Source organism: Eumetopias jubatus, unplaced genomic scaffold (genome assembly GCF_037043125.1).
Source record: "Eumetopias jubatus isolate StellerSeaLion01/CBP00866 unplaced genomic scaffold, mEumJub1_p1.0 scaffold_4, whole genome shotgun sequence".
Taxonomy (NCBI): Eukaryota; Metazoa; Chordata; class Mammalia; order Carnivora; family Otariidae; genus Eumetopias; species Eumetopias jubatus.
In genome coordinates this window covers 122835318-122979496 of record NW_028274810.1, presented here as the reverse complement: position 1 = coordinate 122979496, position 144179 = coordinate 122835318, and the positions used below count along the sequence as shown (strand labels likewise).

The 144179-nt window shown below is 42.0% G+C and overlaps 1 long non-coding RNA gene across 1 annotated transcript; it reads left to right on the top strand.

The window, feature by feature from the left end:
• The first annotated feature begins 47935 nt into the window (after positions 1–47935).
• LOC114211174 (uncharacterized) lies at positions 47936–113433 on the top strand. The gene is made up of 4 exons (XR_003609680.1): positions 47936–48038; positions 49130–49301; positions 51080–51205; positions 112973–113433. It is a non-coding gene; the product is annotated as an uncharacterized LOC114211174 (long non-coding RNA).
• The last annotated feature ends 30746 nt before the right edge of the window (positions 113434–144179 follow it).

Below are 144179 nucleotides of genomic sequence, written 5' to 3'. Positions count from 1 at the left end.
CTGAATTCGTTGGAGGTCTTGATCCTGGTTGAAGTTTTTGCGGGCTTTCCTCAGACACAGTCACTTAGTGACATTCTATCTTACACAACTACAACAATGATAAACAAGCAGGGACTTGGCCTTTTTTTCCTTAGAATTTTAAAAGTCACATTTCCCCGTTCCATGCTCATCAAGTGTTTGACATTGTGGTGGGCATGCCCCATTCAGAAGAAAGCATGCTCTTAGAAAAGTTGTGAAGAATCAAGAACAAAAGCACAGCCTCCCAGCCATAGCTTGGGTGTGTCCCCATCTCCCTGGGCTCCACAACCAGGGCCAGAGACTGAGTGTGTGCCCAGGTTTAAACTCCTGAGCTCAGAGGTGGACAGAGAAATTCTAGACCACAAATACAACAACCCATAACACAACCAGACGACCTCCAAAGAAATCATCAGCCTACAAAACATCAGGAAAAGAAACCTCTAAGTCAGAGACAGAGTGACAGGTAATTGTCCTTATTCTTCAGTGAAATTTGGGACCACGGACTGAGTCCCCGAGTAAAAGTAAAAAGTCCCATCCGTTCCCTTTTTGGTTCAAATGATGGACACGGGTGGAACAAAGGTGTTTTCCCTTTTAATGGAGATCCTTGGGAAAATTCTCAAACAAGTGGAGCCCATGGAAATGTGTTGGAATGTTTGTTTGGATGTGTTTTTCCTTCTTGGGGACCCCAGATGAGATGAGAGATCATGCCATTGCCCTGCAGCCAGGAACCATTTCCTGAAGATGGGCTGTGTCCCCGCACTAGGGGCCAACGAACACCAGACAGGGAGCCCTGGCTTAAGGCCCTTCTGTTCAGGAATCCTGCTTGATATGTGTATTTCCATCAGTAGATTGAGGCAAAAGCATCCCTTTGTTTTCCAAATGAGATGAAAGAAAATTGTGATTGGATTTTTCATGGGCCTACAATTTACGCTTCAGGAAAGTGACTACAACATTACGCCATCGCTCTCCTCCATCCTTCGACCCCCGCCCCCCAACCCTGTGCCTCTGCTGGAGCATGCCCAGTAATTCTTCTTTGTCCTCCTCTGCAAGCTGCAGGCAAGCCCTATCCCCCACCCTGGGGTGGCCCAGAGTTGGGCGTCTCTGGGGCTCAGGACCACACGGGCATCGAGTACCCCACGGGCTAGAAACAGTGAGGGAAATACTAAGCACTACATTTGAGGGGAGGAAAGGGCATGTGACATGTGTGACTGGTATCTTTTTCTTGGTGTCCTGTTATTGTCATTTCCAAGCTTGGGGACCTTACGAAACTCCTTCAACAGGTAAAGAGAGCAGCCTGAATGGTGTGCCCACCAGCAGAGCAGTAGCTAACTATCCACACCATGCAACAAGGGATTGGGATCATGCCCCTGACCTCCAGTCTTTAATGGGTTCAGTGTGATATACTTGTCGTGCTCGAGTTCCTATTTCAGTTCTGCCACTTCCCAGCAGTAACTTTGGACATTATTGCTTTTAGCCTCACTTTCCTTACCTGTAAAATGGGAATGTTGTCAAGGGGGGTTGTTGAGAACAGTGTCTGTTGTCATACACATGAAACACCTGGCATGGTCCCTGCACAGGGTTGACACTCCCTTTCTCTTACTCCGAGCTCTGAAGATTTTTTTTTTATCCTGCTCAGTGAAAGTGTATAGAGTTTGAATTTGAAGAAAGGTAAGGCAAGTTAAGGAAGTCCAACCTTCTCCTTTTATAAATGAGGAAGCTGAGGTCAGAGCAGTTAAGCCATTTTTTTCCAATGTCATGGCACTGAGGTCTTGACTTTTTATCCAGTGATGGTTTTATGGCTTGATGCTTGTTGAGATAGTGTAAACCACTCACACATGGGAGTTTGTGAGCAAGACAATTGTATGAAGTAGAAAAGACCAATCAAAAGTACTTGTCCATGTTCCAGCCTAGCTGTGTGCATGCCCAGTGGGGGAAGGGATGGTGGGTTGTCAGTAAATTAATTATTGGAGATGCTTCAGAAACATGACTTCCTGGGGATGAAAGTGGACAGGGAAACTTCTGGGTATTCTTTAGGGCTTGACAATATCTATGTATAGTGCCGAATAATTGTGAAGACACCGAGTATTTACTAGACAGTTGAGAGTTACACAGGAGCTTTCATAGGAAGATGAAGCTCCTGGTTCTGCACAAATGTGTGTTAGCAGTTGAATATGGGTAATGTCTTCAAAGTAACCAATATGCTCCACCACCTGCCACCAGTGACTCTCTCATGTTAATCCAGTTAAATCTGCGATGGATGGGATACTTCAGCTAATTAAGACATCTTGACTCACTGAAAGTCACCCTGGTGGACAAAGGTGCTTATACATTCCTAACGATCCCACTCTTGATTTAGTATTTCTTGGATGATCCAGAAGGTTTTTCAGGAGCTAAGTGTGTCTCGAAGGTTGCAGCTGTGAACACTTGTTCCCAGTGGGTGGCCGACCGAGGGAGTATGTATACATGGATGGGGAGACCTTACGAAGAGTGGGCTCTGAGGTTGTTCATTGGATCAAGGTCTCGGATGCCGTATATTACATCTCCATTGGGATGGCAACTCCCACTTGAGCATGCTTTTATCCAATCCCATGCTACTGTGGGATTGTCAAGGCATGCCCTGTTGTTCCCATTTTAAATGAGGAATCTGAGGTGAAGTGTTTTGCTCAAGTTCGTGGAGTGGGTAGGCAGTTCATCTGGGACAACCAGCTGGATCTCTTGACTCCTGATATAGGGCTCACTCTCATGCCCTGGGATGCCTTTCATAAATGCAGAGGCCTGAAAACACCTTGACTATTTGGATCCCATGAAGTATCCAGGCAACAGATACCAACGACTTCTTTAAGTCTGTGGCTCTGTTTTAGAACCCCACAGCCATCTAAGTAGAGCGAGTCTTTAACTAAAGCCCCAGCAATATTCATAGTAAAAATGAAAAAACTTAACATTTTAAACTTACAGTAATACAGACTTACGGTTAAAATTTTAGTAAATACATATATACAAAAACATATTTTCCAAAATTCAAATCACACGTAATTCTACCACCCAATTATCCACACACTTTTGTGGTATTTCTAATTTTTTCATAAGCGTAGAACTCTGTTTCCTTTTATATCTTTGTGATCATGTTTCTTATTTTGTGTTCTGAAGTTGCATTTATATATGACAATCTTGTTTTCATATAATTAAATATCCTTTAATATATTTTAAATGCTTGCGTAGTGTAGATGTGCCATAACCTCTTGGAATTGATTCCCCGATTTTGAGTATTTAGATGATTTTTAAGTTTTGTTAATATAAATTACACTTTTGCAAACAATGTCATTTATAGATATCTTCATATCATTTTATAGAAATCTTTCTCGGTCTTATTACTTGCTTTGGACGCATTTCTGAAACGAGCATTTTGAAGCCTCCTTTTTAAAAATTTTTTATTGTTATGTTAATCACCATACATTACATCATTAGTTTGTGATGTAGTGTTCCATGATTCATTGTTTGTTCATAACACCCAGTGCTCCACGCAGAACGTGCCCTCTTTAATACCCATCACCAGGCTAACCCATCCCCAACCCCCTCCCCTCTAGAACCCTCAGTATGTTTCTCAGAGTCCGTCGTCTCTCATGGTTCGTCTCCCCCTCCGACTTACTCCCCTTCATTCTTCCCCTCCTGCTATCTTCTTCTTCTTTTTTCTTAACATATGTTGCACTATTTGTTTCAGAGGTACAGGTCTGTGATTCAACAGTCTTGCACAATTCACAGCGCTCACCGTAGCACATACCCTCCCCAGTGCTGAAGACTCTTTACACATCTTCCTGGAGTAAGTCTTGAACCTCGTCCGGAGCTCCCGAGCTAACCCGCCCTTCATCTTCTTCCCTGGACATGATGGCTGCCATGCTGTGGGCCTCCTTGGAGGTCACGAGCTTTGTCAGTCTGGGTCACAACTTTCTCAGCCAAATCCGCCCTATTCTTTGGACCCTGCTGACTTTATCTTCCCTCTCCAGTGGGGAACTGGATAGGAAATCGGACTCCTGGAAAACCCCTCTGCCCATTAATCCAGTAGCACTTTATGCTACACCCACAGCAAGGCCGGCCCTTGTCACGCTCTCCAGAAACACTCTCCCGTTCCCACCCTGTGGACAGCAATGGGAAACCTCCTGCACTCTCGTGCATCTCCATCCAAGGCCAACACCCGATCTGTGGGGAGGCACTACCTGTCTTCTAGAGTCATTATTTTCCTTCTTGCCCCAGCTCCTTGTTTGCTCAACAGGCACTTCATAGCTCAGCCACTTAAGAGCCCTCTCTATCAGTTTCCCCATCTGCAGCATGGGGACTGTGATTCCGGGCGGACAGGGTGGTGTGGTGAGCATTAATGAATGTTTGAGGCACGTCGAGATCTATAGATACGCACGAGTGCTAATGAGGCTGCTCTTGGGCAACCTGCTTTGTTTCCCACAGGGGAGGGATCAGTTCCTAATCCCCGGGCAGACGGTGTCTCCAGGCTGCTTCCCGATGAACCCAAACAGTGGATTCCCAGGCAGATTTTTCCTAGTGCTATGCAAGCTCTCAGCTTAACTGGAAAACTGGAAATTCCATCGGAAGCAACTCCAGAATAACGCCCCAGTGTCTGCCCACTGGGTAGGGCCACTTGGCACCTTCTGGAGTAATGTTTGCCTGAGCAGAGAATGTACTCAGCCCAGGATCCTCAGATGACGTTAAATGGTTCACAGATGAACTTTCAAGAATGTCTCCCAGTTGTGCATGTATGTTGGTGGGTAATTTCTCTTTCTAGCAAGGGATATGTTAAAAAAAAAAATCAGTCATCATAAGGATAACTACATGTGATAAATGCTTATGATGTGCCAGGCACCGTGGTAGGTGCTTTACTGGAAGCCAAACGGTTCATCACGACAATGGCCTTGGGATGTCGCTGCTCTTATGACTCGCTTTGGACACGCGGCATCTGGAGACACAGAGACTTTAAATAGCCTGTCTAAAATTACACAGCCGGGAAGCAGCAGAGGTGGGATTACAATCAGGCAGTTTTGACTCTGGGGCCCACGCTCCTGTTCACCACCTGTCAGATTTCCTTTCAATACATTTGCGTTTAAGGTACTCATGTGAAATTTGTGTTAAAAATAGATTTATTTAGAGTTATGAAAGCGTGTTGTGGGAATAAAAATGATGAATAAAAAAAGTAAGCCAAAAATAGTGAGATGGCAGGCGGAGTTGATGGACACTGATGATGAATTCAGGTGACCCCAGGGGCAGTGGCCCCCAGCGGGGGGCGTCTCGTGACCCCCTCTGTTGGCATGCCCTATAAGTTGGTTAAAAAATCCAGATTTACTGAATCAGAATCTCTATGGGTGGGGTCCAAGAATCTCTATTTCTAACCAATTCCTCAGAGCATTCTTATAGATCATGACGTGTTCTGATGTATCACCCACACCCCACAACCCTACCCAGCAACAACTATAACCACCAAGGCTTGATGTCTGATTGTCCCACTGGGCTGTTACTCTTTTGACCATATGTCAGGGAGAGCCATAGGTGAAGGGAGAGAGAGCTACTGTATAGGAAGCCTCTACAGTGCTTGGGCCTGTGCTGGGTTGGTACCTAGTCTTCACAGCTTGCCGTGGGGTATAAATATGTTCATTTTCCAGTTAAGGAAACTACAGCCAACTGAGGTTAAGTGACTCGGTAAGTGGTGGGGCCAGGAGTCAGGCCTGGGAGCATGGGGTTTTTCGGCTCTGCCTTTTCCATCATATGAGTCCACTGAGGCCAGACCTTTAGGGTCAGTGCATCCCACAGACCAGCTGGAAGATGCCAAATCAAGAAAATGAGCTTGTATTTGGATAACTGCACTAATTGGTATATCCAGCACTTAGTGCTGGAGTTTAAAGTCAAAAAGAGGGAGCATCTAAGTCAAGGAAATGTGTCTGCTCCTAGGTGTACCCAGTGTTAGGTGAGAGGCTGGTGGCTACAGGAGAGAGGAGAGTAGATGCCACTTATTAGCTGTTGGTTTTGACAAGTTACTCGAATCTCTAAAACCCATTGTCCTCGAGGGGACCGTAATAGATCCAATCTCGGATGGTTATATTCAGCATGAAATAGGCTAGTGAGTGTGGAGCATCTGATACTCATTGAATGGTCGCCTTCTGGAGAACCAGGCTGTGAATCCTGGGAGACCGGACAGCAGCAACCACAGCCAAGGTCAGCCCTGGACAGCACTGCCGGGAGGTTGCCGCTGGTTCTGTGGACAGCTCCTCTGACTTCCCGCCATTGCTGGGCTCTCGACACCACTAGCTTCTTGAAAAAGACTAAGTCCTTCCTGCATCTTCCTTCCAGCATCTTCGTTCCAGACGGACGGACTGTCTCTTAGGTCTTTACCAATGTCCTAGATTCAAGGGACAGATGAAGTATTATCTCTCTTTATGGGCTTCCAATGTGTGAGGTGACTATGGGAAGTCCTAATCTCATGGAATTCTCCTCAAAAGGCAGGGAAGGCAGAGCTGATTGTTGGGAAGGAAGGAGGGAGGGAGGGAAGGAAAGAGGGAGAGAGAGAGAGAGAGAGAGAGAGAGAGAGAGAGAGAGAGAGAGAGATCCCCTGAATTTCATAAAGCTCATAAAGTCCTTTCTTGTCCAAATTTGCATAATGGAATTGAGGGCGAAGACTGGCAGGAAGTGGCCAAGCCAGCTCATAGTGAAGCTCTGGGTGTAGAGTGCCTGAGGGACTAGATATATTAATTTACTTGTTTATTTGTCCCTTTACTTACTGAGCGTATACTGAATTCACCATGTTTGGGGCTCTAGTGCTGGGTTCCAGGAACATGATGGTGAATATGTCAAGGTTCTTGTCCTAAAGGAGGTCTCAGACTAGTGACATTCAAACAAGGAATCCTAAGAGGCAGGAGCAGGATTGAAGAGAGGGTAGAGCCTGACTCTGAGAACCAGGACAGGAACTGACAGATGATACTTTTGGCCTGAATCTCCAGGGGGTGAGGTGACCTGCTCAAGTTCTACTAGTCAATCATTGACCAGGAACTTGGGCTGAAGTCTTCACGCTCATGTCCTGATGCCTTTTTTTTCACTCTGGGTGCAGCTAGCTCTATGCAAGGTGGAGGGGCAGACAGTAGCTTAGAGCAGGGGGTGGGGGCTGGGAGGCTTTGGGGTCCTGCCTATTTCTACTTGTTAGCTAGGTGATCTTCATTGGTCTAGAGTCATGTAATTTCAAGACTTACTCTTCCATCTATACAATGTGGGTGATATGACTTCCTTCCCAGAATTACCGTGAAGACGAATGGACCGCAAATTTAAAGAACGAAAGTGCCCTTGACAATGGTAGACATTTGGAGTGCTTAATAAATGGCAGCTACATAGAAAGAAGCTGAGATAAGATGATTGCCTTCAAGGAACTCACTCTCTGGAAGGTGATAGGGTGGGGGTAGGATGGGAGAGTGGAATGTAGCCGGGTGTGAGAGAGAAGAAATAAGCACAAATCTCTTCATTGGATTGGCTCTAAGTAGGATCAGAATTTGGAGAAGAGAGAGCAGAGCGTGGCCATAAGTCAAAGCCTTTCTGGAAGGATCCGTGGGGTGGCCAGGGTGCTGCTTTTGTTCTATAATCAGACCCCCTGGATTCCTATCTGAAATCCAACCCCCTTATAGTAGATCACTGATCTTGGGCAAGGAAGTTATTTAATTTCATTAAGCCTCCGTCTCTTTTGCTGTAAAATGGGTGTAACAGTAGTACCCACTTACTGGGTCGTTCCGAGAATTAAGTGAGCTACTCCACATAAAGTGCTTAGTGCAATGCCTGGCATTTAGTAATCGTGCCATGAATATTGTCCCTGTTGAACTGAGCCTTGAACAATGAATATACAAAACTTGCCTCATCATGGTTGTTGTAAGGATTAAGTGAGGCGATTTATGTTAGGCTGGTACACAGCAGGCATTCCTCACGTGCCCTCACCCTCAAGGGTAAGGACAATGCCCCCTAGTTCTTCCTATCTCACATGACCCCTAACACAAGTGTCTGGCCCGAGGTTGGTTTGAATCCGAGGAGTTCGGCTGGGAAGTTGACAACACGTCCAGGGACTAAAGGGAGGCCATGCTCAGTCCGGGAAATGGCATGACTGAGAGCAAATCCGTGGAAAATCGCCCGCATCCCCAAGGTACCGGAGTCCCCTTTGTCTCCCCCTGGCGGCCATCCGAAGCACGCACAGCGCACTTCTCAGGGAAGGGAGTCAGGGCTGAAAGAAGTGACCACCAGCCCCACAAGAAGATGCCCAGAAGCTGTGCTTTGACTGTGATTCAGCCCTGCAGGGTGATTCACAACCTTTCTCGACGGCACTGACTGGCTCTTGGTGACATTTCCCGAGGAATAACAAACAGACCCATAAGAACCAGCCCCGAAACTAAAGAAAACTGTTATTTAATCTCTTCTCACTTTATCCACCCAGATCCTTTGGGGCTCTGCCCTTTGACCTCCTCCTTCAGGAACTAGAGTGTCAGATGTTCTCCTCTTTCCTGTGTCCCTTTGGGCCATTAAGCATGTAACGATGACAATATTTTGGATGCTTGCTCTGCGGCAGGCGCTAAACGCTCTGAACATTTAGCTCATTCAATCCTTCTGACAACCCTATAGGTTTGTCTATTTTGAGCCCGATATTTCAGATGAGGAAACTGAGGCACAGTGAGGCCTGCGACTTGCCAGAGGTGACACAGCTAGGATTCGGCAGAGCTAGCTTTCAAACCCAGGGGATCTGGCTGCTGTGCCATCAGCCTCCCGGTGACAAATCTTGGCCCGTTGTCTAGTATCACTGGGTTTTTGAGGCTCGAAGGCCTTGACTCTCCAACTCGGGGTTAGCTGGCATAAGCAGGTTCTCACAGTTTCCCAGCCATAAAATCATGGAGGGAAATGGTTTTCAGAGCACCTCGCTGGGTGCCACCCGCAGAGCTGCCGATGCGGCTGGTCTGGGGGGGCGGTGCCCAGGAATCCACATGGTACACAGTGGTGATCTCTGGTGTGGCACAAAGAACCCAGGTTTGGGGACCGCGTCTTTTAGTTACCTGTTCTTAGATCTTTGATGAATCATTTTTAGCTTCCCCATGTCTATGCTTCCTTGTCTACCGAATAGGGACCAGAACCCCAACCTCACTGTGGTTGTTCTAAGGATTAAATACATGATTCGTGCTAGGCAGCCAGCACAGTGCCTGATACACAGCACATGTTTCTTAAATGAACTTGCCCTTGAAGGTAAGGGTCACACTTCCCATTTCTTTGCATCTCTGTGGCCCCCAGCACGGGGTGGTGTCAGCTGGAAGGCTGACAGTGAGTCTCTTTACTCATACTTGTCATGCAAAACTGGGGCTTTGGGGTCAGGAATGGACACCTCCTCCTCAGGAAAGCAGTTGGGTGGGGGGGACACTGATTTGGTACAAACAAGCCTTGGTACAATTAGGTCAAAGCTCAGTTTCTCATCCGAGCGGGGTGGATAAACATGCTTTCCACAAGGATTGCTGGGAGAATCCTCACAGAGGATTTTACGCGAGACAGGCACATTTTGTTTTTCCAAACAGCATCCTTATTACCTAGACTGTTTCTACACAGGGTCTGAGCCGAGTTCCAGCCGGGCCAGGGGCTGAGTGTGTGAGCAGGTCCAAGAAGACGGGAGTTGTGTCCTGGTTTTCTGGAATGCAGCTCCCAGGGGGGCAAGGCAGGGCAGGGACGGCTCTCAGAGACCCCAAAGCTGGGTCCAAATACTCTACAGAAGGGGATGCTTCAGTTCTGATGTAGAAGAAAAGGGAGGAACATCTGGTGAGGTGCTGTGAACATTCCACTTGATTCTGGGGTTGACATAGCTGTGGGATTGAGATTCTCCATTCTGATGGGGCAGGCCAGGAGGCAGCGAGCCTGGCCCTCGTGTGGTCTCTAAAAATGGAATTAATAATGCTCACTTCTCTTTTGCTTGACCCACATCTCCCTCCTTCCGCTTTGAGCACTCGGATATTTTTTCACTTTCTATCTGTAAAGCCTGTCTGTCTCATTACTCACCAGCAAGGACTCCAAATGCAGAAGCTGTCCCTGTGAAAAACCACTGGGGAGCCCACAGCCATCCTACGTCATGCTCTGAGTCACCCTGGAAAGTGAAACCCAGGCTTGCCGCTCTGTCTTGAAGGCTGGTGGGGTACTCCTGGGGTGACGGCTCCCCCCAGGTGTTGCTCTGTTGTTTGCAGCAGCTGGGTCCTGCTGGATCGCCACACTGGGTTTCAACCCACACCTTCTTGCCTCTGCACTTTGGGCTTTGCCTGGGATACTTTCTCCACTCTTCTTTTTCTGGATAACTCTCATCTACCCATTGAGATCAAGCTCAAAAGTCTCCTTTATGAAAACTTCCCTGATTCTCCTTTAATTTCCTACCAGAGAGGCCATATATCTCTACTCCCATGTTTCTGGAACACCTCAAACATTCCTGTTATAGCACAGACCCCGCAAGTGTGCTCTCAGTTGTTCTCAGACCATCAGCCACTTGAGGGTAGGGACCACACCTTGGCTCCCCTGTAGTCCCAGCACCTGGACCCTGGTAGGTGTTTTGGGAATATAGCTTGCATGAATTATTCATGATATGGTTGATGACTGTCATGGCTCCTTCCAGGCACATTGGTTTCATGCCCATTGGACTACTGGTCCTTGGAATCTAGCTGGTGGAAGATTCAATTCTGGATAACCTTAACAGAAGTTTATATAGTATTTCCTTGAGTATTATTTGTGGCAGGAGTTGACTTTCTTACTTATCCATTCTATTGTACTGTACAATGCCCATTGACTCTGGCAAGTCATGATGGCCAACTATATTTCTATCAATTAGAGTTAGATTAAGCTGTGGATGACAGAGCACTCAACATGACAGTGGCTTCAATAGATATTTACTTTTCTCTCATGTAAGCAACCACAGACAATCCAGTTCAGGACAGCTGTGATAGCTCTTTCTACACAAAGTCCTTGGGGCTGTGGCCATTCTAACTTTCCACTCCACTCTCCTTAGAATTTAGCCACTGTCTTCATGGCCCAACACAGAGCTTCCATAGTCATATCTATATTCTAAACACAGCATGAGGGAAGGTGGGAAGAAGGGGCAGAGTGGGTGGGGCAGCTGCCTCTAAGGAACTCCTCCAGAATCTACCAGAATCTACCACATGACATTTTGTTCACCTCCTACTGGCAGAACTTTAGTCATGTGACCACACTTCTCTGCAAGTAAGTCTGGGAAGTGTAGTCTTTATTTTGAGCAGCCATGTTCCTAGTTATGGAAAAAGGGAAAATGACCCTGAGAAAAATGGCCAATACTTTACCACAGTATTTGCTTGGCACTTTGCTGTTTAGATATAATTTTTATTTTCATTTATTATCTGGGCAGATACTTGAATGGTAGACGAGATAAGTTGCTTGTTTGAAGACACACAGCACGTACATGGCAGAGTCAGAGGAACTGGGAGGTGTTTTTTTTTTTTAAGATTTTATTTATTTATTTGTCAGAGAGAGAGAGAGAGAGAGAGCACTAGCAGGGGGAGGGGCAGGCAGAGGGAGAAACAGGCTCCCCGCTGAGCAGGGAGCCCGACGCGGGGCTCGATCCCAGGACTCTGGGATCATGACCTGAGCCAAAAGCAGACGCTTAACTGACGTAGCCACCCAGGCGTCTCCAGAGAGGTGTTTTAATGCTCAATCCTTGCTGCTGCACCAGGTTGCTTCCCCTGTTGAGCAGGAGGTAGCCGTTTCTGCAGATACACATTGGTCTTTGTTGTGTCAGTTTAAGAGAAGGGGAAGGAGCACAGGCTTCCTGCTGAGTGGTGACTGCCTTAAGCCTTCTGAATACCCCTCTCCAGGGGCATGGTGCCTGGAGCACAGAAGCCCTCAGTAAACTGTGGAATTGATGAGTTGTTGTGGAACACCCAGTCTTCTTGTCTAAAAATGGTAACAATGCACATTCTTCTAGCACATGACAGTTAGTCTTTCCATCTTTGTGGTCTCCAACCGGCTTCACGGTTTATGGAGGCATTTGCTGTTCTCAAAGCTGGATTGTTCAGGAAGGGCTTCCTCTGGAACACACACGGAGGGTGTGGCTGTGGAAGGCATAAGGCACGGTGGGGGGGAATATGTGAGAAGGGCTGAGGTCCGCTTCAGTTGTCAGATCTCTTGCCCCTGGGAACTTTCAGAAAGCAACATTTTAAAAAATCTGTCCTCGGAGATGGGGCCTGGTCCTGTTAGACCCTCGGGAGGGGAGGGGACATCGGATGAAAATGCCCTTCCTTCTCTATCACTTGTGGGGGATAGGACCGCAGCATCACGAGGTGGGCATCACCCGAGGTTCAGTCAGCAGACCCAGGCTTGAGTCCTGTTTCTCCTCTGGGGGTGACATTTGGGTGGGACTCAACCCCTCGGCAAGAATTTCTTCAGGAGGAGAGTGACACAGCTTCTCCAGTGAGGTGGTCGAGGGGACTGCACAAAGTTTTGTACCTTAGTGAGCTTTGCAAACCGTGACTCATTCTATGTACTGGAAACACAACTTCTTGGTTTGCTTTAGTTAAGCTTATTACACAACGTCAGGGCAGAATAGAAGGCTGGCCCATGGGGACTCCAACCTTGGCGCTGTGCCCCCTACTTCCTGGGCAAGTCACTTCCTCCTTCCTAATCTTTAAAATGTGCAGAGCAACAGACCCCAACAAAGATGGTTGTCATGAAGATTTAATGAGATGATATATATATCCTAAGTTCTTACTGAGTGTTAGCTCTGTATGATATTCATGACAAGAATATTTTAGAATTAATTATGCTATGAGGATTAAGGCACTTAGCAGAGGAATGCCTTAGGTATCTAAATGGCATTTTAAAAGATTATTTTCAAATACACCGCTATTTTTATTTTACTGTTAGTTTTATTAGTAGTAGAATTTTCACAGTTGAAACTGCAGGAACCAATGCAGAGATTCTCATTTTAACCAGGAGATGGCACTCATGTTGTGTTTAAATTCTGAAAAAGCTTAAAAATACATACATATTCATATTTTCTATTTTTACCAGAAAGAGTAGGAAAAAAATCTTAAGAAAGGCCATTGTCTGTGCCATGGGGAGATAATTAGGGTATGTAAAACAGCTGATACAGTAATTAATAAGAGCAGTGACTGGAGAGTCTTGAAAAGCTTTATGGTAAAACTGCGGGACAGTAATTGACCTCACCGACATAAGAAAAAACATCACGAGCTCACACACAGCAGGGAAAAGCTGTGTTCTTTCTTCTGTGGATTTAGAACCAAACCGGGGAATCCTGGAGCTGCACTTCTAAGCCACACCTGGGAAGGCTTTGAAACCATTAGCTGCCAGAGGGCAGGATCTCCAGGGCCCGGTCTCATCCATGTTCCAGGGCCAAGGCAATGATCGACCCCCAGTAGATGCTCAAGAAACACGCACCCCACAGCACAAGTAGAGTCTCAAAATCCAGGCGTCAGCTTTCTCATGGTCATAATCCTGGATAGACTTGGAAATTGGAGGGTCTTATCTCCATTTGATTGTGCAGCCCTGAGCATGGCCCTCCCCTTGCCTGGGTGTCATTGACTTTCTGTGTGAAATGAGGAGGAAATAGATATTGTGACCCTATACGGACTCTATAAGGACACATCCTCCACGTCGGGAGGAAATGGGTAAGCATGGGTAGGAGCAGTCAAGTTCGTGCTGTCTTGGTTAGAGAATTTGCACAAGTCTCCTGGGAAGGACATGGTGACAGTGTGGGGGTTACATGATCATTGTCTGAATTCCAGATCTGTCTGGACTTGCTGTATAACCGTGAGTGAGTGGCTTCACCTGTCTGATGGAGCAGTAGTCCCTTCATATTTGCTTGTATGGTAACGGGAATGATAGGGTTTTCAAGTGTTTTGTAGAGATAGAAATATATTTTAGGTGTTGAGTCTATTACCTATATTAGTGGCCTGTAAGCTACGGGGGACACATACTTGGATTTTATTTCTAATTTATCCCTCATCTGACTCTCTTCCCGTATCTATCTGGGCCCCACAGAGCACAGGCTTTTTTTTCTTTTTTTTTTTCAAACCTTCCTAATATGGTGGTCATGGAGACCCATTGCTCAGATTTCCTTCAAGAGAACCTGTCACAGGGAGCATCCCTGATCAACAGCCTCCAGCTGCCATCCCAGGAGCACTGAGGTCCTGCTTTCTTTGGGCTGCTCCCAGCCAGTGACTGGGCCTGGTAGGGTGTACCTGCTCACTGCAGGCTGCCCCTAACGAGAAGCTCTGGTGTTAAGACTCCTCGTCACGCTGGTTGGCCATCCTGAGATGCGGTCTGAGGATTTTCCTCCCTACTCCTTCTTTTGCTGTCTCCTCTACAGGTTTCAGACCCACCTCCCTGTCTGAGAGCCCTCCCAGGCTTCTCCTTTCCTGCCCTTTCTCTCCTTCACTGCAATGAACCCCTTGCACATTGAATAACAGTGTGGCATCTGCTTCCTGCCAGGCCTGCCTTGGCATTCCAGACTCCTGTGGTTGGGTTCTACTTATGGGTCATTTGAGTAGAGTCTGCTTATGTAGGCCTGCAGACAGAAGTCATTCCCTGGTCAGTTTGAACTGGGGATGGAATTGTTTCCCCAATGATTCGGAGTAAGGAGGAGGGTAAACCAGATGTTGGTTGGACCTTGAGCAGCAGGGAAAGCTTGGGTTGGCTGTGCTGCTGCAGTCTTGGTGGGCATTACGTGCACGCGGAGAATTGGGGCGTTAACATTGACAAGTATCATCCAAGGAGCAGGCAGTTCAAGAGGAACAATTCGTCTTTGTTCTTTATCTCTGGCGGAGACATCTTCCTGGTAGCTTTTTAAGGCTAAGTACTAGGGCTGTTTCCTTGGTTACAAAGGCTCCCTCACTAGGGCAAAGGTGTGATGCATGTGCCACCAGTAGGTAATCAAAGTGGCAAATTGCAAGTGTGTGTGTGTATTAGTGTCTTAGGGCTGTCGTGACAAAGCACCACAAACTAGGGAGCTTAAAACAGCAGAAATTCATTCTCTCACAGTTCTGTTAGACGGAAGTCCAAAATCAGAGTGTGGGCCGGTTCACACTCTCTCTGAAGGCTTTAGGAGAGGACCATTTTTTGTCTCTTCCCAGCTTCTGGTGGCTTTCCAGCAGTCTTTGGCATTACTTAGCCTGTAGAAGCCTCACTCCACTCTCTGCCTCTGTTTCCCCATGGTCTGCTCCTCTGGGTCTCTGTCCAAATTTCCTTCTTGTTATAGATACACCAGTCATTGGATTAGGGCCCACCCCAATGCAGCATGACCTCATCTTAACCTTTTGATCACATCTACAAAGACCTTGTTTCCAAAGATCACACTCACAGGTTCCAGGGGGATGTGAATTTGGGGGCATCACTGTCCAACACAGTACAGTGCTGATGTATGGATATATGTGTGGGACATTCATCCCAAACAGACTTTGTACACTTCCATTTCTTTCTGCTTCCCCTGTTTCTGTCTTAACTCAGACCCCATGAATTCTCCAGGGCTGTAAGATTTGATAAAGGGGCACCTGGGTGGCTCAGTCAGTTAAGCGTCTGCCTTCAGCTCGGGTCATGATCTCAGGGTCCTGGGATCGAGCCCTGTTTTGGGCTCCCTGCTCAGTGGGGAGCCTGCTTCTCCTTCTGCCTCTGGCCTTCCCCCTCCCCCTGTGCTCTCCCTCTCTCTCTCAAATACATAAATAAAATCTTTAAAAAATAAGATTTTATAAAATACTCTCATATTCCTTATTTCATATGATCCTATCAATAACTCAAAAATGTATTATTTTCCCAGTTGTCAGAAAGGAACTAAGGTTACAAGGGGTTAAATCACTTTCTGAAGATCACACAGGTTGTGTGTGTCAGGAAGAGGTCTGTCTGGTTCCGTGCTTGATCCACACGGTTGCCTGTAACTTTTAGCTGTAAAAAGCAGAATGATCCTTCTATCATTTCCCAAACCTCGTTCCCTAATGAAGGAAAAGTCTTTCTTTTTTGCAATTTAAAGTTGTTTGGCGATGTTCCCCTTTCAGAGACCCATCAATCAATCAAAAATCCAATTGATCAAACAATATTGAGCACCTACTGTATTTGAAACAGCATTCTTAGGCCCTGAGAACAGAGTGGTGAAGGAAGCCTATAGTCTAGTGGTGAATGAGACAGATATGCAAAAAAATACACAGATGAAAAGATACTTAGAAATTGTAATGGGAGAAAATGGAGGGTGGGGATCTCCTTTAGATTGGGAGGGGTCAGCAAGAGCTCTGGGAAGGTTCTTGCTGAATAGAAATCTGAAGCGTGAATAGGTTTAGCTAGCTGAAGAAGGGGCATGGAATGTTCCAGGCAGTGCAAGCTGCCAAGTTTGAAGTTGGGGGAAGTTGGTGTAGCTGCAGGGCAAGAAGGAATCAGGGAGGTAGGTGAGGAAAGCTTACAAGTATGGTGGAGAGGTAAGGGGGGCTTAGGTTTTGGAAGCGAGATGGTCAGAAAGGGTGGAGTTTGAGGGAGAATTTGAAGAGGGAACCAAAGAGGTGAAGGGGCCATCCTGGCTCCTTGCACAGAGTGGTGGGCTTCGGACCTGCTGTAATGGATTTCCTTCTATCGATGACTCACGTTTGATGACTTATCGATGACTCATGGCTCACGTTCACATCTGCAGGTGAGGAATGACAGGTGGCATCAGGAAGGAGTGCCCTGAATCCTGACCACAGCTTTGGGGACCTGTTCACCGTCATGCAGCACCCTGCAGTCTGCCGACTGAGTGAGGCCACTGTTTCTGCTGTCAGATCTCATGGGACTGCTGTCAAATGAAATCGGCCAGAGCCACAACCTACAAACCCAGCACAGTCCATCCACGGTCCCTATTCATTTCTTTTTTTCTTTTTCTTTTTTTTTTTAGATTTTATTTATTTATTTGAGAGAGAGCATACGAGTGGGGGGAGGGAAAGAGGGAGAAACAGACTCCCCATCGAGCTTGGAGCCAGATATGGATGGGGCTCGATCCCAGGACCCTGGCATCATGACTTGAGCTGAAGGCAGATGCTCAACTGACTGGGCCACCCAGGCGCCCCTCCCCACTCATTTCTAAACACAGGCAGATTTCAGAACATTGTTTTAATTCAGGTTGAAAAGCTCCTCAATCCTTCTTCTTTTTTTTTTTAAGATTTTATTTATTTGTCAGAGAGAGGGACAGAACACACAAGCAGGGGGAGAGGCAGGCAGAGGGAGAAGCAGGCTCCCCGCTGAGCAAGGATGGGAGCAGGGCAAGATGTGAGCGGGGAGCCACGGGCTTGAATGGCCAACAACGCTTGGTCTTCATCTGAGAGGCAACAGGGAGTTGTGGGTGACTTTGGAGCTTGAGAGCATAGTTAGGTTTTTTTTTTTCTTTCTTTCTTTCTTTCTTTCTTTCTTTCTTTCTTTCTTTCTTTCTTTCTTTCTTTCTTTCTTTCTTTCTTTCTTTCTTTCTTCCTTCCTTCCTTCCTTCCTTCCTTCCTTCCTTCCTTCCTTCCTTCCTTCCTTCCTTCCTTTCTCTTTCTCTTTCTTTCTTTCTTTCTTTCTTTCTTTCTTTCTTTCTTTCTTTCTTTCTTTCTCTCTTTCTCTCTTTCTCTCTTTCTCTCTTTCTCTCTCTCTTTCTCTCTCTCTCTTTTTCTCTCTTTTCTTTTCTTTCTTTCTTTCTTTCTTTCTTTCTTTCTTTCTTTCTTTCTCTCTCTCTTTCTTTCTCTCTTTCAAGATTTTATTTATTTATTTATTTTAGAAACAGGGGGAGGGTTAGAGAGGGAGGGAGAGGGTTAAGCAGACTCTTCACTGGAGCGCCGAGCCCCGTGTGGGGCTCGATCTCATGATCCTAAGATCAAGACCTGAGCCGAAATTAAGAGTCAGACGCTTAAGCTTAACCGACTGCACCACCCAGGTGCCCCTCTTTCTTTCTTTGCAAGTGAAATTAAATTGTCCATGGTTGCCATGGTGAGTTGGGAGTGGGGGACAACAACCAGGAATCAGGGAGCCAGGGTAAGAGGTTGCTGCACTAGTTCACCTGTGTGTTAATGAAGTTGTTGGTGGTGTGGAAAAGACCTGGTGGGAAGAACACTGAGCAGGAATAAGGTGAAATACTAGTGAGGAGCCATATTTAAACATGGTTGCCAGGGTTTGAGCTTGTGACAGAATGGGTCCAGGCCAGGCGGGTTAGTGAATTCGGGGGAGTGAGTGGGGGAGGGGCTGCCACCTAATGGCTTCTTTTTCCTCAAGGACAGTCGAGGTGGAGGTTATGGGTTAGGGAGGGGGACGTTCGGTGGAGCAGAAGAATTCAAGGGAAAAATCAGGTACAAAACAGTGGATTCTGAGTAAAACACAAAGAATATAACAAGTATCTGGGTAGAGGACCGCAAACCTCCAGAATAAACCCTAATTATTTTTAATCAGTCGTTAACAAAACACTAGCTTCCTTTCTAACCTTTTAAAGCTGTCATTTGTAGTATTTTTAATGTGAAATCTCTTGGTTCCTTTCGACCCAGCCTGTTTGAAGTGTGGTTGTCATCTGGTTTTCCTGCTGTGTCTGTTTTATTGTTTTTCTCAAATAGTCAGCTTTTGACTTGCCTTTTCTTTTATCGTATACTTTTGTTTCCAATTTATTAACTTCTCCTCTTTGGTTTTTATTCTGTTGTCTCTTCCCTAAATATTTGTAAGCTTAGCTCACTAATGTCCACTATTTCTTCTTTTCTAACATAATATTTAAAGCTGTAGAGTCCCCCTAAGTGTCACGTTTGGTAAATTCCACAAGTTTGGCATACAGTCATTTTGTTATAGTGTAGTTATAAATATTTTCTCATTCCCATTTGATTCCTTCTTTGATCTTTGAGATTTTTAGAGGTATATTTTATAATTTCTTTTTTTAATTTAATTTTTTTATTTTATTATGTTATGTCAATCACCATACATTACATCATTAGTTTTTGATGTAGTGTTCCATGATTCATTGTTTGCGTATAACACCCAGTGCTCCACGCAGAACGTGCCCTCCTTAATACCCATCACCAGGCTAACCCATCCCCCCACCCCCTCCCCTCTAGAACCCTCAGTTTTTCTCAGAGACCATAGTCTCTCATGGTTCGTCTCCCCCACCCATTTCCCCCCCTTCCTACTATCTTTTTTTTTTTTTTAACATATAATGTATTATTTGTTTCAGAGGTACAGGTCTGTGATTCATCAGTCTTACACAATTCACAGCGCTCACCATAGCACGTACCCTCCCCAATGTCTATCACCCAGCCACCCCATCCCTCCCTCCCCCCACCACTCCAGCAACCCTCAGTTTGTTTCCTGAGATTAAGAATTCCTCCTATCAGTGAGATCATACGATACATGTCTTTCACTGATTGACTTATTTTGCTCAGCATAATACCCTCCAGTTCCATCCACGTCATTGCAAATGGCAAGATTTCATCCTTTTGATGGCTGCATAATATTCCATTATGTATATACACCACATCTTCTTTATCCATTCATCTGTCGATGGACATCTTGGCTCTTTCCATAGTTTGGCTATTGTGGACATTGCTGCTATAAACTTTGGGGTGCATGTATCCCTTCGGATCCCTACATTTGTATTTTTGGGGGTAATTACCCAGTAGTGCAATTGCTGGGTCATATGGTAGCTCTATTTTCAACTTTTTGAGGAAACTCCATACTGTTTTCCAGAGGGGTTGCACCAGCTTGCATTCCCACCAACAGTGTAGGGGCGTTCCCCTTTCTCCGCATCCCCGCCAACATCTGTCCTTTCCTGACTTGTTAATTTTAGCCATTCTGACTGGTGTGAGGTGGTATCTCATTGAGGTTTTGATTTGGATTTCCCTGATGCCGAGTATAATTTCTGATTATCATTTTCTTTTGCTAATTTTCTTCAGTGAATTGCACTGTGCTTGAACACATGGTCAGTATGATTGTCTCTTTTTTTACGGATGTTAGCAAACGCTGATGATCATGGTCTAGGTCAGGGGTCAGTGCACTACAGTGACCGTCCTGAGCCAAATTCCGACTGCTCCTGTTTTTGTAAAGTTTTATTGGAATGAAGCTGCATCTATTCCTTTATGTTTTGTCTATATCTGCTTTTGAGCTATACCAGCAGAACTGAATAGTGACAAAAATTCTACGACCCGTGAAGCCTAAAATACTTACTAGTTGGCCTCTAAGAAAAAATTTGCCAACCCTTGTACTAGATCCATTATTCTAGTAGAGCTGCAAAATGGTGATTCTGTATTCCTTTTTAAAATAATTCTAGTTCTTTTTTTAAATATTTTATTTATTCATTTGAGACACAGAGATACAGAGAGTGAGAGAGAGAGCATGAGCAGGGGGAGAGGCAGAGGGAGAGGGAGAAGACGGCTTCCCGCTGAGCAGGGAGCCCGATGTGGGGCTCGATCCCAGGAGCCTGGGATCATGACCTGAGCCAAAGGCAGACGCTTAACCCTCTCAGCTACCCAGGCGCCCAAAATAATTCTAGTTCTATAACCTTTCTCCATTGATGAGCTGGGGTTCCTCTATAAGAAGAAATTTCCCTACTCCATTATTTGGTTGCCCTGTGGTATTGTTAATACAGGAAAGGCAGGATAAAGGCTTGATTTCCCCCCCCTTTTATTTATTAGTTTAAACAAATTAAATTTATTTCCTTAAAAATGACCATTTAAAAGTTACCATTATGATATATTTGATGATGTATTTCACTCCATTGCAATTTTTAGCTGATATAATTGCTATTATATCTGATGAGTTTTGATGTTGCAAATGCATTTTTTGCGTTTCCCTTGGCTGCAGTTACTATTCTTACTGATGCTCAAATCATCCCATCTTTGAACAATGGGAGTCCCTTCGTATGGGCTCCTGAATCCTTTCGATGTGATTCCTGTCATCTTTGATAACTTCTTTGCCCCCTGGTATAGCAATATGTTCCAGACTTATATGCTTCCTGCCCCAGACCTGAAAACACTTTTTACTTTTACTGGAGGGTTTAGTCTATTATTTATTTTGGTTACTGATATATTTGGATTTACTCCTGTCACTTTGTTTTGCTTTCCATTTGACATTTTTTATGTTTCTTCCCTACTTCCCTTTTCCTGTGTTTTTAGTTTCCTTGAGGTTTCTTTTGGTCTCCCTTAATTTTAACATACATTGTAACTAAACAAGTCTGAAGTTAAATTATGTCTCTAAACTCCTGAAAAATGCAAGGACTTTGGATTATTGTACCCCTGGTGTCCTTCCTTTGACCTCACATATTATTCTTGTCCCTTATTCACATTCATTCTTGTTTTTATCCCCAATTAATCACCAGGGTTTAATTGAATAACTGATTTATTATTGACTCGTAAATGTTGGCTTAGATTTGTCCACTTTTTTAAAAAAAGACCAATTTCCTTGTTTACTATTCTTTCTAGAACCTTCTTTCTGATTTCCATTTCCTTCCAGAGGAAACACCACATTAGTAACTTTTCTCAGTGAAAATATGTTAGTGATAAACTCGGGTTTGCCTCCTTTTCTGTAAAAAGTCATTTTAGCTAGGCTGTAGGTTTCTCCTTCTCTCAGGTCCACTCCCTTCTGTTGCCTCATTCTTGGGGACCCTCAGCACACGATGGCCAAGATATTGCCACACTGGCTTTGTCGTGACAGCCAGTGATCCCAGAGACTCAGGGGCATCTGCTTCCTGACAGTTTTCCTGACAGGGCTTTGATTTTCCTGGTGATGATCATGAGCTTCTCTCTCAACTCACCATGCAGCCTTAGGCTGAAATGTCCTGCTTGGCCAGGCAGGGGGGACCTGCCCTCCTGAAGTCCTGGCGACAGCGCCCACCAGAACAACAGTGTCGAGAATTACAGGGAGGTGGCTCTCCAAGGAGGTGCCGTGGTGACCGCAGCATCTGTCCACCATGATTATCATATTGGATATAGTGAATATTATGGGGCAACAATGTTGTTATGTGTGACTTTCCTAAAATTACATGAATAGTTTAGTATTTGGTCAGGCAAGCTTGTGGACCCATGAAAAGGAACAACAGAGTGTGGATTCAGTGTCCATTCCCTGCTCAGCCTCCCCAACCGTCCATGCAAGTAGGGGAGCCCTGTGAGGGCTTGAGGCGGCCAGGTGCTATCTCCCTTCAGGGGAGGCCTGCCCTGAGCAGTGCAGTCTGGGCCCTTGGGATCCACTGCGGTGCTGGAAGAGAAGCCCGAACCGAGCTCAGGGGAGCTATGGGGACTGCCAAGGGTCCAGGGCTGGACCCTTCTCCAGGCCTTCTTCACAGTAGAGCTCCCCACTGGGCTGGGTGAAAAGTTCTGAGCTGCACTGCAGTGTGAGGCTCTTCAACCTAATTTTCTCTCTTCCCCCCTCTCCCTTCACCGATGTCAGACCAGCATCGTGGTCTGGAGCCTTTCTCTGCCTCCTCCCACTCCCACTACCTCCAGCTTACACAACCATTCCCTCCACAAGAGTCTCTCGCACTGCTCATTCCGTGTCGGTGTCGGCTTCCTGGAGGAGCTGAATTGAGACAGGTGCCTTTTTGGCCACTGGCTGCTTTCTTCCTTTTCCTTTTCTTCCTTTCTGTTGAAAAATCCTCTCCTCTCCCTCATTTTCTAATTCTGCATCCACTTAAAGTGGAACAATAGATCTTATGAGAAGCGAAAGGGGTGTTTCAAGTCCTGCTCAAAAATTTCCTCTTGGAAGCTGTGTTAGTCTAGAGAAACAGAACTAGTAGGGTGTGTGTGTGTGTGTGTGTGTGTGTGTGTGTGTACATACAGACGCACACATCTTATTGGTTACATATATAAAAGATCCAGAGCAGGCCAGCAGGCTGGAGACCCAGGGATGGGTTGATGTTGCGGCTTGAGTTTCAAGGCACTCTGCTGGCAGAATCCCCACTTCCTCAAGGGAGTTCAGTCTGTTTTCTCTTAAGACCTTCAACTGATTGGATGAGGCCCACCAGCAATTAGGAGGGTGAGATGCTTGACTCAAACTCTACTGACCTAAATGTCAATCTCATCTAAAAAATACCTTTCACCTCATTTAGACTGATGTTTGACCAGATTCCTGGATACCATGAGCTAGCCAAGTTGCCATACAAAATTAACCATCACAAGTACTATCTGGTCTGAGTTCTGAACGCTTTCAAATAACCTGGTAGTGAGCCTGTAGGGGGTAGCTTAATCTGCCCTGAATTTTAACCTTCGGTAGCTTCTGGGCTAGTATTATTTGCCAAAGAGAACCTCACAGTCGTGCATTTCTAAGTCTTCAGAAAATAAATGTTTGAGGCTTTCTGCACTTGCTGTTTAACCACTCAGCTATGCCACTGTATCTGGGAGTAGCCGTGGACTACAGCTTAACAAATGAGTGCACTCTGCTCCAATAAAACCTTACTGATGGACATGGAAATGCAAACTGTATGTCATTCTCACTTGTTGTGAAATTGTATTCTTCTTTGGGTTCCTCCCCTAGCCTTCCCTCTCAACAACTAAGGATGTCAAGTTCTAAGGATGTCAAGTGCTTTCTTGCTTTTAGGCTGCGCAAAGCAGGGGGTGGGAAGCTGTGGTTTGCCACCCTTGTTCTCTGCCATTGCTGTCTCCATGAAAATTCACCTATCCTCTCATGCTCTCAGCATGCTGCTTATTTCCAGGTGTCAATTGAAGTCTTTTTTTTTTTTTTAAGATTTTATTTATTTATTTGAGAGAGAGAGAGAGAGGGAGAAAATGCATGAGCAGAGGGAGGGGCAGAGAGAGAATCTCAAGCAGACTCCCCACTGAACATGGAGCCTGATGTGGGGCTCAATCCCGGGACCCTGAGATCATGACTTGAACTGAAGGCAGATGCTTAACTGACTGAGCCACCGCGGTGTCCCTCATTTCAAGTTTTTTAATGAAACAATCTGCTTTGGGAGCTCAGGACATCACCTTCCTCTGCAAACATGCATTTTCACTGAGGCTTCTGGGAACAATTTCTTCCTCAAAGAAGGCTATAATGCTAAAATTTCTTTTTGGGGTGTTGGGAGATTCTTTTGTCTGGAAGAAGGTTTTGGTCAGGTACCATAGCGCCATGGACATGTAGGGTAGTACAAGTAGAAGTTGTCTTAGATTGTCTCTTTTTGTTCGAGTCATTTATTTATTCATCCACTCAGCATCCATTAAGTGATCTAAGAGATAGACACCGCTGCTCATAATAGAAAATTTTTAGCAGATGACAGAATCTTGCCTTTGGTGTTTTCTGAAACAAAGCTTCTGCCTTGCAACAGCCTTCCAGCTCCTCCAACCCTAGGAAATGCTAACTTTCCTTCCAAACTCAGGGCAGGAATCAGTCCCGTGGGAATCCTCTGACTTTTCCCTCCTCCCAAGAGAATGAGCTAGTTCTCCCTCTGAATTACCCCTGAATCCCCTCGTCCTTCCATTTCTGCCCCTGTTTTATTGGTAGATGAGCTATATGTTCCCTTAGTTGTCACTCCTGCTAGACACATCTTGAGGCGCTGTCTATTCATTTCTGTGTCCCAGAGCCTGACACATAGTAGGTGCTCAATAAACATGTGCTGAAATTATTTACTCACTCAACAGATATTTTTGAGCCCCTGCAATGTACCAGGCCCTGTTCTGAACAGTGAACAAAACAGACAAAATCCCTGTCGCCTCGAGTTTCCACTGTAATGGAGTAGGAGGTGGGAGAGAGGCAAACTTAAGTGGAGAAAATGGCATAGTGTGTTAGAAGGTGGGAACTACTATAGAGAAAAATAAAGCAGGAAGAAGAGGCAGGAAGCGCTGGGGAGTTGGGGTGGGGCTGTAATTACAAGCAGGATGATCAGCAAAGACTGAAAGGCCCTGAGGAGAGAGCCACCTTGCAAGCTGGGAGAAAGCAAGCCAGCATAAAAGTCCTGAGGTGTGTGCCTGGAATGTGTTAGAAAGAGCAGAAAGTCTGGCGTAGCCAGAGCTGAGGGAGCAAGGGGAAGAAATAACACTGCACAGATCTGAAAGACGAAGAGAACAAAGACGCCTTCCAGAGATCTGGCGATGAAAATGGAAACTGAGGCTCAGGGAAGTGGATGATTTTTTTTTCAGGATCGTATAATACAGCTGGTCAGTGTTGGAGCTGGGGTCCTGGGGCCAGACCCCGATGTTTTTCACAGAGGACATTGCAGAGCTCCACCCACAGGGAGACCAGCAGCCCGTCAACAGAGACAAAAGACTGTCTTGCAAGGATCTCTTCCTTATGCCCCGTCCCGAACAACAGAGGAGAGTAAGATCCCCCAGACACTGTGCCCAGCGAGACAGGAGCAGTCAGGGCTTCACTGCTGCCAGCAATTTTGAAGTTGCCCATATTTCTCTCACCTGGGATGTTTTCTTGCTCTGAAACCTTTTAGCAGATGACAAGGTATTGCTCTGGGTGTATTCCAGAGCACAGGTCTTTGCTAAAGTGGTCAGACAGCCACTTCCCATCAAAGCCAGGGACTGTCCCCGGAGGATGAAACCATTCTGAGAGCACTTTCTATTTGCAAAACATTGCTCTGACATGCTATCGTGTGTTTCTTGCCACTGATCAGTGAGATTGGAGAGCACTCTCGGATGTACCGTGCATCCGGGAGAAAGATGAGAGCCAAGAGGGGCTGCTGATTCAGGGGCGGTCATTCTCATCTGTGCGTGGAACGACATGATTAGATACGGTTTTTAGGAAGACCACTCTGACTGCAGCACAGAGAACGAGCAGAGAGGAAGGGCAAGTCAGAGTGGTCCCTCTGGACACAACATGGAGCAAGATGCATGGGACGAGCAGTGTGATGGAGACACGGAGCTAGACACAGACTTGAGAACAGTGTGCTGGGAGGTAAAGGTCGGCAGGGGCGGAGCGTGCGCGGACCTGGAGCCTGCTTCAGTTTCAAGAAGCTGAATGGATAAGTCTAATTCCGGGCCATGGGATTAGGAATCCCACTTGCTCAGATTTGTAATATATATTCTCCAGGGTCAGTTTTTATCAGTAAAAAGATTATGTATTGATTTTCTACAAGTTATTTCTCAATTAATTCAGACCTGGCCAGGGAAAAGAGTATTACTACTGGACCTCCTCAAAGAGTCAGGAGGACAGCTTGCTGCTGGCCCTGACATTATCAAACCATTGAATGAGTGCCAGCAACCACTTATTTCCAGATTACTCAATATGTGAGCAAGATTAAGCCCTGTTCATTTAATTCAGGGGTGTACATCAGGCTTTCTGATAAATTGAGTGAATGTATTCCCAATTGACAGAGGAAGGTCATGATGCCATTAAATCTAGACCCACAGAGAGGACAGGGCTGAGGGTAGGGGTTTGGGAGCCCTCAGTGTTTAGATGACAGTGGAATTCATGACTAGGTATTATGGGAGCACAGAGGGTCACATAACCAACACGGGGAATCAAAGAAGGCTTCCTGGAGGAATGGTCATGTAAGCCATCTTGAAGGATGAGAAGAGAACACATTGGCTGGAGTAGGGCTGTGGATTTGGTGGGGTAGGATGGGGCTGGGTAGCTTATGGTCGAGGAGGCAGAGCAGTGGTGAGTGTGAAGGAACGAAGCCAGTAACAGCATAAGTGCGTGCTGGTGTTGCTTATAAGTGGCGGTTTCAGTGAAGACAAATAAGGATAGAGAGGTCGGTGGGGGCCCGAGGACAAGGGACTTTTCGATACCATTGAAGTTATCAGATGAAGAATGATGAAACCCTGAATGATACCCTAATAGAGGAGACGGAACCAAGAGGCTTGATTTGAGAGGAACCTCTGAATAGGAAATGCAGAATTTAATAACCATTCGGATGATGGGGTGGAAGGTGAGGTGAGATCTGAAGCATTTTATAGATTTCAGGGGACAGCGTGGTATGGCAGACGTGGTGAACCCCTGTGACAGTATCAGGGCCTCCCATCTTCCTAGCTAAGAGCAACTCCATAGTGCCTGGTGCATCCTGCAGGACGGGGTGGGGGCGTCTCTGTCACTGGGTTCTGAATCCACCGGTGCTCTGGGAAGCATGATGCCTTTCCTGATAAAGTGGCAAAGTACAGTAGGCAGTGCTTCTCCCCTCCTTCTTATGGTCTTGTATTCAGTAGCTTCACGAAACCTTGGCGTGATAAGCAGGAGAAAAAGTCAAGAGAACAGCCTTGCTGCTCGCCTTGACATTACCAAGTTATTGAATAAATGCCAGCAACCACTTACCTCCAGATGACTTGAGAGGTGAGCAAGATAAAGCCCTGTTGCTTTAATTCGGGGGTGCACATCAGGCTTTCTGATACATTGAGTGAATGCATTCTTACCCGATACAGGAAGGCGGCTGCCATAGAAATCTTCCAGGCTTCAGTTCTGAGTCCAGTGGGAGGCAACGAACGTGGCGTTGGGATCAGAGACCAACACACCTGAACAGGAGTTTTGAGACCCTTGAGCCAGCTAACAGTCTCCCTGGCACAGTGGGGACAGTAGTAATCTACATCAGCAGGCTACTTGGCACAGCGATTGTGGGGGCATGAAGTCCCCTCTCTTATTTCTTTACAACTAAAGAAACAAGGTTGCTTTCCGGAGCTTTATGTGGAAGTCCTTCAGTGACAAGCTTGGAGTCTCAAATTCAAGCGTCAGCCCTGCCACCAGCTATCTGTTTGGTAAACGAAACAGTGAACAAAACACCCCATCTACACCTACTTGTCCATGTCTTTTGTGTCTGCATGAGAATTTCCTTCCAAGAAGAATTCACTGGTAGAGGCACAGTTGCTGACTCTGCAGGGAAGAGTGTTGGAAAGGAATGGCAGGACCAAGGGTCGGGTGGTAGTGGGAAGCCTACCTCATCCTGTCGGCATGGCAAGGATGTGGGAGTTTCACATAAACCAAGTGTTGCTGCAGGGGAAGTTTGCTGAGCATGATCTGCTGTGCTGTCTTGGTTTTCCCTGAAGCAGAGCCTACAACAAGGACTCACATGCAGGTCATTTATTTTGGGGAGTAATCCTGGCGATCGAGAGTGGAGGCTCTGGGAAAAATGATGTAGAGGGAGGGAAAGCCAGTCCTAACGGTACATTCTTGAGGTGGGTTACAGCTGTGGGTAACTGGGTCTCGATCCTGTGGGGATCCTGCCTTGGGATTGTCACTAGAGTCACGGAAAACCATTTTAGTCTTCTCCTGGTCATGTAGTTTCCAGGCGGTGTTAGCGCTCCTGTACTTCCACTTTGTACCTACACCAGAGGGGCTGAGCAGACTCCAGCACACCATGGCAGAAAGCAGGGGGTGCCTGAGGCGGCGGAAGAGAGATTCTAAAGCTTGTCACTTCAGCAACAGCCAGGGCAAAATGACGGCCGAGAGGACGAGAGATGGGGCATGAGAGATGCCTGGCACCATTGTGTTGCTGGCACCCGGCCCATGCGGGATGCGGCGTGGGTTGCAGGGTGAGAGATGAAGTGGGTATGGAGGGACTGGAAGAGATTGTTCCAGAGTGCATCTGCCACTCTAGGAAGCTGTGTGTTGGAGAGACCCTGTAGGTTCTCCCATGTGTGCTTTGGGAGACAGCCAGCATCTGGATGCCAACCACTCAGAGCTCGTAGGACCTAAGAGCACCTGCCTGGGAAGAAGGGTTTCCTCCTCTTCTCTATAATCCCCTCTTCTCCTCTGGAGGAGCTAGGAGTGGAGACAGATGGGGTAGGGAACTACCTCCTCCTCCCCACCAAGTCCGTCTGGCCAATAGGCTGAGCACCGAGCGGGGGGAGGGGAGGGGGAGAATACCAAACTAGACATGACACGTGTGTCCCACTGCACTGGGCTAATTTATTAGTATCTAAAAATGACCGGAAACTATGGGATGTCCCTACGGGGTGGAGAGGGAGATATGACACAGCATTGATGGCGGTCCCTACAGGGAATGAGGTTCCCATGTCTGCATTTTGCCAGGCTTGGATGGTCAACCACTGCCCGCCATTATTATTTAGCTATTCATCCCATGGGACAGCTTGATCGGCAATACTTTTTCTCAGTAGTGGCCTCCTTGGTCTAGATGATGGCAGGTATGTATTTACCTACCTGCAATGTTAAGGATAAAGTGCCCTTTATGATGGTGGTTTTAGCCTCTAGTGCTGTCACGGGCCAGATAGGGAGCAGAAATGAGGGCAGCAGGCTGCTTGGGACCAATGAACCATGGCGCTCATGTCCTGCTTACAGGCGGCAGGCACTGTTGAGTTCTAGCAGCTGCCATACAGAAAGAGCAGGGTAAGGACTTTGGGTCTTTGGGCGTGGCTGTCAAATACCTGGATGGATTGCCACCACCATACTACCCCTCAGTCCCCATGGTAGACTCTCCTAATGCCCTTCCCCCTGCTCTATCCAGCCCCTTTTCTAAGTAACTTTACGGTGTCCTCCCATTGTCATTGGGGACACTTTCTTGTCTCTGGGCTCCTCTCATTCTCAGGTCTTGTTCTGGCCAATGGTATATTAGCAACTGAGACACACGGCGGCTTGAGCGAGTGGGTTTCCCTCTTGCATGTCCACCATCACCATGAGGAGGGCACACCTGCACTAGCTGCTGATCCCATCACGGGACTGAGAGGGTGCAGGGCTGAACCACACCAGCCATGTCCCTCACACACCAGCCGTGTCCCTCATCGATCAGCTGACCTGGAGATTATAAAAGTCAGTGATGGTTGTTGTAAGTCCCTGGGTTTGGGGTGGCTGGTTATGCAGAGATCTTGTCGGAGCAGTTAAACCAGTCGTACAACCTCTAGGACACCAGTAGCGTGGCGCTATTTCTGCCGAGCCTCTAGGTGGCCTCAGATTGTTCCCGGACACAGTCAGCCAGGCAATCAGCGGTATTCCGCGGGAAGGAGCAGACCAGGTGGACTGTTTGCCAGACTCCAGGTGACAGGGAGCCTCTGAAGACTGCCCTGGTGTGTGGGTGTGTTCGCGGCACCCCTGGGTGGGGGGGGGGGTCCCTTCTTCCTTTCCTTTGTTCTGTCTGCACAGTTCCTCAGAGAGCTGATGCTCAGCCTCCGTGACCTAAACAGGCTATCTGGTGGAGTCTATTTGGTTCCTTTTCTTAGTATTTATACTCTGGGCTTTTTACAACTTCAAAGAGCTTCTCACCCATATTCACTAATTAATTCATTACTACAGCAAGTAAAACCTGAAGCAGTGAGAGGAGAATGTCATTAGCAAGAATACCAGAGGCTCATTATTTAGAGCAGGTTGCAGGAGCCAGGCTCCCTCCGCCAGGGCTGTTAACCCCTTCCCTGGCTGACAGGGATTCCTCAGGCAAGTGTGTGCCTGGGGCAGAGTCGGCCTGGCACTCAGCAGTCACCTAGCACCTGCTGTGTGCTCAGCTCGTTCTGCCAAGGTACCACGGGGATACAAGAAGCTTTCAGCATGGTTTCTGACCTCAAGGGCCTTCCATCTAGTGAGAGCTTTGGAGTCAGGGAGACCTGAGTTTGAATCCTGACAATTTATGAGCTGTGTGGCTTGGGGCTAAGTAGCCTGTTTCCTCAGCTCTAAAATGAGATGCTAATACCTCCGTTGGGGTAAAGCGAGGATAAGCAGCGTAATGCAGATCAAAGGCCTGGCCTATGGGGAGTGCTCCCTAAGCTATAAGCTACCCATTTACTCATTCACCCAGATGAGGGCCATCACATGCGTCTCTCCTCCCAAGCCTGGCGCAGGTACACGGGGCAGTGTGGCAGAGGGAAGGGGGCTGGTAGAGGTTAGAAATTTGGGGGACCCCTTTGTCTCAGGGGTGCTATGAGGAAGAGGAAGCAGAGAAGGAAACTGAAGGGTGGCAGGATAGGAGGGACTACAGACAGGTGGGCTGCATGCGGGGGAGCCACAAGAACAGGGGGGCGGGAAGGTGGCCGCCCGAAGTGCCCTGTGCTCAGAGACATGGAGCAGGGTGTAGTCAGAGGACATTCACCCATTTGATCACCCAACGGTTGCTCAGCACCTGGGCGGCCATGTAAGGCTCCGCTCAGTCTCCTCCGGCGGGGGAAGCATGGCTGACCACCACCAACCTCTCCCCCTCTGGACTGGATCAGTCATCCGGTGGTGCCCAGGGAACATGTTGACTAATAGCTATTCGCCAGGCCCTCATCTCAGCGTTTAAACTACTTATTAATTGGATCTTCATGGCAGTTCCAAGGTATGGATATTATTATCTTTGCTTTACAGCTGAGAAAAAAAGAGGTGAAGCCATGACTGGCACCCAGACCTGATCCCTGGGTCTGGTATGCCATCCCGATCGGAGGCCCTTTATTTTTTATCTATTTATTTTTAAAGATTTTATTTATTTACTAGAGAGAGCGAGAGGTCTGTGTGCCCCTGTTCAGCCCCCAAGGCAAGCTCTGCTCTGGTCCCAGTCCAGCTTTCTTGTCCAGGGTTTGGCTTTCTTTCTCTCACAGCGGGTACAGGGTTAAAGCATATTGCTACAACTGTGTCTCTTCATGGATCTTTTCGCATAACATTTAATCGCTGGTAATGACTGCGACCCCAGCAGTCCTCATCTAGTGAACTTCAAGTTGGCATTTCAATTAGCTGTACTGATTGCTGGGTTTGGGCATTTCATATATTTGTGGGGTAGCTTAGCCCGAAAGCAGTCAGCTAAGGGACTTATTACCACAGTGCTTCTTGGGGGGAATAAATAACCTCATTACAGCTTCTTTTGCTCTGGTTGAGAGAAAAGAAGAAAAGTTGACTCTCTCAGGGCAGTTGTTTGCGGGGGCGGGGCTCGGTGCCCGTGACTAAGTTGAACAAGCAGGAGGCTTTCCTCCTGCCCTTTCCCTTCCTTCCTCTCCCCTCCTCCCCTTCCCTCTCCCCTCCTCTCCCCTCCCTTGACTTTCCTCTTCTTCCTTCTGTTCATCATTTCTTTCTTTCCTTTGCTAAAGTCCTTGATGGAAATAATACAGTGACCTATACAGAATTCTTTGTTTACTGCTTTAGTTATTGAGTTAATAATTTTATGTAATTATATGTGATATATATGTAGTAATGTAATTATATGTAATAATTTTAATGTTTAATTCTAATTCTGTTTAAAGCTGTTGTGGTTTCTGTCTCCTGATTGAACCTTAATTTAGATGAGTGCCTGGCGTGGATCAGGCACTGTTGTAGGCTCCTTGGAGAGAGCCATAAACAAAATAGGGAAAATCTCCCCCTCATGGAGCTTGTGTCTCCAGGCCTCATAGGTTCATGGATATAGCTGGAGTCTCATTAACAGTTAAACTTGGAGCTCACACACACACACACACACACACACACACACACACACACACACACACACGCACGTGCCTGTGCCCACGGCAAACTGCAAAGTCCAAGTCCTCTCCCTTCCCAGGTATCCCTGGGAGACCCCCACATGTCTCACAGGTGCTTACAGGTGCTGGTTTTCCTGTGGCGTCTGCCACATTCTCCCTCTCCTGCTGGGGGTGTCCTGTCAGGGCTCTGTGAGGCACTGGGGACAGTGTGACAGCCCTGAGAACAGGGCCTCTTGTTGCTCTGCCCGGGTTAGCTGCCCTGGGGTGGGGCCATCTGGAGCCCTCGGCATGTTCCAGCATCTCCCAGGGTTGGACCTGCCCCTGGGTGCGAGGTTTAGACTCCATCTTGTCCTCCCATCCCCCTCTGAACCCTTCCGTCCTCTGGGTGTCTATGCCTCAACTCCATCCCTCTTCCCCACCTCCTGCTCCTGTTCAGCCAAATAAACCGAACCCCACCTGTGGTAAACTCAGGAATTCCCAGGCCCCACCCAGGCTCACCTGGGACAAACTGTCACTTTAGAAAGAAGCACTGAAATGGGCGCTTATTTTTAATTTTGCTGCAGCGGACTCCAGGATCTGCTCCCCATCAGGGTTACCACAATGCCCTGCTCTCTTCCTAAATGAACACCTGTGTGGTCCCTGGAAAGAGCCTTGGGTTTGGTGGAGTCACAGACCCTGATTTCCATCCCTCTAGCACTTTAGGACCCTTTCCTGTTAGTTAATATTTTTTTTCCCCTTAATTTATCTGTAAATTCAGGAGTGTTAAATGAGGTGCTGTGAGTAAAACATTTCCCTGGTACGTAATAATACCAGGGAAATAATAGTTTTTGTTTTTGTTTTTCTACACCAACCCTCACTCCACTGCTTAAAAACGTACAGTTGCCTCTGCTGTAATAAATCTGAACTCCTCTCCCTGCCACCACCACCATGATGGGCCCCATGGCCCCGTTCCACTTGCCTTGACCTTTCCCACCTTCCTGTCCTGGCTGCTTTCATCTTCCTCAGCCTGTTGAGTTGGAAAAATCCTCAGCTAGGATTTGGACCAAAGAGACTTAAGATTTAAGTCAGCTTCACTGTTTATTCACTAGCTCTGTGAAGTCATGTGCTTCCTGGGGCTTTCTGTTGGCTTCCGGTTCCAGTAAGCATCTTCCCGGAAGCAGTGATGTCCAGCCACGGAAGCCAGTTTGCATTTGGATTCAGCCTCCTGACGCCCACCTCAAAGACATCAGCCAGGCAGTGCCCCTCCTCTGATCTGGGTCCCTGTCCCCTGGCGTTTTCCGCTGAGCTCAGGGACACCAGCCTCTGCTCAGCCGTGTCCCCCTTCTCAGAGGCCTGAGTTTCAGCTTCATGGGGCCCCTTCTCCAGGTTCCCAAGTTTTAATAATTAAGCATTTCAGCCTCTTCCCTTGGCTCACCCAGCCCTAGATGGCTACTTTAGAATTCTCTTTTTACTCCTTTAGTTATTGGGTTAATAATTTTATGTAATACATATGTAATAATGTAATTATATGTAGTAATTTTAATGTTTAATTCTAATTCTTTCTGTTTGAAGCTGTTGTGGATCCTGTCTCCTGAGTGAACCTTAATTTAGACGAGTGCCTGGCGTGGATCAGGCACTGTTGTAGGCTCCTTGGAGAGAGCCATAACCAAATAGGGAAAATATCCCCATCATGGAGCTTACATTCTGTTCAGGCAAAACAAAAAAGAAACACATGAATAAGGAGAGTATGATATGCCAGAGGTGGCAAGTGCAGTCTGGGAACATATACCCAGCAAGGGATGATGGAGAGGTGCTGGGAAGGAGGTGTTTTGCAACTTAAACTGTCATGTTCACCTGACACCACTCATCATATATATGAAAATACTTTGCTGCCCAAATATTGGGAATAATTTTGTTTTGTTCATAGCTGAGCCTTTTTGTGAATCTTGGAGATTGTGTAAAACCAGGGAGAGAGTAGAATGAATAGGACTCTAAATGGATGTCATACCTGGAAAAAAAGTCAACTGTTTTAATTGGGTGTGTAATGGGTGTGTGTGTGTGTGTGTGTGTGTGTGTGTGTGTGTGTGTGTGTGTGTGGTGGGGCAGCGGGTAGTCCTCTGGATTTATGGCATAAATCATTGAATCCAGCAGTCTTCCTTAGAACAGATTCTCAGGCTCATTTCAAACCCTGTGTACTACAGACCAGAGGGGGACTCCATTTTTCAAATAAAAGCTTTTACCATTTTCCTCACCATTTCACAATTCCCAAGGGAATCCAATCATATTTGTCTGTACATATTCTTCATTTACTGTCCTGGACACTGAGTATAGGCCTCTTTTTTTTCTTTTAAGATTTTATTTATTTGAGAGGGAGAGAGGGAGAGGGACAAGCAGAGTCCACGCTGTGCCTTGAGCCCAACACAGGGTTCTATCTCAGGACACCGGGATCATGACCTGAGCCGAAACCAAGAGTCCCGGACACTCAACTTACTAAGCCACCCAGGTGCCCCAGAGTAGGCCTCTTGAATTGGGGAATCCCACCATTGGGGTTGTTCATTTGGATGATTTGAGTGGGGTAGCAGCTTTTTGCTTCCAGGTTCCTGAGTCCTGAGGGAAGATATGAGCACTCTTTGGGACAGAAGGGCATGGTCCTGAGTTGTAATGAACCCCACAGGCTGAACAGAGGGAACAGGACATGTGTGTCAACGAACAGCCTAATATCTTGCTGACAGATGTTGTCATGGCTTTTTGACAGGTCTTTTCCTCAGGCCTGGAAAAAAATCTGGACCTAACTGGTACTTCTTTTTTTCTTGCAGAACAGTTGTGTTTGTTGGTTGGAACCCTGGATGGTAAAACCCGCAAATGAAAGCGTAGGTGCGGGTTACTCAAAGAGATGTACCCGCCTGGTCCATGTGGGACGGGTTTCCATCCTGGGTGTTTACACAGCAGGGGATTCCTCATGTCCTGACCTCAGAAGGAGTCATGGGATTTTCCTCTTTGACTCTCTGAAGATGTCCACGGGCTTCACGGAATGCTTTGCTTATTAATGGGGAGGAGAAGTGGAGCCACTTTCTTTCCTGGTTGCCAAGTTATTTTATTGCTATTGTCAAGGGTCCCGTTAGGGTCTAGGTTATGCCCACTGCTGGGATTCAGGGATGCCCAGGAAGTAGGTGGGTCATAGACCAGAAGCTGATTCTGAATTTTGGTTTGTGCCGGGCGCTGTGCTGAGGGCTTCATATACACTTCTCTCATTTAATCCACAGACCCACTCTGTGAGATCAGTATAGTATCACTGTCCTTATTTTACACAGGACGATATTAAGATACTGAGCTATTAAGTAACTCAAGTGAGGTTTAGAAGTGGGCCTCTGCTTGACATGGTTTGCGAGCATTATTTGCACGAGGCGGGTCGGGGGGTAAGAGGTTTCTGACACACAACCACTTCGTGTCCCTTTCCATGACTCAGTGTCGAAGGTCTGAGAGAAAGGTCATCTTTGCTCTATGTTCTGAAGACAAACCAGGTCAAATCCAATCTAAACTTACTTGTGCTGTGGCCCTGCTAGGCTAGCTACTATCATAAGTAGTACATAACTTTTGATCATATTTAAGTTTCTCAATATCTCGAGAAATAGAAATTAATATCCCCATTTTACAGATGGCATAACTGGCTTAAGGTTGGATTAGCCTGCACTGTCTACTTAGTTCCAGTCTTCCCCAAACCAGGTTCCTGGTTTCTAAAGGTTCATCTCTTCTCTGAGATTTGTTAAACAGGCTGCTGTTCTGGTCATCTATGACTGTGGGTAAACCACTCCAAAACGAAGTGACATGACATTGTTGGTCATGAGTTAAAATAGCACTCAGTGAGGATGGCTCTCAGAGGGGTGGGGCTTTGGCTGAGGTGGCTCTAACTGCTAGAGACGTCCAGGTTGGCTCAACTAGATGCTTCTGGGTTCTTTGGTTCTTCATCACTTTGCTTCTACGGGATGTGAATGTCCAAGATGGTGCCTTCGCTCATGTCTGACATCTGGGCTGGTATGGCTGGGGCAGCTGGAACAGTTCAGGTATTTTCTCTTTTTAGATGGCCTGTACAAGTGGTTACCTTGGGTTTCATCACAATGTGGTGATTTCAGGGCTTCTCAGTCTTAGCACTGTTGACATTTTGGGATGGACCATTCTTTTTTGTGAGTGGTTGAGAACCAGATTCCAGCTTTCCTAATCTCCAGCTTTTATACAGTTCACTGAGCTATACTTGCGTTTGAATGACTCATTGTTGAAAACATGGACTCTGTCCCAAAGGCCACTCAGTCTTGTATTTCTTCTCTTCAGGACTCCTTTAGGAAAGCAAATGCCTGCTATGCCAGACATTGTAACATTTAGCAATGCTGTAGAAGAGAATGTGAAAGGAGACTTATTTAAATGATACCATATACCACACACTATTTTGGGTATGTATATATATTCATACATACATATTTTTTTTTAAAAAGTAAACCCTGAATATCCTCATTTTACAGTTAGCAGCACTGAAACCCATATAGGTCAAGCGCCTTGCTCATCTTGGACAGGTGCCTTGCAAAGATCTTGCAGGTATTGGGGTCCTAAACATGTCCAGCATCATGAAATATGTAGGGGCTAAGTGTGAACTAGCTCCAGAGCTGTTTTAACCTTTCCCACTCATACCACAATATCTATTTTATTCTGCCTATTTGGAAGTCATGCGTCTGTATGACTTCAGCTTCTCTCTTCATCTACCTAATAACATCTGGGATCTTGGGGAAGGCTTTCTCTGATATTTATCATGCCCCTCAGAGTCAATAGGCAATCAGTGGGTTTCTTTGCAGAGAACAAAACCAGGCTGACAACTCAGGGGAGCCTGATGTAATATTTTTAGGGCACTTGTTTCTGTGCAATTTTTGTGTCTCGGTGTTGATCGTCATTGGTTGCAAATGGACAATGGCTGTGTGTGAGGTTTGTGCTGATGTTCAGGATGTGCAGTCCCTGAGCCACCGAGTGTTGGGTGGTCATTGTTTCTGGCGTATGACAAGGCTTAAGTATAGACATCACGATAGGTTGTCACTACAAGTTCAGTTCAAGGATGTTTTTATATGGAAAGGGGAGGGGTCCAGGAGAAGGAGTTTGAGTCAGAAAGAATGAAAGTTCAATGTTTTGCCACATCAACTGCTAAATCACACTTACACTTTCTCCAGACCCCCGCAGACTTTGATTCCCAGTTTTTATTTGAAGACAACAGCATCCATGTATGGATTGCTGTGGCTGACTTTTGAATGTCTCTGTGAGAATACCAGGATATTCTAGTACTTCTGCCCCCCGTAGACTGTAAATCAGTAATTCCCTGACACCCAGTAGGTGTTCAAGAAATGTTGGTTAAGTGAATGAAAGAACTATGGTTTGGCCCGAAAACTGAAATGGTGCATTACAGGTGTTGACAGTGGAGAATATAGTATATTATCAATTGTAATCCTCATTATTCCAGGGACATATATGGTCCAGTCTGAGAGAGAGGTCATCCCAGTAACAAAAAAGTAGTAAGAGCAAAAGTTATGAAAAAGTAAATCATACCCATTTTTTATTGATTTCCTCAGAGAACACCAGAGGGGGAGGTCCATTTTATTTACTGAAACATCGTGTACTCTTCCTTCCCTTTTCTCTCCATCTTGCTCAGACCTAGCGGCTGCTTCAGGGTCTCTCCAGGTTCTATCCCCAAGAATTACTTCCTTGTAATTCTTAAGCAGTTTTATGTCTCTCCCCACAACCCCCAGTTTTTTTTAATGCAACTCTCCTTGGTCTCTTCCTTCTAGAGGACTCTTGGTTCTCTAGAGGAGAAGAGGAGGATTAGGGAAACTAAATAGACAATTACAGGACTTTTCTTTGTGACCAAGGAGAAGTAAAGGCTATGAAGACTCACGTGATAATTTTATTCTATAATTGCTTCCTGCACTAGTATTTTTATTGAGCAAATATTAGGTAGCAACTGTATGTACAATTTTTTCATACATTCATAAACATAAGTAGATTTTGCCTATTTTCAATTTTAATATCTAGTGGCAGATTACCTTCCCCTCAAAATTGTAGCAATTCATGCAATCTAACTTTCAAAAGTGCTTGTTTCTCTGCATTTTTATCAGCTCTGGTTATTATCTCCTCTTCAATTGTCAGTCTGATGAGTTCCTTTGATGTGCATTTCCCTGAATACTAGTAAAAATGTTTTAAGAATATTTTCATACTTATTATCCATTTGGATTTTCTCCTAGTGATTTGGACTGTTTTTATAATTTTCTCATTTTTCTGATTTTTTTTTCTTTTTGAATAGTCAATTTTGTAGATATTCTTTATGTATTAGGGGTATTAACCCTTCACTTATTAAATTTGTTGGATTAATTAGGATAATAGTAGCTTCTATAACAAATGAACCTCCAAATCTCAGTCGCTTAATTATGATGGAAGATTACTTCTTGCTCTTCTAACAGTCCAGTGTGAGCGTTCCTGGTTTGCAGGTGGGCAGCTTTCTTCCAGTTGGTGTTTCAGGGACTTGGATTCTTACCATCTTATGGCTCTCCCATTCATTATGGCTTTGGAGTCCTCTGCATATAGCTAAAGAAAAGGAAAAGCAGGGTGGAGAATTCCTACCAACTTCTTAAAAGCTCTGGTCTCAAAGTGCCGTACACCATTCATTGCTGATGCAACATTGATGCAAGGGGGCTGGCTATGGTTTTTGGCTGGACTGCTATCTCGGAGTGTGAATTTTTGGTAGGTGGCTAGCCATCTCTCTGCCACACGTGTTGCAGGTATTTATTTTCCATTCTAGTACTTGTCTTTTGACTTGACTTATGATATTTTGTCATAAAATAATAAAGATTACAGAATGATCTCTCTCCGTTTATCTATCATCTATCCATCTAATCTTTCTATATTGCTACCTCAAGGTTATACACATTTCCCCCTACATTTCTTAATACGTCTGTAATTTGTATTTCAATATGGTATGAGTCAGGTTTTTTTTTAGACTACGGTTTTTCCAGGGAATTAAGTTGCCATTTTTTTGGCCATATATTGTTTCTTTATATATTAACCTCATTCTAGTCTCTATTCACTGTCACATATTTGTTTGTCTAGTGTTATGGAAAGATTAGACTAGGCTGACTACAGTGGATTTATAGTAAGTTTAAGAATGGCTTCATCAAGTCTCTCATTACTATCATCTTAACTATTAGGTTATTGGCCTTTCTCTTTAAATAAGTTACTCTCATCTTTCTTAGCTCCAGCTTCTTTCAGAAACAAAAATAGTATTTTCAGATTGCTATGGTGGGTTAAAGAAGACCACAGATTCTTTGACATTCCTCCTATTGAGAAATGGGGACTATATTTCATCCCCTTGAATCTGAGGAGACTCTTTGATTGCTCCCGCCAAGAAAACATGGCAGAAAAGGTGCCATGCCAGTTTCTGGGCCCAGACCTTAAGAGAATGGCAGCATCTACTTCCTCTCTCTTGGAACATTTGCTCTTGGAGCTGCTGTGTAGGAAATCTGACTATTCCAAGGTCCCTGTGATGTAGAAGTCTAAGCCACATGGCGGGATCCCAGATGATGTAGAGAGAGAGAAAGGGAGACAGAGAGAGGCCAAGGAGCATTCAAGTGCCAGAGATGTGATGAAAGGCCATTGTGAAGTGAATCCCTTAGCATCAGTCACCCCAGCTTGTGGCATGGAATCTGAGATGAACCTCCCAGCTGAGCCCCACTCCCCACCCCAATTTCTGGCACACAAAACTGTAAAAACATAAAATGGTTATTTTAAGCCACTAAGTTTTGTGGTAGTGTGTTATGCAGGATTAGGTAATCAGACAAGTTGGAGAACCTGTATCACATGTGACGTGCCATGTTCATGAGATAAGGTAGCTATTACTGACATTAGCATTATAATTTCTCCTGGAGGAGATCACAGGTACTTTATTTTAACCCTTTCTCTTTTCCAGTGGTTAGCTTCAATGTTGTCACCAGTGAGTGTTCAATACCAGCATGCCGAGCTGTCCATCATCTCAGCCTCTAGAATATATGGGAAATTTGGGCATGGCACATGGTGTGTCTGGGCGTCTTTGACCTTCCTGGGACTGTCTCCAACTGCTCCCCTGTCCTGACCTCCCTCTACTTGCTAAAGTGGTCCTTTCTTCCATTCCAGGTAGACTCTCCTTTTTGATTATCCCAGAACATAGCATGTGGAGGCCATGGGCTTTTTCAATGTTGTCTTTCTGTCTCCTTTCCACATTCCTTCTTCCCACCCTGCCACTCCCTGTAAAATCCGAAAAGTCCTCCCCTCTTATCTCCCCATTGTTAATGCCAGTCATCTCTCCATGCACAGCCCTGTTGCCCTGGCCCTATGAGCCTTTCCTAAGTGTTCTGGCTCATGTGCCTCCTTTCCTTCTCTGAATTTCTTCAGTGCTTTTATTTCTCCTTCTTACATGTATTAAATGCAGGCTGATGGGGCACCTGCATGGCTCAGTTGGTTAAGTGTCTGACTCTTGATTTTGGTTCGGGTCATGATATTGGGGTCCTGAGATCAAGCCCCATGTCGCCTTCATGCCGAGTGTGGAGACTGCTTAAGATTCTCTCTTTCCCTTTCCCTCTGCCCTCCCTCTGCTCTCTCTCTCTTTCCCTCTTTCTCTCTCTCAAAAAAATGCAGGCTGATTGGTTTTTTGACCAAGTCATGTCATGTCTCTTATTCATCTACTCAGGAAATATTTATTAAGCCTCTACCACATGCCAGGCACTGTTCTAGTTGCTGGGGATATAGCAGTGCAGAAGACAGAAAAAAAAATCCTGTCTTAATGCAGCATAAATTCTTATGTGGAATAACAGATGTTGGACAAATAAATATGTTGTGTAACATGTTAGGTGATGACAAGTGTAGTAGAGAATTAAACGGGGAAAGCAGATAGATAGAAAGGAGTTGCACCTTTTTTTTGGTAAGTGTTATTACTTTTATGAACTGTTAATTATAAAATAAGCCATAAAACTAAATTTTACCAAAAAAGCCTTGTAATCCGGCCTCATGACTAGAAACTAATCACCCCAGCTCTCTTGAGATTCTCCTGTCACACAGTAGGTGATAAGCATTCTTTTCTTTTCCTCTTCTTTTTTTGAAACCTTAAATATTGCCATGAGCTAAATGCTTGTATTCCTCCCAGATTCATAAAGTATTGTAATTTTAAGTAAGGTGATCAGGGAAGAACTCACTGGGAAGGAGTCTTTAGGCAAAAACCCGGATGAGGTGAGGGAGGGGCTGATGTGACTATCTGGGGCAAGAACATTCTAGGAAGAAGAAAGAGCAAGCGCAAAGGCCCTGAGGCAGGGCTAAGTTATGAATATGAAGGAATAGCAAGAAGGCCCTCCTCTCCGTCAAGTCCTGGAGGGCTGGAATCATCTGTTATATTTCCTGTGTCTCTCCCTTAGCACTTAACTCAGGACTGGGTACTTAGTAGATATGGATAGAAACACACAGAATATTAGAGCTCAGAAGTAGTTTCTAATGTTTCTAATCCCCCCATTTTGCAAATGAGGAGCCTAAAGTCTCAAGAGTGAAAGTGGCTTGCCCAATTCTCCATACCTCTACTGTTTCTGCCCCGGTGGTTGCCACTGCCCACCATGATTAGTATTACTATTACCATTACTCTTAGTATTACTCAAATCCCAGGGCCCTACATAGTTTCTCACATACACATACACATACACTCTCACATACACTGCCACATTCAAAGAAACATACTTCAGTAAAGAAAAGTATTTACAAAGCACTTATAAGAGTTACCTATATCCCTTGAAGATCATGAATGAAAATCTGTCTCAAAATGCAGAGCCATGTCCTCCCTTCCTCTCGTTCACAGAGGGAAAGTGAAAGAGAGAATCTTAAGAGCTTCTCATCCTCTCGTTCCCCACAGCTGACCCCTAACACCTGCCTCCTCAAATCCTTTTCTTTGTCTGCTTCTGATCAGGTGGCTTTGGACTTCCTTTCTCTTGTGTCTTCCTTGGTTTCTTTGAGTCCTTTCTCCCCATCCTTCCTATTCTGTATTAAAACAAACAAATGCCCAGAAGGCAAAGATAGAAGAGGGCAGGGGATGAGAAGGAGCTAAATGGGCAATAGAAAAGTCTTTTTAGTTGCCAGGAGAAGAAAGGGCTGGGAACCCTACCTTATTAGTATTTGTCTTTGTCAAACTGCTATTATTTCTGTTTCTACTGGTACTATTGACAATCACTATCACTTGTATTCCATTTCTTATTTTACGAGGAACTTGTATAGCCAAGATTTAATTGGAATTGAAACCTACACGTGGTGAAGGCCAAACCTCCATTCTTTCCATTACATGCTGGTTGAATGAATAAATGAGAAAATGAATGAAATGAGGATCCTTGCCCAGCTTGTGTAGCATTTCCCAATCAAGAGCAAAGAGGAAGTAACTTAATTTTCTTCTTCATGCCCTTTTTTAAATTTTATTATGTTATGTTAATCACCGTACATTACATCATTAGTTTTTGATGTAGTGTTCCATGATTCATAGTTTGTGTATAACACCCAGTGCTCCATTCGGTACATGTTCCCTTTAATACCCATCACCAGGCTAACCCATCCCCCCAACTCCCTCCCCTCTAGAACCCTCAGTTTGTTTCTCAGAGTCCATAGTCTCTCATGGTTCGTCTCCCCCTCTGATTTCCCCCCCCTTCATTTTTCCCTTCCTACTATCTTCTTTTTTTTTAACATATAATGTATTAGTTGTTTCAGAGGTACAGTGGAATATTATGCAGCCATCAAAAGGAATGAATCTTGCCATTTACAACGACGTGGATGGAACTGGAGGGTATTATGCTGAGTGAAATAAGTCAATCAGAGAAAGACGTGTATCATATGATCTCACTGATTTGAGGAATTCTTAATCTCAGGAATCACAGACCTGTACTTCATGCCTCTTTAATACCATGGCTGACCAGGTGCTTCTTATTTGCTGGCATGAAAGAAGTACATAGGAATGAGCACAGTAAGAGAACAAACAATCTCCATTGAGAAACTGTGATGGTTTCATGTGTCAGCTTGACTGGGCCATGGCATGAGCAGATATTTGGTTAAACATTATTCTGGGTGTATCCATGAGGGTGTTTCTAGATGAAATTAACATTTGAACTGATAGACTGAATGAAGCAGATTGCTCTCCCCACTATGGGGTGGACCCCATCCACCCAACATAGACCTGAATAAAAAAAAAAAAAAGGAGAATTTGCTCCCTCTACCTGTTTTTGAGCTGCTACATCAGTCTTCTCTTGCATTAGGACTGGGACACACACCATCAGCTTTCCTGGTTCCCAGGCCTTCAGACTTAGATGGGAACTATACCACAGGTCCTGCTGGGTCTCCAGGTTATAGACAGCAGATCATGGGACTCCTTAGGGTCCATAATCATGTGAGCCAACTCCTTATAATAAATCATATATGTATAGGATACACATGTATATGCTATATATGTATATATATGTATATGATATACACATATATGGTGTATACACACACACACGTACACACTCACGTATATATATATCCTATTGGTTTTATTTCTCTAGAGAGCCCTGACTAATGCAGAACTTTTTGTATATTTGTATACACATATGTGGAAAAGGAATGCATCACAGTGCTAATTATGGACTCTAGATAGGTAGAACTGGGTTCCAATCCTAGCCCTTCCACTCACGGACTGAGTGACCTCTGGCAAGTTGCTTAACCTCCCCAGACTTTAGCTTCCTTTCCTGCTACATAGATAAAATAAATATCTCACTCCTAGCTGAGATTGTTGGCTGCTACCCAATGTCCATCTGCCCTTTGGTGCTTTCTAACCCAAATCCAACTTTGTTATGTAATTCGTACTCTGCACAACCATAGGTTTCTCTGTGCTGATTGCTCTGGAACATGGAATACATTTCTGGTCAAGGTGACATAGAGCCATTTCTGTGAGATACTTATGTCTTACATGTGAGGTTTGGAGCTGTGGTGACCATCTTGTGACCACAAAGTTCAGGCTGCCTGAGGATGGCAGAGAGGATGATGTGATCACCCCTGAATTTATCAGTTGTGGAGTTGCCTACCTCTGGACTTCCGGTTACAACTTCCCTGTGGTTTAAGCCAGTGGAGCTGGGATTTCTGTTTCCTGAGGTTGAAGGAATCCCAAGTGATGTACTTGGTTGTTTTGTGATGAGTATTAAATGAATTAGCCTATATAAAACATGTCACACACTGTTTGGCACTTAGTAAAGAATCAATAAATGCTAGCTTTAATAAGAAAATATGAATAAATCCATTATATCTGTCATCAGGAATAGCCTAAAGTATAATTCATGTTTTACTTGGTTCTCCAGAAGTTCTTACAAGACAGGAAAATAGAGGAGATGGAGGCCAGCTGCTATGTAGAGAAAAGTTGACAGCTTTTTCTATATTTATGATAATTTCCTCAGGCTAGATTCCCAGAAGTGCTATAACTGGGCACAAGCATTTGAATTCTCTTCACACATACTACTCAATTGCCATCCCAAAGGTTGAACCATTTTACACTACAACCAGCAATATCGGTCCCTGCCTTTCACCTTATCTTGATCAATATTTGGAATTATTATTTAAAATGATTTTTTTTCCTGGTAGGCAACATATGGAATCATCATTTTAATTTTATTTCTTTTGACTAGTAGTAAGTTTTAAAATTCTTATCTAGGCATCTAAAACCTTCTGGGGTTAGTCAGGGTTTAGGAGTGCTCTCCAATATGGGAAGTGGGATTCTAGGAGGGAGCTCACCTCCATCTCCCAGTAATTTATTTATTTATTTTTTTAAAAAATATTTATTTATTTATTTGAGAGAGAGAATGAGATATATATAGAGAGAGAGAGCATGAGACGGGGAGAGGGTCAGAGGGAGAAGCAGACTCCCTGCTGAGCAGGGAGCCCGATGCGGGACTCGATCCCGAGACTCCAGGATCATGACCTGAGCCGAAGGCAGTCGCTTAACCAGCCGAGCCACCCAGGCGCCCTCCCAGTAATTTACAGTGGTTTGCTGGTTTGAAGTAATTAAAGGGCTTGAAATTATTTGTCTTTGTAGTATCCTGGATCATCTAGGGTTGCATGGCTATGTTTCTCCTGAACTGTGTGAGTCCTCTTCCTAAATGGGAACAGAAAAAGGGTATCAGTGCTAAGAATAACATCTTATTACTGGGGCTGCCCCTAAGGTGTGTAGGGGCTCTGGAAGATATTTTTTACAGGACCTCTTTCTAAAGAATTTGAGTCACCCCAAATCAACATATTAGTACCATTTCGCTGGCTAAATCTTGGATGATTCCCACAAAAGAAATATCACACTGGCCATTCAGAGCAATCCTCTTGCCAGGCCACCCTCCTGGAACCACAGCTCAACCATTAGGCTCTTGAGCAATTTTTGTTTTTAAAGATTTTATTTACTTACTTGAGAGAGAGAGCAAGTGAGAGAGAGAGAGAGAGAAAGGGAGAAAGAGAGAGAGAGAGTGCATAAGCAGGGGGAGGGGCAGAGGGCGAGGGAGAAGCAGACTCCCCGCTGAGCAGGGAGCCCAATGATGATGCGTGGCTAGATCGCAGGACTTTGGGATCATGACCTGAGCCAAGGGCAGATGCTTAACCGATTGAGCCACCCAGGTGCCCCTCCTGAGCAATTTAATAGACACAATTCCTGGAGCTCCATGGGGCATCTGGTCAACTCCACACACATTCAGCAAGAGTGAGTATGAGAGTTGGAGAGCATCTCTAAAGGGGGAAACAGCACCCAGGTCCGGCTTGGTGCACCTGCCTGATGGCACTGCTTGCCCAAGACCCACTGTAGGTACCAGAAGTGTCTTTACAAAATCACGAGAACACTCTAACTCATGTGGACGCCCTTGCCTGGCTTTAAGGGGTACTTACTGTTATCCCTACACTAACAGCTACTTATAATTGTGTTTTCCCCATGTACTGGGCCCTATTCTAAATGTTTCCCGTTGAGGTAGGTATTACTATCATCCTATTTTATAGGTGTAAAAGTAGTGCTTTAGATGCTAGCAGATTGTCCTCTACAGTCTGATGTAAAGGCTGGCCTCTAGCCAGCTCTGCTACAATGCCTTAGCTCCAGAGCGAAGGCCCTTCCAGACTGTTTGTCTCCACCCAGGAGTTCTTCCTTCTACTTGCCTGTTAAAGCTCTTCTACTTCCAGAGGTTCTCACATCTGTTCTTTCCCATTAAATATCTGACTTGTGTCTTTATTTAATGCTACCGAACTCATCAATGACCCCTATGCCATCAGCTCCTTTCTTTGATGGCATCACACACTACAAATGTTTTCTCACATCCAAAAAGATCTTTCCAAACAACACTTGATTATGGTTATAAACTATATTTCATTGCAGTAAGGCTGACTCTGAAAATTCTACCAAACAGCAGGGTCACACTCACAAAGGACCTCTTCCCCCTGTGTGCAGGCCTGCTTAGCATTTTGGTGTCTGAATAACTGCCCCAAGAGCTTTGAAAAATGTTTTCTCCCTCCATTATTTTCCAAGGGAAATGTCAGATCAACATAGGATTTTGAAAGAAGCATCTCTGAATTAAAATACAGTGTAATTGGCAATTGTGGGTCCCTTCCATGACTCCAAATCTCATTACAAGATATTCATTCACTCTTTTACTTGCTAGGATATACAAAAATGGTACATAAATAGCAAAATGGGAATTTTTGAAGTCTGCAGTTATTTCCAAATTGCTACATTTCCCCTTAAATTTTTAAAATAATATTAAGGTGTGCTGCCTGATTCCCCTCCTTCACACCCTTACAAAATGTGTTTGGTAAATATATACAGAAAGTGAATTTGACGATATGGATGTAATATGTATATGCATATTATTTTTATTTTCAATTTGCAAATACATTAAAATAATTGGACTGTTAGTCCACCATTGGTCAGAAGAGTTTGAGTTATATGGGGATCGATAAGAAATTTGTCATTCTCTTAGGAAAGAAGGCTCATTTTATTTGTTTTGCAATGCTAAAGATGATGAACAAGAGAACCAAAAGCAATAGAACCATTCAGCCACAGAGCCTACAGTTTGAATATTTTACATCTGTAAATGGGATTCCTTTTGGCATCTTATCAGAACACAATGAATTTGATTTTGGAGAGGCGGGAGATCCTATACACCATTTTCTTTGTAACAGAAACATCTACTGTGTGATCCAGCGAGCTGGTTTGAATTCCTCTAGCTCATGGTTCAATCTTCAATTGTCAAACAGTTATACTTTCTCCAACTTTTGACGCTTCCATTTTATGCGATTCTATTGAAAGTGAATTGTGTTTCCTAAGATTTAATTTAAAACCTGTTTGTTGAAATAAGCAGATACTGCGAGGGCCAGTAGTCTGAATCTCTGAGGGCTGAGATGGTTGAATTTGGAAAAATATAAAGATTTGTCAGGGATGCAATAAGCCAGGAGAATTGACCACAGCAGGGAGAGGAGAGCTATAGAAAAGGGGGACTGGTATTTTATTATCATAGTCCAGTCTGAAGTACTCTTAGATAGGGGAGTAAAAAGGCTTCTTTTTTCTTTCTCCCATGCAAAGCACAAAATCAGGACTGACGGATCCGAAGTACACAGGAAGCAGATTTCATCTTAATCCAACAATGAGCTTCCTATCAATTCCATTTGTTCCATAATAGGATGGGCTGCCTCAAGGAGGTAAGTAGTCAAAATCACCACCCACAACTCCATATGGTGGGTAATGTGATGACACTTACCTGGCAAGAAATCTGAGGTTCCGAGAGGCTATATGGCCAGTCTGGAGTCATAGAGCTAGTAAGGGCTGGATTTTGAGTCCGGGTCTCTCTGACCCCAAACCCTTTGATTTCTCTACCATACCAATACCTATTCTGTAATCCCAGTGAGGTCCCCATCATGCGAGGCCTCCAGGCAGAGACAGGTTGGTAGGAGAAATTTGTACGCTGGGCAGAAATTGATGCTGAATGATCTTTCAGGTCACTTTTCTTTCCAAGGTTAGTGATTCTATGATCTTGTGACTCCAGCAGTCTCCTCCTTGGAAAAGGAGGAGATGCACATTTTAATATCAGTTCAGAGACGTTTGCCCTTTTCAGCTACTTCTCTGACTCAGTCCCTCCTGTCTCAGGGATCCTATACATCATGGCTAGATCACCCTTAGCACTTACCATACTGGACCCTATTTAATTTGTGCTCATATCTGCCTCTCCTGCCAGACTCTCACAGATGTTAGGAGTCATCTCTGGGGATCTCTTCCTTCTCGGGCAGCAACCTCCCCATCCTAGAATGCAGCCCAGTGCCTGATACTTAAGTGTTCTTGGAATAAATGAATGGATAGGATTTATGTTGTTAAAGCACCTTTTACCACAAGCTGGGGATATTGTAATAAATTTAGGGAAAATGTAGCTATTCCTTTCAAAATAAAGACTTCAAATAAGGAGACGGCACCATGGGTATGGGAGTTGTGCAAATTTACCATTGAGTGTATAATTATAAATGATCCTAAGGCAACAAATGAGGTGGACATCTATAAAAATTAATATGTCAACATCAGAAAGAGTAAGCTGAGGCTCTACAAGTGTAGGAAAAATTAAAAGATGAGTTTAGGTGTGTTTAGAGTAGGAAAGATAACAAAGAGTATATATTCCTACAGCTTGGGTCAAGTGGTGTGGTAAGAACATGGGAGAGGTAAACAGGTGTATTTGTGCCTGTTTTACTTTTACATTTTTTTGTGGTCAGCCTCTCAATTTTTCCATCCAACCTCCTTTTTCTAGGGGTTTTCCATATCTTTGACCAAAGGAGAGTTGTCATAAAAACATAACTTGGTTCCATGGCCAGGTTGACTGGTCCAGGTTTGGACTGCTTACTCAGGCTTGGCCAATGAATCCTTCCCTTGGAACTTCTGGAATTGAGGCAAAAGAGATCCTTGAAGGCTGTCACTTCCAGGTGAGCAAATCCATAAGACAGAAAACGTGGGGCCATTCAATGATTATATATGTACCATTAATATAAAAACCTAGTTTATAATGGTAGAAGCTAGAGGCACTACAGAGACAGGATCAGGGATACAAACTGGTAAACCAGTGTGGGAGTCTAGGTACATTCCAGCCTGTGGTTCCAGTGTGTTCAGACCCTGTCACACTCCTGCTCTTCTCCTTTACATTGATTAACCTCCTTATTTCCTTTGCCTTAACTTCCTTTGGAAGTTAGAGTTGGTTCTCCATTACTTACATCAGAAGAGGTCTAGCATATATGTACACTTATCCACCAGGATGAATGGAATCGATTGGAAATATTAGAGACCCCCCATGTGGTTAAGCCCCAGTAGATAAATGAAAGCCCCCTCCCCCCACCCCCTGCCAAAAGGACTGAAAATGTTCAAGTGTCTCAGCCCAGAGCACTTTCATCGAAGGGCATTGAGGGTGCTTGTCAGCAGATCTCTTTATCAACAATCTTTCAGGAATCCTGGAGGATGTGGGAGGAGTCAGATAATGGGAAATAGAAATGTATTTCCTAAGAGGATACTAAATGAGAGTTTCTTTACTTTCTTTGTATCCCAATTTATATATTCTCTCTGGGCCTTAGTTAATTTCTTTGTACAATACAGATACTATAGCACGCCACTACCTTCCTCATATACTCTGGAGATGCCACCAGATATCAGAAAGTGCTTTGTATACCCTTACTTTCCCTAGAGAGGCCAGGGATCATTATCATCATTAAACTGGCTAAAGTAATTAACAGAAAGCAGTTGATAGCCACTTTTATTAGTAGGTTAGATACAGGTAATAATTATTAATGACAACATGTTTAGCACTACACTATACTAAATATTGATTAATTGTCAACTGTAAATTCTAGATTAGCTTCCCCCCACCTTGGATTAAGGTATTCTCTTGTGTAATAGCAATTTTACCAGGGTTAGCATTATGAGACATTTTCTTAAGGTTAAAGAAAATCTTGTAGAATTTGTTGCACAATAGATTGCAAACTCTAGCATAGCCCTGAAATAAAGCAGACCATTTCCTCCTCTACAGACTTCTTTATCCACTTATTCCATAAAAAAAAAAAACAAGCCAACTCTTTTGCATAGGGGAGGATGAAAATTCAGAGAGGAGACAGAAGGACTAGGTAGTATGACATCATGGAATTTGGGAGAGGAGGAAATGATCTCAAAAACAACAAATGCAGCAGTTAATAAAGACAATTTGTAAATTGGAGAGAGATGCAATCATTAAGACTTGGTGATTCTATCACCTTGCCATTTGTATCCCATCTCTCTCTCTTTAAATTCCTATTGACAGTTACCAAAGTCCAAGTCTCCATGAAATCTTCCTAATTACTTCAACCATCTCCTAACTGGTCTACCAGCAACACCCCCCAACTTAGTGAACACCCCATCTCCACTCTGGAACTTTGGCTTCGAGATAGATGATGGGGTGTTGCTGTCCACCTACCTCCCTTATATCTTCCACTGATATGAGAAAGGACAGGTGTCTCCGATTCTTCTCTCTTTTGGACTGGGACCTCCTTATATAAGTGTAATAACAACCACACAAGGAAAACTCCCAATATGTTAAAGGAGGGAGATAAAGACATTTAGGAAAATTTCTTTCTTGGCAGAACCTACATCTCAATACCATTGTCTGGTATTAAATTCTAGCAAGAATAATTCCTTCCTTTCTCCTTGAGGTCTTACTATAATTTTCTCACTTCTACCCCAGGTGCATTGAGATTGATGACACAGATTATGTATGCAGAAATGCAAAAGAGAAAAGCTCATTAATTGCTTTAAAATATTACACCAATGATTATCCTTGTTTTATGGAAGAGGAATCTGGCTCAGACAAGTAAGTGACTTTCCCAAGCTGTTGAGTTAGTAAGTGGCAGAGGCAAGATTGAAATCCCAGGAACATGCCATTTTCAAGGGGACCCTACCGAATGCTGAATGGAGAAGGAATGTGGAATCCCAGGAGCAGAGGAGTAATGATTTGAGAAAGGGGCAAGAGGCTGGATGGAGGCAGAAGGGAGATGGGGCAACAAGCAGTGAACCCCAGCCTCTACAACTGCCCCCCACTCCCCATGGTAGATGGCCTCTGCAACAATTTCAGTGTGCTGGTATCACTTCCGTGTAAATATGCGCTTGGTCTCCTCTCCCTGCCCCATAAATCATGCAGTGAATTTTAGGATGTGTGAAAATTCTTGGTGCCAAGTGACTTTTCTTTTTTTTTTCTTTTTTCTTTTTTGTGGGGAGAAGCAGTGCCATAAAAGGAGCTGAACTTTCCATCCCGGTGGCCCCCTTGACCAAGGCACAGAGGCAGCCTAGGCAGAAGTAGGAGGTAGAGTAAGTCATGATTTTGGAGTGAGACCTCTGGAATCATTTGTAGAAATTTTGTGGGAAGGACTTACATTGGCTTACAAAGCCAATGGAATTGAGAGTTTTAGGCTCATTTTATCTAGGTCACTTCAGGCAAGTGAGCACCTGCTGATCTCTGGGTTCTATCCGTCCTATCCCGTGCACCATATATTCCTGAGGCATGAGGACCGGACTGTCTTTTACTTTCATTTTTATTATTGAAGTATAGTTGACACACGACATTACGTTAGTTTCAAGCGTACAACAGAGTGATTAGACAACTCTGTGCATTACAGATGCTCACCATCGTAAGTGTAGTCACCATACATTATTACAATATTATTGACTATATTCCTTATGCTGTACTTTCAATCTCTGTGACTTATTTATTTTATAACTGAGGACTGAACTGCCTTATTCCCTTCTGTCCTAGATCTTCACATGGTTCCTGCTTCACAGCAACAATAAATCAATGGTTTGTTTGATAGAAATGCTTGAGAAGACTGGTCTAGTAGGATCACAGGGGCAGAAGCCTGATTGAAGGAGCTTCAGGAGAGAGTGTGGGGTGGAAGCATAGAATTAGGGGATATTAGCCACAGATCTAAAAAACTGGGCAGTGGTACCTATGATAGGCAACATGGTTAAGAAAAGCATTTCTATTGTTTTAAGATAAAGGACACATGGCTGAAGAATATTAACAGGCAGAGGGAAGGAAATGAGTCTCCTTTAAGAATAGATATTTTCTTCTTGATTACCCATTCACTCTATTAAACAATTCATGTTAAACAGTCACCTAGACATCATTAACTCATCTGCAGAGGTTGTCATTCTGTCACTTTCCTTATTCAAATCTTTCAGAACTTTCTAGAACCTTCTGTGTATAGTTCACAGTTGACAACATGGTGGCCCTTCTTGACCTGGCTCTTGCTTACTTCTCTGGTCTTACTTCCACCTGCCCTCCAGGATGACATGATCCAGCTATCTTGTACTACCATCAGTTTCTGGAAGGCACCACACTCTTTTCCATAAATTATCTGCCCTCTAGTACTGTCCCTCTGCCTGAAATTTTCTTTCCTACCCCCTTTCTGCTTGGACAAGTTCTCTTCTTAGCTCAAGGGATACCTCCTCCGGAGAAGGCATTTCCTGGTCCATCATCTTGGTATTTTCAGAGAAATCCATGCTTTCCTTCTTGCTAATAGATTTTCTGTTGCGTAGCTGTCTAGATTCTAAGTTTGTGATGGCAGGGACCATTGTGTTTTGTCTTTATGTCACTGTTCCTCAGTCTGCCACCTGCTAGGATTGCAGTAATTTTCTATCAACTGAATGAAGCGAGAGCAAAGAACATTTAGCCATTTGTAGCCCAAATTATTTCAAAATTCTACTGCCTGTGTCCATTTTATGGCTTTAGAAGACAAATTTGTTATTGTTTGTTACTTTTATGGCTGTTGATTCCAGCTTCCCTTTCCTCACATGGCCCTGTGGGTCCATTTCAGACCTGCCTGGAGTTCTTGGAGGCAGTTAGGCTAACAATGGGTGCACAGAATTTTCTTTCTTCCATCATAGTTGTCACATCTCAGGACCAACCACATCCTCTCTTAGCATATGCAGTTTTTGAGCAGGTTAGTCAGTCTCTTAAGAATAACTATTTCTAGTTTCTAGGGATAATATTTAGGGCAGCTATAAACATCTTTGCAGAACTCATTTTTTTCCTTTAAAATTAATTTCTTGGGATAAATTCTCCAAATTGGTATTTCTAGGTCAAAGAGTATAAACATTTTTATGACTCTTGTCACTACTTGCTAAGTTGTTTCTGCAAAGATTGTGTCACTTTATAGTGCTGCCACCAAACTTATTTTCCTCTACTTTCCTGATGGTGCCATTTGGAGAAAAAAAGAATAAATGAAAGCATTCATTTTTATTATTTTGCTAGATCTAAAATGGATATTCAAACTTATTTTAATGCATATTTCTTTTATTAGTAAGAAAGAGAATTTTTGTTTCCCGTTTGTATTTTTCTCATATCAATTATCTACAAATATGGAAAGAAGTCATTTGAGTAGAGGAGGAAAACAGAAAAAAACCCGAGATAATTGATGGAAAGTAATCCACAAAGGTTACTGGAGAATAGGGGGTGAGTTTATACTTATAAAGATGAAGAGACAGATTTTCTCCTAAGAGAGACACACAAAAAATATAAGGTCGGTAAAGGACAGAGATACAATGATAGGAAATAATAACTAACTTTAGCTGGTCACTTAATGTATTAGTTACTGTGCTAATTGCTTTCTACGGAGTCTCTCTTTTAATTGTCAGAACCACCCATTTCACAGATGTGGGGACAGAGGCTCAGCAGGATTAGGTGACCTGCACATAGAAAGTGTGGAGCCAGGTTTCATACTCAGTTCCAGTCTGTACCCTTAACCACTGTCCTCCACCTTACAGTTCAGTTTTGGGAGAGAAGACGAGTTTTTTTGTTTTGTTTTGTTTTTTATCTTGATTTAGTAGAAGGAAGTGGGGATGATCTCTTGAGAGGGGCCATAGTGAAGAGAGTGTTCTAGGGACACAAGAGGATAACAGCAATTGTAAGCAGCATTCTGGTATGAACCTGGTTGACATATTTCTGTGACACTTTTCAACAAAGTCCGGGCTTTGGGAACAAGAGAAAAAAATGCAGAGAGAGATAGTCAAGGTATGCATGCTGTTGAGTTGCAGCTGGAACTGGGGCGGGGGTTCTGCAGACTAGACTCATGAGGGCAGAGTTCCAATGGCTGACAAAGTTGTTCAGTCTAGGTAGGGACCCACATGACCATGGAGGTTAGCTGTCTGCATGGTCCTGTCACCACAACAGCTATTATGACTATGATTCTTGTATTAGTCAGGATTTCCCAGAGAAACAGAGACAATGGGACATATATATAAGAGGGTATTTATTATAAAGAATTGGCTCAGGGCACTTGGGTGGCTCAGTCATTAAGCGTCTGCCTTTGGCTCAGGTCATGATCCCAGGATCCTGGGATCGAGCCCTGCATCAGGCTCCCTGCTTGGCAGAAGCCTGCTTCTCCCTCTCCCACACCTGCTGCTTGTGTTCCCTCTCTTGTTGTGTCTCTCTGTCAAATAAATAAATAAAATCTTAAAAAAAAAAAAAAAGAATTGGCTCATGCGATTATGGAGGCTGAGAAGTCCCACAGCTTTCAGGCTGGAGCCCCAGAAATCCAGTGGTGTAGCTCAGTCTGAGTCTGAAAGCCTAAGAACCAGGGGAGGGGCGCCTGGGTGGCTCAGTTGGTTAAGCCACTGCCTTCGGCTCAGGCCATGGTCCTGGAGTCCCGGGATCCAGTCCCACATCAGGCTCCCTGTTCAATGGGGAGTCTGCTTCTCCCCCTGACCCTCCCTCCTCTTATGCTCTCTCTCTCTCTCTCAAATAAATAAATAAATAAATAAATAAATAAATAAATCTTAAAAAAAAAAAAAAATAACCAGGGGAGCTGATGGTGTAAATTCCATTCTGAGGACAAAAGATGAGATGAGATGTCCCAGTTCAAGCCCTATGGCAGGATAAAAAGGGGGTGAAAACTCCTTCCTCTCCCTTTTGTTCAGTGTAGGCCATCAAATAATATTTATTGCTCACCCATAAGGTGCCAGGCCTTGTGCTGGGTAGCGGCTTTTCCTGGCTTCTTATTCAGCCTTACAGACAACCCTATGGGGCAACATGCTGTCCTATGCCTGTTGGCGCTCAGAGCTTCCACCCTTTCCTGCTCTGCTCTATACTGCAGAGGACACACCCGGCAAGCTGCACTTCCCAGACTCTCTGGCTTGCTGGCTGCTGGTTAGGCCAAGCACTGTCACCCGCAGTGGCTGGGTCTCCTTCCTGGCTCCAGCTCCTCCCACCCACATCCTCCCATTATGGTTCCAGACTCACAGGCGGCCCTCCTGTGAGTAGCTCCTGCTTATGAGACAGTGTTATTATTATTATCCTCAGTTGGCATTGAAGACTATACGCGGAGAGAAGTAACTTTTGCAAGGTTACCAGCTATCATGCAAACCAGGACAGTCTGACCTGGGAGCTGAGGCTTGCGGAGTCAGGGACAAGTCCAAAGTCACCCTGCTGGCAGGTGTTGGAGCCAGAATTCAAATGTGGGCTGTCTGAAAACATGGGGGCGGTAGGCTGGGAAGGGGAGGAGCGGTCTAGATGTAAAAGGCCCTTTGTCCCTGGCTTTGCTGCCTTCTGAACATGGAAACCTGAAAGCCGAGGCAACGCTGCCCAGGGAAGGATGAAGAGAAGAGGGATGAGAGAAAAAGGAGGAGGGACCCAGCGCCTCCTTGCTTTGCCTTGTGTCTGCAGGGCCAAATCCTCACAGCAGGCATCGAGGCTGGCTTTTAGACACAGGCCCCTCAGTGTCCCCTCGTCTGCAGCCGGCCATGATTAGCTCCAGGCGTCTGCGCTTCGCCAAAGCCGCTGCCCATCAGGGGCTGGTTCTCTTGCCCTTTGCCCACACTTTTGATCAGAGGGTGCCCAGCGCTAAAGGCGCAGCTAGGAAGCTCTTCCTTCGGGCCACCTGGGACTTCCTGGGATGGCTTCAAAGGTCAGAAAGCAATTTGCAGCTTTTGTTCCGAAGGCCATGGGGTCTGGGGAGGGAGTGCTTCAGTTGGCGGGGGAGCTCATTAGGCCCTGGAACTGTTTGGCCACCTCACAAGTCACTTGAAAGTCCTCCAGGATGATGGGATGGGGGGGGGCGGGACAGAGACCACTTTGTGCTCGGCAGGCAGTTCACTGCTGTTGTGCAAGTAGCAGGTCTGGGAAATGGGGTCCGGGGAGACCGGTTCTTCATAATCCTCAGGGGATTTGTCAAATGGACTCGCCAGGAGTGGCTGTTCTATATTTACTTCCTGCGGCAGGTTGTGCTAAGTCCACAGTCCCATAATGCTATACATTTTTTTTTTCTTTCTGGGTTGGCTTTCTATGCAGAGCTGCTCATTATGGGTCACATATGCTGTTGTATCCTTATTAATAAAAGCTCTCCACTCTTATCAATGAATTAACTGTTTCCATAGTGACTAATGCACTTTGCAAGAGTGCTATTGGAATATTCTAAAAGCAGATCCCCTAAGGAAATGCCAGAGAAGTAAGAAAGACAATTCGATTATTTATAAACCACGATTCCTGCCAGATTTTTGTGGGAGGAGAGGAGAGGAAAGATGTCTTATTAGACCACTTTGGGGGGTTAGGGGACATTCATAGAGCTAGAGTGCGTGGCTTCATTTTGAAGGCTGAATAGATCAGCTCCAGTTTTAAACTCACCGCCTGTTTGCACTTTCTGTTTCAGTTTCCTCGTCTGTGAAGAGAGGATCTCATTCCATTGTGAATAATAAATAACCCAGGCAAGGCATCTAGCAAATCAAGTATTCAGTGAACGTTCATTGTTACTATTATCACAAAACGCTCCTTAGCGCTAATGAGATGCTGCGTCAGTCATCTAAGCCTTCCACAGTTCCTTTCCACCCAGTAGAGCGCATGCTGGGGCTCTCAGTTCATTCCTGTGTTGTCATCAGCAGGTCATGCCCGCCATTTCTATTGCTGTTTTAATTAGCCCCCGTTTTGCCTTTAACAGCAATGACTGGGTAAATATCTACAGATCTGCTAAAGAGTTAGCCTACTATTGTAACTTAATGATGCTAGGGACTGGTCACTGTTGTCTAGGTTGGTGATTTTTTTTTAAGATTTTATTTATTTGAGAGAGAGAATGAGAGAGAGAGAGAGAGAGAGCACGCGCATGAGAGGGGGTTGGGTCAGAGGGAGAAGCAGATTCTCTGCTGAGCAGGGAGCCTGATGTGGGACTTGATCCCGGGACTCCAGGATCATGACCTGAGCCGAAGGCAGTCGCTTAACCAACTGAGCCACCCAGGCGCCCTAGGTCGGTGACTTATTAAGTTCCTTGTGTCCTGTGTGTTTTGGTCTGCTTTCCCCGCCTGGTCTGTCCTCTTCTTGTGTCGGTTTTAACAACCTCATGGGGCCTCTCTTCCATGTCGGCGGGGGGCCGAGTGGTCTGTTGAAAGGGCTTGGTGGTCTTGGCTGCAAATCCTCCTAAATAGGCATAAGCCCTTTTCCCTGGGGGAGCTTCTCTGTCCTGCGATCCGTGGGCAGCAGCGTTTACAGCCTGAATTTTGCACGGAGGGGCCAGTGAAGCAGAGCTGCTGGGTGGCCTCCCCTCCTCCTTAACTAACGGTTCTGTGCTGGAGTGGTGAGCAAACGAGGAGAGTGTAATTTAATACTTATGGAGAGCATTTATGGTGCATCAGGCACCCTGCTCCCAGTTTTACGGGTGTGAGCACTTTAAATTCACACAGAATTCTGAAAGACAGGCAGTAGTCGAGTCAAGCGCACTTGGATCTGCATTCTGGGTCTCTTTACTGTCTTCGTGACCTTGCACAAATCACGTTCAGGCCTCGGTTTCCTCATCTGTAAAATGTCAGTTATGTTCACTGCCTCAGAGGGTTATTGGGAAGATAAGTGAGATATTGTAGAGAAAGCATAAGTCAGATAAAATAAATGTGAATTCTTTTTCCCTCCTTAGAGTTCTGTCGAGGGAGCTCTGCAGGCTCTGGGATCTGCAGTAACGAGTCTCCGCATGCCTTCTGTGGTTTTGCTTCTCTGCAGTTTGTTTCTGCACTGTGTCCTTTAGGAAGGCCCGTTTAGTTTAGGTGAGAAAAGTATTGACTTCCTGGCAAAATGTTCCCAGAAAGAACTCGGGCCCAGGAAGTCTTATAATTTTAGCTTTTATATTTAGGTCTATTATCCATTTTTTTAAAAGTTAATTTTTGCTTAAGCATGAGAGGAAGGTCTTAGGTATTTTCTTTTTAATTCTTTTATTTCTTTTATTCCAATTATCTCAAGCACCATTTGTTGAAAAGACAATGATTCAACGTTGAATCACCTTGGAACTTTGTTAAAAATCAGTTGACCTTGAATGTAGAGTTAATTTCTGGACTCTTCTGTTTCGTAGTCTCTCAGTCTATCCCTATGTTGAGGTCACCCTGTCTTGATTATTGTAGCTTTGTAGGAAGTTTTGGAATTGGGTAGTGTGGTAGGCTGAAAAATGGTCCTCTAGTGTGGGGATTCACAGTGCCTGTGTAGATAAAACCTGACTTGTATATGCCTCCCTGGATGAGACTAAGTGAAAAGCAAAGGAGGAGTGCCCGGAATGCTGGGCCTCCTCTGAAATTTCTTGGTTGAATGGCCGGGATTCTTACTGTGGCTCAAAGATCTCATCTAGGAAGTAAATGCTTAAATGCAGGCACCTGCAGGGGTCACGTAATTCACAAACTCCTTGCCTTGCATGTGGTATGTTAATTAAACTCACAATAAAAATGGAGACAGAGCTTGGCTGAAGGCTTTCCCCCACTAGAGCATCTGGTTCGCAGGCCTCTCCTTTCTCCTGCTAAGGCGTTGGGAGTAATCCTTTCATTCACCATCTCAAGGTTTGCTGGCCAAACCCAACACTCCAGATGATGGCTCCGTCCTAATCCCTGAAATGCCTCAGTGTTACCATATAGGGCAAAAAGGGGGTCTTTGCAGCTGTGATGAAGCTGAGGATCTTGGAATGTGGAGATTATTCTGATTTATCCAGGGGAGCCCTAAATGCAATCACAACTATTCTTTTCAGAGGGAGGCAGAGGAACGGGGTCGCGTGGCCGAGGGGTCTAAGGCGTTGGATTAAGAGAGGGGCAGAGGGAGATCTGACATACATACAAAGAAGCCAGTGTGAAGACAGAGCAAAGAGGTATTTGAATTTGCCGGCCTTGAAGATTGGAATGCTGTGTCCACAGCCAAAGAGTGAATACAGCCACCAGAAGCTGGAAGAAGCAAGAAATGGATTCTCCTCTAGAGCTTCTGGGAGAAGGATGGTCCTGCTGACACCTTGATTTTGGTCCATCAGAGGCAGAATCCACAGATATTAGGAATGCTCATCTTCTGACATCCAAAGTGCTTTGCTCTTGATAATCCTCCTCTCTTATACTGTTTTCTAGTTGTTTATGTTAAAGTTTTGTCTTCCCCCAGATTAGAATTTCTGTCCCGGGGAGGGGCGATTTTCTTTTTCTTTTTTTAAATTTTTAAAATTTAAACCCAATTAATTAACTATGATGCATTATTAATTTCAGAGGTAGAGTTCAGTGATTCATCAGTCTTATGTAACACCCAGTGTTCATTACATCTCGTGCCCTCCTTCACGTCCATCACCCAGTTACCCTACCCCACCCACCTCCCCTCTAGCAACCCTGTTTCCTATGCTTAAGTGTCTCTTATGGTTTGTCTCCCTGATTTCATCTAGTTTTATTTTTCCCTCTCTTCCCCTATGTTCCTCTGTGTTGTTTCTTAAATTCCACATATGAGTGAGATCATATGATAATTATCTTTCTCTGATTGACTTATTTTGCTTAGCATATTTTTCTTCATGTCCACTTACTTCTAGACCCGCGGTAGCAGCTAATATGCATCTGGCAGCCTGATTTTAACAGAATAATGATTTGGAGACCTGAAATTTCAATTTTGCTTCAACTTGTGTTTAAAGATAAACTAGGCATATTAAATTTTAGGAGTTTATTTCAGAACAAACTTCCAGTTGTAAGATAAATAAAAACTAGGGATGCAATGTACAACATAATGACTATAGTTAACACTGCTGCATGGTATATTCTGTTAACCTTAAAAATAGAAACCTCTAGTTATTTTACTAGCAAAGGATTGTTTTATTTGGGAATCAAAGAGAATTGCAATCTGGGACAAACAAGCTTTGGCAAAACCGTGGGCAAGTCTGGGGAATATAGGAGAGGTGCTCTTTTTTAGGCAAAAAGGAGAAGTTGGGAAGGCCATTGTCAACTAAAAGTCCATTGGACTAACCTGGGAGTTCAAAGTGTGTTGGCTTTTCATTGGCTGGGCTGTTGCCCAGGGAATAAGGAAAGCATCTCTTTTTCCTGTTGGAATCGTAGAGCAGTGATGTAGGATAGATGTTAGAGTTCAAAGCCGACAGCCAAGAAAGAATTCTTGAAATGTCTTTGGTGCAAAAAGGTAGTTTTATTAAAGCACGGGGACAAGACCGTGGGCAGAAAGAGCTGTACCTGGGTCATGAAGGGTGGCCCAGTATATACATTTAAGTTGGGAAGGGGTTAGGAATAGCTAAGTCTCTAAAGAATTTCGGAAACCAGGTTTCCAGGACCTTGAGGGTCTAGCTATTATTGGGAAAAGGTAATTTATTACTATCTAGTAAAACCTTAGTCATGGGGCCCCTGGGTGGCTCAGACCTGCCTTTGGCTCAGGTCATGATCGAGTCCCGCATCAGGCTCTCTGCTCAGTGGGGAGCCTGCTTCTCCCTGTCCCTCTCCCTGCTGCTCTGCCTACTTGTGATCTCTTTCTCTGTCAAATAAATAAAAATTAAAAAAAAAAAAAAACCTTAGTCGTGAGACCCTTCAGATGTATATCGGTGGATCACGTGCTTGGGTAATGATTGCCAACATGTATCTTGGAGGGGGTTAGAGATAAAGGAAATTTCCAAAGGAATTTTTATATGTTGAAGTAGACTTATAGGATTCTGGGGGTTGGGCTAAGATTGCCTTTTGCCATTAGCAGAGCATTAACATCGAGGCAGTTGAGTCCATAGAGGAAGGTCACTCTGCCCATTTCAAGGACTTGTCAATGGGCTGTAAGTAGTAAGGAAATTTAATAAATTTTCTTCTGGCTTTGTTTCCCCCATCAAGCAGTATCCATGTGCAAGGTCAAGTCCGTATAAAGTCAAATCTGCCTCTTCCTGTCGAGTCTCCCAATTGACTTTGAGTGGTAGGACATGAGAGCTCCCAAACCTCCTGACTCCATTCTAGTGAGGCTGCCCATTAGAAATTTTCACAATTTGAAAGGTAAAAGAGTAAATCCTAAGGGTTCTTATCACAAGGAAAAAAACTTTTTCTTTTTTTTTCTGTGCCTCTGTGATGGAGATGAGGATGTTAACTAAATTTACTGTGGCAATCATATCGCATATATGTAAATCACATCATTATGCTGTACACCATACAGTGCTGATTGTCACCTATATCTCAATAAAACGGGGAGGGGGGAGTAGGAGAAGAAGTTTGAGCAAAAATCAATTTAAATAGGGCAGTGCCACCCCAGGAATGGTTAGGAGCACTCTTCTGCACTCTGTCTGGGGGAAAGACTTCTATAAATTGTGGAAGTAAAGAAGGAAGATTATTTGGCCATAGCTTAAAGCCTTGTTGGCTGTTTGTGATTGGTTGCCCTGAGCGTTTTGACGCGTTTTAACCTTGAGGCATTTACAAGCTTAGATTTTGGTTTGCTTATAAAGGCCTCCACGTTATTAGAGCTGCCACCCCAGTCTATGATGGCTTCTCTGTTTAATTAATTAGGTACCTGCTTTGCAACCTTAGGTAAATCAAGTGGCCTTTTCTGGACATTACACTTCTTATTTTGTCAGTGGGACTTAAAATCCTAGAATAATGTTATTAGGAATAATGTCTCACTTTACCTGAGGAATGTAATAAAGAGTAATAGATAAACCTGAAGTGAATATAATTGGTGAGCCCTCAATGTACTCTGAATGATGCACCATCAGTTTCTCCAAGGATCGGTTTACAAATGGAGTTCAGTGCAGAGTATTCTCTAACTTCACATCACTAGGGCCCTAGGAGCAGATGCCTTACCTCATCACGTTTTCAAAACTGCCTCATGGTTTTCACAAAGCTGTGTGTGATGTGTTGGAATAACCATTTCAGAGAGAAGCAATAAACCACAAGCTGGTTTTCAGTATCTCAAAAGAAGCACACAGACCATAGGTTCACACAAAATTAACACCTCCATTGTCTTTCACAGCCAGGCCTTGGGGAGGTTATTATGCTGTTTTGCTTTGTAGATGTGTTCTTAAAGCGCTGAGAAGACCCTCCTTAGAAGCAGGAAAAAGCCAGCACGTAATGGCATTCAGATTTTCAGAAGTTTTACATGAAACGAAACTTGTTTTCTCTGCATTCTTGCTGCTAGCAGTCCCGACTTCATAAAATAATCTAGGAGACATTCTCAAACATCTGTGAAATACGAAATTCCCTAGGTGTGGAGAGCAAGCTTTTGAGGGGCAGAGAGCACTGGGATGTGGTGGAAAATCCCCGAATAGACTCTGTCTGGACTTAATTCTAGGTTCTTCCTCCCTAGGTGTGCCTGCGATTTCTCCTCCTCCTCTCTCAAGAGGGTACAAGCCTATTAGCCATTATTATCATGACTAATACATGGCACCCCTATTTGTAATACTCTTTATATTTTTCAGCTCAATAAAGTGGACTAAAAGAAGTAATAAATGCATAAAGTAAATTCCCTTTCTTTGGTGAGAGTTAAAGTAGTACTGAATCATAAGGAGGCGAACCAAGGCTCCAGGGCTGCAAAAGGCCAGCCATACCAGCCAGCCCAGCCCCTAGCAGAAAGATTGTAAAGCACAGGCAATCTCTGTCCGCTGGAGCTGTAGTTTGGAATCCAAAAAGGAAAAACAGGCCAAACCATTACAGTCCTCGGCCGCCAAAGCTTGTAACTGCTGCTGCCAAGCATCTTCTAGCCTTGGTGTGAGCTCCAGCTGGAGCTGAGATGTTTCCATCTGTACAACCGCAGGTGGTTATATAATTAGCCCCATACATTTGTAGCGCTGTAAAGAGAAGTCTAGTAACAAATCCATCTTTGCTGTACATCTGTTGGATGTTACTGTGGTCTGGAAAAGGGTCTGTCCCTAAAATAAATGGATCAAAATGCTTTTGTTTTTCAAGTTTTCTGGAGTTGCTTACTTAGGCAAAGTCACTGCTGAAGCCGACGTGATTGAAATGGTAGACCGGCAAGCCTGAAATATATTTGCATCTGCTACCCACTCCGCTTGAGCTTTTTCTGCATCCTTCAGAAGACTGCATCAGCCATTTGCTCTCTGGAGGGGCCACTTTTCACTAGAACCTCTTATACTTCCAGTCTCCTGCTCTGTATCAACAGATTTGGTCTCCTCATAGTGTCTGCGTTATTTCTTACCCCTCCAGACTGATGTAGTTTTGGAATATAGGTGAGGCTTGGTTGGGTGAGGTCTGGAGCCGACAACCAAGAAAGAATTCTTGAGACATCTTTGGTGCAAAATGGTGGTTTCATTAAAGCATGGGGACAGAAAGAGCCACTGCCCCGGGGTTGTGAGGGGTTGCTGATTATATACTTGGGAGTTGGAGGAGGGAAGGAAAAGGGAGGTTTCAAAAGGATTTTCATATGTTAAAGAAGACTCACAGGATACCAGAGGCCTTGCTCTTGTCAAGTTAAGGTTGTTTTTCCTTCAAGCAAGACCTTAACATTAATGGAATGTCACACATATCCCACCCAGGAGTAGTAGGGGAAGGGTTTGTGGGGTGTCAGCTTGTGCTTTGTCCTCAGCTTACTTCTGCTTCCTCATTACAGACCGGGTGGATATTTCCATTTTTCACACTTGCCAACAATGGAAATGACCATTTCAATCACATGCCGCTCATATAAACACAACTTACTACTTTTAAATTAAAAATGCATTTGTTTCCGAAGGAGTACCAAACACATCCTTAGATGGGGTCCCAGCTGAGGTTCCCTTAAGCCCCTCTCCTGTTTCTGCACAGTTGTTGATTTCTATAGCATGTACAAGGATAAGAACTTAGAACCTAGTACCTTGCTGATGAGGTGACATATGTGGTTGGCTGGTGAAGGTGACATTTTGATCCTCTACCTGCTGCTTGTTGTTTTAATTTTTAATTTGTTCAGTTGAGGAAGGGAGGTTTGGGTGCTCCCTGAAAATTCCCCACAATATTGATCTAATTTCCCTGATACCAGTGACTTCTCCAGTCTTTGTTTAGGTCATTTTTGTTTAGTTTTGGCTGAACTGGAACTTTGCCACTCAAAATGATTCTTAGTCTTTACTTGATTGTCACTTTCTTCATGCAATAAATGGCTCCTCCAAGTACTAGCTAACGAAACTCTGCCTGGACTTCCATCAGCAACAAAAGGGTAATGTTGGTGATTGGCTTTGCCCCACTGATTGGCATACACATGGATATGGGATTTCAAATTAGCGTTTCATTAAAAGTCTGGAGTCACAACACAGTCCTGTTCTTCATGTTTGTTAAGATGTCTTTCTAATTAATGGCCCTTAGGATTGAGAATCAAACCCCTTATTTGGATAAGAGGCAGGACCGAAACGGCATCCAGGGCATTGGCAGAGGCAGAAGTCAGGCCTTTGTGTGTGCATGAGTTCAAGTTAGCATCTGAAGCATGCTTTGTGGACCACTATCCCTGAGAACATCTGTGGCTCACCTGGCAAGATGAGATCATAGGTTTCCACAATTAGCATCTTGGGTATCGAGGCACCAAAACTTTTTAGCTCTGACTTGAAAGCTTATCACTATAGAGATTGGGGGGAAAGAGCCACTTTCTGATAGTAAGGAGAAAAGACTTCTTGAAAGTCTCTTATGAACCAGAGTGATGAGGGAAAAGTAAGAAAAATGACACTGCTTAGATTTTTATACTTCATGAAGCCAGGAGAGGGAATTTTCTGAGGGTCCTTTGCCAAAGAGGCAAAGGTATAAAGAGGCATCCCCCGGGGAAGAAGCGGGTGATGGTGGTGCTGGTCCCTTTAATGAGCTTCTTAAGTAACTCTCACACACACCAGCATCGCCACATCCACAAGCAAAAACCAAGAGGTGAGAATGTGCTTAGGATGTTCAGGTGAAATAGGGAGTTTGGCTGTAGCTGTGGAGGTCGAGGTTCACAGATGGGCAGACACCAGCACAAGATGGCCTTTGAAGGTCAGGCTATTGACTCTGGTCTCCCCCTTAATGGGCTGCCTTCTCTCCCTTGTCTCATCCACTCCCCTGGTAGTATTTTCTTCACCTTCCAAATAAACTACTTGCATTTGAATCCCCATTTCAGAGACTGCTTCTTCTGGAAGAATCCAAACTAAAACAGAATCGTAGTCTACATTTCTTTTTACAACTCCTCCCAGTAGGGCTAGCCTAGCTGCTCCCAACTGTTTTATGGATCTGGGTGGCAGAATAAGTATATCATCTCAGTCCTCATAAGCCATGCTGTCACCGTGTTACATAAGAAATCTGACAGTGGCAATAACACGCTACATCTTAGTCACTCTAATGTGTAAACTAATACAACAGTCGGGCACATTCCATGTCTCTGATATTAAATGATGACTGAATTATTGATAACTTGTCCCACATTCCCTTGAATCAAATATTAATATAGCAATATCTTGCATGTGGCGGCTGGATTCCTTTTTAATGATTTCATCACTCAGAAATCCGACACGTCTTTCACCTCATACAAGATGAATTGGGTGCATTCTGGAAAGACAACTTGAGGAGATGGAATGTTTAAACATTGGTTGTTGTGTTCTATCAGAGTTGACACATAGCAGGCTTTCCCTGGGACAAGTGTCAAACACCAAAGAAGGATTTCAATTGTCTGAGACTTTCATTAGGATCTATTCTAGAATTCGTTTTTGCTGACCTATTTCATGATAGCCTTCAGATGGGAAACACAGAACCCAGGCATGGCAACATTGGAATGAGCTTTCTGTCCACACTCTTCACATTTCAGTATTTAGTTTCAAGTATTTTGGCTTATGCAATCTCCCCCACCTCTGGATTCCTCTGGTACTCAGTCTGCACTGCTCTTATGGCATTTACATATTCCTTGTTCTGATACATTTATTGGTGTGTGTCTTGTTTCTTCTACTGGATCATATTCTCCTTGAGGTCATGGTACTCAATGTTGACATTGAGAGGCTCCTCTCCTGAGGGCTTTTACTCATCCTTGCATCCCAGAACTTACTGAAGAATCTGCAACTCTGTAGGTACTCCATAAATGCTTGTTGAATGGCCACCTTTGACAATGAATACCTGCAAAAGACCTGCCATTTCAGTAAGGTTTGGGGGCGGAGTGGCGCTTGGTTCTTGTCCTCATTATCTCTCTTCTGGATCAGAGATACTCTTTTTAAAGATTTCAAAAGGGAAGAAAAAAATGCTAAGGCATCTGAGAAAACCCTGTGGGAGATGTTAAAAGAATGTATTAACTTTTATTAATTTTATTGCTATTACTGGTACTCAGTGCCATACCTTGTTATATAACAAACATTTATGGAACATTTACTATAATCTGGACACTGTACTGGGTCTTTGTACCGGGATTTTCAGTTTTTAAAAACACTTTACCACTCATTACTGTGTGCTTCTAGGCAAGAATAAGTCATTAATGAACATAAACAAAGGTTTCAAACAGTTATAAAATTTTCTTAGTGTGTTGCTAAAACAGGAATCAGCTGGAGTTACCATCCTCAAAACTAATGTTATGCTTGTATTTAATGTAAAAAGTAAAATTTGAAAGATCTAACACTGACCCATTTCCAGATGTCAGGCACTGTGTTGTACGTGAATTAACTATGCCAAGCAACTATTAACTACGTTAAATACTTGTAGCAATCTTATGAATTATGTACTGTTATCATTGTATTTTCCAGATAAGAAAACCTAAAGCCTACCTGAGGTCACACAGGAAGTGGTAGATTTAAGATATGAACACAGAGAGTCTTACTCCAAAGTCTGCTCTTTTAAAAACTGTGCTATACTGTTTCTCAGAGCTGATTGTTTCCCTTTTTCCTTTGGCTTCTGGAAAGCTTAGAGAGAAATTTATCATTGAACTTTACTCTGAATTCTACATTTACATTGAACTATTTGATTGAGTTTATTTGTATTGGTTTTTCTTTTGATCTTACCTACCACTATTTTTCTGTTTGGAAATTAGAAAATTTCTTTTTTATTATTATTATTATGTTATGTTAATCACCATACATTACATCATTAGTTTTTGATGTAGTGTTCCATGATTCCTTATTTGAGTATAACACCCAGTGCTCCAAGCAGAACGTGCCCTCTTTAATATCCATCACCAGGCTAACCCATCGGCATCTGGAACCCTTAGTTTGTTTTTCAGAGTCCATCATTTGTCATGGTTCATCTCCCCCTCTGATTTTCCCCCTTCATTCTTCCCCTCCTGCTATCTTCTTCTTCTTTTTTTTAAACAAATAATGTATTATTTGTTTCAGAGGTTCAGATCTGTGATCAACAGTCTTGCACAATTCACAGCGCTCACCATAGCACACACCCTCTCCAATGTCCGTCACCCAGCCACCCCATCCCTCCCACCCCCCACCACTCCAGGAACCCTCAGTTTGTTTCCTGAGATTAAGAATTCCTCATATCAGTGAGGTCATATGATACATGTCTTTCTCTGATTGACTTATTTCAATCAGCATAACACTCTGCAGTTCCATCCACGTTGTTGCAAATGGCAAGATCTCATTCCTTTTGATGGCTGCATAGTATTCCATTGTATATATATACCACTTCTTCTTTATCCATTCATCTGTCGATGGACATCTTGGCTCTTTCCACAGTTTGGCTATTGTGGACATTGCTGCTATAAACATTGGGGTGCACGTACACCTTTGGATCCCTACATTTGTATCTTTGGGGTAAATACCCGGTAGTGCAATTGCTGGATTGTAGGGTAGCTCTATTTTCAGCTTTTTGAGGAACCTCCATACTGTTTTCCAGAGTGGCTGCACCAGCTTGCATTCCCACCAACAGTGTAGGAGGGTTCCCCTTTCTCCGCATCCCCGCCAACATCTGTCATTTCCTGACTTGTTAATTTTAGCCATTCTGACTGGTGTGAGGTGGTATCTCATGGAGGTTTTGATTTGGATTTCCCTGATGCCGAGCGATGTTGAGCACTTTTTCATGTGTCTGTTGGCCATTTGGATGTCTTCTTTGGAAAAATGTCTGTTCATGTCTTCTGCCCATTTCTTGATTGGATCATTTGTTCTTTGGGTGTTGAGTTTAAGAAGCTCTTTATAGATTTTGGATACTAGCCCTTTACCTGATATGTCATTTGCAAATACCTTCTCCCATTCTGTCGGTTATCTTTTGGTTTTGTTGACCATTTCTTTTGCTGTGCAAAAGCTTTTTATCTTCATGAGGTCCCAATAGTTCATTTTTGCCCTTGCTTCCCTTGCCTTTGGGAATGTTTCTAGGAAGAAGTTGCTGCGGCTGAGGTCGAAGAGGTTGCTGCCTGTGGTCTCCTTTAGGATTCTGATGGACTCCTGTCTCACAATGAGGTCTTTCAACCATTTTGAGTCTATTTTTGTGTGTGGTGTAAGGAAATGGTCCGGTTTCACTCTTCTGCATGTGGCTGTCCAATTTTCCCAACACCATCTGTGGAAGAGACTGTCTTTTTTCCATTGGACATTCTTTCCTGCTTTGTCAAAGATGAGTTGACCATAGAGTTGAGGGTCCATTTCTGGGCTCTCTGTTCTATTCCATTGATCGATGTGTCTGTTTTTGTGCCAGTCCCATACTCTCTTGATGATGACAGCTTTGTAATAGAGCTGGAAGTCCGGAATTGTGATGCCGCCAGCTTTGCTTTTCTTTTTCAACATTCCTCTGGCTATTCGGGGTCTTTTCTGGTTCCATACAAATTTGAGGATTATTTGTTCCATTTCTTTGAAAAAAGTGGATGGTATTTTGATCGGGAGCATTGAATGTGTAGATTGCTCTAGGTAGCATTGACATCTTCATAATATTTGTTCTTCCAATCCATGAGCATGGAACATTTTTCCATTTCTTTGTGTCTTCCTCCATTTCTTTCATGAGTATTCTGTAGTTTTCTGAGTACAAATTCTTTGCCTCTTTGGTTAGATTTATTCCTAGGTATCTTATGGTTTTGGGTGCAATTGTAAATGGGATCGACTCTTTAATTTCTCTTTCTTCTGTCTTGTTGTTGGTGTATAGGAATGCCACTGATTTCTGTGCCTTGATTTTATATCCTGCCACTTTACTGAATTCCTGTGTGAATTCTAGCAGTTTTGGGATGGAATCTTTTGGGTTTTCCACATACAGTATCATATCATCTGCAAAGAGTGAGAGGTTGACTTTTTTTTTTTAAGATTTTATTTATTTATTTGAGAGAGAGAGAGAATGAGAGATAGAGAGCACGAGAGGGAAGAGGGTCAGAGGGAGAAGCAGACTCCCCGCTGAGCAGGGAGCCTGATGCGGGACTCGATCCCGGGACTCCAGGATCATGACCTGAGCCAAAGGCAGTCGCTTAACCAACTGAGCCACCCAGGGGCCCGAGAGTTTGACTTCTTCTTTGCCGATTTGAATGCATTTGATTTCTTTTTGTTGTCTGATTGCTGTGGCTAGGACTTCTAATATTGTGTTGAATAGCAGTGGTGATAGTGGACATCCCTGCTGTGTTCCTGACCATAAGGGGAAAGTTCTCAGTTTTTCCCCATTGAGAATGATATTCGCTGTGAGTTTTCATAGATTGCTTTTATGATATTGAGGTATGTACCCTATATCCCTATACTCTGAAGAGTTTTGATCAAGAAAGGATGCTGTACTTTGTCAAATGCTTTTTCTGCATCTATTGAGTGGATCATATGATTCTTGCTCTTTCTTTTGTTAACGTATTGTATCACGTTGATTGATTTGCGGATGTTGAACCAACCTTGCAGCCCAGGGATAAATCCCACTTGGTCGTGGTGAATAATCCTTTTAATGTACTGTTGGATCCTATTGGCTAGTATTTTGGTGAGAATTTTTGCATCCATGTTCATCAAGGATATTGGTCTGTAATTCTCCTTTTTGATGGGGTCTTTGTCTGGTTTTGGGATCAAGGTAATGGTGGCCTCATGAAACGAGTTTGGAAGTTTTCCTTCCATTTCTATTTTTTTGGAACAGTTTCAGAAGCATAGGTATTAATTCTTCTTTAAATGTTTGGTACAATTCCCCTGGGAAGCCATCTGGCCCTGGGCTTTTGTTTCTTGGGAGATTTTTGATGACTGCTTCAATTTCCTTAGTGGTTATAGGTCTGTTCAGGTTTTCTATTTCTTCCTGGTTCAGTTTTGGTAGCTGATACATCTCTAGGAATGCATCCATTTCTTCCAGATTATCTAATTTGCTGGCAAATAGTTGCTCATAATATGTTCTTATAGTTGTTTGTATTTCTTTTCTGTTGGTTGTGGCCTCTCCTCTTTCATTCATGATTTTGTTGATTTGGCTCATTTCTCTTTTCTTTTTGATTAAGTCTGGCCAGGGGTTTATCAATCTTGTTAATTCTTTCAAAGAACCAGTTTCTAGTTTCGTTGATCTGTTCTACTGTTCTTTTGGTTTTTATTTCATTGATTTCTGCTCTGATTTTTATTATTTCTCTTGTCCTGCTGGGCTTAGGCTTTATTTGGTGTTCTTTCTCTACCTCCTTTAGGTGTAGGGTTAGATTGTGTATTTGAGACCTTTCTTGTTTCTTGAGAAAGGCTTGTATTGCTATACACTTTCCTCTTAGGACTGCCTTTGCCGTATCCCAAAGATTTTGAACAGTTGTGTTTTCATTTTCATTTGTTTCCATGAATTTTTTTAAATCTTCTTTTATTTCCTGGTTGACTCATTCATTCTTTAGTAGGATGCTCTTTAGCCTCCATGGATTTGAGTTCTTTCCAACTTTCCTCTTGTGATTGAGTTCTAGTTTCAAAGCATTGTGGTCTGAAAATATGCAGGGAATGATCCCAATCTTTTGGTACCGGTTGAGACCTGATTTGTGACCTAGGATGTGATCTATTCTGGAGAATGTTCCATGGGCACTCGAGAAGAATGTGTATTCTGTTGCTTTGGGATGGAATGTTCTGAATATATCTGTGAAGTCCATTTGGTCCAGTGTGTCACTTAAAGTCTTTATTTCCTTGTTGATTTTTTGCTTAGATGATCTGTCCATTTCAGTCAGGGGGGAGTTAAAGTCCCCCACTATTATTGTATTATTGTTGATGTGTTTCTTTGCTTTTCTTATTAATTGACTTATATAATTGGCTGCTCCCATGTTAGGAGCATAGATATTTACAATTATTAGATCTTCTTGTTGGATAGACCCTTTAAGTAGGATATAGTGTCCCTCCTCATCTCTTATTACAGTCTTTGGTTTAAAATCTAATTTGTCTGATATAAGGATTGCCACCCCAGCTTTCTTTTGGTGTCCATTAGCATGGTAAATGGTTTTCCACCTCTTCACTTTCAATCTGGGTGTGTCTTTGGGTCTAAAATGAGTCTCTTGCAGACAGCATATAGATCGGTCTTGTTTTTATATCCAATCTGATAGCCTGTGTCTTTTGATTGGGGCATTGAGCCCATTTACATTCAGGGTAACTATTGAAAGATATGAATTTAGTGCCATTGTATTGCCTGTAAGGTGACTGTTACTGTATATTGTCTGTGTTCCTTTCTGGTCTATGTTGTTTTTAGGCTCCCTCTTTGCTTAGAGGACCTCTTTCAATATTTCTTGTGGGGCTGATTTTGTGTTTGCAAATTCCTTTAGTTTTTGTTTGTCCTGCAAGCTTTTTATCTCTCCTTCTATTTTCAATGGCAGCCTAGCTGGATATAGTATTCTTGGCTGCATATTTTTCTCATTTAGTGCTCTGAAGATATCTTGCCAGTCCTTTCTGGCCTGGCAGGTCTCTGTGGATAGGTCTGTTGCCAGTCTAATGTTTCTACCATTGTAGGTTATATATCTCTTCTCCCGAGCTGCTTTCAGGATTTCCTCTTTGTCTCTGAGACTCATAAGTTTTACTATTAGATGTCGGGTTGTTGACCTATTTTTATTAATTTTGAGAGGTGTTCTCTGTGCCTTCTGGATTTTGATGCCTGTTTCCTTCCCCAAATTAGGGAAGTTCTCTGCTATAATTTGCCCCAATATACCTTCTGCCCCTCTCTCTCTTTCTTCTTCTTCTGGGATCCCAATTATTCTAATGTTGTTTCGTCTTATCGTATCGCTTATCTCTCGGATTCTGCCCTCGTGATCCTGTCGTTGTTTCTCTCTCTTTTTCTCAGCCTCTTTATTTTCCATCATTTGGTCTTCTATATCGCTAATTCTCTCTTCTGCCTCAATGATCCTAGCAGTTAGAGCCTCCATTTTTTATTGCACCCCATTAATAGCCTTTTTGATTTGACTTGGTTAGATTTTAGTTCTTTTATTTCTCCAGAAAGTGTTTCTCTAATAACTTCCAGGCTTTTTTCAAGCCCAGCTAGTATCTTTAAAATCATCATTCTGAACTCTATTTCTGACATCGTACTAATGTCCGTACTGAGTAGGTCCCTGGCAGTCGGTACTGCCTCTTGTTCTTTTTGTTGGGTGATTTTTTCTGTCTTGTCATTTTGTCCAGAGGAGAATAGATGAATGAGAGAACAGAATGCTAACACCGTAACAATGTCCCCAGAAAATATACACTAAACAAATCAGAAAAGACCTGAAAATAGGGGAAAGGAAAGGGAAAGAAATAGAAAAGAAAAAGATAAAGATAAAAATAAACAAAAACAAAACAAAACAAAAACCAGAATATGATCAAATATGATCAGGCTGGTGCATACATCAGTGCCACAAACTAGATTTTGGGCGTATTTTGGTTTGTTAGAAGAAAGTGCCTCCCAAAATTTTAAAGAAAAAAAACTTAAATATGTACAAAAATAAGGGTTAACATGATGAAGGGATGGAATATGACTGTAAAGATGAAAATTATAAAAGATTTTATAAAATGAATTGATAAGATAGAATTTGGTTGAAAAAAGAAAGAGGAGGATTTAAAAAAAAAAGAAATAAAAAAGGGAGAGAATGTGATCAGGCAGGAGACTAGAACAAAGCCATACACTAGAAATTTAGGATATATTTTGATCTGTTAGAAGAAACTGTCTCTCAAAATTTTAAGGAGAGAACAATATATATATATACCAAAAATAAGGGTAACTACTATGAAGGGATAGAATAGGACTTTAAAAATGAAAAATAAAATTTTTTTTAAAAAAAGGGATTGATAAGATGTTGGTTGAAAAATGGAAAAAGAAAAATTCAAAAAAAAAAAAGACAGTTAAAAAAATTAATTTTGAAAGACCAAGGAATCATGGTAAAAAAGCCATGAATTCTATGTGCGGTATTTCCCTAGCGCTGGAGTTTTCCCGTTCTCCTTGATCGGTAAACTTGGTCCTGGCTGGCTGTTCGTGCTGATCTTCTGGGGGAGGGGCCTGTTGCCGTGGTTCCCAAATGTCTTTGCTGGAGGCGGAATTGCCTCGCCCTTGTCGGTCTGGGCTAAGCAATCTGCTCGGGTTTGCTCTTGGGAGCTTTTGTTCCCTGCAAGCTCTCCGTACAGCTTTGGAGGACGAAAGTGAAAATGGCGGCCTCCCAATCTCTGCCCCGGAGGAGCCGAGAACTCAGGACCCTGCTCCTCAGTGTGCTCCCAGAGAAAATTAGTCAATCGCTCTCGGATGCATTCCGTGCTCACCCGGCCTGTGACCGAGTGTTTCCATCTCTGGCACCCGACCCCGTGTGGAGTCTCCAAACCCAGCAGATCCCTGCGGTGCGCTCCCGCGCCGCTCCTCCCGGGGGAGGGAGGGGAGTCTCCCCGGCTCTGCTGCTTGTTGGGTCCCTGCTGGAGGACCAGTGGCCCGACTGTCACCGATCACAGTTTATGGCAACCCCGAGCTGAGAGCCCGCGCCTCGGCTCCGTCTCTGCAGCCGGCTTCCCCGCTCCGATACCTGGGAGCTCTGCCGCACTCAGGCTCCCCTGGTCTTTCTGTGACCCCGAGGGTCCTGAGACCACACTGTCCCGCGAGGGTTCCACCCCCCGCTTAGCCACTGGAGCGACGTCCCTCAGCGGAGCTGACTTCTAAAAGTTCCGATTTTGTGCTCCGCGGCTCTAGCACTTGCCAGAAGCGGCCGACGGAGGCCCCCTCCCCCGCCGTCTATCCTCCCGAATATCGCCTCGGATTCACTTCTCCGCACGTCCTACCTTCCAGTAAGTGGTCGCTTCTCTGTTCAGAGAGTTGTTGCTACTCTCCTCTTCGATCTCCTGTTGAGTTCGTAGGTGTTCAGAATGGTTTGATCCCTATCCAGCTGAATTCCTGGGACCAGACGAAATCCAGGTCTCCTACTCCTCCGCCATCTTGCTCTGTCCCGGAAATTAGAAAATTTCTAATTTTTAAAATTTTATTGCTCTTTTTTTTTTAAAGATTTTATTTATTTATTTATTTGAGAGCGAGAATGAGAGAGAGAGCGAGAGCATGAGAGGGGGGAGAGTCAAAGGGAGAAGCAGACTCTCTGCTGAGCAGGGAGCCTGATGCGGGACTTGATCCCGGGACTCCAGGATCATGACCTGAGCCGAAGGCAGTCGCTTAACCAACTGAGCCACCCAGGCGCCCATAAAATTTTATTGCTCTTTATGCGGGGGAGCAACAATGTCATTGACTCTTCTACTTCCATCATTCATATATTCGGGTAGGAAAGTATCTGGAAATTCTATAGCAGGCACTTTATTGGGAACTGTTGCTCTAGATAGAGGAAGGGAGTTGTTCTAGTTCACATGCTAGTGAGTGGTCATCCTTGGTAAAAACCTAGCTCCCCTGACTTCTGGTCCAATGTTTTTTTCTACTATATCATACTGTCTTATGTTATTCCTGCTTATTTACCACTAGTACCCATATCTTAATCATCTCTTGTGTAGAATATATTTCTAGAATGTATTTCTAGAATATATTTAATCTTTCTCTCTTTCACCTTAAGAAATAATATAACATGATAGGAAAAATATGGTCCCAGGAGTTAGAGAGCCCTGTGACCCTAAACAAATGACTGAATTTCTATGGGCTTTAGTTTCCTCATCTGTATTGATAAATGCTCTAATGTCTGAGGTGCTTTTTGTACATGGATATAAATACTAACATTTGTGATTTATTTAAATACAATTTATTAAATTCATATATCTAAGAATCAAAAGTTTGAAGACCAATTTTCATGAGTATTATTATGGATTTGAAGTGTGATTAATGAAATGCTCTCAAATAATTAATTGCCACTTCAAATTTAGTATAATTTATTCTTTTAAATGCTGCACACATATCCGACTGTAGGCAAAACACAAATGGAATTATTATAAAACATATTATTATGTATGTACTCGAACCTATTCTAAGATGTCACCATTGTGGTTTCAATTCATTTCTTCATTAATTCTATATTTGGTTTTATATTTTCTAAGGTATTTCCTTACTTAGCTGGGATCTTTCTAGACCTTTCAATAATAATGTTTTAACAGCCATTCAGGGAAGCAGTGATCTTACCAGACTAAAAAGAGAATGAATATCTTCAAGCTTTCAGTACCTAGGTTTTAGATTAATTGACTCTCACTCAGGGCACAAGAACTCTGCCTTGCCCACAGCCATTCAAACACAAGTCACTAATAAGTAAAAATAAACTATGCTAATATGGCCTTTTAGGTTCACACCTTCCATATTTGTGACCTGGTATTTCCTCCACAAAATTATGTCCATGTTTTTCTTTGTAAGGAATTTATTACCTTTTTAAATGTTTTCAACTTTATTGAGATATAATTAATGTACAAAAATGCATCCACTTTAAGTGTACATTTTCATGAATCTTCACAAATGCATATACCAAATGACCAAACCATCATCAATGCATAGAATATTTTCATCACTACCCAAAATCTTGGTGAGTCCCCATCATGACCCTAGACCTGAACCTGGACAACTACTGATCTGGTGATTACAAATAAAGCTGCTATGCATATTAGTGTTCAGATCTTGAACATATTAAAAAAAAAATCTCTAAGTCGTTCATGTGTTTTTGATGCTATTGTAAATGGTATCTTCTAAAATTTCAATTTCCAATTGTTTATTGATAGTATTTGGCAATCAATTGATTTTTTTATATATTGAGATTTTATCTTGTCATCTTGCTCATTTTTTTTCTAGTGACTTATTTTCTAGATCCCTTAGGATTTTTTATTTTGCACATGATTATCTTTTCTGTTCATGAAGACAGTTTTCTTTCTTTCTTTCCAATCCATATGTTGCCCTTTTTTTCTTGCCTTATTGAAATGGCTAGGACCTCCAGTACAGTGTGGAACAGACCTGCTGAGACTAGAAATTCTTGTCTTGTTGACTGTGTGTTGCCTTTCACCATTAAATATGATGTTCAATCTTTTACCACTAAATGCAGTGTTAGTAGTTGGTTTTATTGTAGACATTCTTCATAAGGTTGAGGACTATTCTTTTATACCTAGTTTGTTGAATGTTTTTGTTTTATAATCATGAGTAAGTGTTAAAGTTTGTCAAATGCATTTTATGTGTATATGGAAATGAACATATAATCTTTCTCTTTTATTCTGTTTATATTGGAATGTTTAGACATTTACATGTTATGCAATTATTAATATAATTGGGCTTAAATCCACTCCTTGCTATTTATTGATATATGTACTATCTGTTCTCTATGCCTTTTCAGTCTTTTTTGGACCTTTTAAGTGTGTTTTAGAATTTTATTTTCATCATTGATTTATTGGCTTTATCTCTGTTTTATTTTGTAATGATTGCTCTAGGGTTTACGATACACAGCATTCACGTACCATAGTCTAGCTTCATGTAACATAACACCACTTCACAGGTAATTCATATAACTTATAACTGTATTTTCAAACTCATCCTCCCATCTTTTGTACTATTGTTGTCACATATTTTACTTGTATATATATTTTAAGCCCCATATTAATTTGTTATCCTTGTGTTAATTCATCAATGATATTTTAAAGATTTTGAAATTTGGGAAATTGTCTTTTATATTTATCTACATATTTACCCTTTCCAGAGCTTTTATTTCTTGTAAATCCATATTCACATGTAGTGTCTTCTTTTCTTCATAACTTTGGAACATATTGTAAGGCATCTTGGTACTCGGTTATTGTATAAAATTTCTAGGAGTGTTTGTCTCACTTTCTGTTCTTTGTACTTACTTTCTCCACTAACAGAGACAGAATATTGAAACTTTTTAATAGACATATCCTGAATAGAAGAAACAAAATATTCATATATACCTATACTCCAAACTTTCTTAAAAAATACCTTATTGTATTCACCATTCTTTCATTTTTATACCTGTAATTTTTTATACTTTATGTTTAATTTCCTATTTGAAGTATCATTACAAACTAATATGCTTTCATAAGTATACCTCGTTCAATTAACCACAAGATTATGGGATGCCTAGGTGGCTCAGTCAGTTAAGCGTCTGCCTTTGGCTCAGGTCATGATTACAGAATGCTGGGATTGAGCCCCAAATTGAGCCCCACATCAAGCCCACTTCAGGCTCCCTGCTAGGGAGGAAGTCTGCTTCTCCCTCTGCCCCTCACCCCGCTCATGCTCTCTCTCTCAAATAAAAAAAAATATTTTTAAAAACCCATAAGATTATAATAATTATTTTTGATGCTGAAATTTTCACAGTGTGGTGGTGCTAGGCCTTTAAATTAGAATCTTTGGTTCTTTTCAGCTGTGTTCTATAATGACTCTTAAGCTCCACCCATGTTGTTTTCTATAATATGTAATAAATCTGTAATATGGACTGAATAAGATTATTTTTCTCTGTGAATGTTTTAATATAATATTAATATTTTTAAGGTTGGACATACTCCTATCACTACAACTGTGACTCATTACTCTCCATTCTCTCCTATTTTTCATGATGGTGCAGGTTATTTTCGGTTTGATTCTTCCCCACCCTCCCCAGCCCCATTCATTTTTTCCCCATTTCCTGCATTGGTTTGTGTGTGCTGGAGACTGATTTATTTGGACTATATTAAAGGCCCCATTGTTCTCTGGCTCATGTTTTGGCCTAGCTGATGAAAGACACCACAAGGAGATTGGAGAGTTTGGAATGTTTGGGGAGAGAAAGTTTGGTGTATTTGCATTCCTGCCTCCTTCATATTTCAGTGTTGCAGTTTGGAGAGTGGCTGGAACCCTCTACACTAGAGTTTCTGCCTGCTGTTTTCTTCTCCATGCTTTCAGGTCTCACCAGACTGCAGTGACATTATTTTGTTCCATTATCCCTTCAGCCAAAGGGGCTGTGATGGCGTATTGCTGTGACTAGTCTCTGAGTGCCTCCATATCATTAGTTGGTCCTCTTAATTCTATCAGTGGTCATCAATTCGCTTTTATTAAATCCTGTTGAGTGGAATTCTGTTCCCTGTTGGGACCCTAACTGACACAGCAGTTATTACAAAATCCCCATGTTCCTGTTGTCAAAGCTTGAGCTCGCAATTAGAGCAAGCAGGGCTGGCTCTCCATGTTATCTGGTAAGGTTTGATGAATGTGGTGGTGGGGATGCATGCTCTCTTTTCTACTCCTGGAAATGTTAGAGCTAGAATAGTTACAATGAGTGTGACCATGAAGTAGGATGAACTTTAATACATCTAATAACCAGTTTCTGACCATCCACCTAATCACTCTGATTCTGAAACAAAAGATTAAAAACACTGCAGGATTCTCTCAGTTTCAGACTCCTCTAGAACCCTATAGAATTCCTTTAGAACTTTATTAATTTTCAGCTCTCTACATTACTTATTACCTTAACTCTTCAGGTAGGAAAGCAGAGAGTCACTAAGATCTCACAGGCTGAAGAGAAGGGATAAAGAGTCTCTGAGATGAGAGTTTCTGGAAAATCTAATAAAATGTTTAGTTGGGTTTATTTTGAAAACAGTATCATCAAATAAACCACACTACTCTCTCCCACCTGTTTATTACCCGCCCTGTTTTTTTGTGTCCAAGTTCAAATCCCTTCCACAGAGGTGGTGGTGGCTTCTCCCCTCTTTATCCTGGTTTTGTCATTCTCTTTGGGATGTGGTTTCTGTGAACTATTTGGCCCCTCTGCAAATAAGAAGGCTATGTCATTCCCCCCCCCACCCCATATGAAAATTCTCATTACTGTTTCCCTATTATCCTTCATTTTGGTTCAGATCTGATCTATCATAGAATGCATGAAGCTAGGACTTCGATAATTTGTTTCTGAAAGTGTTTACCAAAGTGAGTGACCAGGCATTATCCTTCTTGTTTCTCCCAAGGATGTGTCTGGGGAAAAACTAGCTTAGCTTTCTAAGAGGGCACATGAGTTAATTCTTCTAACTTTTGTAGAGTGTTTGTGGTAGAGGGTGAGAGGTGTGGGTGAAGTTTTCTTAGAGGGTAGTCATGGGGTCCCTCCTTAAGGCCTGTCTGTGTATTTTGGAAACACTCTACCTTTCAGGGAATGGAATGGCTGTGACTACAAGAATCTTACCTTTCGGGGTGCCTGGGTGGCTCGGTCATTAAACGTCTGCCTTTAGCTCGGGTTGTGATCCCAAGGTCCTGGGATCGAGCCCCACATCAGGTTCCCTGCTCAGCGGGGAGCCTGCTTCTCCCTCTCTAGCTCCCCCAGCTGTGTTCTCTCTTTCGCTGTCTCTCTCTGTCAAGTGGATAAATAAAATCTTAAAAAAAAAAAGAATCTTACCTTTCTTTTTTTTTAATTTAATTTAATTTAATTTTGTTATGTTAGTCACCATACAGTACATCATTCGTTTTTGATGTGTTCCATGATTCATTGTCTTTGTATAACACCCAGTGCTCCATTCAATACATGCCGTCCTTAATACCCATCACCAGGCTAACCCATCCCCCCACCCCCCTCCCCTTTAGAACCCTCAGTTTGTTTCTTGGAGTCCATAGTCTCTCATGGTTCGTCTCCCCCTCCAAACTTTCAAGCATATGGTGATGGTCTGTTACATTGATTGCCACCATTGACCCATACTTTCTTGTATCCATGTCCTTGACTAATGTTCCCTTGGATGTGAACTAGCCTGGTAATTTTCTTTAACCAAGAGACATGGGGAAGGCGTGTAAGTTCATGGCCTAAGTCTTACAAAGGCCTAGAGGCTCCTGCTTTTGCTTTCTTGGGAGCCCTGAGCTACCGTGTAAGAAATCTATTTACCCTGCTGGAGAGATCACATGGAGAAGCCACATGGATAGGCTACATAAAAAGGGAGAGGCGCTGAGATTATATGGGGAGGGTAAGGGAGAAGAGCCTAACCATCCCAGGGTCTCCAGCTGAGCCCAGCCCCAAGCCAATCCACTGTGAAAGCAGTCACACAAATGCCTCCTAGCTAGCTGAGCAAAAGAACAATTTAGCAGAGCCCTGACTGATACATGTAAACATTCTACGTGCTACTAAACGCACAGGGGTGCGGAATGGAGACACACACCATGACCTGCAATCATAGATCTGAACTCTCTTATAAATTGCCTTTTGGATGAGCTTTCCACCTTCTTTCTCCTGGCTGAGTTCTTTCCTCTCTTACTACTCAGGAAAGCATCCTTAAGTATGTTAAGGATGCAAAACAGTATACCCAGAGAGAGATCAGGATTCCCTCTTCTTTTAAGTTCCTCTTCTGAGTTCTAGTTTCCTATTTGAGCATTTTACCCTATGGCTTTCATACTTACCACACTAAAGATAATAAAGCAATCTCAGCATTCATTCCAATCTAAGGGATGGTGTGAAGTTACATTTTGTTGCACCCTCCCCAGAGAGAGCTACGCCTTCCTCAGAGCAGGCAGTCATCCCTACAGATGACAGCACATGAGATCTTAACATACCCTGGGTACATTCAGACCTCAAGTTTGTTGGCAGCAGCCATTAGTACTGCTTGCTGGGGATTCTTGTTTTCCAATTCTGAGTATAACCTAGGACTGTACACTCTGTGGGCAGATGAGACCAGGAGCGGGAATGGAAGTGATGCCAGTTGCTTCCAGATGGAGCTTTTAAATGCAGATGCAAGACCATCAAGAGCTCTCTTGCCTCTGCCAAGATTGGCATTGGTGACAGCTGCTTCAGCAAAGGTTCTAGAGTAAGGTGATACAGAGAAGAGCGTTCTCGTTGACTCTCAATAGACATGCAATATGAGCAAGTGTATCCTTTTAATCACTGATATTTTGGAGTTATCTGTAATTGGAGCACAACCTATCCTATCCTGATTGATTGATTTATTGGTATAAGAGAAAGCTCCTGCTATAGACCTCTTACTTGTTCTTTCTCTCTCATTTTTGTCTTTGTGCTTAGAGCCTTCCTTAATGGAAAACATGCAGATTATCTCTCTGGTATCTGTTTTTCTGAATTAGTTCTGAAATATAAAACAGGCAAAAACTCCTAAACTAACATTTGGCGTTTGTTTTTTTTTTTTTTTTTCAAAAATTCTCCATTCTTTTTTTCTTATATCTCTCTTATTGTTTGTGTTTAAACATTAGACTCCAGCCAAGCTAGACTGTTCCCTGTTTGCCAGACACATCCAGCATATCCTTTCCTCTGTGCATTGGCAGAGTGATTCAGAGCAGCCACTCAAGAGTCAGACAAATTCGGCTCAGATTCTAGCTTCAGCTCTCATTGTGTGACCATGAGCAGGTCACTTATTCTGTCAGAGATGGTTTTTTCTTCTGTGAACAGGAGATATACTATCTTCCTTGCAGTATTAGGGTGAGGATTAATAAGAAAACATTTGAAAAGTGATCAGAACAACACTTGGCTCATAATAGGCCCTCATCAAGACCTGGAAGTTTAGCTCTGCTTTTATGCACTCCTTCTAGATAAAATCCCCTATCGGTGGCTCTAACTTAGTCTTTTAAGGACAGTTTAAATGCTTTGTCAGGCTACCTGTCTGTTTTTATTTTTAGCTGGCAATTTCTTCTCCATCTATAGCAACTACCTATCATCTCCTACCTTCTGAAATCCTAAAATAATTATTGGTATCTCTTTTAGTTCACAATTATAATCTGATCCCTTAATGTTTTATATGTATGTCCTTTATCATGTGTTAGATATTAAGTTTCTTGAGTGTAGAATCCATGTCTGTTTCTCAATTTTATATGGCTCACAACATCCACTCCTGGTCCTGAAAACCATTCCAACTGGGAACTCCGTAAGGATTTTTGAGTGAGTGATGAATGAAAATTTACCACATTTGCCCTGGGTCCCACCGTGGCCATTTCTCCTTTTTCTGGGTCCTTGGTTTCTGCTGAATATTTCATTTGTCACAAGAGGGACAAGAAGAAAGAGGCAAACTCTGGAGCACGTACTGAGTAGGGTACATTACAAGCATTGTCTCACTGAATTTTCATTTCAGCCTTTCGCGGCAGATTATTTGTTAAGCCACACATCCAGGGCCACACAGGTGGTAATTGGATGTGTTGACTTCTAGAAGGCATGCTGTTTTCATTATATGATATTTGTTTTTGAATCAGGCCTTGTAACAATTTTTAAAGCTTTTTCTTAAGCCCTCAGGCCAACTCAATTTCTGTTCTGGCTCTATTAAATGGGATAGAGATTTTTTAAAAAATATGTGTTTCTTAAACACAATGTGATTTATTCTTTTAGACCCTGACAGAGCTTTAGTGATTGAGACAGACACAGAGTAAATGCTCATGGCAGATTAATTCCAAATGAGGATGTAGCAGTCTTAAAATAATCTAAGAGTCAATTGGGAAGTAGGTTTTTACTTACACAAACTCCTTCCCAGAACCCCATGAAGAACCCTGTAGGGTGAGCATAGTCTAAAAGAGAGAATTTCTGGGGCGCCTGGGTGGCTCAGTCGTTAAGCGTCTGCCTTTGGCTCGGGTCATGATCCCAGGGTCCCAGGATTGAGCCCCGCATCGGGCTCCCTGCTCGGCAGGAAGCCTGCTTCTCCCTCTCCCTCTCCCCCTGCTTGTGTTCCTGCTCTCGCTGTCTCTGTCTGTCAAATAAATAAATAAAATCTTTAAAAAAGACAAAAACCAAACAAAAAAAAAATAAAAGAGAGAATTTCTTCTGGAGTCTATGGCCACAAGCAGAAAGTGAAGAACTCAGCTGAATTTGAGGAGACAGAGGACAATGTCATTGTATTTGTATGGAGGAAAGGAGAAAGGGCTCCTCCATAGGTATGGTTTCCCACATCAGTACACCTCCTGATAGCTAGTAGATGCAGCTGGAATGTGCTGAACAAATGTGGTGAGAAAAGGCTGTGAGAGGTTGTGAGAGACAGAGTGTTAGGAAGGGGCAGTCCCAGCTTATTGTCCTTGCCCAGAAAGTGCTATTCATTGATTTTAGTACCTGGCACATTTTGGGCTTGTTTCAGCCCATATTAGCTCTACCCAGGATGCTAATTGGAGAGGAATGCATTATTTTCTCTGGCTTCAATCCAACCTGCCCTCCCACATGAGGTCCTATGACTCTCCGGTCAGGATTTGGCTCCAGATTATCCCCCAAGACTTACACAATGCCTTTGCTACTCACGTTTTGCCTCTCATCCCTGCTTCATCCTGTGGGTGGGCTCTTGTTGATCCAGGTTGGACCTCATTTCCTCTACAAATGGGCAAACTTTCCTACCCATTGGAATTTCTGAGCCATACATGAGAAAATTCCCAGGCAGACTTAAACTCTTATACCTATTTCTCATCACCACGTGGGTACTTTTATGTAGCATTTTCTTGTTAATTCAACCTCTTGGGTTAGTTGCTTATGCAATTGTTGCCTTTACCTGATTGCTTGACTAATCCTTATCCTATCTCCTAAGGTCACACTACATAGATATAACTATCTATGTACACTTATAGATGGGTAGATACATAGATGGTTAGATACATAGACATCACACGTGCAGTATATATGTTTTCTATATGTGTATACATATACACACATATGGGTGTAAACATGTCTGTGATGTTCATATATCAATACACATTTGTTGAATTACATTATGGAAACAACTCACTTGTCAAGTCTAATTATAATAATTCTGTATAATGCTTCCTATGCCAGAAACTCTTCCAAGAACTTTTCATACAGTAACTCTTTCAATCCTCACACCAAACCTACAGGGTAATATTATTATTTTCGTCCCTATTCTCTAGCTGAAGCACCAAAGGCACAGAGAAGTTAAGTCTTTTGTCCAAGTTCACACCAACCCAACCCAGGAATTCTGTCTCCAGAGTCCGTGCTCTTTACCTCTTTGAGGTGTTGCCCCTCCGTGTTACACTAATGGAATGGAAGAAGAGTTAATCACACGTGGGCAGAACATTTCTTTAGAATTTTGTAATACTACTTGCTATGCAAATCACACCTTCACATATATATTTTGTCCATTCATTCATTCACTAATTTATTCATTTATATGTCATTCAGTGAATATTTGTTGAGTGTTTACCAATGTGTTTGTATATGCAAAGCACTTGGTCTGTGCTTTAATATACTGACACCATCGTCTCTTCTTTGTATGTGTGTGTGTGTGTGTGTGTGTGTGTGTGTGTGTGTGTGTTAGGAGAAGCAGATATCTTTTCTCTGTTCCTGAGTCATGAACTTATTGTTTATTTAGAGGAATCCCAAACCCTGCTTTGGACCTGTCCTTGATTCTTTCATCCTTTGGTATTTTATGAAGAGGAGAAGTAGAGGCAAGAGGAAAGGGAGAAACCATGAGACATAGTTGAATGTTGCATTGAAGGTGGCCATCAGCCATGCTAGCTTCTTCTTGTTTGACCTGCTCATTCTCAATCCCTATTATTGTTTGCTTTATGTGGCCCATAATCATCCCGCAGCCACTGCTGCTTGGACCAGAGACAGACACATAACCCAAAATGAATCATTGTACAAGTGCATGAAGAGACGATGGTGTCAGTATATTAAAGGTGCTTACTTGGCAGTCATGGAAAGTTCAACCTCAGGTACGGGGCTGGGTCCTGATTAGAGAAGACAGAATGGAACTGACACCAAAGAGAAGTAGAGCTCAGAGAGGCAGAGAGAGAAGCTGACATTTCTGACTTCCAGCTCCAGCCCCGGGAGATCCATCTGTGTTTGTTTAAATCTTGGGTTTTCTGTGAGGTTCCTTGTTACATCTTAAGAAAACCCCTAGTGCTTTCAAAATAGCTTCAGTGGGTTTCTTTCCCCCTCAACACAAAGTGACCCTTGACTTGGGCAGGAAATGACTCTTCTTTCTTTTGATGAGGAAAATTTTGGAAAAGACTCTCTAGTCCAAGAATTATGGGGTTGATTCCAAGTCATTGGCTCTGGGTGTCATTAGGCCTCTACTTCTCTGCTGTAAAAATAGAGATCACCCCACAATCTTTGCATCCTATTTACTCCTGAGTACTGTGTAGTGACATTGGACAGTGGCCCTGAAGAATGGAAAGAGTGGGAATGGTGTTGGGAAGGGCCAGTCCCTTGAAGCTGAGCTCCAATGACTGTGATTTCAGTTATGGGGCAGGACATGCCAGTTTTGCTCATTGGTTGCTGGAATGCTGCTGTGGTTTGGATGCATCTCAGTTCTGCTCAGGGCTAAGTTATTGAGTGTCCCCAGAATCAATATAAACAACCGGGTAAATCAATGTAAACAATTAAAATAGATTTTAGTAGAAGGATAAATAGAAGTCCTAGAAATAGCAGGTGAAGTCACCTCTACTTGGTGGTGGGTTTTGGGAATTTCTCTACCCTTTTAAGTACCTGCTGATGTACAGAAAAATATAAAGGTTATGGGGGCTGCCTGTCTACCAGGCTGCCCTTAGTTTTCTTGTCTCTGAAGTGGGGGAATGGGTAATAGATTAGATAAGCTGTAAGGGTCCTTCGGCATTGTGCTTGAGCATGAGTGGCATAGTAAAGTCAGTGGTTTAAGTAGTCACAGAGATGTTATGCAACAGATCTTCCTGCATAATACCTGCCAAAGGGGGCCAGTTAATGATAATGCATAAATTGTTGTTACGGGTTGAGTGATGAGGAAGTTTAGTTCATGTTCTTAGAAAAAATTCATTGTGTCTTTCCCAGGATGGATTTTCAAGCAAAATGAAATTTCCACTGTAAGTGCAGCCAAATGTAGGGAACTGCCAGGAGAGATTAAGATTAAAGTCTATGAGTGTCAGGTCAGGGGAGCAGGGTTTTAGTTAAATGAAGCAATGGCTATAAAGCTCTTACCTAGTGCTTTTCATGTAGCAGGTACTTGGTATAGTCAAGTCCTTTTCTCTCTTCTTCCCCTTTTCATCCATCTTTCACTTTCCAACACTCTGCTTCTTAAGATTCCTGTAACCACATGCTGGGTCGCTTAATTTGCCTCCCTAGGAAAGTAGCAGAACTCATTCCCAGTTGAATTAAATTCATTCCTAGTGCCAAGAAAGCGGAAGAGGATAACGGGAATTCTGGGGTGGAATGATTCAACTACTTGTAGAGGCAGGATTCATTATTGGTAAATGCTTGCTGGCTGACCATGGAAATGAAATGCACGTCAGATATTTTGAGGACGAGATGAAATGCTGGGTAGATGAACAGGATATGAAAGCCAGTCCAAGCTAGGATGAAGTAGTGATATTTTAAATTTAGTTAGGGGTGTTCTTACAGTAGAATCAACTTCGTGGTGTTACCTGTTTAGGAGTTCAGGAGATAGTACAACAATAAACTATTGTAGGACAAGATAATTAAAAAGCTCTTCATGAGAACTATGGCTTAGCATATCATTCAGAAAATGCATAAAGATAACTTCTGCTTTTGAGAGCATAATCTGTGTGTTTTGTGGGAGGGGTTGGAGTGGGGCCCAGCTTTGGAGCCAATAGGAGAAAGTATAATGGGGATACTGAAAAATGGAGGAAGTTTGCATGGCTCTGATCTTTTCCTCTCCCTGGCAACAGTTAGCTTGATATCCTGCAGCCATGCATGTGTTGCAGTGAAATTAAATAGGAAACCAGCTTCTCGTGGGCATTGAGAACTCCACTTGTCAAGGCCCTATGGTCATAAACTTGATTTTGATGTTTACAAATAGCTGAGGTCCCATTAGTGGTGCCGCATGGGATAAAGACTCAAAAAAAAAAAAAAAAAAACAAAAAACCACACACCAAACCAAAGGCATAGAACTTTACATGCATGCATAGAGCTTTACAGTTCTTCAGCATTCCACCCTCCGAATCTTACTTAGTGCTTAAAATAACTTTGCAAGGCAGGAATTAATTTCACTATTTTTAGATGAGGAAACTAAGGCTCAGAATTTAAGTGATTTTCCCAGTGATCTGGCAAAGTAGGAAATGCAAATTTCCACCACTAAACTCAGTTTTCTTTCCCACAACACCTGCCTCTATTGATTAGAACTTGTCCAAGGGCTCTTCTAAGGCTCATGCTTACTGTGAAAATCATTATATTGAGAAAATTTAGTTTGTCCCAGCTGCTGTTCTCATTTTCTGCCACCGGGCTAATCCGGTTTTGCAGTCTATCTCAGTAGTTCTCTAACTTTGGGATGCAAAAGAACCACTGAACATCTTTTTAAAATGAAAATTAATGGGTTCTATCTCCAGAAATCCTGAGACAGTAGATCTGGGGAAGGGCCAGGAATGAGGATTTCATGAGCGCTCAGAGTGATTCTATTTCCTGAGAGGGACCACACTTTGAAAACACGGTTCCAATTATGTTTCTACTTCCTACCACAGTAACAAACAGAGATCTAGATCGTTTGCTTTCCATTTGTTTTTGTCTCTGGATTCATAATGTTTTATCATCCCTGTATCATCCCATGCGTCAATATTCCCAATAGGTTCTTCCTGGAATTATGACTCTGCCACTGAATTCTGTAGCTTTTTCATCACTAGATGTGATTAAAGTTTTCTTAGTATCATTTGTCCTGGGCAATCCTGTCGTTTATGGTTCAGATTTCACATGAGATGGTGACATAGATCTATGAAATCTTTTATCAGTTATAATTTTTCTAGCTTGAGTAGCTTTGAGTTTGGTGTAATAAGAAGTGTCAAAAATTTAGAGTTAAAAATATTTTCAATTACTGTTCTGCCAACTGTAGCAATGTGATTCTAGTAATTCACTTAACTTCCAGGAGTCTTGGTTTCCTCATCTTTGTCATGAGGATAATGACATCTACCTCCCAGGGTTGTTATGAAAATTAAATAAGTTAATATGTGTTGATTTTATAAATTACAATCACTATAGAAATGCCTGTTGATTTCATCAGTGTTGGTTCCAGACTAGAGTATTACCACTGACTGTTTTCTGAAGGGTAGTGTGGTTGAAACAAAGCTGGGTTTGCGGAGACTGGTTTCATCCAATGAATTGGGCTTAGCCTCACCTCAGGATTTTTGTGCATGAGCCCCGTGAATGGATGGTTTTAGGACAGATGAGCAAAGGGACACCAAAGAGATCAGCATGACGTCCATTCCCCTAAGCCTGGCATGAGGGCCATGCGTGGTCCCTATGTGGAAAGTAGACGGTGTGTCACATGGGAAGAGAATGCCCAATTCAGAGTTTCAGAGAGGGCTATTCCTGTTTGTGCATTGAGGTCAGTGTGCATGTGTTATTGTGGTGAAGGCTGAGGAGAGCATAGCACTGTTGTTTACCTTAAGGGTCCAGCCTTGGGAACAACAGAAGTCCCAGGAAGAAGAGCAGCACTTGGTTCTTATTAGGTGGTGTCAGCTGCAGTAGCAGCAGAGAATATCTTTGAGGGAGCTGAAGGGGAAGAATGGTAAGCGTACCTGGGAACCCAGAGAAATAACTAGGGTGTCTTGGGGAGGGATGCAGAGTGCTTATCTATGGGGCTTGTGCAGATGGAGGTTCTCCAGGCTCAGTCTGGCTTGAATTTTCCTTACTGTCAATTCTCTGCCAGGTACATGACCCTCCTATATGCTGTTGAGACTCCAAAATCCGTACCTCTGGCCGAGGCTTGCCATCTAAGCTCCAAACCCACTTATATTCTGTCTTCTAACAGAATATCTGATGCATTTGGGCACTTCAAACTCAACAGACCCCCAAAGCATCGTCAGTCAACAATGCAACCCGAAGCTGCTCTTGTAGTCCTTAGGTCAGTGTATGGTTCCATTCAGTGAAACCAAGCAGCTCCCTTTTCCTTCTGTCACCATTCTTACTCAGTCTGTCATCAAGCCCTGCCTAAATATTCATGGTTCAGGCTATATTTCTCCATCCCACAGCCATCATTGTGGTTCAAGATATCATATCTTTCCACTGCACTTCTCCTGAGCAAGCTCTTTGGTTTCCCCGCATCCATTCTTGCCTTCCCTCATTCTACCTTGAATAGCTGCCAGAAGGATCTTTTAAACAGATAAATCTTATTGTGTCATTCCCCAGCTTAGAATCCTCATTCCTAAGGTGAAGACGACACACCTTAATGTGGCTGGTGTAGCCATGCATGCAGGGACCAGGCCGACTCTTACTCTTGCCCCTGCTCTGTCTGTTCCAGTCTGAGGGGTCTTCCCCGTACTGTGGAGATGCCTGACTCATTCCCACCTCTGGGGCTTCTCACCTGGGTTTTTGCTGGAGCCAGAGACTCTTCTTCTCCTTTCTCTAGTTAATACCTTGCTTTACACGCCAGTCAGAGAACGCTGATGAAGCTTTTTTTTTTTTAAATTTTTTTAATTTGAATATAGTTGACATGCAATGTTACATTATTTTCAGATGTACGACAGAGTGACTCAACATCTCTACACGTACACTGTGCTCACAAGTGTAGCTGCCATCTGTCACCATCCGTCTCTATGACAGTACATTGACGATATTCCCTGTGCTGATGAGTTACTAAAAACGAAACAAAAAGCTCTTCCCTATGCTATATTCCCTCAGCACCTTGTACTTACTTTCCCCTCAAGCTGCATACCACATTGTCTATACTTTTCTCTAAAATGTGACCTCTCTTGGGGAGGGAATGTGTCTATTGCATTTACTTTCCTGTCACGAGTACCTAGCACAGATGATACAGTACTTAGCAGACATTCAGTAAACACTCCCTCAGCGATTGCATAGATATGAAATCCTGAGACCATTTCTTTCCAAGTGTGTCACAGAAATCTCTTGTTCAGCAGGACTCTACCCAGTGGCTTGTCAAACCTCTGTGGTAATGGGGCCAGATTGACACATGAGGCAGGCATCTAGGATTGTTAACTAAACAGCCACAATTCTTTCTTTTCTCTGAAAGTAATTACTGGTTGCTAAATATTCAAATGTGCATTGAAAAAGCAGCTCATTACATTATGTTAAGAAATAAATTACTATTTCTAATTGCTTCTAGTAGTTAATTACTTCTAATTATTAGTCTGAGTAATAAATTACTGCTTCTGATTATGTTGTAGGCACAGTTGGAGCATTCAAAAATGCAATTTTCATGGTTGTTTACATCAGAACATGTTTACTGAATTATAGAGCCATAATTACCCTGAATAACTGGTAGCAAAAAATAATAAACATTTGATAAATTCAATCGAAATATGTCATTTCTTTGTCAGCTTATTTAAGAGATCAAGCATTAAAATGAAACAACCATGCTTGACTTTTCCAGTCTCTTCAGGGGGTAACAATATGTTAAAATCGGGATTTTTGTTTTGTTTTGGTTGAATAAGAACTAAGTTAGAATTACTTTTGTTATTTAAAATAATAAAGAAAATAATCAGAACTCTAATACTGTTAAAAATCAGGTTACACAACCAGCATACAACTCATAGGAAGAAATAAATTATGCCTAGTTAAAGGGAAATTGTAAGAAATAGTAAAACCTCCAGAATTATTTTATTGAGTTATGACATATCTAACATACATTAATCTTAAGTGTAGAACTTGAAGATTTCCAAACCCATGGTTTGAATCTGTCACTTTGCTTGCCAGTTTGTTGGGTCAATGATAGGAGTAGGTAACCTATGGCAAGCTGTGGGCTGACTTTTTTTTTTTTTTAATCCCTCCTACTATTTGCTACAATCACATATCATCAGTATGTTCACCCATGTGGTTCTGTTGCCATCCCCTTTATGCCAGACAGACTCTTAAGATGTCTTCAAGATCTTTATTTCCTGGGGCTGCCCTTAGGTCCTTCCTTCCCCTTGAGTGTGGGTGGGGCTGTGACTTGCTTCTACCCAACAATATATGGCTGAGATGACTAGCTACACATGACTACCTGGATGTGACAATGTGATTAATTACATTAGATTGTAGGGTCTGTCTGTCTGGAGTCTCTTTGTCTCCCTTCCCGACTTGGAAGAAGCAAGCTTCCAAGCAGGGAAACCCCATGGGGCAGGAGACTCTGAGAAGGCTCTAGCTGCTGAGGGTGGTCCCCAGCCAACAATCAGCAAGAAACTCCAATTCCCAGTCCTGCGACTCCAAGGAATGGAGTTGTGCCAAGAGCCTACATGAGCTGGAAACAGATTCTTCCCAGTCAGGCCTCAGGCAAGATTGTAGCCCTGGCTGATACTTGCATCCTCGACAGGCCCTAAACAGATCTCCCAGCAGAGCTGTGCCTGGACTTCTGGCTCACGGACATTGGGACATAATGAATGTGTGTTGCTGTAGCTGCTAAAAATGTGATGATGCTGAAATTGAGAAGAAGTACCCACATTTTCTCTTCCTGCAGACACTGATCACTAGAGAATCCTTCATACCAAGGTTATTAAAAGCTGCTGACATCACAGATCTCAAATGTTCATCTATCGTGGAGAAAATAGAGCATAGAACCAGGGACAGAAGACCTCTTAGGTTGAACCATGCAAAACTGCCTGAATGGCATGTGGAATGTCAGAAATCGCACAGATTTAATCTCTTCTTGATTCTTCCGCTGATAGCAGTTTAGCTTTGAGTAACTCACTTTATTTCATGGTTCCGTTTTTCTTCACCTATCAGATCAGAAATAATAACAAAAATGTGTTCACATTTTACCTACTTTATCTCACTCTGTCCTCACAGTCACCAAGAGAGGTAATAATTGCCCCACTTTTCAGATGAAGAAATTGAGGCTTGCAGAGGCTATACAAACTGTATAAAGTCCCACAGTAGTACCGCTAGGATTCAGTGCTGGCTAAGGCAAGTCTAGGGCTTATTCTTTTGGCTTCATTTTGCCCCAATTCTTCCCTTACAGCAACACTATAACGAGGTCAAGCAGAATAAGGCTTTATAGCCAGAGAGATGTGGGTTTGAATTACAGTTTCAGTCCTGTGTGTCTTTGAGAAAATTACTTTACTTCTCTGGGCCTCAATTCACTTGTCTAAAATATGTGGATAGTAGCTACTTCACAAGTTTCTTTTGTTAATCAATTAAGATTACACTGTAAGCAAAGACCACAGTAAACATTCAAAAAATGCTATTACTTTTTACAGATATGAGGTAAAAAATGAGTTTACATAAGTGAAACCATTTTTGAACTAGAATGTTTGTTATATTTATTAACATTGATTGAAAGCACTTCTTTTTTTAATTGTTATGCTATGTTAATCACCCATTAACATTATTAGTTTTTGATGTAGTGTTCCATGATTCATTATTTGCGTGTAACACCCAGTGCTCCATGCAGAACGTGCCCTCTTTAATACCCATCACCAGGCTAACCCATCCTCCCACCCCCCTCCCCTCTAGAACCCTCAGTTTGTTTTTCAGAGTCCATCGTCTCTCATGGTTCATCTCCCCCTCCAATTCCGTCCCCCTTCATTCTTCCCCTCCTGCTATCTTCTTCTTTTTTTTTTTTAACATATAATGTATTATTTGTTTCAGAGGTATAGATCTGTGATTCAACAGTCTTGCACAATTCACAGCGCTCACCATAGCACATACCCTCCCCAATGTCTGTCACCCAGCCACCCCATCCCTCCCACCCCCCACCACTCCAGGAACCCTCAATTTGTTTCCTGAGATTAAGGAATTCCTCATATCAGTGAGGTCATATGATACATGTCTTTCTCTGATTGACTTATTTCGCTCAGCATAACACCCTCCAGTTCCATCCATGTTGTTGCAAATGGCAAGATCTCATTCCCTTTGATGGCTGCATAATATTCCATTGTATATATATATATATATATATACCACTTCTTTATCCATTCATCTGTCGATGGACATCTTGGCTCTTTCCACAGTTTGGCTATTGTGGACATTGCTGCTATAAACATTGGGGTGCATGTACCCCTTTGGATCCCTACATTTGTATCTTTGGGGTAAATACCCAGTAGTGCAGTTGCTGGATCGTAGGGTAGCTCTATTTTCAGCTTTTTGAGGAACCTCCATACTGTTTTCCAGAGTGGCTGCACCAGCTTGCATTCCCACCAACAGTGTAGGAGGGTTCCCCTTTCTCCGCATCCCCGCCAACATCTGTCATTTCCTGACTTGTTAATTTTAGCCATTCTGATTGGTGTGAGGTGATATCTCATTGAGGTTTTGATTTGGATTTCCCTGATGCCGAGCGATGTTGAGCACTTTTTCATGTGTCTGTTTGGATGTCTTCTTTGGAAAAATGTCTGTTCATGTCTTCTACCCATTTCTTGATTGGATCATTTGTTCTTTGGGTGTTGAGTTTAAGAAGTTCTTTATAGATTTGGATACTAGCCCACAAGCTCGCTCTTTCTTTCTTTCTTTCTTTCTTTCTTTCTTTCTTTCTTTCTTTCTTTCTTTCTTTCTTTCTTTCTTTCTTTCTTTCTTTCTTTCTTTCTTTCTTTCTTTCTTTCTTTCTTTCTTTCTTTCTCTCTCTCTCTTTCTTTTTTCTTTCTTTCTTTCTTTCTTTTCTTTATTTTTTTAAAATTTTTAAAGATTTTATTTATTTATTTGAGAGAGAGAGAGTGAGAGAGAGCATGAGAGGGGAGAGGGTCAGAGGGAGAAGCAGACCCCCCACTGAGCGGGGAGCCCGATGCGGGACTCGATCCCGGGACTCCAGGATCACGACCTGAGCTGAAGGCAGTTGCTTAACCAACTGAGCCACCCAGGCACTCAGCACTTCTTTTTTTAAAAGATTTTATTTATTTGAGAAAAAGAGCATGTGCAAGTAGGGAGAGAGGGGCAAAGGGAGAAGGGGAGGGAGAAACAGACTTCCTGCTGAGCAGGATCTCTATCCCAGGACCCGGGATCACAACCTGAGCTGGAAGGGAGCCACTTAACCGACTGAGCCACCCAGACACCCCTATTGCAAGCAATTCTTATAAAATTAGTTTGAATTATCACAGTGAACAACTAGTTATAACAGTCTGCTTTTTGGGTTGAGAGTAGACTGCAAGGAGACAAAGTTGGAGGTAGGGAGGCAGAAGGTTATTATAGTCATCTGAGAAAGTGATGAGTGTGGTGTAGTGTAGGGGGTGGGAGTTGTTGGAGTTTGAATTCACTTTAAAGGTACAGCAAGCAGGATTTGTGTGGGTTAGATGGGCGAAGGAAGGAAGGGAAAGAGAGAAAGAAAAAGGGGGAGAGAAAGAGACAGACAGACAGATACACAGTGAGAGAGAGAGAGGAGGGGCATGGAGAAGGAGAAAGAGCAAGAGTGAGAAAGGGAGGGAGGGAGGTATTTTAGATTTTGGTTGAGGCACTGGAAAGATGGCATTCCAATGTACTGAAATGGGGAAAACTGCTGGAAAGCTGAGTCAGAGAGGAAGCAAGAAGTGCACATTTGTGTCTGTTAAGTTTTAGATGTCTATTAATAATGCTCGTGTAGAGATGAACAGGCTGCAGAAAGAATACACATGAATCTCAGGCGAGGGTCTGGGTTGGAAGTGTTCATTTGGAAGCTGCCATGTATAGACATATGGTATTTAAAGTCAGGAGACTTGCCAAGATCTCCGAGGGACTGGAGAGGCAGACAGAGGTGGGGATGACTTGGAACAGGGTAGCAGAGGTGGAAATGGTGAGAAGGTTGAGTTGAAACCAGAGTTGATGGGGGTGAGGGGATGACTCCAAGGTTCTTTGGCTTGAGGAGTGGAGGAATGAGTAAAGGTGGCAGTTTGAGATGGGGATGGCTGGAGGAGGAGCAGGTGTGGGAGAGTTCATCAGGAATTTGAATTTTGACCCATTAGGGCGGGGATGGCAGCTGCAGTGGGAGATGGAGCAAGGCACTTGTGAGGGCACAGCTGAATGGTGGGTGCTAGAGAAAGTGGTGCATAAAAGGGGTTTGCGCTCCTTTTAGTTGAGAAGGAAGTTCAAGGCTTCCTCTTTGTTAAAGCCTGCAAGTGCCTCCGTGCGGCAAATGGTGGAGCACATCATTTTCCTCTTACCTCTTGCCCACCAGCAAGTTGTCAATCTTCCAAGTTGAGATGCAGTCAAGTGAAGCTCAAAGGCAGGAGAGCCGTTTCCTGCTGGACTTCAGACCTGCCTTCTAGTTTCACTTTCTTTTCCTCAGGAGATGGACACTGGGAATGTCTACAACTGACCCAGTGCTGGGGTGGCTCTGCTGCTTTCTCAAGGGCTGCAGGCTCTGTGGCTGAAACCAGGAATCCTAAAACTATGGTCCTTCGGCTAAATCTGGCTCACTGCTTGCTTTATGAAGAAAGTTTTCTTGGAGCACAGTCATTTCCATTCATTTCTGGACACTTTTGTGCTATATCAGCAGAGTTGAATGTTTGCAACAGAGAACATATGGCCTGCAAAGCCTAAAATATTTACTATCTAGCCCTCTACAGAAATTTTGCCAGTCTCTGGCCTGAACATAACTAGTACATCTGAATTCAAGCTGTTTATCCTAAATTTTTCTGTGGGGTGTGTACATATACATACAGGAGCAAAATGGTGATTCGATTTCATAGTCAAACTCCAAACTCAAGGCCAACAGAAGAGATAAGGCACGGGAGTTAGGATTCACCGAGTTCAAAGTATTTTTGAGTAGAGAAGAGTTTCAGTATTACTTTCTGGGAATGAGATTTATTTGCACTGGTGCCTCTTTTGAAAACCAATCCCTGATGCCGAGTGATGTTGAGAACTTTTTCTTAGCCCTGGGAAATATCTGTGTTAGAGATGTGGTGTGCTTGTGCTAGGTTGCTAGGTACTGGGAGTATTATGAAATTTTTAAAAGTTAAACAGTTTTAAAATAATAAATTGGTCTCAGTATGCATGTGTGTGTGTGTGTGTGTGTGTGTGTGTGTGTATGTGTGTAGAAAAGCTGGGGAACAGTTGGGTAAAGGCAAAACCCAGCTGGCTCAACTATTTTGGGATTTGGAGACATCTAATACATCCAAACGTTGGAAAACACTATATGACAATTTGTTGGAACAGTATAAAAAGAGAAAGTCAGTGAGGTATTATGTTCAGAATCAGAATTACTGTCATCCTTGTAGATGACTTCAGCATCAGTGACCCTTTCAACAAATCTGACCTGAGGGTCATCTTGAGTCCTCTTCAGCCGTGCACAGGCGCAGACACACCCTGGTCCTTGTCGTCACTGGGAACTTCTTGCCATGTGCATTATGAATAGTGGGGCAGTCTAGGCTGTGTGAATATAGCAGTTGCTTCCTTGGGGCCACTGGGCTTCCTGACCTGGGGGCTGTTCAAGCTGAGGATTGACAGTTCTCCATCAAAGATGCTATAGATGTCATTCAGTCATTGCCTGGCATGTAGTTGGTGCTAAAAAAAACATTCACTGAATGATAAAATGAAGAGAGGTAATTTTTAAAGTCTGTTCCAGCCTATCTTCCAGTCCTAAACCCAGGGAACTCTTCTATAGCATTTTAAATGTGACAGAGACCATGAGATGTTCACCAACTCCATTTCCTTTTTCTGAGCACACAGGAGGTATTTCTCAGCTTCCCCTGTACCCTGAGAGGGCTTTCTTGTTTTCTGTTCTTCCAAGGCTACCAGAAACCCAATGTTGAAGATCTCAGTGTCACAAGATGGAAGGAGTCTAGATCCCTGAGTTACTTCTTGGAGAAAAGCAGCTCAGCGGAGCTACCCACTTGCTTTGGGGCTGTGATGAGAGCAGGAAATGAAACTCTTATTTTGTTAATGCCCCTCAGTTTGGGGGTTGTTTGTTGCAGCAATTACATGTTAGAGTTCTGTGTTAATGCATTCATATTACATGGCTAAATTAGATAAAAATAACTAAATTCAGGAAAGGAACATTTCAAGTTGAAAAATTACTTTCTGTAGAGCAGTGAAAATGAACTATAGCCACATGCATACAGACAGAAGCATAATGTTGGCAAAAACATATTTACATAATGTAAATCACTCAAGAATACATACCATATGATACCATTTATATAAAGTTCAAATACAAATAAAACCAAACAATGTATTCCTTAGTAATACAAACACCTGGTAAAGTTGAAAAACAAAGCAAAATGCAAGACAGCGTGAAGCTAGGGGAGGATAGTAGACAGAGGAATGTTGGTATGGTGACAACAAAGGAATTAGAAACTCTTGGAAAGGTTTTATTTCTTAAACCGGGTTGTAAATACACTGATGTTTAATCATTCTTTATAATCTAAATATTTATTATGTATGTTATTTTATATATATGAAGATATTATGGTGAGTCATGCCATATGCACATTTAACTTTTCAATTCAATCATATATGTACCCTGGATATTCAATTACATATAATTATATATCACAATATATTGCCATATATATATGATATGCCCAAATATACTTGATTATGTGCTGTATGTTTTCATATACACGGCAAATTTATAGACATTTATTATTGCAGAAGACTGCATACACAAAAACCTCAAATCTGGGTGATTTAATGGATTTTCAAAGATAATTTTGACCAAATGTACATGTTTCTTAATTTCTTGCATTGGAACCCAAGCCTTCTGTAAGATTTGTTTTATGACACAGATGGCACCAGGGAAGTGTTTCCCAAACTGGGGTCCTTGGATCCTTATCAGTTCATAAGCTAGTTTTGGAATTTTAAAGTCTTGGGAATAATCGCTCGTTTGCTTTTAATAAGGACACCTAAGCCAACAGGTCATTTGATCTATTTCAGCCCAGAATTAAACAACTCAGCCTGTTTACAGTGCTTATGTATTTCATGTTGATTAGAAGTACTGGTTAGCAATTTATCTGTCTTTGATTAATTAAACATGGGAAAAACCAATTTGTTACTAGTCTCAGCTAAGAAGATGAAATTTATCAAAGCATGAGGCCCATGGGAAGAAATTAATAAAATGAATCCCTGCTGGTGAAAAGGTTTAGATCAGTGTCCTATATTAATTCAAGTTCATTTTGTGTTCATTCATTTACTAACTCATTCATTTACTCAACCAATATTTGCTACGTGCCAACTCTGTACCAGACAGTTCTAAGTGCCGGGGGTAGAAGGGTGAATATAGTCAAAACCTTTACTCTTATGGACAGAATCTTTGTGCCCCCCGCCCCCCATTCATATGTTGAATCTCTAACCCGCAGTGTGGCTGTCTTCAGAGGTGGGGCCTCTAAGGAAGTAATTAGGGTTATATGAGGTCATAATGGTGGGGCCCTGATCTGATAGGATTCAGTGTCCTTTTAAGGAAATACATCAGAGTGCTCACTCTCTCTCAATCTTGATCTCTCACCCCATGCACACTCCAAGGGAAGGCCATGGAGGACAGAGTAAGAGAGCGGCTGTCTGCAAACCAGTAGGAGAGCTCTCACCAGAAACCAAATTGGCTAGAACCTTGATCTTAGACTTCTCGCCTCCAGAACTTGAGAAAATACACTTCTGTTGTTTAGGTCACCCAGTCTCTGGTACTTTCTTATGGCAACCCTAGCTGACGAATACACCTGTTCTTATAGAAGTCAGAGTATTACAATGGGTCTTAGTTTAAGTAGCTGGTTATGCTCACAAAGGGAAGGGAGCTAACATGCATGTTGGGAGGCATATAACATCATGGTTCAAAACTCTGCTCAGGGGCTCTGACAGATCTGGGACTAAGTCCCTTTTTGGTCATTTGGTAATTTGAGAAGTCTGGGCAAAGGACTTAATTCCTTGAAGCCTCAGTTTTCCCTTCTCTAAAATGGGATGGCAGTATCTACCTCAAAGGGTCATTGTGAAGGGTAGATGAGCTCATAAAGCACTCGACACACCCCCTCTGTAGAAAAGCCTCAGTATATGGGCTGTTACATATATTAGTTCACACATCTGATTCAGTCCTCACAATGAACCTGCCAGGTGGTGGTTGCTCTCTTCTCCATTTAGGAAACATGGAAACTGGAGTTGGAAGGATTGGGCGCCTTCCTTTTGGTGATGAAGGTCTTCAAGAGCCGAGCTGCTGGGAGATGGCCCCAGGCGTGCCCACCACCAAAGCGTGGGCTGTCTTCCTTGCCTCCTGGTTCCTCCACATCCACGTTTCAAAAGCTAAAAGTGGGGAGCACTCATCTTTTATGCTGAAAGATCTGATACAGTCCTTTCCTTCCAGATCAGTGATTCTCAACCGAGCATGAGCAGGAGTGACGAATTACCCCTGGGGAAGTATATCATAGTTCCTGGGAGATGAGGATAGCTCACGTGTGAAAGAGCATATAATTTCTTTGACTTGATTTTACAGAAAAAAAAAAAAAAACATATAATATCTTAGTATTGGCTTGATCTACTTCGTGATTTAATTTAAATGTCAGATTAGGAAGGAAAGGAGAGGTTTATGTTTATATAAAAAGGGCACAATTTAAAAATAGACTGAGACTCTGTTCTTTCTGGGGTCTTCTCAAGGACAGGTCTGTGTCTGGGGCCTTTTTGCAGATGCTGGAACCAGCCCAAGAGGGCTTGTAGGAAGATTCTATGAAACCAAAGCAGGCCTTATACATGGTAGCATTAGTAGAGCTGACAGAACCCTCATGCTAATAAAGATGTTTGCTGCACTGGCATGTGTGTGGCATTGGGTAGGAATAGCTGCCTATAATATTCTAGTTAGCCTGCTCTCAAGTGAGCAACATTTCTGCTAATGATCATAACCAATTAGTTGAATTCTGAAAAAATCTTCAGGGCAAAAATCACTTGTTCCCACTGTTCACAAGGAGTTATGAATTTATATTACATGCGATGGCTGATCCATGCCTTACCGTGGAGAGAATGAGGAAGTTCCAGGCAGCATGTCTCCCTTCAAAAAACTAGCTCCCTGAGGGAAACTGAGGATAGGCATCAGGAAGCAAGTGGGTATGCAGGGCATGATGCCTCTGCTTTGGGTGGAGAAAGACACCGGGAGGCCAGGGCACCCATGATCTGTTGCCTCGTAGGTGGGTGTAGAAGGTGCACCCCATGTCCCAGAGGCTTAGGGGAGCAGTGCAGGGTGTAGTTCTGCCTCTGATGACGATGGACCCAGGACTAGAAATTAACCCTCACAGGACTAGAAAGTGTCAATGTGTCCATTTTCTAGACACAGAAACTTGAGACATAGAGAGAAATGGTATGTCCAAAGTCACAGCAGCTAGCTGGACTCAGGAAGTCAAACCCAGACTCTGGATGTCCTGCCCACTGACCTTTTTTTGTCATCAGTTCTTCAGCTTCAGGAAAATCTATAGCATAGCCCCAGAGACCTACCTATGTCATGACTATCATTCTACCAGTCTGCCTCAGTCGGTAGCCAGGCAGGAGAACAGGACCATGCCAGGCAGTCAACTAGGATATCTGATTTCTGCCCTTCTCTCGCCTCCTGAATTCCTGTCAATATTTTCCACTGGGCAAAACTATTGAGAAGCTAGTGGACATGATGGGTAGGAAGTGTGGTTTGTAGATCAGAGCAGAGCAAGGAAAGGGGGAAGAACGGAGCTGACACATAGGCAAATGAGCTTCAGCAACCACTTGCCCTTAGCTTGAGGGTTCTCAAGAGAGTTAATTTCCAGAGAGCTGGGTGATGAAGACATTTGTAAAAATTAGAGCGACCGTCCTAGACTCGTTGAATCATGGAGCCATGGGCTTGGGATAATAATAACAGTAATTAGCAGGTGTAGGTGTGCCACAGGGCCAAATGGCACATTAGAGTATCAGATAGATCTGGATTCACGTTCATGCTCTTTGACTTACCAGGGGTATGACTGTGGCAAAGTAAGGAAACCACTGTGTTTTCTGGTTTACTTATCTTTAAAATGCAGATCATAAAATTTTCTTTGTAGAGTTTTTGCAATGTGCCAATGGTAAAATGAATATACAGCATCCTTAACCATGTCTGGCATATGCAGGTTATCAATAAATAATAGCCCTCATATGACCTCACTGATATGAGGAATTCTTAATCTCAGGAAACAAACTGAGTGTTGCTGGAGTGGTGGGGGGTGGGAGGGATGGGGTGGCTGGGTGATAGACAGTGGGGAGGGTATGTGCTATGGTGAGCGCTGTGAATTGTGCAAGACTGTTGAATCACAGATCTGTACTTCTGAAACAAATAATGCAACATATGTTAAGAAAAAAGAAAAAGAAGAAGAAGATAGCAGGAGGGGAAGAATGAAGGGGAGTAAGTCAGAGGCGGAGAGGAACCATGAGAGACGATGGGCTCTGAAAAACAAACTGAGGGTTCTAGAGGGGAGGAGGTGGGAGATGGGTTAGCCTGGTGATGGGTATTAAAGAGGGCACATCCTGCGTGGAGCACTGGGTGTTATGCACAAACAATGAATCATGGAACACTACATCAAAAACTAATGATGTAATGTATGGTGATTAACATAACAATTAAAAAAATAAAAAAATAAATAATAGCCCTCAGGCTTCAGCAGGACCCGTGTCCTATAACCCTTAGAGGAAGTGAATGTCCTTTGATGTAATTCCTTGTCTACACTATTTTATGGGATAAGTTTAGAGAAGAGCATTTCCTCATCAATTTATACTTCTGTCAACAATTTTTGATGAGTGGCCATTTTCATACACTTAAATTTATTGTGGGTATTATCATTTTAAAATACCTTTATGTTGACTGCTTTCTGGGGGGTCATGTTCATGGCCACTGACTCGGGTGAGCTGAGATGAGTATAGACACAAAAACAGAGGGTTAGCTTGACTACTGGCAATAACTGAATAAAAGGATATAGTATCTGGAGTGGAATATAGGCCCCTCATGTATTCATCCATTATTTTAATATTTTGAAGTCTCTCCCACGTGTGAAGCGCTTGTCTCAATATCACCTTCTCAGGGGGCTGATAATAATAATTGCTATCATTTCTCTAGTGTTTGTTATGTGCCAGGCACTATCCTAAGTGGTTTAAACTCATCAACTCTCACAATAACCCAGTGAGATCATTTCTGTTATTGCCCTCATTTACAATGTGACCTTGGCTGGGAAATATTTCACTGTTAAGTGAAACAACCTGGTCAAGATCACACAGTTAGCAAATGGCCAAACCAGGATTCAAACTCAGGCAAGTGTAGCCCAAGAACCTGCGCTTTTGCTCTGTCCTACATTCTTCCTCAGATACTTACGTTAGGAATATTCCATATCCCCCTTTTTCTCCTCACTCTGTTCCTCCTATCTGCTCATGCCATTTTGCAGGTGCTTCTTGTAAAGTTGCAGAAATAAGCTGAGTCAATAGAGATAATTCACAACTTAAATGAACTCTGCAAATTACCCGCAAGACAAAAGTCCCACCTCATCAGGTATGTGCATATCTTCACAAAAATCTAGGTTCAGTGGGGAGGAATAGGAAGGGCAGAAGGAGATTCTCCATTCCCTGTGGAGGTACAGCCTTGTTCCTGGGATCCTCATAAACCTGTCACCTATGGAAATGCTTAATTGGGGTTTACAGTGTCATCACCATTGCCATCACTACTGAGCTCATGCTTTCGATGATTTCTCATCATTGCAGGAGAGCACAATAGTGCCCGTGTTCAGCACTTCTGTGCTAACTTCTAGTTTATTTACGTGCTCATCTGATGCAGTTTCAGTGCCATCCATGAAGTTTGGCATGATCCTATTCTCAGTATTGATAAAATCTTCAAAGTCTTCATCAGCAGGTTCATTTTTCAAACATCCCTATAGTCCAAAACCTGTGTCAAGCATTTGTCAATATTGATGTATTAATACTGTTCCAAGCATTAGCTACTGCAGAAATGACAATCTCAACTCTTTTAGTATGTCTTGGATTCCTAGACTTTTGTTCACTGCAACAGGCTTTCAGCTAAAGGAAAACAAAAGGTGGAGGGGAATTTATGCTTGCTCTCCATGGAATATAAAATTCCTTGACCAATAAGATGGTATCACAGATATAACTTTGAGGGAGGAATAAATGCTGAAAACCTTTTTTCCCCAAGAAGTTTAGGAGAGGGATGTTGGGGTAGTGTCCATGAAGAATAAAAACTTTTTTAGTCCGGGTTGCCTGCAATGAACTCAAGCATAGGTGTGGAGGTGTATTGAATCAGTCAGAAGGTATTTATGTGCTCACCCACACGTTCCCGTTTGCACAGTAATGACAGATAGGTTGTATACATCAGTTAAACATCATGGAGGTTGGCTCTTTCCAGTCACCACCCACTTAATCTTTTTGTAGAATTGGCACATCTGAAAACAGTCGCCCTGGACACAGTGTCAAAACCAGCCGGGGTTCACTCATCAGCCATTGCTCAGGTTTTTCTAGAAACAGCACCAGTAGAGAGCTGTTTCATTAGCATTTGCAAATTTGTGAAGGATTAAGGTGTTCATCAGATATGATCTTAGCAAATTTACACATGTAATTCTTGCTGCTTCATGATCAACAGAAGCTTTGTCACCACAGATTTTCAAATATTTTATACCCTGATACTTTTTAAGTTTCTGCAGCCAACTTCCCGAATATTCACGCTTGCCTTCAGTGTTTACCTCTTCATGGGCTAGCCTGGCTGGTTTTGTGATCAGCAAGCAAGTCAGTGGCATACATTCACTTTACTATTTTCAAATCTGATAAATCCAAAATCAGGATATTTATATTTTCCTCAAGGTAATGCTTCACTCATTTTTCTTTAGTTCTTGGTTGTCATAATCACTGTAAAACATCAACAAATTGTCTTTCAATTTCACTAAGTTGTATATAGTGTTGGTTCCCACTTTATATTCAATGATAAGTGACCTCACAGACACACCACAATTTCTGCAACAACTCCTCTTTCTTGGCTATTGATAAAAATAATACTTTTTTTTCTTCTATTATTCATTGGGATATTTTTACGTTTTTTTTTTTAACATTTTCAGAGTGTAATTAAAAGCCACACCTGCTCCCTCCAACAATTGAACAAAAAAAATATCAATTAGCGGCAGAGACACATGTGATTGGTAGAAACACTAAGACAAAACTGGCATCAAATATCAATTCAGGTCTTATTTTGCACAAAACTTGCAAACAATATCAAAAAAATTCTGGAATTGTGCATGAGGGATTATGAACCATATTATCATTTGACAACTGTGGAAATTGAGCGTTGGCAGGATTCTCTGGCTTGAAGATTTGTAAGAACTGCTTGCCTCAGTTCCATTTTGAAGTCAGACTGAATTTTGAATATACAGGTCGACACTTCATTAAGTGGTGTGATTAAGCAAGTTGTTCATGCTTTGTGTATCTATTTCTTCAATGGTACATGGCGATACTCATCTCCACCTTGAGAATTACCAAGAGAACTGGTATAACATATTTCAGTGTATAATCTGATTATTAGCAGATGTAAGATCCTCTTTGCCCAGCATAATTCTTCCATCTGTGGGAGTCTGTAGAACTCTCTACATACACTGACTAGAATGATGAAGTCGGATGAATAGCTGAATGGTCTTTTAAACACTCAAAGCTCAGGCTTTTAGTTGCAGGAGCCATGTTTTTGGAGAGAGCAGCAGTTTTCTTCTTGGCTGAACCCCTGGCTTTGAGCCTCAAAACTCAGAGTCCCAAGGACTCATGGAGCACATATTTTTATGCCATAAATAACAGCATGTTATGAATGGAGGATGGTTTAAGAATATTTTTTCTCCCCTGCCGTTATCCAAAGGAATATCCCAAAGGAAGGCAAGAGTGTTGGACAATGGTAGAGATTTCTGAGGGCACTGTGAGCCCCATCTCCAGGTTCACTCTGTGTCTATTGAGATTGAAGGAGGGAACTGAAACTTGAGTAGGTTTCAGAGGACCTGAGAACAGTTGAGACTTGCATGTGAATTCCCATGATACACACAGGAGACCTACAAAGTTCTTGAGAATTCTGTACTGTCGGCTTGGACTGAAAGAGATTACTATATGAAAGAAGGCTGTCTGCTTTCAACATTGTACTGGTAAGAAACAAGCTGATAAAACTATTCAGTTGCAAGCAAGTGCCACCTTTTATGAAAAAGTAAGACGACTCAGGTGACAGAGGCTCAAGCCCAGAGCGGGAGAGCCATGAGCCGAGAGGGAGGAGCCACAAACCTCAGAGGATCATTCACAGACCTTGAAACCTAATGAAATTTTCCTGGCTGGATTTCAAAATTGCTTGACTCTTTTTTTTTTTTTTTCCCTTTCATTTTCTTACCTTTTGGAGAAGGAATATCCGTGACTGTCATTTTATGTCATTCCTGGCATTGCATGTGGGGGCAGATAACTTATCTCTTGAGTTTCACAAGCCCACAGATAGAGATGAATTGTACCCCAGGATGGATTATACCCAGAGCCTCCCCCTTGCCTAATTTAGATGACTTAGATCCTGAGATTTGGGTTCTTTGATCTGATTTGATTTATACGAGGTTTTGAACTTTGAGTGATCCTATAGTCAGATGAGGTTTGCAGGGGACTTGGGATGGAGAGAATGTGTTTTGTGTGTGAGACAAACATGAATCTTTTGGGCCAAGGGTGGACTGTGGTAGATTGAATAATGGCTCCTTAACGATATTCACATCCCAATTCCCAGAACCAATGGATACATTACCTTACATGGCAGAGGGATGTGGCACGTGTGATTAAATCAAGGACACCAAGATTGAGAGATTATCCTGGATTAACCTGGTGGGCCCAGTATAATCACAGGAGTCCTTAAAAGCAGGGGCCATTTTCTGGCTGTGATCAGAAGAGGAGATATAATGATGGAAGCAGGGTCAGAGAGATGCTATGTGACTGGCTTTGAAGATGGAAGAAGGGATGCACACACGAGGAATGCCTGTGACCTCTGGAAGATAGAAAAGCCAAGGAAATGGAATCTTCCCGGCCGCCTCCAGAAAGAAATGCAGTCTTGCCAACACCTTGATTTTAACCCAATGAAAACCATGTCTGACCTCCAGAACTGTAAGATAATCAATTTGTGCTGTTTTAAGCCACTAAATTTGTGGCAATTTGTTATGGCATCAATAAAAAAAATGAATGCAAGCGTATCAAGGTATTTCTCATGTGCATCTTACTGGAGAACAGGTGAAAGCCATCAGTAAAGAAAGATATTTGGGGTAGGGAGAGATTAGATTCCAACCAGACTTCATGGGACGAGTAGCATTTAGGCTGGGCACTGGGCGTAACTGATGGAGAGGATTCTCTCCTGTAATAATCAAAGACAGAGTGGCCTGGATGGATATGCAGAGTGCAGTGGGGAACTCCATGCCATCTGGGGCATCATCCATTAAAAGGACCAGACACTTTCTGCCTGCTGCTTTGAGATCCTTTTAGTTATTTGGCCTCTGGGACTAGAAACCTCAAAATATGTTGCAGTTAGAGTTCTTAAATCACACTGTTCATTATTATTGCCCTTGGGAAGCTCAGTGACTTTTATGCACACAGCAGAGACCTATATGAACTATTACTCCCTGAGATGTCATTCTTACTTCTAGTTCCTTTGTCAACTTCCTGAGTGACCTTGGGAAAATCATCATCTCCTGGGTTTCATTTTCTTCTTCAAGGAGATAACAGTATCCTCGCCCCCTTCTCTTAATTTAATGTTTGTGTGTGTGTGTGTGTGTGTGTGTGTGCGCGCGCGTGCCACCCTTATATCTCCAGCAAATTCCACTTTTCAGCTCCTAGGAGAGTGGGAGGATGACTTAGAAACTTTCTGTCAAGGGCTTTGAACTTTTCTAGAGTGATTCTTGAATTTATTTAGGAGATAGAGCACCTGGAAAGCATGGCTCTTGAAAGAACACCATGAAATACTGGTATATTTAATTCTGGGTTATGCAATAGGAACAGCTTTACTTCCAGACAATCTGACAGTCAGCATCTGATTTAAAAACCACAACCTGAGTACACATATCCACTAAAAGAACAAGATGTTGGTCTAAACATGCTCGGCTGTTGCGGAGTTTTTCTGGTAATATTTCTTTGCTGCTTGTTCACTCATTCTCATCTGCCAGTACTTTAGGTAGCAGATGTCTAAAGTTTAAGAAAAAAGTATCTGGGAAGAAAACTTGAAATTGGAAAAAAATGTGATCTCAAACTTATTTTTTCCTTGATAATTGAAAAAAAAAAGTCCTTATTTAGTTTCAAGGCAGAACACTTCCTTCAGAGACCTAGTGTTCAGTCCGAGTATGTTTGAGAACTCCCATTACTGTGAGCACACCGTGAGATTCCTGAGTGGAAAGGCCAGCAGAAAGGCCATTTCTTTTTGTATTCTGGAACGTATTTAAATAGTTACTGTCTCTTCTCACTATTTAACAATAATAGCTAATATTTACTGAACACTTACGGCTTCTCAGATGCTGTGCTAAGCCCTAAGTACATATTAGGATACTATTATAATTATCCTAGGCTTACAGATGAGACAGTGATCTCACAAAGATTATCTGCTCAGGGTCACAAAACTGATATGCAGAGAGACAGAATTCAAACCCACAGCCTGATCCCAGAGCCTGGAATCACTGCTCTACTCCTAATTCCAAATCTCACTTCGTCCTCTGGTGCCCACCCTTGATCCCAGGGTGCTGTCACTTCTGGGGTGCTTATAGCATTCATTCCTGTGCCTTTTTCTGTGGTTCCTCTACTCAACCAGTTGGGCATCTCCTCAAGGTTGGTCCAGTGGCAGCTCCCAGAGTCCCAGGCATGTGTGACCGTGGGGGTCATGCTGTGAGCTGGTAGGCAGTGCAGAGCAGCGGGCAGAGAATTCATCCTTGCTGTAGGAGCCCCTGTTGCTCTTTGCCTGATGGCCTCAGCTTCAGTTCAGATGTCAACTTTTTGGAGAGATATTTCCTGATCCCACTACTTGAAAATGTCTCTTTCCCCAGATGCCACCCTGTTTCGTTTCTTCCACAGCATGTGCCCCAACCAGATAGCGCTTGTTTGCTCCCTCGTGTGTTGTCTTGTCCCTCTCCCCAAGAATGGAAACTCTAGGAGGGCAGAGACCCTATCTCTCTTGCCCACATTTGTATCTTCAGTGCCTGGAACAATGATTGGCTTATAATAAAACATACTGAAGTACTTGTTGAAGAAATACATGAATGAACACACTGAAATGTTTTTGAAATGCTTTATTCATTAGATAAATATTGAATATCAGTGTTGTGCTGGACATTGTTCTAAATGTCAGGAATACAGTGGTGAGTACTGTGAAGCAAACCACTTAAAAAAATATGGACTCTAGTTGTGTCTTCAAATTATCAACAGCCAGGCCATTTGGTTAAAATTATGGTGATCATAGAGCGTGATTTACTTTGGTTTATACTTTTGTCCTGACCTAAGTCATAATAATAATAATGCCCCTTCCACTCTCAAAAGCGTCCTGGTTTGGATGATAAATTATGTATTCAGCATAGTTAAACTTGAGGTATCAATGCAATAACTACCAGCAGACAGGCAAACAGCAGATAAAGTAACTCTGTTATGAATTAGTCAAAGAGTGGGTCCAGTTGCTGTGTATAGTATTCGTTTTGGGATGTTGCAAGTGATGGGGAAACGGTGCAGACCGACCTGAGCAGAAACATCAAGGGGAATAGGCAGACTTACGAAGGTAGTCCGGCAAGGTAGGATCCAGCACTCAAACTCCAGGGTGTTCCCCTCATCCTGGAGTAGCCCTAGCCTCACCCTTCCTGGTATCAAATGGCCGCAGCAGACCTGGCCTCAACCTGTCTCAGTTCAAGTACAGCAGAGAAAGTGAGAGCCTTTCCCAGGAGTGCTCGTGCAAGTCCCGAGACTGACTCAGACTGGTCCAGCTTGGGTCATGTACTCCTGCCCTTCTTCCTAGCAAAAGGTAGAGTGCTGATTGGCTAAGGCATAAGTTATGCTTCCCACCCTTGTAGCTGAATATGGAGTCCTACCCAGATCACATATCCAGAGATTGGAAGAGTAGCAGGGCTGTCCAAAAATGGAAAAAGGGGATTTTTTTTCAGAAGAAAAGAGGAGGTATTCAAAATATGGTTGGGGAACCTAAAGCGTCCACAAACATACTGTTTGTGGATGTCTGCATGTGCACACGTGTATGTTTTTGGGCTGATCAACAGTCTTACTAAACCAGGGCAATAGCTTCCATCAAATAATTTTATATCTATATAATCTCTTTCTCAGGTTTCTGTTTTACAGATCCAAATAAAATTTTCTTTTTTCTCCCCATCACCACCCCGTTTAAGAATCCCTTACTTTCCCTACAGTATGTGGCAGGCCTTCACACACATTGATTTTCTCTCTCTTGGACTTCTATGTACAGATGTGCAAGTTGTGCACGGCACATAGACCATAATGTGAATTGTGCAATATGGTGACCCTATGTAATCCTCATAGAAATTCTCCTAGCAGGTGAGGGAAATGGGGCACGGGAAAGTTAATTGATTTGTTTTAGGTTGTCCTCTAAATCCTTTCTTCTTTCACTTAGAGACTCTGGTCAGGGCAAAAAAGTTCTCATGCTCATTTACCTGGGAAAGAAGTAATTGCTTGTTGCCATTAAACCCTCCTCATGCCTTTAAATAGACACTTTTCCTGAAGCCTTGGAAATTATAATAAGGTATTCTCATTTTTGTTTTACATTTAGACAGATTAAGCAAAAACAGATTTAAAAAATCAGTGAACCATCTGTACGGTTTATACCTTTAGGTGTAGAAGAAGCCCATAGGCATGATTAATTCTGTGAAAGGTATGCAAAGCACCAGAATTTCTAAATCCTGCTTGGGTCTCTTTGTTCCCAGTCTTAGCCAATCGATAGCTCCCAAATCAAACTTGGAAAGAAACATGGGAATTTAGAGTTGGTTCTTGAATTTTAGTGCTCTTTCTAATCACTGTGGGTGCTTCTGAAAAATACAAATTCGTGGCCTCCACTTCAAGACATTCTGATTCAATGTTTCTGGAATGTGCATTTTTAACAAGCACCCTGGTAACTGTAATGTGATGTATCCGTGAACATTCTTTGAGAAATAGAGGTTTTGAAATGAAGTTTTCAATAAAAATGAGACGAGCTATCCTTTTCTGCATTCATTCAATATTCATTGAATCCTAAGTGCCTATAATGGTCACAGTCCTAGGAATGCGTAGTGTTTGGACTTCCAAAATAGTCTGTCATTTTCCTTTTGGTATTCACAGTGACAATGTTTTAGAAGAAGTTACCCCCTTTAAAAGCAGACAAATATGCAAAGGCTAGAGGTGTGTGCAAGGCCCTGGATCCCAGGGAAGGTTCCTGAGTGCAAGATGTCTTTCCTTCTGAGATACCCATTTGGACAAAAGAGGCAAACTGGAGGTCAGGCAGCTGGTCTCTCATCTTTATATAGAAGTAACAGTGCAAGAGCTACTCAGGCTGATGTCAGCAAAGAAGAGGTGGGAAAAGTTTTTGTGCATCAATAATGCATGCTTTTGCTTTCTTATATCCCTGTCAAATCAAGAGGAAGCACATCCTCCCTCTAAACATGCTGCGTGAGTATGGAAAAGAAATATAAGATCTCTGTCTCAGCTGTGATTAAAGATAGGAAAGGAATGAATATTTTTTTTCTGTCCCCACTCTGACACCTGGGGAAATTGAGGCTCAGATAGATCAAGTGGTTTGCCCAATATCACATAGCTGGCATTCTCAGCTATCTCTTTACTGCTAACAGACCACTCTGGAATGTAGGTGCTTAAAGCAGCAATTTATTACTATGTCAGAGTTCTGGGAGGTTCTTACTTTTTGGCTCTCCAAATGGTTGCAGTCAGATGGCAGCTGGGTTTGGAGCCATCTGAAGGATCAACTGGGCTCAATGTCTAAGATGGCTTTTTTCTCACATGCCTGGTGCCTTGGTGTTCTTTGGCCATTTTTTTTCTTACTACATCACATCTCATCCTCCAGGGCCTTGGCTTGTACTTTGCACAGCATAGTGGATTTAAGGTCATCACACTTCTTGTATGGGGGCTAGCTTCCAAGATGGCAAGAAGAAGAAGCCCCCAGCCAGTTAGGGCTACAGATGACATCATTTCCACCATAACCTGTTGGCCAAAGCTGTCACAGGCTCTGTCAGAACCAAAGGGATAGAGAAATACACTCTCCCTTTTGATAGGAAAATGTCAAGATCACACTGCAGAAGATCATATGGGATGAGAGACACTGATGTGGCCATCTTCCGGTGATTTTATTTTGCATGTGGGGAGGATGTGTATCATTACAGGCCAGAGGGAAAACTCTAATATCTTATCTATGAAGATGGTACTTGAATGAGTCATGCCTTCTGGTACTCATGTTCTGTGTAATTCTTACCCCTTGAATCTTGGCTGACTCCTTGACTTGCTCTTGACCAATAGAATATGGCAAAAGGGTACTTCATAAGAAGCCTTGCAGTGTCTTTTGGAATGAATGTGCTCATTCTTGGGGAAGCCAGCTGTCAAGTAAGAAGTTGATTACCCCAAAACCACCATGCTTCGAGGAAGTCCAAGTTAGCAACATGGCGAGAGAAAGAGAGATGCCCTACCGGCCACAGCTATTCCAGTCATTCCAGCACAACTGCCAGACATATGAGTAAAGAAATTATCTTGGACATTCCAGACTCAGCAGGACCATGGGGAGACTAACCAAGGAATGCAGGTGATAGTCAGAATGGAAACCCCAGACACAGAGCCTTAGTGAAGCTGCCCTGGCCATTTTTAGACATTCACACAACCCAAGTTTAAGCACTATCCCTGCTGTGAGCTGAATAGAATAGCTATTGCTTTATGCCATTAAGATTTGGGGTGGTTTGTTATATAACAATAGATAACTAGAATACCTAATAATAATAATAATAATAATAAAATACTTCTAGACACTGTGCTAAGTGCATTATATATACTTAAATCATATATATATAATTTATTTCACATACTTATATACATTTTATATATGAAATAGGTATATATATATAAAATAGATCTATTATACATATCTATAGCTAATATAATCTACACAGTAACCCTGCAAAACTTAGAATTCAGAATGTTACTCTACTTTATAGAAGAAGAAAAAGTTAAGTAACTTGCTCTAGGAATCAACCATGTGGTGAAGCTAGAAGTCAAGACAGGTAAGTTGAGTCTGGCAGCCATGAGAGTTCATGTCTAAGTCCAAAGCCCATGCTCTCCCTCTATTTCATACTGCTTGGTCCTTTTCTAGCCTTGGCTTAGTTGAACCAATTAACAGCTTTACAAATAGAACAGATCTTTTATGGGTGCAGTATGGAGGAAGAGGAGGAATGAGCTCCATTTGTGGAAAAATACCTGGTCCTGACAGCGACATGTGTTGGGGGTATGGTTGGGCTGAGGTTCTGACCCCCTCTCCCTCTTCTGTTACAAATTTTCCAGAATTTTCCTGGGACTGAGTTGAGAACATATGCCATGTGAAAGTGGGAGAAGACCAGAAATAGCTCATTTGAGCTGGTGCATGAAATTTTATTGGGAACAGGTATGATTTTGGCAAGACCATGGGGCAACCAAAGAGAAGAAGACTGTAGGTCATACAAGGTGGTTCTATGCTTTAGTGACTTGAGGACAGCCTATCCAACTCATCGTCAGAAGTTCCAAAAGTTGCTGAATAGTTGGAAGAACCAGGCAACTGGCTGGACTGACTTGCTCCCTGAGGCTTTTTGCAGCTGTAAGCAAGTGCCCTGAATCAATAAGATTTTCACTTTAGGAAGAGAAGAGATATGGCCATGGATTTCTACCAGTGGGAAAATGACGTAGCCCTGTCTTTGCCAACTGGCTGGTCAACTCTTCTTATTGCATTAGCAGAATGAAATTTTGCTATTGGCCCCAGTACCTCTGGAAAGCCTCCATGATTCCTGTGACCTTTTCTGCTTTTTCTCTATTTTTTTTTTTTTTTTTTTTTTTGCCTGGATGAACTAGTGTCTAGAAGAGTACCTGAGATGCGGTATTTGCTAAATGAATGAACTTCTTCATCCTTTACTCTTCAGTATTCGGTAACATTCACGAGGTTCTTTTACCATTGAAATTAAAAATCTTAAGACCTTGGAAGCCAAGGTCTTAGAGCTAATAAATGAAGGATCTAAAGTTCACTGTTGTTGTCTTTTATTTTATTTTATTTTTTTTAAAAAGATTTTACTTATTTGACAGAAAGAGAGAGAGTGAGAGAGGAAACACAAGCAGGGGGAGTAATAGAGGGAGAAGCCAGGCTTCCCGCGGAGCAGGGAGCCCGATGTGGGACTCGATCCCAGGACCCTGGGACCATGACCTGAGCTGAAGGCAGAGGCTTATTGACTGAGCCGCCCAGGTGCCTTGTTGTTGTCTTTTATATACAGGTGATGTAGTCACATATATTATATATATGTATTTGGTCGATTTCTATTATGTACACATGCATATATTATGTCAGGAACTTAAAAATTGTTAAAATTATAAAATTTCATTTGGTAAAGGGGGAATGATGGCACTGGAAGGGTCGGAGGGAGGAACACAGGAAATGAATCACTTGGATACATCAACTCTCTGGAAATGGTATGGGCATCTTGGATGTTAGCCCATTAAACTGGCTTATAAGCTCCTTTGATTTTATAAGTGAATGAAGAATGTAAATGCATGCAAATAAAGTCACGAAATGAGACTAAATGGGGAAATCTAAGAGAAGAGCTTGAGATAATATTTTATTTCTTACACCCCGCCACCAGAACAACATGGCAACCAAGAGACGTGTTTGAAGGGGGCTCATGGGTCCCAGTGCAGAGCATACCAACATAAAAGGACACAATATAGTATATGAGAATGAAGAGAAGTAATCGAAATCAGTACATGACAGATCCTTCATTTTTGAGACAGTTGTGACAGATGTCTTTTCTTGTATGGTGTTAAAGATCACAACGAGGTACTACTCCCCGGTAGATTGGGAATTCCAGCGTAGATCATAATTTCAAAAAAATAAAAATCAATAGTTTTCTTTTCATTTACAGTGATTAATAGTGCAGCAAGTGTCTGTACAGTTATTCCGTGAATTTGCACTTAATAGATTAGTTACTCAAAAACTGTATTTTTTAGAAAGTAGAAAAACTATCCAGTTATATAGAGAATAACTGATGTTCTCACTAAAATCTTACAGAAAACAGATTAAAGAGAGGAGCTGTTTTGGTTAAATCTGGGATGGAGGCCCTGGGACCTTGTCCATTTTGCCCTCTGTCTCTCACTCCAGGGTGGTTTATGCAGCAATACCTCTTAGACATATGCGAGGGCTCTGTGAAACTCCATGTGAAATCCCTCATGGGAGATTGGTAAGCCAGAGGACTCAGTCCTCAGGTACTCATTTTTTCTAGTAGCACATATCCTCTGAAAGATTCTTCATCCCTCTTTATTCTGTGTGGACAGAATTGACCAGCTGATTCAGGAGACCAGTGGGATATTTACTTTGTGGTCTGTGGGCCACCTACATTTTCCGACTCTTTAAGAGTGAATACATTATACACACACATACATGCCCATAATTTTTCCCATGGTGTCTTCTTTGCCTGGAATGTCTTTTACTGTCTGTCAATAAATGAGAAAATTCTTCAGGGCTCAACCAAATAGTTCTTTCTATGTATCTTTATCTCACCTCTATTGGAAAATAACAACTTCCCTTGTATCACTAAAGTCTGTTATTCAGGCTTCTATATTCCATGGCATGGTGATTATTTGTATATCTATTCTACTTATTCGTTCACTAAATCATTCAGTGAATATTAATTAAGCACCTTTTAGGTGCTAGACGCTATTCCAGGTGCTGGAGATTTAGTACAAACAAAACGAATAAAACTATGAGGTCAAGAGAAGTCATGTTATATTTAGCTCCATAACCCCTGTGTTTAGTATATGAGCTGTAGTACAGCTCAATAAATATGTGTCAACATGAAATGACATAAGATCTGTTATTTGAGTACCACTCATCAGGACAGATGATGGATTTGAATCAGGATGAGGTTTCTCTATTTGCAATATGTTTTGGAAATCATCTAACTCTTGTCATGGAAGGCATGAGGGTTCATCACCCACATGGCTCTCACTTTATTTTGGTTTCATTTATAACACAGATAGCTTTTGATGAAGATAAGCTCCCTAGCTCCCAAGATTGTACTTTTAGCAGGTCTGAGAAAGAAAACATTGGTTTAGTTAATTTTGTTTGTTTTTATTATTATTTTTTAATTTTTAACAATTTTTAAATATTTATTTATTTATTTGAGAGAGAGAGAGAGAGAGAGCACGCACGAGAGTGTGGGGGAGAGGGGCAGAGGGAGAGCAAGAGAATCCTCAAGCAGAGTCCCTGCTCAGCAGGGGAGCCCGACACGGGGCTCAATCCCAGGACCCTGAGATCATGACCTGAGCCTAAACCAAGGGTCAGATGCTTAACTGTGCCACCCAGGTGCCCCTAGCCTTGTTTGTTTTTATGGAGAGCCTTTTATATTGCATCAAGAAAAAGGGTGATTATTGTAAAACATATAGATGGGATCAGGAATAGGAAAATCGTCAGAATTAGAGGGAGTGCAAACTATTGGCTGTTCTATTTGTCTCTTTTTCATGAACCCATGGTTTCTCTCCCATGGCTGCTCAGCTTCTACCTGCCTACATGTTTCATTCTATTTTCTTTTCTTTCTTTTTTTTTTAAAAGATGTTATTCATCCATTTGAGAGAGAGAGAATGAGAGATAGAGAGCACGAGAGGGAAGAGGGTCAGAGGGAGAAGCAGACTCCCCGCTGAGCAGGAAGCCCGACGTGGGACTCGATCCCGGGACTCCAGGATCATGACCCGAGCCGAAGGCAGTCGCTCAACCAACTGAGCCACCCAGGCGCCCCTCATTCTATTTTCTTTACTGACTGGCTTCCTCTGTTTACTTTCATTTTACTTCCTATAACTCTAGCTTGCATATTGCCCTTCATAGCCCTACTTTACTTCAGGAAATTTTCCTCTCTCTCTTTTTAAAAATTTTTTCTTCTTACTCATAAACTTGTTTATTGAAGTATAGTATACAGACAAAAAAATTGCACACATTTTTGGTGTAGGGCTCAATGATTTTTTCCAAAGTGAACATACTTGAATTACTACCACCTAGATAAAGAAATGGAACATTACCAGCTTCCTAGAAGCTTCCACCTTTGTCCCAGTCACCAGCCCTTCTCCAAAGGCAACTGGTAGCTTGGCTTCTAACGCCATAGATTAGTTTGCCTGTTTTAACATTTATAAAAATGTAATTATATACCCTTTACTCTGAGTCCAGTTTCTTAGTATTTAGTACTATATTTGTGATTTCCATCCATGTTGTTTTGTGTGGCACTGGTTCATTCATTTTAATTATGATATAGTCATTATTGTATGAGTATACTATACCGTATTTATCCATTCTACTACTGATAGCCATTTGGGTTATTTCCAGTCCAGGGTTGTTATGGATAACGCTGCTATGCAAATTTTTGTTGTTTTTTGGTATTTATACTTGAGAGTTGAACTGGTTATCAGACATACAAATTTTACTTTGGTAGATACTACCCAAGACTTTTCAGAGTGATTATCTCAATTTATACTCCCCCAGCAGTGCAGGAGAGTTCTACATGCTCCATATCTTCACCCTCACTGACAGTTGGTATTATCAACCTTTTTCTTTTTAGTCGTTCCAATGGGTATGTGGAAGTATCTCATTGTAGTCCTAATTTGCATTTCCTGAATGACCCATAAGGGTAAGCGTCTTTGTATGTGTTTGATGTTACTTGGGTGGGGCACCTCACATACCGTTTTGCCTTGGGTCAGTCCTGGCTCACTCCTGTTGTCCTGGTATAATTATTGAGTGGTCCCAGTTTGGATGCTGCATTATATGGCCACCCTACATAGCATATGTTCTTTTGTGAGGTACTGTTCAAATCTTTTCACCATTTTCCTATCACATTGTCTGCCTTTTTTTCCCTGATCTATATGAACTATTTATGTCATACACATATAAATCCTTTGTTGGTTATACCTATTGTAAATGCATTCTACTCTGTGGCTCGACAGGTCATTTCTTAATTCATTGTTTTTGGTTTTGTGTCTCCCTCTTAACTGACTCTGTCTCTCAGTTACTTTTTAGGTCAATAATAGAAATAATCTGAATGGCTTCATCTTTTCATACAGGATAGGGCTATGCCTCAGATACCAAAGTCCTGTTCAGTTACTTGTGCCCAAGGGTTGGGGGGTGAGTCAGAGTCTGATAGTATATGACATGGCTACTCGTCGCTGTCACCTGAGAAGGTGCTTTGGCAGGGCAACTTCTTTCAGAAGGAGAAGTAAACATGAAAGATGGATCTGGCTTTTCATTCTGCCTCTTGCCATTCAGCTGGTTACCAATTTCGTGTTTGAGTTTCCTTATTTCCAAAAAAGAAAGAAGTGCTTATTTTATAGTGTTCTTGAAAGGATTAAGTGCCATATTTTATACAAAGCACATAGTGCCATTCATGGAAGATAATGGATGTCTAGTAGGTGCATGTTTCATTCTTTTTTTTCTTTCTTATTTTCTTTCCTTCCCTTCTTCTCTCCTTTATTCTCCTTGCCCTGTTTCCTTCCTTTTATATGTGACATAAAGGAAATAGAAGATCTGATCTCTTTGCTGTGGACCCACAACCTTGCTGTAGACGCATGACTTAGCACACATAAAATTTTGATGCGCCACGTAGAAGAGTATATAATCAAGTACAAAAGTGGGGGCACACGGGCTATAAGACTTATCAAAGTTCAAAGAGAGGCAAGATTGAAGATATTCCCCATTAAAAACAAGAATGAATTCTTTAAAGCACATTTGAAGAGATAATGTTAATCAAATCTCTAATATAGCTGCTTGATGGAAGACATTTAGTTATGCTTGAAGTAAGTGCTTTGAAATTTCAGTTGTTCATCCATTAGAAACAGACATCTGCAATTTAGGAAGTAAAAACAAGTAGCAGATTATTACCCTTCAAGTCTGTTCTCTTGTCTCTTTGTTATGCACTGATAAAACCAGGCCAGTCAATGACATGTCACCCTAATTGATTTTAATTAGTGTTCCACAAAAGAAAACTGATAAAAATCACTCTGAGAGGGCGCCTGGGTGGCTCAGTTGGTTGAGCGACTGCCTTCGGCTCAGGTCATGATCCTGGAGTCCCGGGACTGGGTCCCACATCCGGCTCCCGGCTCTGCGGGGAGTCTGCTTCTCCCTGTAACCCTCTTCCCTCTAGTGCTCTCTAGCTCTCATTCTCTCTCTCTCAAATAAATAAATAAAATCTTTAAAAAAAATCACTCTGACAGCACGTACCAGGTGGAATCTTTGAACATTGTTGAATTTGGGGTTTCCAGGACATCTAGAACAAATAAAGATGGATTACAACAGCTTTGATGAAAACTAGTCATACCTTTCTCTTTATTGTATATTCATGAAGCACTCTTTTAAATCATTTGGAAAGTGGGTAATTGTTATCTACAAACAACTGGAGGACAAGTGGCTTATTTTGTTTTTATCATAATTTTGGAGAAAAGTTATAAATAGGAGTTCCTGTCTTTATGCGTGTCTCTTCTTCTGGAAGGTTCTTACTGATTTTTTCAAGATGCAGGAAACTTTGGCTTTTTCCTTAAGGCTTTTGCCCATTTATTCCAGAAAAAAATAAGTATTGTGACCTCTGCCTCGATCATTTAACAGCCATTACTATGCCACATGTGGTGGTGAGTGGTGGGTATGCAATAGTGAAAAATAGAGTCATGATCCCTGCCGGAGGCATGGAGCTTACCCAGTTATAGTCATTACCATATTGTTTAAAAATTATCTGTTATAGAAATTTCTCCCCATCTGGTGTGGAAACTTTTGAAGATGGAGTCTATGTCTATTCACGTCAGTATACCCCTCATCCTACATGGTGCTGGCACTCAGTAAATTTTTATTGAATCATTTTGAGTTGATTCTGGGCAGTCTTACAACCATTGTGTGTGTGTGTGTGTGTGTGTGTGTGTGTGTGTGTGTGTGTGTTACTTATCAGAACATTCCTGAGGCTCTTCCTTTCACTCTGTCCTTCAAGCAATTCTATTTTAGGTTTCAGTTCAGGCTGGGATTATGTAGGAAGGTAAAATGAGCAAAATCCATGTACCTTAGAGTCATATGTCATCTTAGATGGATTGACAGTTGTTGCCTAGAGTTGTGGGGGGAAAGATTCTAAGATGTCCTTGCAATACTGTGGGAAGAGTGCTGTGATCGATTAGTGATGTCTTCCAAGGATGGTAGACAGACAGAAATAGCATAGATGCTGTGTATCTGTCATTCTGTTTTATGCCTTGAGACAGAAACTTGAGAAGGGAAAAAAGGAATATGGGCAGACTATTGGTTTGGAGCCAGGAGAGATGAAAAAAAGCACAGATTAGCCTTTTACTATCATGTGTCTGGGGTGAGATGATTGACAATATTCAAGTCAGAAAGCTGGGACCTTATCTGTATTACTTATTAGTGATCACAGACACTTAATAACTGTTACAGAAGTTGGGCATGTGAATGAACCAAAGTCTTGTCATCTCCGTCCTGTGGGTCAATAGATCCCCTGTCCCTCTAACTAAAAGTTCTCTAATTTCTTCATCTATCTTAAGAGATGAAGTGAATCTAATACCCACGACACTCATGCCCTACTTGGGAAAGTTAGTTATGGTATTGGAACTTGAAACTATAATCACCTAACCTATGAATTTCAGAGTGGAAGTTGGTATGTTCGATTTCAGCTTCAGTTTTGCTCCTTGTGTAACATTAAGCAAATCACTGTATTGTTCTGCACTATAGTTTTCTCATCTATGAAATGAGGTGATTGGACTAAATGATACCGAAGATTCTTTTATCTTTTTTAAAAATATTTATTTATTTATTTATTTATTTATTTATTTACTTGAGAGAGAGAGTGTGTGTGTATGAGGGCAGAGGGAGAGGGAGAGAGAATCTTAAGTAGATTCCATGCTAAGCTTGCAGCCCCATGCAGGGCTCTATCTCATGACCCTGAGATCACGACCTGAGTGGAAACCAAGAGTTGGTAGCTTAGCCAACTGTGCCACCCAGGCACCCCTTGAAGGTTAATATTCTGTGTTCAGCTTGAGACCAAAGTTCACCAGGATTATTCTACCAACTACCCACCCTGTCGGCTGCTACCACATCATGGTAACTTCACTGCTAGGATCTGACAGGACCCTGGCAGGATGAGGGAATTGTGGCTGATCTCTTGATCACTAGGGAAGGGTTAGATCCTTGAGGGCAGGACCCATGTCTAACGCATTTTCATACTTCTGTGCTCATCACTTTTGTGTTGAATCAATGAAGCACAACTTTTACTGACAGGAGGACTCTGGAGGAATTCGTGAGCACCAGTTTCTGGGGAGCATCATCTGTGTAATTAACATCAGTCTGGAACCTGAGGGTAGCAACTGAGTCAGCTTATCAAAAGGTCACACAAAATCTGCTGCCCAGGACAGGGACTGGTTATGGGTTGTGGTTATTGCTGTTTTAAGAAGAGAGGGGGGAAAAGGCCTTGTTTCTAAGGAAAAATCTTAGTGAATGTTCTTGATTGCTCTTGTATCTTTTATGTTCTTCCTGACTAGGTATTCACCGCAGGAACATAATGAGGATGCTTGGAGGCAGGGGCAGGGAAAATGTAGTATATCAAACAGAGGAGCTATTTCTCCTTTCCACTTTTTCCTCAGTTCCATTCCTATTCCACCTTCAGCATAGTCCAGGAGAGAATGAGTTTACAACTCTAAGTGCCTAGGAAGAGATCTTAATTTTTAGCCTGACAGGTATAAGAAGGGAGGCTATACATATGATTAGCTCCCAATAACCTCCTAATGGGACATTCGGTTCCCTTCCTCTCTCCCTGCACACAGAGTGGTGACCCAAACACCATAAATGGAATTCTGATGACTCTCCTTTGTCTATGGCTGAAGCAGAGGGGTTTTAATATAAAATTACAGATTCCCAGGTCTTTCTATCAGAGCCAGATTTTATTGGTATGGAGGAGGGCTGTGGGAATTTTTAGTTTTACAAAGTTACCCTAGGTAATTCTGATAACGAGTCAGGTTTAGGATCCACTGATGTACTAAATAAAGTCGACATTTCATAGCATGGCATTCGAGGCCCTTTCTCCTTTGCAACTTCTAGCCATTTCTTCTGTGCCATTCTTACCGCCATGCATCACCAGATCACTGTGGCTCCCAAACATGACAGGTTCTGTGCACCTCCATGCATTTGCTCATGCTGTACCCCATACCCACAAGGCTTTTGCACCGGTGTTTGGTGAATTTATCATCCTGTGCATTCCATCTCTGAGTGTCCTGGTAACTGTCCATCCACCTGCAGAATTAATCGATCTCTTTTTGTGTTCCCATAATCTGTTGAACATTTTGTCTCTATTACAGCTACAGCGACATATTTTCTACTCCTAAAATTGGAACAAACAGCTGAATAGTGGGATAGAGTATTTTAAATAGAACAGAGTATTTAAAATTATTTTTATGCTTAATTTATGAATTTTTAACCAAGATAAAAATAACGTATGTTAAATCAAATAATACAGAAGTGAGCTTATAATAAAAAATGAAACCTTTCATTTCCCTCTTCCTGGTCTGGTTCTAATTGCCTGAGACAATAGTTTAAAAAATCCATTTTTTAAAATCAGATAATGCAAAATTTAGCAGAATCAAATAAAAGGGGGCAGTGAAAAGTAGCTCTTTTTTTCTATTTCGGTCCACCAGATACCCATCTCCTCTCTCCAGAGATACACGCTACTACCAGTTTCTTGTGAATTCCTCTTGGGATAGTCTATGAGTTTTCAAATACATATTCACACACATACACACACACACACACACACACACACACACACACACACACAGACTCATACTGTATTACTGTATACACATTGTACTTTGCCTTTATTACTTAACAATATGTCTTAGAAATTTATTCCATATCTGTACATAGAGGAATCTCTCATTCTTTTGTTCATTGTGTACTATTTCATTGTTATTAGCTGTCTATGATTTACATAAATTCTCTACTGATAGAAATTCAGATTGCTGTGAAACTTTTGCCACTACAAATAATTATGTAGTATACATATATCATTTTTTTTTAAGTGCAAGAATACCTGAAGGATAAATTCCAAAGGGTGGAATTGCTGGGTATACATTTTTATATTTAATAGATTTTTCCAAGTTGTTCTTCATAGAGCAGATGAACTTCTACTCCCACTGCAAATGCAATTGTCAAACCATTTTGTTAAGCTTTTAAAAAAACTTTTTGTCAATCTGATATTTAAGGGAGTGGTATCTCCTTATGGTTATAATTTGCATATCATTATAATGAGACTGCACATCTTCTATATGGTTCAGAGCCAGTTGTATATTTTTTCTGGAAGCTTCCTGTTCCCTTCATGATGTATTTTTAAAAGTATTAATCAAAATTATTCATTTTTCCCTTTCTTGGCTCTGGAATTTATGTCATACTTATTTACCCTGCAGAAATTATATTTAAAAATTACCTCTACAATTCAAAAAATTATTTTCCTCTACAACATTTATGATCTGATGATGTCATTTCAATATTTTCTCTAGTTGAAATTTGCTTTGTTGTGAAGAATGGATTTGGAATCAAGCATAATTTTGTTCCCCCCCACCACGGGTACTCAGTTATACTGACACCACTAACTGAATAATCTGTATTTTCTCAACTGTATGGAAAGCCACCTGTTTCACTTATGGATTGAGGTTTAATACATATTGATTCTGTTCTCCATTTCACTCCAATGTTTTTATAATTCATGTGACAATATAATGCTATTTAAATTTTTGTAGTCTTTATAAAATATTTCAGTATCTGATTAGAGTACTTCCTGTCTCATTACTCTTCATTTTCAGAATATACTAAAAATATGTCTTTGCATATAGACTTTAGAACCAGAGTGCCTTATTTGAAATTTATGGTAAAATCAAATTTAAATTTTTATCTGGATTGCATTAAATGTATATACTATGTTGGGAGTAATTAGCATATTTAACACATTGTGTCTTTATATCTTAGAACACATTATACCTTTCCTTGGCTTAATTTTTTTTATATGTGTATATCCTTTAGAAGTATTTTAAAGTTTCTTCATATAGTTCTTCCAGATTTCTCATTAACTGTATTCCTGAGTATTTTAAACTTCTTTTTTAACGTTCCCTGGTCAGGTTTTAAAAAATATTATTATTAGCCCAGTGATGGGTATTCAGGAGGGTACATATTGCAAGGAGCACTGGGTGTTATATGCAAACAATGAATCATGGAACACTACAAAAACTAGTGAAGTACTGTATGGTGACTAACATAACATAATAAAAAAATAATAAAAAACAAAAATAAAAAATAATTATTATTGTTATAGAACTCAGCTGCGGGGAATGGCCAGCAAACCCTGTACCAACGGATGAAAGATGACTCCAAACTTTGCCGTGAAAGAGAGGAGAAGGCAAGGGGGTCAATGCACAGAGATGAAGACCCTTTGCTCTTCTTTGCTCCCGCTTTTATTGGTCCTTCAGGATAATAACAAATCCTTATCACTGTGTCTCAAGCACGTGATGTGTGACGTGGGGTCTTACGGAGACTGAGAGGATTTATGGGAAAGATAAGATATGCTAATTTACGTGTTCTACTAAACATAGCCTAAGGGACAATGCATACATCTCTTAGATCACAGGATGGCTCTTTGGGCCAAGAGAGCTTCGGGAAAGGCAACTCCCCCCGTGGCATTCCAATGGCAGAGTGGTCACGCGGGCCCCAGCGTTCCAAAGGCCCACGCCCTTGTCGGAAACCTTCCCTCGCCCCCAGCGGCCTCTGTATTACATTTTAGCAAGCTAGGTATTATGGCTGATTTCATGCTCTACATTAACCCCAACACTCAGCTATGTAATATGAGGGACTCAGCATGGTTATACTACCTCTCAACATTTTTACCTCTTCTAAACTCTTGCTAATTATATAGTCTCTACACAGTCATGATTACATTGAGTTTCTTTTAACAGTCATAATTTCTACAATTGTTTTAGTATTCATACATTTATTTCTAAACGGACTCACTGCTCACCACCAGTACATTTGCTAGAGGTTTTCTAATGATTTCTTGGTTGGCTGAATTTTACCCAGTAGGAGCTTCTTCAAGAAGGGCACATGGACACTCTATTTCCCAAGTACTTTCTTGTTTGAGAATATTTGTTTTGTCTTTGTATTTGAACATTATTTTACCTATCTATAAAATTCTTGTATCTTGCTTTCTCTTCTTCAGAGAGCGCTTCATAAATCTTGTTCTTATAGGTTAAAGGTTGCTGTGGAAAAGACTGTGGCCAGCCTTAGAAATGACTTGCCCCAAGAAATGACTTAATCTTAGAAATGACTTGCCCTTAGAAATGACTTGATCTTCTTATTTTGTCTGAAAAATTTTTTATTTTTGAAATCTGTTAACTTTATTATTGTATACTTTTGTGTTAATGGTTTGTAAAGTTTTACTGGGACATACGCCTTTCAGTTGATATATTCAAGCTCACTTTCTTTCTTTTCTTTTTTTTAAGATTTTATTTATTTATTTGACAGAGAGAGACACAGCAAGAGAGGGAACACAAGCAGGGGGAGTGCAAGAGGGAGAAGCAGGCTCCCCACGGAGCCGGGAGCTCGATGCGGGGCTCGATCCCAGGACCCTGGGATCATGACCTGAGCCGAAGGCAGACGTTTAACGACTGAGCCACCCAGGCGCCCCTAAGCTCACTTTATTTCTGAGTTTTATTCCTTTTCTCCCTATTTTTTTTCTGGTTACTTCCTTCATGACCCCCAGCTCTTACCTGTTTTCCATTTTATTATGTTCTTTACTTTAAGTCTCTAATCTGTATCTTTTCACTTATATGCCTTTCTTAATTTTCTTCTCTTGGCCCTTACTGTGTTTTTGGTAGTATTAATTGTCCTCTCTACCTTCCTATTGTGCCCTTCATTTAGGATTACTTTCCTTACTATTTTTTCCCTGAGTTCTACAAGCTGACGACTTTTTTTTTTTTTTTTTGGTAAGGCTATAGAATTTTTGAACAAATGTTTTCTTTCCTTTGGAAATGTGCGTGTGTGTGGGTATGTGTAAGTGTGTGTGTTTAATTTTTATTTTTATTTCATTGTGATAAGAACATTTAACATGAGATCCACCCTCTTAATAGATTTTAAAAATGTACAATATAATATTGTTAACCATAAGCATCGCATCCCATAGCATTCTCTAGAACTTATCTTGTATTACTGAACCTTTATACCCATTGTTTTAAAGAGGAAGTTGTTTAATTTTTATGGTGCTAATTTTGATAATTTTATCTGCCATTATAATTTCCATGGTCATATATTCCTGGTGAGTGTTCTTTGCCGTTTAGGTTACTTCCATTCTTTCTTCTTTTTTATGTAGTAGGCATTGTATTTTGAAGAAGGTGACTCTTTTCTGAAAATCCTCAATATTTTTTAAAGATTTATTTATTTGAGAGAGAGAGAGTGAGAGGGAGCATGAGCTGGGGGAGAGACTGATAGAGAAGGAGAGGCAGACTCCTGACTGAGCAGGAAGTCCAATGTGGGACTCGAACCCAGGACCCTGGGATCATGACCTGAGCCAAAGGCAGATGCTTAACTGACTGAGCCACCTAGGCACCACTGAAAATACTCAATTTTTAAATAAGGTAAGTTTTTCATAGAGTAACTTTTTACATGAGGCTCATATAGGGGAAGGGCCATATCATAAACCCAGGAGAGCAGGAATTTCCCTGGTTCTGTGAGACTAGATTGTGTGTACAAGTGAATTCTTTCAACCTTTACTGGTTCCAAGTAGACAGATACCAACCTCCAGGGTGGCTGCCAACTCAGAAGCTCCTCCAAAGTGCTCTTATTGCCTGCTTCTTAGTGGTGACAAAAGGACTTAAGGATGCTCCTTCGTCAGTTTGTGTCCATTATATATATAGTTTTTAAGAGGGCAATTATTTTGACCCTCAAGATATGCCATGTACTTTTGAAATTGTGATCTACTGTCTGCATAAAATTCAAAACCGCAGGCATCCTTCCTAACTTTTTTTCCCTGTGTTGGGCGACTCTCACACATATGAGGCCTGATGATTGTTATTATTATTCCCATTTTACAGAAAAAAAAACAACAAAAAAACCAGAAGCTCAAATAAAATAAAATGATTCATTTAAAGTCACTTAATTGGTAACTGGTTTAATTGGAAGGTAAGACTAAGTCTTGACAGAAGGGGAGCTCTGTCCCTTCTACCACGTAACTTCATTGCTACTGTTAGCATTTCATTACACGTCTTCATTGTTCTCTATTTGATGCTGGTGTGAATCTCTCATGCTCATGAAATAATAAATTCCCTGAATTCAAAGACCTTGCTTTCTACTTCTGGACTCTTATGAGCACCATATATTTGGTAAATTCTTGCTTTGCTCATGTCACAGACTTAAAAGGAGGAAGGGCCTCTGATTGTTAAAGCCAACTAGGCCTTGGAGAACAACTGTGGTAAGATTCTTAAGTCTCTTCTTGATTTTATTTTCAAGGCATCCTGATTCTTTAGAAAACAGTCTGTGTAACATACTCTTAATTCAAGATTCTATCATTGTATCCTCTGTGTTCTATCATTTGGGGAGTTGGTTGTCTTTAGGAGATGTTACATTTAGGTTTTCATGGGGCAAGATACTCAGTAGGATGTAGTGGCATCTCTTTTAAATTCCAGTTATGCCATTTTAGAGGCAGTCAAACACCAACAAAGCATGGGACATGGTTATCTACTGAGCTGAATTCTTGGGGGTGGGTTGATATTATTACAAGGATATGTTGCTCCCTGGTGTGTGCACAACAAGGCTGATAGAAAGAATGTTAATCCATTCCTGGAAGTGTTTTTTGTTCCATCAAGAAGAGAAATGGGAACTACAGAAGGGGAGAACAAAGTGTTAGAAGAGTATATTCTTTGTTCCAAGACATTAAAATGACATACAACCTTCTAGATTTGATTCCAGATTTACATTTGTACCTTGTCATCCTTGGCCTTGGGCCTTGCAGAAAGAATTATGATTCCAAAAGAGAGCAATTTCCTCTGATTCATTTAGAGTTATGGTTAAATTTATTGGGGGAAGTTTATGTTTTATTTACCGGGGAGCAGTTTGATTTCCTTGGTCTGGACAATTCTCCAGGGAACACAAAATCTTAGAAGCCAAAATCAAAACCAGTTGCCTATAAAATTCATGGAAAATGATTTAAAAAAAAATTCACCTTCAATCTTTTTAACACATTAATAACTTTTCTCCAAGCCTTGTTCACATATAGACCCATGTAAAAATGTGGGTATAAGCTGACATATATTTCACAGTCCTCTCTGTTTGCTTTACATTCTACCACAAATATTTTTATGATGAATTTTCTTCATAATTTTAATTTTTAGTGGCTGATAAAAATCCACTTAATTATAGTACCATAATTTTCTTCATCATCTTTCTATGATCAGATTTTAAGGGCTTTTTTTGCTCCCAATTGATGCCACAATAAATAACTCCACATATCTCTTTCTTTTCCCTCCCTCCTTCTTCCCTCCCTTGCTCCTTCCTTCCTTCTTTCTTTTTTGTTAAAATATTTCTTTAAGATGAATTATTTACTGTGAGATTTCTGAACCAAGGAACATGGATATTTCCAACAGTCTTGATACTTCTTGTCAAAGTGCTTAGAGAAGACATTTCTAAATATTTAGACTTCCTGAGTATCCTCTGTTTTCTATCCTCTGTCCTCTAATGGAGCTGTTATTCTTGCATTCTTAGTAATCACCATTACTAGGAGTATCCACAAAGAGGCCTATTGGTCAGTTTTGCTGCTACCACTGTAGTCTAACCACTGTGGGTTAATTGCTTGCCTGGATTATGCCAACAGCTGCCTGGCTCGTGCCCCATTGCTTTCACTTTTGTCCTTCCAAAAATCTTTTCTTTATACATCTGTTAATAGATGCACTGTGGTACAATAAATACATATTTAGTCTTTGTCCTCTTTTCCTGGCACACACAGCTCCTAAAACCCTGGAAATCTCTGAGTTATAAGAGTATCTTTATATGTTAGTGAGATGACTGGTTACTGGGGGTCCCTAGACAGTTTCAAGGAGATGGTCACCAGAAAGACCAAGGTTTGATTAGAGGGTTGGAACTTTCATTCCCAACCCCAAACTCTGGGCATAAATCGATAGCCAATGATTAATATCATGCTTATGTAATGAAACCATAAAAACTACTAAACAAAGGGGTTCAGAAATCTTGGGGTTGGTAAACACATCAGGGTGCTGGGAGGATGATGTGCCCAGAGAGATCATGGAGCCTCCCTGTCCCTTGCCCATAATTTGATCTATGCATCAATTCTGTTTGGCTAGTCCCAAGTTGTCCTTTATAATAAATTGGTAATAGTAAGTAAATAAATAATAATTAAGAAAATGTTTTCTTTTTTTTAACACAAATTAGATTTTATTTTATTTTTATTTTTTTATTATGTTCAGTTAGCCACTGTATAGTACCTAATTGGTTTTTGATGCAGTTTTCAATGATTCATTAGTTAAGTATAACACCCGGTGCTCATCACAACACGGGCCTTCCTCAATACCCATCACCCCATTACCCCCTCCCCCTGCCCTCCTCCCCTCTGAAACCCTCAGATTGTTTCGCAGGGTCCATAGTCTCTCATGGTTCATCACTAGCCATCAGGGCAATACAAATCAAAACCACAATGAGATACCACCTTACACCAGTTAGAATGGCAAAAATTTACAAAACGGGAAACAACAAATGTTGGTGAGGATGTAGAGAAAGGGGAGCCCTCTTATACTGTTGGTGGGAATGCAAACTGGTACAGCCACTCTGGAAAACAGTATGGAGGTTCCTCAAGATGTTAAGAATAGAGCTACCCTATGACCCAGCAATTGCACAACTAGGTATTTACCCCAAAGATACAGATGTAGTGAAAAGAAGGGGCACATGAACTCCAATGTTCACAGCAGCAATATCCACAATAGCCAGACTGTGGAAGGAGCTGAGATGCCCTTCAACAGATGAACAGATAAAGAAGATGTGGTCCATATATACAATGGAATATTATTCAGCCATCAGAAAGGATGAATATCCACCATTTGCATCGACATGGATGGAGCTGGGGGAGATTATGTTAAGTGAAGTAAGTCAAGCAGAGAAAGACAATTATCTTATGGTTTCACTCATATGTGGAACATAAGCAAGAGCACGGAGGACCATAGGGGAAGGGAGGGAAATCCAAAGGGGGAGAAATTGGAGGGGGAGAGGAAAATGTTTTCTGAGTCCTGTGAGTGGGAACTTCTGACTTTATAGGCAAGTTTAACTGAAGTGTGGGTAACTGAGGACCTGATATGTACAACTGGTGTCTGACATGAGGGCAGTCTTATGGGACCAAGCCCTTAAAACTGTGGGATCTGCCATCTTAGACTGGAGTGGCAGTCTGAATTGTCACATCTTCATATGGCTCCAGATAGTTAGTGTTAGAATTGAATTGAATTGTAAAATACCCAGTTGGTGTCAAAATTGGTTGGTGTCAGGAGGAAAAAAACTTCAAACACAAATCTAATAACTCTCACTTACTTGAGCCTTTCCCACTGCATTTAGAATGAAATTGAAAGTCCTTTGTGTGCAAAGGATAGAAACAGTGATCTGAAGGGGCACCTGCACCCCAATGTTTATAGTAGCAATGTCCACACTAGCCAAACTATGGAGAGAGCCCAGATGTCCATCAACAGATGAATGGATAAAGACGATGTGGTGTGTACACACACACACACACACACACACACACACACACACACACACACACACAATGGAATACTACTCAGCCATCAAAAAAAAAAAGGAAATCTCACCGTTTACAACAATGTAGATGGAACTAGAGGGTATTATGCTAACTGAAATAAGTCAGTCAGAGAAAGACCATTATCATGATTTCACTCATATGTGGAAATTAAAGAACAAAACAGAGGATCGTAGAGGAAGGGAGGGAAAAATAAAATAAGATGAAATCAGAGAGGGAGACAAACCATAAGAAACTCTTAACTCTAGGAAACAAACTGAGGGTTGCTGGAGGGGAGGTGGGTGGGGAGATGGGGTAACTAGGTGATGGGCATTAAGCGGGGCACGTGATGTAATGAGCACTGGCTGTTATATGCAACTGATGAATCAATAAACTCTACCTCTGAAACTGATAAAAACATAATTTAAAAAAATACCTTTGTGTGTCTATCAGCCATTTGGAGTCTGTCCCCCCACCCCCACTTCTCCACACTCACTCCCTAATACTCTCCTCTTACTCATTACTTCCCTGACACACTTATCTTCTATTATTTTATTATTTTAAAACATACCAAGTTCATGATGACTTTATTGCCTGTGCTTTGCCTAGCCATCTTCCTTCAGACCTTCATGTGGCTTGTTCTTTCATATTTATCAGGCTTCAGCTCAAGTGGCACTTCCTTGGGGATGCTTTTTTCCAACCATCCTGGCTGGAGTAGCATTTTCTCTCTCCCTAGTTTCTAGTCATTCTTTTTTTTTTTTAATTTAATTTAATTTTATTATGTTATGTTAGTCACCATACAATACATCATTAGTTTTTGATGTAGTGATCCATGATTCATTGTTTTCATATAACACCGATTGCTACATGCAGTATGTGCCCTCCTTAATACCCATCACCAGGCTAACGATCCCCCCACCCCCCTCCCTTCTAAAACCCTCAGTTTGTTTCTCAGGGTCCATAGTCTCTCATGGTTCATCTCTCCCTCCGATCCCCCCCCTCCATTTTTCCCTTCCTTCTCCTAGTGTCCTCCCTGCTATTCCTTATGTTCCACAAGTAAGTGAAACCATATGATAATTGACTTTCTCTGCTTGACTTATTTCACTTAGCATCATCTCCTCCAGTTCCATCCATGTTGATGGAAAAGTTGGGTATTCATCCTTTCTGATGGCTGAGTAATATTCCATTGTATATATGGACCACATCTTCTTTATCCATTCATCTTTTGAAGGGCATCTTGGCTCTTTCCACAGTTTGGCTATTGAGGACATTGCTGCTATGAACACTGGGGTACATATGGCCCTTCTTTTCACTGTACCTGTGTCTTTGTGGTAAATACCCAGTAGTGCAATTGCTGGGTCATAGGGTAACTCTATTTTTAATTTTTTGAGGCACCTCCACACTGTTTTCCAAAGTGGCTGTACCAACTTGCATTCCCACCAACAGTGTAAGAGGGTTCCCCTTTCTCCACAACCTCTCCAACATTTGTTGTTTCCTGTTTTGTTAATTTTTGCCATTCTAACTGATGTAAGGTGGTATCTCAGCGTGGTTTTGATTTGAATTTCCCTGATGGCTAGTGATGATGAACACTTTTTCATGTGTCTGTTAGCCATTTGTATGTCTTCTTCAGAGAAGTGTCTGTTCATGTCTTCTGCCCATTTTTTGACTGGATTATTTGTGTTTTGGGTGTTGAGTTTGAGAAGTTCTTTATAGATCTTGGATACCAGCCCTTTATCTGTGGTGTCATTTGCAAATATCTTCTCCCATTCTGTGGGTTGCCTCTTTGTTTTGTTGACAGTTTCCTTTGCTGTGCAGAAGCCTTTTATCTTGATGAAGTCCCAAAAGTTCATTTTTGCTTTTGTTTCCCTAGCCTTTGGAGATGTATCTTGAAAGAAGTTGCTGTGGCCGATGTCAAAGAGGTTACTGCCTATGTTCTCCTCTAGGATTTTGATGGATTCCTGTCTCACATTGAGGTCTTTCATCCATTTTGAGTTTATCTTTGTGTATGGTGTTAGAGAATGGTTGCATTTCATTCTTCTGTATATAGCTGTCCAATTTTCCCAGCACCATTTATTGAAAAGACTGTCTTTTTTCCATTGCGTATTTTTTCCTACTTTGTTGAAGATTATTTGACCATAGAGTTGAGGGTCCATATCTGGGCTCTCTATTCTGCTCCATTGGTCTATATGTCTGTTTTTGTGCCAGCACCATGATGTCTTGGTGATCACTGCTTTGTAATATAGCTTGAAGTTGGGCGACATGATGCCCCCAGCTTTGTTTTTCTTTTTCAACATTTCCTTGGCGATTCAGGGTCTTCTTTGATTCCATACAAAGTTTAGGATTGTTTGTTCCAGCACTTTGAAAGATGTCATTGGGATTTTGATCGGGATGGCATTGAAGGTATAGATTGCTCTGGCTAGCATAGACATTTTAACAATGTTTATTCTTCCGATCCATAAGCATGGAATGTTTTCCATCCTAGCTAATAGGATCCAACAGTACATTAAAAGGATCATCCACCACAACCAAGTGGGATTTATCCCCGGAATGCAAGGGTGGTTCAACATTCGCAAATCAGTCAATGTGATAGAACACATTAATAAGAGGAGAGAGAAGAACCATACGGTCATCTCAATTGATGCAGAAAAAGTACTTGACAAAATACAGCATCCTTTCCTGTATAGGGAGTATACAGGTGTATATAGGAGTATATAGGAGTATAGGGATAGAGGGAACATTTCTCAAGTTCATAAAATCCATCTATGAAAAACCCACAGCAAATATCATCCTCAATGGGGAAAAGCTGAGAGCCCTTCCCTTAAGATCAGGAACATGACAAGGATGCCCACTCTCACCACTATTGTTCAACATAGTCCTAGAAGTCCTAGCAACAGCAATCAAACAACAAAAAGAAATAAAAGGTATTCAAATTGACAAAGAAGAAGTCAAACTCTCTCTCTTCACAGATGACATGATACTTTATCTGGAAAATCCAAAAGACTCCACCCCCAAATTACTGGATCTGATACAGCAATTTGGTAATGTGGCAGGATACGAAATCAATGCACAGAAATCAGTTGCTTTCTTATACACTAACAATGCAACTGTAGAAAGAGAAATTAGAGAAATGATTCCATTTACAACAGCACCAAAAACCATAAGATACCTCGGAATAAACCTAACCAAAGAGGTAAAGGATCTATACTCTAGGAACTACAGAACACTCATGAAAGAAATTGAAGAAGAAACAAAAAGATGGAAAAACATTCCATGTTCTAGTCATTCTTCATACTTTAATACTGATTTATTTTTCTATACAGCAATTCTGCCTATCTATCTACCTATCTATCTAATATTTATTATTTTTCTTTTTCTTCAACAATAGAATGCATGCTTTTTAGTTTAAGGACTGTATCTATCTTGTTCACTGACTGCATTATGGCTGAAACCAAATAAATGTCATTTGAATGCATGAATGAATGGACTCCCTCTCATGGAGGCTGGAAGTTGGAGTCCCATTTTTATTGTAAGTTTAGGGTGTATAATTCTACAATGCTCTGTAATTTCATGGTCCTATATCTCATTTGGATGTGCTGAAATTCTGAGTGAAATATCTAGAATCAAAAGGAAAATTAGAGGCATTGGATGTAAACTAAAATACCCACTTCCTGAATTGTGCCCTCTTGTTTCTTTGGGTTCTTTCTTTGAGTAAGTATTTTTTTAGCTTTATTGTGGACATAACATTGAGTTAGACACTAAGAAAGACACATAAAAAGTGTTATAAATAGCTTTTGCTTTTCAGGAACATGTAACTCATTTGTGAAGACAACAGAATATATGTATATGCATGCTTTCTTCCCCCACACAGATACGCATACACATATAATGATGAGTCAAAATACTAACAAGAATAGTAATAAAAATAACCAATAATTTTTGAGTGTTAAGTATATCAGGCACTTTGCTAAATGTTTTATATTAATATAACTTATTTAATATTCATGATAACCATATGTACTTGGTATTACATTCCTCATCTCGAAGAGGAGAAAATTCAGATTCACATAGTAACTCGTTCAAGACTATATAGTCAGGAAATCCTGAGTTTAAGATCATCATGCTATTAAGTAACATTTTGGGTATAGAATAAAGTGTTGGATATATTTTGAAGGATTTTCACATTTTTAAAATACAAAAGAGACAAGAAATGGTACATAGGGAACATAGTGTGAACAAAGTTTGCCATTGGAAATGTGAAATGAAATTCTCAGGTTAAAGTCCTTGGAATAGAAGCTTCCAGATGCTACCAGCTCTGTGATTAGGGACCTCCTCACAGCTGGAGTGACTGAATCCCTAAACTGTAGAATTGGGCCTGCTCAGATGAAGGAAGCATATTGGTAGTTTCTTACTTTTTTGCTGCAAATTGAGGTGGTATTTCACTTCCCAATGATGAATCATAAATACTCTTCAGCCTCTAATTTAGAGAGGTTGACTTTCCCTTAATCTCTCCTTTCCTCCCATTCATTCTACACTAATTGCTAACCTAATGTGTGCCAGATCCCTTGCTAGATACCATGAAGAAACTCTTAAGGTACTCTTGGAAAATTATACAGCCTTGACCAAAATGGACACATTTGTTTGGACTTGAGACATGTTACTGTGTGTTACTGATATGACTATTAACTTCACAGGAGGGGTAAAAATTAAAAATCTCACCACCACAAGTAGGACTGATGCCTATCCTCATTATGTTAACATGGCAATTCCAGGGACCACAGCTTTTTCAAGGGGAGACTGATACTAGTAACGTATTGTGATAACCTCATGACAAGGCAAAGCTCAAGATGATCTGGATGATGCCTTTATGTTTTAGTCAAGTGTTACCCACTTGAGGTGGCTTAAGCTATGTCATTGCTTATTTCTGGTTTTCCTATTAGTGTCACAAGAGTAGATATTATTTCTATAAGGTAGATATTACCATTCACATTTCATAGATGAGGAAATTGAGGTTCAAGAGAAGATGGTGAATGGATAAGATCACTCAGCTAATAAGCTACTATATAGCATAGAACATATGTAGTGTGGGAATGAAGCTAACAGAAGCTTTTAGATGCATACTGAAAAGCTTACTTTGTTCGTTGGTAGACTAGCACAGTGTTAAATGGCAAAATCATACAGAAGTAGTTAAGGCTCTAGATGGACTGGTGGTCGGTAGGAGACAAAGGATTCCATGGGTCCACATTCAGATTGTTGCTACACAGATTTCTCATGTGTAACACACAGGGATTACTATGCAGCCTCTGAACAGTTCAGCAAGATGATTCTGGTTGGCATAATGAGGAATTCCACCCATAACATGAATGCCAGTTCCAGTGCCAAAACTTGCCAACAATATATACAATTATCATACAGGAGTTTCAGGGTAACATGATTGAGTATATAAATCCACTGTGGCTTATGGACCTCATCATGGACAGGCAGAATGCCATTTTCACCACATCTGCTGTCAGAAAACTAGAAGAAATCTAGCAACCACATTCACTAAATGTCTCAATCCTGATGTATTTTGATATCCCTTTCTGGAAAAAATAAAATCTTTTGAGCTTACTATAGCAAAAGGTAACCAGTATAAGATTTACATGTCAGAGTGCTCATTCTCATCATTTCAAACTCTGAAAAGAAATATACTCTCTGTTTAGTTCTATATGAGAACACTGCTTCTACACTGAGGCAGGCTTGAGCACCATAATGTTTGTTCTTATTGGTCAGGGCAATTATGTAGTCCTTAAAGTCCCCTGTGGTCACTCTGGCTTCTCCATTTTATTCTGTGATGTCAAATGGGTCATGCTACTAAGGGAAGGAGGGGATTGAAATCTTCATAGCAACACATAGACCCCTTCAAATTATTAGGAATTGAGAAGATTTTCTAGAAGTTTTAAAGGTGTGGTAGTAGACATGTTTAGAGATGCTTCACAAAGGAGTGAAAAGCAAAGGATCCAGTGGAAGCAAAATCAGTTCATGTGTACTCAGCAAGAATGAAATAAATTTCAGTGTTTGGAACTGTCAGACTGAGTGAAATGGGTTAAAATTAATTGGAATATTCTGATGAAATTTCTTGGTGTTTAATTTGATTTGTGTGCTTTAGAACGGATGGAGTTTGGAATAAAATCGAATCTCAAAGGGATGTGTTAATAGGTGCAGAACCGCATGAGGTTGATGGAAATAGATTGCCAAAAGTCACTTCAGAAACACATTGGCAGCTTTCCTGTAGCTTATTTTGATAGCCTCAAAAACATACATCATCCAACAAATAATAAAAGGGGGAAATGCCTGAGTTCAGTGTTACTGGCTATCAACTTATGGATTCATGGTGCAATTCTCATGTCAGAACTCTTGTTTTCTTAAGAAGAATGTAAGAGAGGTGGCCACATTTGTGAGCCAGAGACATGGGTCTTGTGAAGAGGCTAAATTAGTCTTTTTATATTACCCTTGATCCTACAGAAGGAAAATAAAAGCACATCAATAGTCATAGAGGCATTAATCAAATCTTGTGTTGAACATAGCTAAAAATTCAGTGATTTCCTCCACAAATACTTATTGAAACTTTCTAGAGGCAGGTACTGTGCTAATGACTGGGCACATAATGGTGAACAAAACTTGGCAAGTCTCTTAGCCCCACCCCAGTGGTCGAAGTCAAACATCAATCATATAGGCACATAAGTGAATTGAAAATCAGGAGAGGAACATTTGAATGGGAGACCTTATAGGCATGGTATTAACCTTGTTGATAGGTCAAGGAAGACTTCCTTGAAAAAGAGATGCTTCAGCTGAGGTCTGAAAGGTAAGCAATACCCAATGGACAAAGAGGGAAGAGCATTTCCAAGGAAAGGGAGCATCATGTGCAAAGGCCATATGTCTGGACAGAAAGACCATGGAGAGAATGAGGAACAAAAGGAAGTCCATATGGCTGGAGAAAGAGGGAGAGAGAGAGAGAGAGAGAGAGAGAAAGAGAAAGTAAGTGTGGGCATGTATAAGATGAAGTAAGTACTGTATGATAGCACAGGCATGGAATATGAAGGGGCTAGAGAGGTAAGCAGGGACCAGACTATCAAGGACCTTAAGGACTCATTAAGGATTTGGTCCTTATCATGAGAACAATAGGAAGGCATTGAAATGTGTTAAGTGGTCAGGTGCCTTGATACCTGTCTGCTTCTCAACCTCTCCTTCTCTCTCCCTCCCTACCTACCCCCCTCCCCGTGTGTGTGTGTGTGTGTGTGTGTGTGTGTGTGTGTGTGTGTGTATTTAAAGGCCACTTCTTGTGCCTGGCCTTCCTAGGATTTAGCTGGGCTAACCCTTGTGGATACTTGGGGGTCATAGTAACTGAAGAGAGAGCTTTGGTGCCCATTCTATCTTATATAGCTGTGACTTCAGAAGCAGAGCCACTGTTGGAGTTGGAAGCTTGCTTTAAAGGAACCCTCTGGTACATGTACACACTGTGCTCTCAGAGAAGCTACATTTCGCTGCCATGAGCCACTGGATATTGTCAGCAAATGTTACCAGAGGTCATCAGGCGGCTACATATTTGGTGAGATTTATCGTCTTGAATCTCCCTGTTTTTCACCGGTGACGTGCTTAATGGGTGGAAATGATATTCTGCATGTCCAATAGGGGCTCAAACAGCTTCTGACATTTCTATGTCACTCTGAAACGTAAGCACTTTGCCTTCTATGGTTGTACACTCTGCCATTTAGCAAGGCATTACTTGAATCTCTCCTGGATCTGGATAAAATTCTCTGTAAGCCACCAGTGCCAATTTATACCATTATCTTGGGCTGTATAACAATGACTGGGCATCCACACATGCAGTTGCAGATCCTACAATGAGGACCAGCTTCTTCTCATCAGGTGCAGCCAGGATCTAGAAGATCCAGGTGGGCAGAGCAGAGTAGGCCTGAACAGGGATGACCAAACTTTATAAAGTCTTTTTCATTTTGATCAATTAGTTTGACTCTCACAATAGCTCAGCAAGATTGGCAAGGTGACAATTACTGCTTTTATTTTGTAGATGAAAACTACATGCTGTAGGTTTTTGGTGAGATGGTTATTGCATTCAAGACTATTTTGATTAAGGGTCACAGAATTCCACTCCAAGTTGCTAAAGCAAAAAAAAGAATATTTAGTATAAAGACACAGAAGCAATATCATTCATTCATGCATCCATCCATTTAACAATTCTTTGTTATTTGTCTGTGTTCCAGAATCTGTGTTAGGTTCTGGGGATATAATGATGAACCAAACTACACACAGACTCTGCCTTCGTGCAACATACAGTCTGGTAGAAGGGATAGATATTGTTCAAGAGATCACATGAACAGAAGTAAAGTTGATTTTTTGTACTATATGGCAACTAACATGAAGACTAGTTTGAAGCTATGAATACTCAGGTTGGTGAATTTGCTCAGCATAAGCTGAGATCTGAGAGATGAGAAGAGACTGATCACGTGAAGAGAGGAGCAAAGGGAGTTCTGGGTTCAGGGAATAGCATATGGAAAGGCCTCATGCTTTAAGGAAGCTTGGTGAGAACTATGGACCAAAGGTGGTGAATGTGGCTTGAGAAGAGAACAAGAGGGAGCCGAAGAAGAGGTGACATGGGGGAGATGCTTAGGGACCAGATCGGGTGACTTGCAGATGGTGTTAGGAGCAATTATTTTTATCCCAGGAAGAATGGGCAGTCTTGGAAAGTTTTAGAAAAGGAGGTGTTGGCATGATCAGCTTTATATTTTATAAAATTCATTCTGCTGTGGTGTATTGGAGAGGGTCAGGAATAGGGGGAGACCTATTCTGGGTGTAAATCAGTTATAGTCCAATCAGACAGGGATTAGATCTTACAGAATTGTGGGAGCCGGTATAAATGTCTAAGGGTGGCTTGTTGCCTCCATCCAGTTTTGGTCTACAATCACTATACAGGTCAGGAGGGTTGGCAACCCAGATGAAAAGCTTGGCAACTGAGGACAGACTTGAACCTGTATTCTTTTTTCACTACCTCTCATGACATTGGGTGACCTGCAGAGGAAGCTGGAGCCCTTCCTTAGGCAGTTGCACACACACCTGGCTCAGGACCTGGAGATGATGAAGGGAAGGATCTGGAAGAAGGTGGAGGATCTGCAGGTCTGGCTGCTGCTCTGCATCAACCAGATGAGCCAGCTGATGAATAGCAAGATACACAAGCTACACTAGCATCTATCTCCCTACACCAACTGTTAGGGCATAATGGCTGGTGAGTTCCTTCTGCCTTCCAAATTTTGCTTTTTTCCCTCATGGTCTGACTGAACCCAGAACAAGGCAGAGAACGAATGTGGAGAACCACATTAGATAGTTTGGAACAGCACAAAACCATCATACAGGTTAGTGCCATCATTCAGGACAGAAATAGTGGCAGCTTGGATTACATCTTGGGAGTGAATTGATACTTTTAATAAATCACTGAACTCTACCTTTGAAAATAATAATAATACACTATATGTTAATTAATCGAATTTAAATAAAATAAAATAAGATAAAATAAAAAGAATTCAGACTAGTAATTTTGTAGACTGTCCATCAATTTGGGGATGTCTGTTGTTTCTTTATGATTGGATTCAGGTTATGTGTATCTGGCCAGAAGAGCAGAAAGGTGCTGCTGTCCTTGGTGCATCTATCAGAAGCTGCATAATGTTATTTCTCAATATTTGTGATGTCTGATTGCTGGACTATAGTGGTATATACCAGGTTTCTACACTGTAGAGATTCAGTTCTTTCCTTGTAATTAATAAATAATTTGTGGTAAATACTTTGAAACTTTGTAAATACACTCTTAATCAAACTCTCTCCCACTAGTGTTAACATCCATTGACAGTTAATTTTTAAAATATTTTATTTATATATTTATTTTATTTTATTTTATTTTATTTTATTTTATTTTATTTTTTGGTAGACAATTTTTAGAGCAGTTTTAGGTTTACAGCAAAATTGAGTGGGAAGTACAGAGATTTCCTATATATTCCTTGCCCCCCCACATGCCAATACTCAGCTCTGTTTCCATGGACACCAGACACTTTTCTGAGGCTGGGGATCCTAGTGTCCATGATGTTGCTTCTTCAGATGTACCATTTGTCTCCAGAGGTGGCCCCATCCGTAAAATTCCCAGAAGTCCTTGTCATTTCCAGTCTTGAAGATCTCTCTATTTTACCTTACTGTTTTGCCTACAAGTAAAAAGTATGGCTGCTTGTTCTTCTGAGTACAGATCATGAGGGGTGCAGTTAATTGTTCCACAAATGGATATTTATGTAGTCCCCTCTTTCTAGCCCCAGTTCACAGGACTACCTTTGATTCTACCTTTGGCTGCCAAGTCTAGGACTTCTGTAATGTTCTGTCAGGATATTGTTCCAAGATTTCAGGGCAGCAATTTCCATACACATTCCAGGCTGTAGCTCCTTCGGTTTCCTGTCATCCACCACTATGCCATCTGGTTTCCATCTTCCAGAACGTTTTTGAAACCTCTTACCCTGTGATGAATCTGTTCCCATTATTTTTGTCCCGTGATGAGTCCATTCTTAATTTTGTTGTTGTTGTTCTTATGGATTTTCTTGTTTTATTCCTTTATGGTCATTCTGTTGAGAGCTGTCAAGTCAGTAGGTTCAATCAATTATCTTGAGTCAGAATCTCAGCATATATATTCATACAATAACTCAGAACATTTTTAGGACATTTCACTTGAAAGCCTTTTGAGTTGTTTATGAGCCAGACAGGAAGAATTGCTACTTTACATTGCATTTGTATATTTATAAGCCAAAGTATCACTATCTACTACGATTGCTAACTTTATTTGCTGAAGAACCATTGTTGTTTCTTATAATAAAGTCTACCATCAAGGTGGGTAAAGAAAAACAAAAAACATGGCTTATAGTTAATTTCCTCCAAGTTTTCCAAAAAATTTAGAGCTTGTTGTAAGAAGTGTGTAGCTTCACAAGGTGTATATATCATAGGCAAAAATGTTCATCTGGCTGTTTATCTTCTGGTGTGTTTGCTGCAAAATTACTTCCAATTATTCTGTAGTCTCATCATTACAGATATCTATCTCTAGCAGAGAAAGTTATCCCTATTTTTAGTATGAAATCCAAGCCTTATATCTAGGCCTGGTATATAAAGATAACCCTCTGATTTATTCTTTCCAAAGAATAGGACTTTTGTGTTCTGTTGGGTAGAAATGGAACATCTACCCAACTATAAGAAGTGAAGGTGGGAGTCTGAGTACTTAGCTACTTTATAAATAGACTTTGAACTAATCTTCCTTTTTTGGACTCACTTTCAAAGGTACTTGCTATAACTAATCCCTAAACCCTCTGAAGGTTCTAAGGAAGGAAAAGGTAGCTTCTTGGTTTTACTCTGCTATTGGTCAAGGATATAGCTTTTTCAAGTCTGCTGTAAATATTATTACTCATCCTCCTTTTAGCTGCCAAATGTTGTTGTTTTATTCCATGTTCTCTTTCCCTTGCATGTCCATCATTTGTTTTGCTTGGTTGTTTTCATCCATTTACAGTTTTAAGTAGGGTTCTTAGAGGGGGCAGAGGTAAAAACGTATGTTTAAGAGATCTTTGAAAGAGATATAGCAGGGACGCCTGGGTGGCTGAGTCGGTTGACCGGCTGCCTTCGACCTGGGTCATGGTCCCAGGGTCCTGGGATCGAGTTCCGCATCGGGCTCCTTGCTCAGCGGGGAGCCTGCTTCTTCCTCTCTCTCCCTCTGCTTGTGCTCTTTCTGTCAAATAAATAAAATCTTAAAAAAAAAAAAGAAAGAGACATATCAGGCCTGAAGAAGGATATAACTAGAAATAAGGGTCAGTCCCATAACAAAAGGCAAAGCAGGGCTATCCACTAAGTCAACTTAATCTATTACATGGAAAAATATATATTATTAAAAATATTTTGAAATGACACAGACACAGCAGTTCATTAAGAGATATTATCATTCTTTATTTGATTGGATTTTTGCCAATAAAGTATAGCTTCCATGGACCTTGTTTTTCTAGGTCATTATTTGTAGATGGTCAATGGAGAGCCTATATTTTGCTATTATTCTCCGTGTCCTGGGCTAAGCCCCAAATGTCTAGTCTGTTTGTTGTTTTTTTTTTCAGACAGATGTTTCTTTATCATATGCCATTGCTCCCTTTCCCAAACAATCCTTCCAAAGTTAAGAAAAAGCTTATAAAGTATTAACAGGTGACATGGATGGATCTAGAGGATCTAATGCTAAGGGAAATAAGTCAGTCTGAGAAAGAAATATACCATATGATTTCACTTATATGTGGACTTCAAGAAACAAAACAAACAGATAAAGAAAAAAAGAGACAAACAAACAAACAAAAACCTCAGACTCTTAAATACAGAGAACAAACTGGTGGTTACCAGAGGGGAGGTGGGTGGGGGAATGGGCAAAATAGTGAAGGGGATTAACAGTACATTTATTGTGATGAGTACTGAGTAATGTATAGAACTGTTGAATCACTATATACCTGAAACTAGTCTGTTGTCTTTAAGAAGAGAGCATTATTATCCTCATTTCACAGCACAAAGTCCTCCTGTCATATTGATCTCATTTCACATTCTTTACTTCATACATCATCATACATACCTTCACATAAATAAACTTCAAAACTTAGAAAAATCCTCACATTCTGGGATATATTTAAAGTTTATGTATAAGTAAAATGTATAAGAGGACTAACAAAGTACCTGACACAGAGAGGTGCTCAAAATGAGCTACTAGTATGTGTAAGTGGTGTGTGTGTGCACACACGCATGTACATGTACATGAGTGTTTGTGAGTTTGTAAGATTTGGACCTGGGTATCATCCTGCTTTCTCTTGATTACCTATATGTTAGATTGTAGATACTTAATATTCGATCACTGAGTGGTTATGTTTTCTTACTCTTCTGGTGTTCCTCGGCTTGTGGCTACATCACTCCAATGTCTGCCTGTATCTTCACGTGGGTTTCTCTGCATCTGTGTTTTCTGTCTCTTATAAAATCAATCATCATTGGATTTAGAGTGCATCCATGTAATCCAGGATGGTCTGAGTTCACTAATATGATAGCCAGCTACCTATCAGCTCATCTTGAAGAGAAGATTGCCAGTGTGTCTGTTGGGTTTTCCTGGAAGTAGACAGTGAGATGGAGTGAGGAATACAAGATCTTTATTGGAGCATAATGCCTATGGGAGATGAAAGGGAATGGAAACAGGACTGGGCTGGGAAAGTCTTCAGATTGCCATGCAGGTCTTACTTCTAAGAAATGAAGAGGGGATGGACGTGGGACTGGGCAGGAAGAACCTCAGGCCAGACAAAGTATCAGTCAGATCAACAGGCATTCTGGAGCAAAGACTGCTCATTAATGAGGTAGATGGTCAGACCCTGTTGTTCCCTGTACTTAGTCATTGGCTGGAGGCTGGCTAGGAAGAACATGGAATTGGCTCAAAAGCTGAAACAAATCCTGAACATACTATAGCTGAAGGCTGTCAGTTAACTACATTCTTTGCACTAAAAGAAATTTTTCTTGAAGGAGGATTTGAGAAATAAAGGAACAAGCACAATGCTTAGGTTAAAGATTTACTCAGTAGTGAAGCTTAAGATCAAGGAGTGCAAGGAGAAAGGTTACCT